The sequence below is a fragment of the Miniopterus schreibersii genome, assembly GCF_964146895.1.
Source record: "Miniopterus schreibersii genome assembly, chromosome: 10".
NCBI lineage: Eukaryota > Metazoa > Chordata > Mammalia > Chiroptera > Miniopteridae > Miniopterus > Miniopterus schreibersii.
Genome location: NC_138110.1, coordinates 52,823,860 through 52,929,469, shown reverse-complemented (window position 1 = coordinate 52,929,469; position 105,610 = coordinate 52,823,860). Strand labels below are relative to the sequence as shown.

At 40.9% G+C, this 105,610-nt stretch overlaps 2 protein-coding genes across 2 annotated transcripts; one reads left to right on the top strand and one right to left on the bottom strand.

Annotated features, from left to right (window-relative positions):
* Positions 1 to 4,271: 4,271 nt before the first annotated feature.
* STK4 (serine/threonine kinase 4) lies at positions 4,272 to 90,673 on the top strand. The gene is made up of 11 exons (XM_081148554.1): positions 4,272 to 4,379; positions 10,447 to 10,527; positions 16,243 to 16,371; positions 18,667 to 18,781; positions 21,303 to 21,467; positions 24,442 to 24,609; positions 26,435 to 26,572; positions 29,669 to 29,797; positions 30,414 to 30,600; positions 50,368 to 50,525; positions 86,618 to 90,673. Exons 1-11 carry the CDS (start codon positions 4,345 to 4,347, stop codon positions 86,774 to 86,776), a joined length of 1,464 nt encoding a protein of 487 aa, XP_081004680.1. The 5' UTR covers positions 4,272 to 4,344; the 3' UTR covers positions 86,777 to 90,673.
* Positions 90,674 to 97,725: 7,052 nt separating this feature from the next.
* KCNS1 (potassium voltage-gated channel modifier subfamily S member 1) lies at positions 97,726 to 101,434 on the bottom strand (the record flags this gene model as incomplete). The annotated part of the gene is made up of 2 exons (XM_081149426.1): positions 100,394 to 101,434; positions 97,726 to 98,196 (listed from the first exon to the last, which is right to left on the bottom strand). Exons 1-2 carry the CDS (start codon positions 101,417 to 101,419, stop codon positions 97,726 to 97,728), a joined length of 1,497 nt encoding a protein of 498 aa, XP_081005552.1. The 5' UTR covers positions 101,420 to 101,434.
* Positions 101,435 to 105,610: the final 4,176 nt, after the last annotated feature.

Genomic DNA, 105,610 nt, shown 5'->3' with positions numbered 1-105,610 from the left:
ATTATTTTTTTAAATATATCTTTATTGATTTCAGAGAGAGGAAAGGAGAGGGAGAGAGAGATAGAAACCAATGATGAGAGAGTCATTGATCAAGCCTGCAACTGGGCATGTGCCCTGACCAGGAATCAAACCCCGATCGCCTGGATCTCAGGTCGAGGCTCAACCGCTGAGCCATGCCCTGCCGGGCTCCAATTTTTTTTTTTTAACTGCTTGTTTGACCTGCATACATTGAGCTGTTCCTCTTGGTTCCTAACCTTTGCTTATGCTCTCCTCTCCGGGAATTTTTTTCCAAACACTTTTTCTCTTGCCTTATCCTAATTCAACCTATAATCAACTCAAATATCATCTCCTCTGAAAATCTTTCCTGAATACTCCTCCCTCTTCCACTATGACCCTCCTCTGCTCCTGTTCCTCCTGGGGTTTATCCCTAATTTAGCACTTATCACTCTGATTGTCAGTTTACAGGTGTTTTTCTCAAAGACTTTGAGGTCTTTAAAGGCAGGAAGTAGGTCTTCTTTATTTTTGTCTCCCAAGACCTAACAGAACCTGGCACCCAACACGCACTTATGGAGTTTGTTGACAAAGACCTGATCTCTGCCCTCAGGAATCCAGTTGTAATTATTTGTGTAAATTCTTAACTCACCAGACTATGAACTTTCTGAGGATTGGGTGGCTGTTCCATCTAAATCTTCTCAGCCCAGCTCAGGCCCCATAAAAGAGGAAAGAATGAACACTTAATGTTGTGGAGAAACCAGATGACACACACACCACTGGCTATCTACTCAACAGCATCCATCTTTGCTTCCAGAGTCTAAATTTTGCCTGAGATTCTCCTAGCCCAGGAAATGATTCAAGATTTCTCTAAACTGTCAACGAAAGGCCACCACTGCCAATTTAACACAAAGGGGAACCCCCAGTTTGATGGATGGTAAAGGCAGAACTTAGTTCAGTGAAAACTGCTCAATTGTGAAGCAGCTCGGTGGTGAGGTAGGCTGGGTATAAGGCAGCTCTGCTATTACAGCTCTAGCCAAAGAAACGCAACATTCAGTAGAAACCAAAAGTGGGCCCCCAGAGACAGGGGGAAAGCTGGACTTATATAGAGAAGAGTGCTCACCCCCAGCCATTGATTGGCCTATTTCTATGCAAACAAGGACTCCAAATCCTTACTGTATGATTGACCCAAATAGAGACATCCTAATTGGTCAGAATGGAGCCACTTTGATTGGTCAATGAAGATCCAAATGAGGATATAGCCATGCAGTTCCTACTGATAAAATTTCCATCCCAGGAAAGGGTCAGCTCAGCTGGCAGGAACACAGGCAGTAGGCAGGCAGTTGAGCAGGCAGGCAGTTCAGTGGCTTTTCCCTGCAGCATGGCATGAGTGAGAGACCTCTGTTTAGCACCAGCTGCTGGGCTCTGTTTATAAATTTGAGCCCAATTAGCCACAAGGAGCCCTTCCTAACAAGCATATTCATTCTGGGGGGTGACATTATCAACAACAATATCATTCTCTTTTGCCAGTGATTGGTCAAGGGGTGAGAATGTGATCTGATCTCACCAATGAGGTAGGAGGATGTCTGCTGGGTACTCATGGGAAAGGTTTTTTTTCCCTGGAAAGAGAGGTACAGGACTTCAAAATAGCCTTTTTGGCTCTCTTACTACTTTGGGTAGTGTTGGGTTGAGGACATGATACCCGGAGGTGTGGTAGCCATTTTGTAAGCAATAAATACAAATAGGAAAAGCCAACATGTTGAGTAGGACAAAATTAACATTGTTGAGCTACTGAATCAACCCAGAATTAATAAACAACAAATACCATGGTGCCTTAAGTCACCACTTAGATGTCTGGGTGTGTTTTTTTCCAGTTGCCTGCAACTGAATATATTCTAAGTGGTATACCACACAAATACACTTGTGGCAAATTATATTTCCTGAAAAAGGCCAAAACAATATTTCCACTCCTCCGTGCCCTTCCAGAACCTTGCCACTCCCCCACTGAGAGAATCTGTGTCTGCTCTCCTTGAAACTGGGTGGGCCTCTGGGGCCCCCTCAAGAGTGGAAAAGACATCATGTACCTTCCAAAGCTAATGTCTATCTTTCAAAAAAATCCTGGGAAGGAGACAAAGGAGGGATGTTTAACATTATGTATTGATAAACTGACATTTATTTTTGTTGTTGTTAATCTTCACCTGAGGATATTTTTTCCATTGATTTTTTTTTTTTTAGAGAGAGAGGAAGAGAGAGAAACATGGTTGTGAGAGAGACACATCAATTGGTTGCGTCCCACACGAGCCCTGACTGCGGCCAGGGAACAAACCTATAACCTAGGGACATGCCCTTGACCAGGAATCGAACCCTAACCCTCTGGTGCTCAGGCCGATGCTCTAACCACTGAGCAACACCAGCCAGGGCTTGGTGTTTTTAATGTTTATTGAGTACCTACTCATTTAGAGGGATGAGTATGTGGGCACAATGGGAGGTTAGATCCTTCAAGGAGGAAAAAATCCAGTGGGCAGCAGGGTCTAAACATAAGGTGAACAGTCAAGTAGTATAGGAAAACTGCTAGGGGACTTCAAAGGATTGAAAACTGACTTATTGCAGGAGGGACCTGTAATGGCTTTCTGAACTTTGTTGAAACTCCTTGATCTTTACTTCCTCAGGGATCCCACTGCAATTTGTACAGATTTGTGATAGAGCAAAGTGGCAAATGAAACATGAATTTTGTGGATCAGGACAGTCTTGGGTTAAAACCTTTGCTCTCACTAGCTGTGTATATGTGAGTCTCAGCTTCCTTACCTGTAAACTAAGGATAATTATTCTTACTTCATAGTGTTGTTTTAAGGATTAAGTGACAGCTAGGATTATAACTAGCACATAGCAGCTCCTCAGTAAATGTTTTCCTCCTGTGTCAGGGTAATGGCTCCATTATCCAACTTTTAGAATATGGGGTACCATATCTGGGTGGCCCTCAAGGGCATTTGTTCAGGTGTTAAGTTTCGTAGATGGCATAACTTTGGGAGAAGCAGGAAAATTAAAAACAGTGAAAAGCTGCCCTAGCTGTTTTGCTCAGTGGTTAGAGCATCAGCCCATGAACTGAAGGGTCCCAGGCTCGATTCTGGTCCATGGCACATACCTCAGTTGCAGGCTCCATCCCAGCCCTGGCTGGGGCTCATGCAGGAGGCAACCAATTGATGTGTCTGTCTCACATCCATGTCGCACGCGCTCTCTCTCTCTCTCTCTCTCTCTTCCACTTTCTCTGAAAAGCAATGGAAAAAATGTCCTCGGGTGAGGATTAAAAAAGACTAAAACAAAACAATGAAAGGTTGCCCTAAGTTTTCTCCGTAACTATCCCCATGGTAAATTGGGTGGCATCTGCCTTTTTCCTACCACTCACTGAAGACTTATCAATGGCAATAATTAAAACTGAGCTCAGACAGGAAAGGAAGGTCTCTGACTCATGTTCAGAGGGTACACATCAGCGGCTGTCCAGTTTGGTGGTGCAGGCTCTAGAATCAGACTCACCTGACTTTAAAACCCTAAACCTACACTATTAGCTTTGCGACCTTCACCTCTGTGGCCTTATGAGAGTAATAAGGGTACTTACCTTATAGAGCTGATCAGAGCATTAAATGAATTAACATTACTAAAGCACTGAGAACGTAGTAAGCACTGTGTCAAATAATACATAAAGTTGAGGATAACGTTACCGGCTTGATACAATGATTAAAATGAGATAATATATGAAAGCAAGTACATAGCAAGAGCTAAGTAAACATTAGCTATTTTTATGCCTGCAAAGTGACACAATGGTGAAGCAGTTAAGAAAGAGGGTAGGACAATTTGCAGGTTCATGTTCTGGGACATGCAAGGACTGAGTATGCAGGGTCCAGCCTCCTTCCGGAACAAGAATTCAACCAGGTAAGAAAGCTAAAAACCCACCAGTACCTCCAGGAGCCCCTGGAGCGGAGCTCCCCATGAATACGGTACAACTTGGCTTGTTAAGAACCCACAGTTCTTAAAAAGCCAGCGCTTCTCAAGAAGCCTCAGTATCTCCTTCTGAGAAATGAGGGGTCGGGACCGAGGCCTGGGGAGCAACCGCGGTGGGCAAACAGCATTGCAACGAGACAAGGTCCTAGGAGCCTCCTTGACTCCAGTTCCGGGTCCCCGCCCCGGCGCACCACGTGACCCGGGCCCCGTCCTCGCGGCCCCGCCCAGCTCCCCTAGCCCCTCCCGGCTTCCGGAATGGGCGGAAAGCGGAAGTGTGGGAGGGCCTGCGGGGCGGGCTCTGGGAGGTCGGGGGCAGGATGGAGCAGTGAGCGGGTCTGGGCGGCTGCCGGCAGCGCCATGGAGACGGTGCAGCTGCGGAATCCGCCTCGCCGGTGAGGGGCCACTGGCTAAGAGGAGGGGGTTGGGGAGGGAAAGGCGGGAACTGGCGGAGGGGAGACACCCGTGTCCGAGCCCCTGGGGGGGAAGGGATCTGCGGGGCGGGGCGACCCGGCTGATAGGGCACCTGCTGAATCGGGGACCTCTGGCGGATGGGGCGTCCGGAGGGGAGCACGCGAGGAGGGGGATAATCGTAGGACTGGTTAGGGAGAGCACTTGCTGTGGGGGACGTTCTGGTGGGGGTAGGAGGGCAATGCTAAAGGGAGCGAGTGCTGAGGAACGCGGAGACAAGTTAGGGAGAGCACCTGCTAAGGGCGTGGGGGGTGTTACTGGGGGAAGGCTATCCTAGAAGGGACTCTCTGATAGAGGGGGAATGCTGAAGCAAGATGAGAGCCTATGAGGGGTCCGCCTGAGGGTGGATCCGGACAAGCAGAGAGGAAGGCTGGGTGAACTTTGTAAGGGAGGGAGTCTCACTTGAAGGGTGCAGTGGGGGGAGGATCTGATGAAGGGAACTCTTTGCTCCTAAGGCTGAAGGTGAACCGTGAAGGGGTAAAGGCCTAGCCAGGGAGGGCTTCGAGGAGATAGCATTTAGGAAGATGGTCTTGGTAGTGTCCTTACTCTAGCATGGCGATGGCATCTTTCATTCCCGATATCCAGTGTCTTATTCCCCTCACATCCTCCACAGCCCTTCAAAACCCAATGTTGGGAGTTAGATAAGGAAATAGAATATTTTCAAGATGGGCAAATTGAGGCCCAGATTTGAGACACAGTCCTATGAGTTTATTTCTTTGCTCTAGGTCTGGGTCACTGTGCCCTTTTAAGGCCTCTATTGTTTTGTGAGTATTAGCTCCAGATCCTATAGCTACCTGGAATTGTTTTAAGTCAAGATCAGGGAGGTGGCTGAGCCTAGAAAGTCTTAAGCTCCTGAGTTGGTTGCAGTTGTATCATTGATTTGCTCTGTGGACACCAGGGTCTTATGTCACTCTGCTACATCTGGAGAAGAGCAAACAATATAAATTGAGGGAGTCATGCTTCTCTGAGGTACAGCATAGTTAGCTGCTGTTTCACAGAGACCTCTGACTTCCTGCAGCAGAATGAGCACTAAAGTAGGAAGTGTTCAGTGTGTAGGAGTGCAGGGCAATGGAGAGGTGAAGGGAAGGGATTGGCAGCCTGGGCTGCACACTTGGGGTTTGTTTTTGAAGTGCACAAACACTGCAGGAGGCAAATAGCTGGTGGGATGGACTCATAATTCACCCAGCTTTGGTGTGCTGAGACTGACATAATAATGATTATTACACTCATACAGCATTACTGAATGCCAGACACTGTTTTCAGTGCTTTCCTTGTCTCCTGTTGAACCATATGGAATTGCTGATATTTGACCATTTTTGACCTATAAAAATGGTAATTTCATATTATTCAATTTATTATTGACTCATTTGGTTCTCACAACAGCCCTACGAGGTGGCTATTTCTGTACCTCTATTTTACAGGTGATAAAACTGAGGCATAGAGAGGTTAGTGTTTTGCTGGAGATTCCACAGTTAGTAAGTGGCAGAGCTGGGATTTTAATCCAGGCAGTGTGGTCCAGAGTCCATGCTCTTAGCTGCCTCACTCTGATGCCTCTCTGGAAGTACCCCTATTTCCCAGGGTCTTGTGTATATCAGCAAGGTTTTCTATAGCACCATAGTGATCCGTACATTGGTTATATTTTTTTCTGAAACATGTTGATTCTTTCTCTGAGGCTTTGGTTTAATCGAAAAGACGATTAGGCATCTGAGTTTTGTTTCCACGTTTGCCTTGAGTTGTGTAATCTTGGCAGTAGAGTAAACCTTTTTGTTTTTTGACATTCATTCCTGTGCCTTTTGAATTTTAGAAAATGTGTTACATGTGCAAGAGAAGAGCATTGCAGGACTGAATTTTCAAATGACTGGTGCTTTCCTGCTCTCATAACTAGTGGACTGCCTAGTTTGCAGCAGGTTAACTTTATCATCATTTGTACTAGTTTGTTAGGACTGCCATGTCAGTTTCGCAGACTGGGTGACTTAGACAACAGGAATTTATTTTCTCACAGTTTTGAAGGCTGGAAGTCTGAGATCAAGGAGTCCTCAGGGTTGTTCCTTTTGATGCCTGTCTCCTTGGTTTGTAGGTGGCTGCCTCCTTCCTATGCCTTCACACCATCTTCCCTTTGAACCATCTGTGTCCTCCTCTCCTCTCATAAGGACACCAGTCATGTTGTATTAGGGCCCACTTATATGACCTACTTTTACCTTAATTACCTCTTTAAAGGCCCTGTCTCCAAATACAGTCCTATTCGGAGGGACTTCAACATGAATTTGAGGGGTCAGGGAACACATTAATTTTATTATCATTTTAAAAAGTCATCAATTTGTCTTATTTATTTGTCATAACCCACGTATCTCAAATACCATGTGGAGAGAGGCATGGGTATACAAAAATAAGATGAACTTTACTAGAGTTCTAAGATGAGAGAAAGAAATTTGAGATTTAGCCAAACCTGTGAGCAACTGCTTCATAAACATCCTTATTTGTGTTTGGAAAGGTATAAGTTATCTTTTCAAAGGTTCAGACAGTATGTGTTTCTAGCAAGGTATAGCAATCCCAATGCAGGAAATGCTCTGTGTTCATGAGTTTGACATTTGTGTGTCAAAAGTGAGTGATGATAGATTAAAGTTGATGGTTATGTGGGAGGTTGATAAGTGAGTTGCCATTAGATAAATAGTGTAGTGGAAGGTATAGAGTGCACTTCTGAGACGCTGGCCATGCAGGTGGCCACCTGACTTAGGAGAAGAGCATCTGTTGGCATTTGGTCCTTGGAGGCTGTGTTGGCCAGGCCTGTTCATTTATGAGCAAGCTGTGAAACTACCTAGGACCTGGGCAAGTCCCAGCTGAGAGAGCTGAATCATCAGAGTTGGGCTGTTATGTAGTGCTTCTTCCATGGAGACTCATGGTATAAAATATCATTAAGTCATTTATCAAAAGATATTCCATAACAATCCTAATTGTTGATAATCTAGTAATACTCCTTAGGGTGAAATTTTGTTTTGTTCTTGTTGTTAATCCTCATTGGAGGATATTTTTTCCATTGATTTTTAGAGAGAGTAGAAGGGAGAGGGGAAGAGGGAAGGAAGGAAGGAGGGAAACATTGATGTGAGAGAGACACATTGATTGGTTGTCTCCCGCATCTGCCCCAACGGGGGCTGAGGATTGAACCTGCAACCCTAGTGTATGCCCTTGACTGGGAATTGAACCCTCAACCCTTCAGTGGGTGGGCTGACACTCTACCACTGAGCCACTCTGGCCAGGGCGTAAAATTCTGTTTTATTTTGAAAACTCACAAAGACTGATGATAAAGGTTTATGATTCCCATAATTACATTTGTTAATTCATTTAGCAAATGTTTATTGACCACCTCTGGGTTATCAGGCACCAGCGATATAAAGAACCCTTAAGCCAGAACCAAAAACAAACAAAAGAGCACTTAGATTGTTTTTAAAAAGTATCTGAGCAGTCATATAAAGTTTGACTTGTCAAAGTATTATCAGAGGCTTACAGCTGTCTCTCTCATGGCAGCAGCAGTTTCCTTTGTTATGCCGTGGTCTCCATGTAGTTGAAATAGTGAGTTTAGCTTTTTGTTAACCACAAAGTCAACACTTCCAAGGAACACATTTGATCTTCCTTAATATAAACTGTTTATAGGATGTTCATTACACTTGAGGAATGAGGTATTGTCCATTGTTTATATAGTTATAAATTCAGTGCTTCCCAAAAAATCCCCTGATTTATTAGATGTCATTTTAACTTCTGAGTTCATAGAAATTTCGCTTCTGCCCTGGCTGGTGTGGCTCAGTTGATTGAGTGTTGTCCCATGCACTGAAGGGTGGCAGGTTCAATCCCTGGTCAGGGTGCATACAGGAGGCAATCGATTGATGTTTTTCTCTCCCATCAACGTCTCTCTCTCTCTAAAGTCAATAAACATATTAAAAAAATTTTACTTCTGAAGTTTAAGAGGAGTTTCACTTCAGCCCTTTATGTTTGGAAGCTGGGAGTTTTTAATGATGTCATTGGAATTTAATTTTTAGGACCTTTTGTTTTTCAAAGGTCACCGTGGTCATTTTGTTATGTTAAATTTCAAGTTATGACAATTATTGACCTGGAGCAAAACTCCATTTCTCTAGTACATAGTCTTTGATATTTAGAAAATTCTATTAGATTGTTCTTTTGAGCTCAGTTTTTGTTGATAGATACACTTGATATGTTTAGAGTTTTTTTGTTGTCTTCTGGTTTTGCTATTTTCTCTAGGAAGTTACACGTGTGTGTGTGTATTTTTAAAATTCAAGTCTTTTTTTTTTGCAGGGGGTAAAAATTGGTATTGTTCAGCTAGTTTAGACCTTTTTCTTTACAAAGAAATCTCCAGTGTGACTACTTCCATATTTCACCATTTCCTGAGCTCTCCTTTCTTTGTTGTCTTTTGTAGTTTCAGGAAGTCATTGTGTAGAAGATATATATGCGCATACAAATATACCTTAGCAACCTCCTTTTTTAAGCCTGTTAATAATTTTCAGATGTCTCAGAGTTTAAAAATAATACTATTAATTTATAACCTCCCATGTATGCTATGGTTGTCTAGCATAGACAGAAAAATCTGAATTATCTGGAGGTTATAAGTAACCATATATCTTTGATTTTGGGAACTAGTCAGAGGTACATGGCTACTTGTGGGAAAGCCTTTGTAATACCTTTTGAAACTCTCAGCTGCCTAGTTATTTTTCACTTTTGATCATGTCTAAGCATATACTTTCCACTTCCTGTTCCTGTGATACCTGTAGAATCTGTGTTTCCACAAAATTGTCAACATTATCAGCAACTTGCTAATGGTGAGCAAGAGCCTTGTATGTCTTCCTTGGCCTCCAGTCTAAGACCACATTTCATTTCATAGTTAACCTTACATTAACCTCTTTTCTTTCTTATTTTAAAAATGTGTTTTTATTGATTTTAGAGAGAGAGGAAGAGAGAGGGATAGAGGGATAGAATCATCGATCTGCTGCCTCCTGCATGCCCCTTACTGCGGATCAAGCCTGCAACTTGGGCATGTGCTCTGGCCGGGAATCTAGCCAGTGACCTCTTGGTTCATGGGTCGACGCTCAACCATTAAGCCACACCAGCCAGGCTAAACCTTTTTTCTGAAGAGATAGTTATACCATTTTAATTCATGGGCTCTTAAAATTTAAATGAATAAATGAATGAATTTTTTTATCGTCACCCACAGATATTTTTTCCATTGCTTTTCAGAGAGAGTGGAAGGGAGGGGGTGGGGGAGAGAGAGAAAGAGAGAAACATCGATATGAGAGACACACATCAATTGGTTGCCTCCCACATGTGCGGGAACTGGGGGTGGGGATGGAACCTGTAGCCCAGGTACATGCCCTTAACCAGGAGTTGAACCCCAGACCCTTCGGTGCACAGGCCAGTGCTCTAACCACTGAGATATGCTGGCCAGGGCTAGAACTACTTTTATTGTTAGAAAATTCTTACATGCCTGGCTGGATGTGGCTCAGTGGTTGAGCGTCAGCCTAGGACCCAGGAGATCCTGGTTTGATTCCCAGTCAGGGTACATGCCCAGGTTGTGGGCTCGAGCCCCAGTTGGGGGCGTGCAGGAGGCAGCCGATCAAGGACTCTCTCATCATTGATGTTTCTATATCTCTCTCTCTCCCTCTCTCTGAAATCAATAAAGATATTTAAAAAAGAAAGGAAGGAAGGAAGGGAAAAAAAGAAAATTCTTACACCTGTTGGACTGAAGTTAGTCTCTTGGTAGCTCTCCATCATCTGGTCCTGATTTTGCTCATTGGGGTGACCCAGGACACATCCTCCATAGGACAGCCCTTCAGATTCCTTCAAAGTCTCTTAGTCTGCCTTTGTTGTTGTTTACTAGTGAAGAGTTTGTAGAGAAGTTCCTAAGGTGCTAATTTTAAAATAATGTATTTCGTGTTCTAGTTGCTAGCAAGTAAAATGTATTTTGTGTTTATATTTCTTCATTCACAGGCAGCTGAAAAAGTTGGATGAAGATAGTTTAACTAAACAACCAGAAGAAGTGTTTGATGTCTTAGAGAAACTTGGAGAAGGGTGAGTGTACAGAAAATATAGGTAGGCCAGTAGGTCTCAATCATTTTCTTCCCCCAACACCAGAAGAATATTAACCTTTCTTATGGCAATATTTTGCAAACCTAAAGAGAAGAAAAAGGAATGATGCATATTGGCACTGCTCTGGGTGGGGTTGGAGGTAAATTTACAACTTGAAATGCCCTTTCCCTCTTCCCCCCAGTCACTATTATAGACAGATTTAGTGACTCCTGGTCTTTTTAACACCACGGACATCTATTTGTTTTTTGTTTTGTTTTTTACTCTTGTAGAAACCATGGTTTGCATGATTTTATCTATTTGACAGCACTAATTAGTTTATACTTCATTTAACATTTTTTTATTAGACATTTTTATTTGTAGTTATTTTTATTATAGCTTCTGATTGATATTTAATAAGTTGTTTCATTAAAAAATGGAATTCAGCATTTTAGTTAGCCCAACATTGTGAAATATAGTAAATAAATCAAGGATGATTGCTAGTTTTATAGCTTCCTAAGAGATCCAAAATCCCAGGTTGGGAACCAGTGGATTTCCTTAAACACAGCTTTGTGAGTGAATTTGTAATGTACTGGTGACACGATATTTAACAATAGCCAGTGGCTATTATTAACTTTCATGATGCACAAAGGTTACAACATAATTTTTTATATTTTTACATATCCTTTTAATTCTTGTGTGTGTTTATTTATTCTCCTGTAATTACTGGGACACTAAAATATCAGGGATACCCTTTCTTAAGTTTTTATTGTTGTTAATTTTTGAATATTTAAAATTCAAAAAGCATAAAAGTGTATACAGTGAAAAAATCTGCCCCCTACCTCTATCTCTCAGCATCTAAGAAGCAACCAGTGTAACAGTTTTTTATGTATCCTTCAGAAATAGCCTGTGTATATAAGCAAATAAGTGTATGTGAGTGTGGTTTTTTTTTAATTCTCTTGGGAGTACTGGTTCAAGACAAGACCAGAAGTATTAACTATAAAAAATGTCTGTTGTCTGTTTACTGTATGTTCTGACTTTAAATGTCTGTTGTCTAATTACCGTTTGCTCTTTAAAATCAAGTCTTATATGTCATTAGATTATTTTGGGGTTTAGTGTCATTTATGCCTTTATAGTTCAATAATCGTGTTAAACCCCATCCTGGATTACATGGAATAGGTTTTTTCATTGATTACCTCCTTGTAAAAGCATCAGTCATCCTTTTTTTGTATGTTGGAAAAAATAGTTTTTGGAATCAAGCATGAAATCCAGCAGAGAAGGGAAGTAAAAGATGACACCATCTGTGCTGCTTAAAGACAAGTGCAAGATGAATCTGAAGACTGCAAGTTGACTTGGCAGCATTGAAGATATGGGAAAACAACAGTCGCCTGCATCTCCTGCCTGCCTCTTTCAGCTTTAGCTTGGCATCCTTGCTGTTTTCCTCAAGGAAATGAATCTAAGGTCCTTAATCTAGCAACGATCACAGGTTATGATTTGAATAAGATAAAGAGTGCTAGGCATACCTATGTTACTGATTTGTTTCTTTCATTTTTTCATAGAAGTATATTACAGTAGTAAGGGTATAGACTCTGAAGTCAGACAGACCTGTGTTAAAACATCTGCTCTATTGTGTATTAGTCGTAATAAACGAGTGAGCTTCGGCAAATTGCTTAACATTTTGAAACTTCACAAGCCTCAGCTATAAAAAGGGAATATTAGTATCTCCCTCCTAGGGTTATGTAGAGTATATTACATGAGATAATGGGGATAAAGTCCTTAATATAGTGCTTGTCACATAGTGAGTGCTCAGTAAGTGGCAACTATTATTTTATTTTTAACTGTATTAACTGAAGCATTTTTTCAGACCTTCTCATGTCAAATCAGTTAAATGTTAAGTCTTCACGTATATTTAGGTGTTCTTGAAGGGAGCTCTGGGTTGACTGGGTTTGGGGAATGTCAAAAGAAAGCTATAGACAATATAATGTAAGGAAGAACTAAGCTAATTATGATTATTTTAAATTGTGTTTTAGATCTATGAATATCCTTATCTATGGAAACTTCCCTATAAAAATATTACCAGGGAGAAAACAAATAATGCTTCAAGTCTTTCTTCCCATGTTATTCTTCCACAAATGCTTGGATTTCTGTCATCATGGCCTGATCAAGCCTTATTCAAGTAGCAAAATCCTGAAAGAATATCTTAATTGCACTTACTTTCTCAGCACAAACTGCAATGCCATCCTTAAACTGTTCTGGAAAATGAATGGATTGCGAACTCTTACTGACTTGTGCCTTGTAAAATGAGCTCTGGCTAAGGACATTATTGGATTCTAGAGGCTGCAGTCAGTCTGCATTTTAAGGAAATTGTGTGGATCTGTGGACAGTAAAGCCAAAGCTCCAAACCAGGATGACTGGACAACACTTAGAAAGTATTTTGAATTAGAGCCTAGTGCCTTTTCCCTATTTTATTTAACGGTTTACACATTGACTCATTTAGGTTTTTATCATAGAATGATAAAAACATCTTGCCCATGGTTTCAGAGCTAGTGAGTGGTAATGTTAAGATTTGTACCTAGTTAATTTGCCCTTAGATATTTCTGTTTTTCTACATTGATCCTTGCCTTGTATGGCTTATGGGAAACACCTACTTCCCCACATCTTTGCCAGTTAAAGTTCATTGAGCCATCAGAGTTTTCTTTGCTATCAAGATAGCATAGGGAAGCACGGAGCGTGTTCTGATGAACATTGCTGAGTTGAGTGTATGGAGAGACCTCTCCTTTCCATTGTAAATATATAAGAATAATGAGTGAAAATTAATTTTTTAAATATTAGGATACATAGCCAGTTGTGGACCAATGATAGGAAAGATATCTATAATAGTAAGAGAGGAGTAAAGCATGCCTGTCCTTGTCAGGAGATTGCAGGTGGGCTTCCTATATGAAGTTGTGGGCAGGGATGAGGCTCTGCGTCTGTCAACTAAAGCTGAAATAAAGTTGTCTGATCACCACTAAAAAGTATCATTTGCCTATGGTCTGGTGAGAAAGGGGAGATGCTGGTCTGATGGTAGGAAATGGGCCTGGACTGCATTCAGGTGTGGTCTCTCGAGGGGCAAAGCCCCCAAACTTCTAATACAAAATCTGGATGACCGGGCTGAGGGAACTATGAAACCATCATGATGTCATGGAGTGCTCATGACAGTGAGCATTATATAGAAGAAAATCATTCAAGATAAAAGGAAACTCATACAAGCAAATCCACAGCCATGAGAGAATCACCAGACCTAACAAATGGGAGAATTCACACCTGAGGAAGTAGAAATAATGGAGCAGTCTGGAAAGAGATTTAACATATTTGTTTATGATTTTCAAAAAGAGAAAAGAAGGGAATAACATCCTTAAAAGAATACCAGATTATTTACACGATTAGTCAGCTCCATGAATAACAAAAAATTGGGAATCTTGATAAGAAAACAACAACTATTGTAGTTCTAAAGGCCTAATAAATTGGATAAACAGTAAACTAGAGAAGCTGAAAAGAGAATTTGTGAATTGGAAGAGAGAAGTGAAACCAATCACAAAATGCAGGACAGAAATACAGTGTTAGAAAACAGGAAGACAGCATGGATTCAGGAGGTCCAATACAGGTCCAAGAGGAATTTTAGAACGACATATTAGAAGAGATAAAGAGGAAATAAAGAGATAATGTTGAGACTTCTCCAGACTTGAAGAAAGACATATGCCTTCAGATTGAAGAAGTTTATGAAATGCCAAATAAATGGACTGCTAGTTAAATTATAGTAAAATGGTAGAATATTAAGGATGAAGAGGAAATCTTAAAAGCTATGTAGAGAGAGATTACCTGTGAAAAATGATAATCTGATGATAGCTGACTTCTGAACAGCAATAGAACCTGGAAAATTGCAGTAAAAATGCTGAGGGAAAGCTATTGTCAAAGAAGAATTCTGTGTCCAGCAAAACTCATTCCAAAATGAAGGTGAAATAAAGGCATTTTCACACATATAGGAATTAGCGTATCAAGAATAACTTTGGATAAAAGTGACAGAATACCCAACTAACAGTGGTGAATCAATAAGGGCATTTAATAACTAATAAATCTGGAGGTGAAAGATTCCAGAATGGTTAATTGGCTTGAATAATGATTTGGCATTTGTGTAATTCTCATAGTTTCAAGATGACCACATTAGTTTCAAGCATCATGCCTCATATGACAGTAACCAAAGCAGGAAAGGAAGTAGCAAGTAAAAATGGGCCTTGTGTGCTTCTCTCTTACCTGGGAAGAAAGTCTTATCAGAAACCCTTCAGCAGAATTCCCCTCAAATTTCATTGTCCAGAACTAGATCATTGACTGAAGGAAATAAGATTGTTGTGGCTGGCTCGGACCACTGAGCTTTATCCCCTGGAACAAGGTGTTCCCCACCCCAACAAATCAGAGGATTACCTTAGCAAGGAAGAAGGGTCTTCTCCATGTGGTCAATGGTTGCTTTACTCTTATAAAAAAAAGTTTCTGTAACATTTAAGAGTCACAATACTAGTTTTGTCGACATGAGGGATTCTGATGGAGTGGAAATTTTTTATGTGTTTTGCATAGATTTTTAAAAAGACGTTGAAATGATTCTTGAGTACAGTTTTGGCAGCTTAGAGCACTTAGCTACTTTGATATAGGTCACACTGTTATTTTGATCTTTTCTTATCAAGAGAATATGAAGAAGCAGGTGTATTTGGGAAACATGAAAGACAGTTTTCTCATTATTTCACTGACAACCATCAGAATTGCAGTGAAGATACAGTCTATTTAAAATGATGATGGCATGTCATTTGACCATCACAATTGTCTTGTAAAATAGTTTGTGTTTTCATTTTACAGATGAGAAAATTGAGGTACAACAGGGTTAAAACTATCTGTAAATTTGGTGGTAGGACTTAAATCCTAGGTCTTTAGATTCTAAATCTAATACTCTTGTAGCCTCCAAATATAATGAATACATATGCTTTTTCTTTATTTTGGTAATAATCCCTTAGAAGATGGAGTAAAAGGCAAAAAGAATATGTGCTCTGTTCACCTGATACTGGCTTTAAAGAGACTTAGATCTTTAATTCATTTCTGTAGTGCTTTAAGCTTTATTGCAAGTAAGAGGAGCAAGGAATGAAAGAGTTCTTGGTACTAGAGTGAACACAAGGAAACAAAGACTTCCACTTCTGTGACCCAGTATAGATGTGGAGTGAGCATAGGCTTTGTATTTAGTCACAACTGGATTCAAATTCTGGACACTTACTTATCACTTACGTAACCTTGGCCAAGTCATGTATTCCCTCTAAGCCTTTTTACATTTACCTGTGAAATAGAGATGATGACCCCTTCATTGTTGTTTGTAAGGATGAACTGAGATGATGCACAGCTTCTGGCAGACATCAGGCATTCAGTGGAGCTACTATAATAATTACTTCATGCTAACACATTTAGTAAAATTTAAGTGTCAAGTTTTTAAGAGGCGATTTTGTGGTAGTTCTCTTAATGGCAATTCTCTCCCCCCCCCCCCCCCCCGCCAAGTACCTTAGCTATCTCAATTTTGCAAATATAGCTAAGTATATATGTATTAGGCACTTAGACATATAAATTAGAATTGTAAGTTGCTTGTGTTTTACCACTTTTATGTCTTGGCTTGCTTTGACTTTATAAATGTTTTCCTTCCTCCAACTATAGGTCCTATGGCAGCGTATACAAAGCTATTCATAAAGAGACCGGTCAGGTTGTGGCTATTAAGCAAGTTCCTGTGGAATCAGACCTGCAGGAGATAATCAAAGAAATCTCTATAATGCAGCAATGTGACAGGTAAAGGCATGTGGTATTACTTTGGCGAGAACATGGTTTTGAATTTGCCGTGATTATTTAAATAGTTTGATGCCTAGAGTTGTATTTACTTAGATGTTTTGCAGACGAGAGAGCTTCATGGAATCACAATGAATGTTTTTTTTCCCCAGGGAAAAAATATGATGAAAAAGTTTGTGTTTTAGTAGCCAAACTTTATAGTTTCTATTTCTGCGTAGTTTTTTGTTTTGTTTTTTCAGTAAGCCCTTTTCAAAACTAGGAAGAAGAGACAGAGAGCGAGAAGGTGGTGTGGGCTTTTTTTTTTTTAATGATATCTTACTTCCTATTGAGAAAACATTTCTACAGAGACAGTTAAGAAGAGATAATTCAAATGCTTTTGGCTTTAGAACCCTTAGAATATACAGATCTGTTAAAAGAGAGTACTTATTTTTGTCTTGCTCTTCCTTTCTTTATATTTTTAAGAAATTTTTCAAGCTAAGAGTACTTAAGTATTTTATTTTTGAGGAACTAAGTTTGTCAAATGCTGTAGCAGGAAGTCAGGCAACATGCAACCGCAGAAAAGCACGTGGTGTGCCCTGAAGTTCCGTGACAGCATGGGTGGTCACAGGGATGGACCAGGCTTCCCCGGCACCGTTTAGATATGGGAGAAACACAGACTTAGGGGCAATGCCAGCCCTAGGGAGTTGAAAGGAGAGCAAGAAAGTTTGCACTTGAGGCCGCATTCGTTCTTCCGAAGCTCTTTTGATCGGCAGATCAACTTGGTACCTCCTGTTTCTTTTGTGAAGCTTCAGCATTAGGGCAGGGGGAGCTGCCTGCTAGGAAATTTGCCCAGGAGCCCTTAAGTCTCACAGACTCATAAATGCAGTCGTATCTCTTCTCCTTCCCTCCCTTTCTTTTATGCGCTATACGTTGCAGGTTACTCAACATGAGATAAAAACCTCTTATTTCTTGATTGGCTTGACCAGAATAAGGTAGCAGGGTTGATTTTCCTCCCCCGTAAGATACATTATGGGAGCTCTTTCCAGTTGGCATATTGGGACTTTGGCACTTTTGAGCAACTATGCAAGAGCTGTGTTTCAAACGGTATACAAATGTCTGTAATTAGAGAAGAGATATTTCGAAGAGCCTACTCTGTGCTAAGTACTGTAAGGAATACAAAGAAATACACGGCCGAGTTCTCACCCTGTGGGAGTAGGCTGATCGGACAGGCCAGTCATATAAATGTACAGGGAAATCTAGCTGAAAATACAAGATGCATAGAGTGTGTTCCGGCAGGAAGTACCTGGCAGTAAGTGCCTCGTAGCAGCTGTAAATACCCCAGGAATTTAGGGAAGGGGTGAGCAAGTGTGGTGATACGTACTTTAAGAGACTTACTCATCCATTTCTTCATTAATATTCACTGATGGGGGAGTTTTTCCTGCTGTCCTTGTCATTGGCATGTTTCCCAAGGATGAAGGGACTTGAAAGTGTGAGAGTTAATCCCAGTTGGTTTTAGCATCTTCAGTTATTATGCAACATTATTTAGCCCTGATAATAATCTAGCCAGTTAAAGCTCGTAGCTCTCAGATGGCAAATTATTTCATTTTAATGGGATGTTTGACTTTACTCTGAAATTCCTTGTTTGGTATCTCCCTTCATTGGGCTTGAAACCCCAAATTTTCCCTTTTTAATAGACGATAGTGGGTTTTTTGTGACTTCTTGGAAAAATTCAAATAAAAAGAAGGAAATAAAGTCACTTTTCCCTTTGGAGAAATAATTATTGTTAACTACTTGGTATACGTATCCTTCCATCTCTCTTTTTGGAGCTTCACTATGCTTACTATTATATAATCTCCCATCTGTGTGTGTGTGTGAGAGAGAGAGAGAGAGAACAGGAAATCTCATGCTTTATCAAGTATTCTGTAACATTTTCCATGGATTCGTGGTTATTTCATTATATGTATATATCATCATTTTTTAACTAAACTCTAATGTTGGACATTTAGATGGTATCTACATTTTCAGTTTTATAAATGGTACTATAATGGTAATCATTTCTTTTTGAATATCTAACTTATTTTTTTAGAATGAATTGTAGACTTAGAAATGCTGGGTTAAAGGACCCATACATTTTTTCCACTTTTGTTATTTACTGCCCTCCAGGAAAGTTATACTAATTTACATTCTTATCAGGAAGGTGTCCATTTTAACCATAAATATGAATACTTGTTCTTTTGAGCAGAGAAATTTTTCAGGTGTTTAACAGCATGAGATGTTTGTAGACTTTCCCACTAATTTGTATTGTCTCTCTCTCTCTAGTCCTCATGTAGTCAAATATTACGGCAGTTATTTTAAGAACACAGACTTGTGGATCGTTATGGAGTACTGTGGGGCTGGTTCCGTATCTGATATCATTCGATTACGAAATAAAACAGTAAGTATACTTTCTAGAATATTGCCACTGAGCTAGTCTCTAGAACCATCTTCTTTTTTCTGCCTCTTATTATGTGCACTCTGGCAGAGGTGACTGTCAGATTTTCCCCTTTCCATGGTGGTTCCTTTCCCCTCCTTGCTCTTTGATGTCTCTTAAATGCGACAGTTTTGACAACAATTCAATCTAATGATACTTATATACTTTGCTTATTTCGTATTAGGAAAAAAATGACTATCCAGTCCTTAAGCAATAAATTTTAAATGTTTCAATTTGGGTTTAGTTTTCTTCTCCTTCCCACAATGTTCACAGATTAACTTCCTCTATATCCTATTAATCCGAGAATACTTTCTGTGAAAGATGATTTGCTGTTACTATGATTGCATGATAATCACTAGCCACATATGGTTATTGAGGACTTGAAATATGGCTTGTCTGAATTGAGATATGTTGTAAGTATAAAATATACACCAGATTTGGAAGAATTATTACAGAAAAGGAATGTAAAAAATTTTTAAATTTTTATATTAAACTCATGTTGGAATGATAATAGTTTAGATACATATGGTTAAGTAAAATATATTATCAGAATTAATTTTGCTTGCTATTTTTTTGGTTTTTAAATTTGGCTACTAGAAAATTAAAAGTTGTACTTGTGGCTCACAAATATTTCTTTGGGCAGCAATACTATAGTGATTAGCTCAGCTGTTTAGAATAAGGAGCCAGGAAGCAAGTGATGAGCTTTGTTCCCTTTGGCCACAGAAGGTACCACAAATTTTAGCTTGCTACCCTGCAATAGTGCTTGCTTGGACTTCAGTGCAAGCTGTATTATTTATTAGCTCTGTGACTTTTGGCACAAATTACTTAATTTGTGCTTCAGCTTCATCTAGAAAATGGTGATGATAATAATAGTACATACCTCATTTGATTATTATAAGGATTAAATGATATTACAAAATTGTTGGCTAGTATAGATGAAATGCTTTGTAATTGTTAGTGATTTTTAATGTTATTAGCATAGTGCCTGGCTCATAATAGATGCTTCTTAAATATTTGTTGATGGGTTGATAGTGTAGTAGTTACTGGGTCCTGACATGCCTTATTTCATTTTTATGACACTCTTGAAGAAAAGTGATATTTTTATTTCATAGATTGAGAAACTGAGAAAAAAAAAAAAGACTAAGAGAAGTTTGATAACTAGGTTAAATCACAGCTGAAAAATAGAGACAAGAGTAAAAGGCCTTTCTATTCCTGTATTTTTTTGCACCACAATGTGCTCCCTTCTGATTGTGAGTTATTTGTCATAAGGGGAACTGAGTGAGAACTTGTGGATTGATTTTGTTTAGGACCAGGACTGATCAGATATGTCAGTCTCTAGCATTTTTTTATGTGTTCATATCATTCAACAAATGTTTTTTTCAGGACCCTACTGTGTGTCAGGTGGCTTTCTTGGTGCTAGGGATACAGTAGTAGACAGATCAAAGACATTTTTAAATGCAGTGTATGTTTCCAATAGGGAAGGCATTACATAAATAGGTGCACAAATAATGTATAATATGTTAGATGGTAATAATGCTGCACTGACCAATAAGGTAGGATAAAGGAATAGAGAATGAATGGCCTAGGAATGGAGGGAGCAAGGGAAGGCCTCTCTGGTTTTCTGATGAGGTAACGTGAGAGACAGACACAGTGAAGTGAGGGGGCAAGTCATACAGAAATCTGGATGAAGAGCATTGTAGGCAGAGAGAACAGCTGGTGAAAAGGCCCAGAAGTGGGAGTGTGCTGAGAGTGTTCGAGGAACATCAAGGAAGCCTAGATGGCGAGGTAGAAAGTGGTAGAAGCTGAAGGTAGCTGGGAACCAGGTCATGTAAGACCTTGATGAGGACTGGCTTTAATTTGTAGTGACTTAGGAAGCCATTGGGATTTTGAGTGGATCTGGCTTACATTTTAAAAGGTTCTTTATGGCTTCTGTGTGGAAAATACATTGTAGAGGGTCAAGGGCAGAAACAATGAGACCTGTTAGGAAATTATTAGAATAGTTCAGGCAGGACATGGTGGTAGCTTGGACCAGGATGATTACAAAGAATATGTTTGAATACATTTTGAAGACAGGAAAGCCAAGGATGACACCAAGGTTTTTGGCCAAAACAACTGGAAGAATGAAATTGCCTTTTACTGAGAGAAGAGACTGGGAAGACTAGAATAGGTTGGATGGGTGGTAAGGAGAGGAGTAGGCTGGTGGCAGAAATAAAGAATCTGAGTTTGACATGTTTATAATACTTGTTAGGTATTCATTAGAGATGTTGTGTAGGCAGATGTACGAATCTCATGTTTGGGAAGTGATCTGGGCTGGAAATATAACTTTGGGAGTGTAGCAATGGTAGTATAAGCTATCAAATGCTGTTTACATGTTGAGTTAGATCTTATATTTATATTGTAGGAAAGGAGTTTGAATCTTTTTTCCTCCCTTTTTTGAATGTGCTGATATAAACTGATGGAATTTTGACTTCTCATTCTTTTTTAGTTAACAGAAGATGAAATAGCTACAATATTACAATCAACGCTTAAGGGCCTGGAATACCTTCATTTTATGAGAAAAATACACCGAGATATCAAGGCAGGAAATATTTTGTTAAACACCGAAGGACATGCAAAACTTGCAGATTTTGGGGTAGCAGGTCAGCTTACAGTAAGTAAAAATGTTACTTGTTGCCCTGGCCAGTGTGGCTCAGTGGTTAGAGCGTCAGCTTGCGCACTGAAGGGTTAAGGGTTCGATTCCTGGTCAAGGGTACGTACCTGGGTTGCAGGTTTGTTCCTCTGCCCTGGTTGGGCACGTGTGGGAGGCAACCAATCCATGTGTCTCTCTCACATTGATGTTTCTCTCTCTCTCTCTCTTTTCCCCTCCCCCTCCCTCTCTCCCTTCTACTCTCTTTAAAAATCAGTGGAAAAAGTATCCTCGGGTGAGGATTAACAACAACAACAAAAAAATGCTACTTGTACTGGTAACTTTCAGCTGTCCTGAGAAGGAATTCCTTATTTATTTTTAAAATATAATACTTGATTTAATTGCATTAGTAAAAAAAAATCATAGAATGTACCAATAGGTTATCAAAGAGCTAGTAGATTATTTTAGATCCTTTCCTGGAGTTCAGGTTCCATAGTCTAACTTTAGTTAACTTTGATAAAAATAAAATATAAAACAAGAAATGACAGAGTAGAAGTTTAAATTCTATTGGGCTGCATCCTTATATTTATAAAAGGAAGAAAAATTAAATGCAAACTGCTTTACTTGAGTAAGACATCTAGGTAGCAGTTGGCAGTTACTGAAAACACTGTCCCCATTCGGTTCCAGGGCACAGTCTCTTGATTCTCCTTCTGCCTCACCAGTGCCTGGCAACGCAGAAACCCGTGTTTTCAAAACAGGAAGTCTAGAGTTGTCCGCTTTTGTAAAATATATAAGTATATGTGAAATATATGTAGAAAAATAAGAACAGTTCTGGACAGGTGTATACTAAAATTTGCAACAAAGTTATATATCAAACAGTTTTCTTGAATGGTAGACTATATAGATATATTTTGTTTGTTTGCTTTTTTAGAGCTGATATTATGTTTTAATTTATTTTTTATTTTAAATCTACCTGGAACATGTTAATCTGTTTCTGGACTTAATATTTTCCACTGATCTAGTTGGTTTAGTATCCTCTCGTTACTCTTAGTTTTCAAAAAATTTATGGTTATCCAAATATTCATTTCTAGTTGTAATCCTTGAAAACAATTTTGACTACCACCGTTTGAAAATACCCTTGCAGATTTCAAGTTTCAGAGCAAAGGAAATGACTAAGCAGTAAGATAGTTCCTGTGTTAATTTTTTATGTAGGACTGAAAAAGTGAGATCGATTTAAAAATATTACCTATCATTTGCTCCTGACTGGCATAACCTAACTTAAGCTACAGGCATTTCAGAAGGAACGTGGATGATGATTTTGGAAAGTCCTGTTACATACTTAGTTGTTTAAAATCCTTCTCTTTCTAAAATATAAGAATTCTAGAAAGATTCTCTTTCATTAGGTCCATGCCACTCTGGGGAAGTCTGTAAGTAGTTATTTGCCCATGTGTACTATATTTATATATACTGCTTTAATCCCCAAACTGAGACTTTACATATATGTATATATTATGTAAAAATATACAGTGGTACCTCGGTTTCCGAATGTAATCCGTTCCGGAAGCCCATTCGAGTTCTGAAATGTTCGAAAACCGACGGCTCAACAGCCGACAGCTGGGCCTCAGGATCTTGCCCTCAGCGGAAGCCGTGTGGCATGTTCGACTTCTGAGAAGCGTTGAAAACTGAAGCATTTACTGCCGGGTTTACGATGCTTGTAACCCGAAATGTTCGTCAATGGAGACATTCGAAAACCGAGGTACCACTGTATATATACATTATGTAAAATGTGTATTATTTAAAATTATATATATACATGCATATATGCATATATAATTTTCTTTTTTTAATTTTCTGATTGCACATGTAATACATGCTCATGTAAACCATAGTGTGTTACAGAAGTATATGGGGTGGAAAGCAGTCCTTAGTAATTCTAACTTCTAGATATAATTGATGTTAATAATTGGGTGCATGTTACTTGAGATTTTTCTTTTTTTTTTTTTGCTATCCATATAACAACAATATTTATTATTACTAGTTGTTTCATTATTTTTCTTTTACAAAAACAGGCTATATTATATCTAATTTTGTAACCTGTTTTTTTTGCTTCACAATATACCTTGTACATTTTTTACATGCCAGAAAAATGTATTTATCTCTCTCTTTTTAAAAAAAATGTATTTTTATTGACTTCAGAGCAAGGAAGGGAGAGGGAGAGGGAGAGAGAGAGAGAAACATCAGTGATGAAAGTTGTTGATCGGCTGCCTCCTGCACACCCCTGCTGGGGATCGAGCCCGCAACCCGGGCATGTGCCCTGACCAGGAATCGAACCGCGATCTCCTGGATCATAGGTCGATGCTCAACCACTGAGCCATGCCAGCCAAGATCTCTCTTTTTTTTAATGTGGTATTTCATTGTATGGATATTTATTGTTTTTAACTTCCCTCTTTTAGATGGTCATTTGGGTTATTTCCTTTTTCTTCCCATATTACAAATATTCCTACAATACTTGTGCACACAGAGTGGGACAAAAGTAGGCTTTTATAGTTGTTCATTTGGAAAATTATACAATAATAAATAACACAAGAGTAAACTCTGTCTTTCATGTACTCACAACAGTAAACCTACCTCCCCCCTGTATATTGTGGGGTACCTACACATAAGATACATCTCCAGAAATAAATTTGAATCAAAGGATATAGACATTTAAGTTTAATAAATAATGCCAAATTGCTTACTGAACGCTGTACCAGTGTATTTTGGTGCATAATTTTTAAGCTCTTGTCAACACTAGTTATTAGTAATCTTTTTAATTTTTGTCAATCTTATTTTAGTGGTTTATTAATTGATTGTTATTTTTTTGTGTTTTAGTAACTGACTGAGAATCTTTTGTCTCTAGGTCGTTTGAATTTTTTTGTGTGACTTGCTTGGTCATGCCGTGAGTATAGTCTTTGTCATAATAGTTTTAATGCTTAGTATTCTCTCTCTTCTATTTTAGGATACCATGGCCAAGCGAAATACAGTAATAGGAACACCATTTTGGATGGCTCCAGAAGTGATTCAGGAAATTGGGTACAACTGTGTGGCAGACATCTGGTCATTGGGAATAACTGCCATAGAAATGGCTGAAGGGAAGCCCCCATATGCCGATATCCATCCAATGAGGGTAAGGAAGTGGATGGGAAACCAGTGGGTGGTTAGTTATTGGTCATCATTAGAAAGTTAGTTAAATGACTTACTTGGTTAGGTACCAAATGATAAATGGATTAATTATATATTATTAAGTGTCAGTCTAGACTCCAGATGATACACTTCCACTAGTTGCAGTCTCTAATTAAAGTATAACTTACCCCTCATCATTCCAGAAGCTGTGTATCGATAGCCCTAGGCAGGACATGGGCCACAGAAATGCTTGGTTTGACTTGTGCAATGTATATTTTTTTAGTTTCAGTGCTCACATTTTAATATAGCAGCACTGACTGGCACCGAGTAGTGGTTTTCTCCTGTGGCTTTCCACTCTTATCAGTCTCCACGATTTCTTTTTTACCAAGTATCAGTTGTCACTTACTGCAGTGTTTTCTCTAATGTTTGTCTTATAGTAGTGGTAAGAGGAAAGCAAACTATTTTTTTGAACTCATGTCACTAGTACCCAGCCTGGTTTATGTTGTCTTTTTCCTGCCTTGCCCTTGCATGTATTTAAAATTGTAAGTTCTGGTTTGTAGATCACCAGCCTCTCTTCATCTGGAGGCTCTACTTGCCAACCTCCATCTACTTCTAGAGTGTTAAGAACCCATAGGTTTACTCTCCACTGAAACACCCTAAGGGGGTTTCCAGGCTTTACTACCACCCTCCTCCCAGGACCCCTCACCACAGCACTGTTACAAGACTTCGACCCTTCCTCAGGGACTTTATATTCTTCATACCTCCCAACCCAGCTCCTCCTCTTCTCTGATTAATTAGTTCTCCTATTGAAAGACTTAACAGTTTTTTTAAAAAGTATTCATGGGCCCGAAGATAAACTTCCCTCTTTTGGGAAGGGCAGAAGTGGAGAAGGGTAGGATGATTTACTGGTTATATTTTTAGATTTAAAGACTATAATTTAAGCTGATTATTGCAAAGAGTTTTGTGTGTTTTTTTTGTTTGTTTTTTAACTGTGGCTCTTTTATTTGAAACTCAATAAGTAATAGTTTTTTGATTTTTTTTAACTAACTGCAATGTAATGGGCCAATTTTCCCCCAAGTATGTTGAATTGTCTTGGCTTAGAAGTGATTGAATCCCTTGTGACTTTGGGGACTTCTGAGTTTATGGTCTCCTTGCAGTAACTGCTTACAGCCAGTAGTGGTGGTAACCTTCAGGGAGGAGGGAAATTTGATAGCTGTGGGGCTGAGATTTTATCTTCAGGATATTGATGCTCTTAGGTCTTGCCTTTTCACTTTGAACGGCAATGTACCGTGGTTAACAGAAATTTTAAAAAGCTTGGTGGGCTCTGGCTGGTGTGGCTAAGTTGGTTGGGAGTCAACCCGTGTACCAAAAGGTTGCCAGTTTGACTCCCAGTCAGGTCACATGCCTGGGTTTTGGGCTGCATCCCTGGTAGGGGGCCTGCAGGAGGTAGCCAATCAATGTTTTATTGTCACATTGATGTTTCTCTCTCTCTCTCTCTCTCTCTCTCTCTTCCTCCCTCCTTCCCTCCCTCTCCATTGCTCTCTCTCTAAAAATCAATTTTTAAAAATCTTTAGGAAAAAAAGCTTGGATATTGTGAGGTTTTGGGGAACAAGGGGGAGAAGAAGAGGGAGGGGAGGGAGAGGGCGAGTTATATCATGTCCTTTAATTGTCACACTTCTTACTTTAAGTACTTAGACTTGTGGAATTTGGGTGGGCTGTTCAGTGGATAAGAGAAAAATCATTTTATCAAACTTCAAATATATTTCTAGTTACTTTTTTATTAGAGCATCACTTTTATTTTACCAAATCTTTTTTTTTTTTTTAACCAGGCAATCTTTATGATTCCTACCAACCCTCCTCCCACATTCCGAAAACCAGAACTGTGGTCAGATAACTTCATGGATTTTGTGAAGCAGTGTCTTGTAAAGAGCCCTGAGCAGAGAGCCACAGCCACTCAACTCCTACAGGTATGAATCACCTGAGGTGCTCCCTCTGTATTTTGTTCACATGCCAACCAAAACATGCTGTTAACCCACCTACGTGGAGATGGTAAAGAAGTATAAGACATTTCTTGCTCCTCAGGAGGTTTGGATCTAACTGAGTAGAAAAGAATGTTAAATCATTGAACAAGACAATATGGCAAAAAAATACAAGGCTCTGTGGGATTAGAGAATGGAAATTGACATTTAGTGAGTACCTGCTGTGTGCTGGGTACTTTCACATGTTATATCATTTAATCATTGCATAGACCCTGTGAGGGATGGATATTATTTCATTTTTGTAGGTGAGAAAATGGAAGCTTAGAGAGGTTAGCTCATTTTGAGATACTCAGCTGGTAAAAGCAGAGCTGAGATTAGAACTTAGGTCTTTCTTATTCCAAAGCAGGAGTGCCACCCAATTCTGGCAAAGAACTGAGATTAATAGTAGGTGCTATTATAGCTCAGGGTGGAAGGAGGCCACTTTGGATTGGAGATACCAGGAATGCTTTCCTAGAGGAGGTACTCTCTGCCTGGACCTTGAAGGATGGGTGGGATTTGGCAGGAAGTGTGCTCAGTGATTAGGAGCTGGGATTCTGGAGTTCAGACTGCCCAGGTTTGAATCCCGACTCCCTGTTTACTAACTTTATGACCTTAGGCAAGTAACATAGACTCTCTGTTATGTTAATTTTCTTATTTATAAAATGGAGATAAAGTACCTGTCTCATAAGTTGTGATGGTTGAGTGGTATGTGTAACTTTGAACAATGCTTTACACGTATTAAAGATAGTATGGGATGGATTTGATAAATATTTGCTGTTACATTGGGCTAGGCCAGTGGTCTTCAACCATATCGACTCCATATATACAGGGTGTCCCAAAAAATATATATACACACTTTAACAGCTGATAGCTCAATTTTGAAAATGAAATGTATTTTAATAAACTCTGTCTTTATAATTATTCAAAGTGTGTGTGTACATTTTGGGGGGACACCCTATAGATATATATATGTATTTTTTAACACTCATTACTTCTGGAATGAAACTCATAGAAAATAAACCTATTTATGGCCGTAATTTAAAAAGAATCAGTATAATGTCTATGATATTATGGAGACATATAAAGATAATAATTTATAATAAAATAATATATTTGTCAATATAGAAGTGGTCCAGCCTTACACAACTTACAGACATAATGAAGTAGTTAGAGACCTGTACTTGTCTTCATGAAAGAATTTAGATTTAAGAGCAGTAACAAGAACAGAAACCATTCTATTCATGAAATACAGGAATATGAATGGGTGGGCACTTGCATAAAACTAATGGTAATAGCAGACCATACTTATATGTGATAAGAGGAGGGAAATGATTTTACAAGCTTTCCAAGTGGAGACAACAGGAAATATAATATTCTTGCAAACAAGTTGGGTCTTATTTCTAAGTGTAGTGGAAAATTCTTTTCCTGCCTGGCTGGGGCACTGATAAAGTTTTATGGAAAAGGATATCTCCTGTATTGTGAACTCACTACATGTTGAGGCATACTTTCAATCTATAAAGTATTTACAAAGAACTTGGAGACCATATCCTTTGATGGGTGGTAGAGAATAGAGAATGGATTACAAAGAGAGACTCTGGAAACAACATCAGAATAAGTTTGGAAAACAATAGGCACCACCCCCCAAAGAATTTTCACATGTAACTTTCACATAGATTTCTTACAGTTGTGCTACAAACAACAAAAATGTAAGATGGCATTAATATTTATTTATTCTTTTAAAAAATTAAGTTTATTGGGGTGGCATTAGTTAATAGGATTGTATAGGTTTCAAGTGTACATTTCTATGATACAATATCTGTATATTATACTGTGTCTCCACTACCCAAAATCAAAACATTTTCAGTCACCATATATTAGGCCCTCCCTTCCCTCCACCCTATCACACGGCCTTCTCTCGTGTAACCACCACACTGTTGTCTGTGCCCATGAGTTTCAGTTTCTTATTTCACTTAGCATAATATTCTCATGTAGTCACAAGTGGCAGTATTTTATCTTTTCTTATGGCTGAGTATTCCATCGTATGTATGTGCCATATTCTCTTTATCCAATCCCCTATTGAAGGATATTTTGGTTGTTGGTTTTAATATTAAAAAAACTTCATTTTGCCCAGCCGGCATGGCTTGGCAGTTGAGCATCAACCTATGACCCAGGAGATCTGGGTTCAATTCCCGGCAGGGGGCGTGCAGGAAGCAGCCAATCAGTGACTCTCTCTCATCACTGATGTTTCTATCTATCTCTCCCTTCCTCTCTGTGAAATTAATGAAAATATATTAAATAAATAAAATTTAAAAACTTCATTTTTAGAAATGAAATTCAGCAATATTCCTGTGTTTCAAGTGTCTTTGTGACTAGTTTTAGTATTTCTGCGGTAACTACACTTTTACACTAAATTTGTTTTTACCTAAATACATAGTCAGAAATGCTGTAGTACATTGAATAGAAAGAATAAGCAGGGTAAGTTAATCAGTAATTTCTAAACAGTGTCTTTATTTCATTTAAGCCCCCACTCCAAGCTTACCTCCCAAATTACTAGATCATTTGCTTATCCCTGGAAAAAGTTTTCAGTATTAGTTACCAGAGCATACATGTACTTTGAGACATTGAAAGGTGTGCGGAATGTGCTACAGTGTGGTGTTGTGCGGAGTGTTCCACTTTGCAGGATTGTAGTGCCCCTGCCTCCCCTCCCCTCCCATGCTGTTTGTATTCTTCAAGCATTGTAACTATACGCTCCCAACACTACAAAACTTCCTCCAGGAGGTGATACCACCCTGTTGCAAATCTCTAGATTTGGCAGAGAGAAAGAGAGGAGACAATTCCAACCAGGCCAAAAGAGATGGGCGAAGCCTGAATGTGCATCTGCTCAGTTATAAAGCAAGTGTGGTTTAGTCTTTGTCCAAAGCAGAATAAGAAAGATTAGATTCAATGACTGATTTAACAAATATCAGTTACCTGCTGTGTGCCAGGCACTGTTTTGGCACTGGTACATATAAACTGTCCTCAGCATCTGTCGCTTTCTTGTTTAAGCACCCATTTGTCAAGAGTGCCAAAGGAGTGTCTATACTGCGGGACTTAATTAACGAAGCAATGGATGTGAAATTGAAACGCCAGGAAGCCCAGCAGCGGGAAGTGGACCAGGAGGATGAAGAAAACTCAGTGAGTGGCAGGCCTGGTTTGGGGGCCTCAGGCATTAATGCTTGTTATTCTGATTGCCAAGCTGCCAGGTAAGACGTGTAGGTGTGGGATCAGCCTGGAGCTGGAGACTCCTCTTACATGTGTCTGTCCTGTCCTTGACCAAGGCTCACCAGAGGCTGGCTTCTTCTGTGCGTGCTCTTCTCACAGTGCTTCCTAAGACACTTTCAAATTTTATCTTTTATTCGGTGTAACTTTTTTATTCGGGAAAGAGAACGCTCAAGTCTGAGACTTGGTTTTTCCGTGTCCTTTTGGGGAATCAAGGATTCATACTAAATATGTAGATTTTACACTTAGAGACTCCCCCACAACCCTGAGATTCCAAGAGTGTGCACCTGAGCTCCTTAGATCTATGTTGCAAAACTATTAAGAAGGGGAAGAGGGAGTGGGCCCTTTAGGGTTAGACACACTACTCTCACGTGGCTAAATTTATGTTCTTGGCTTAAATAAGTGCTCTCAGTTCTACAAAGTGGATTGAGAGCCTGAGTAAGTGTCAAATCAGAAATATTTGGATGATAGTAATTCAGAAAACTCACTTTTGATCCAATTAGCTTCAATTTGCGATTTTGCCCCTTTACAGGAGGAGGATGAGTTGGATTCTGGCACGATGGTTCGCGCAGCGGGTGACGAGCTGGGCACCGTCCGCGTGGCCAGCACCATGAGCGATGGAGCCAGTACTATGATTGAGCACGGTGACACATTGCCGTCCCAGCTGGGCACCATGGTGATCAATGCAGAGGATGAGGAAGAGGAAGGGACGATGAAAAGTAAGGCTCTGATCAAGAGTAGTAACTCCTTGGGCAGACCGTGCATGGCCCAGAGGAGACGGGCCGTGGTCACACAGGCTGTCTCGAGGCCTCTTCTGTCACTGCAGCCAAGAGTAGAAGTGCTGGAGGGTTATGGGGACGGCATGGGTTTGGGGAAGGGGCAAGCTGGCGGTGGAGTCAGAGGCAGGGAAGCATCAGCAGTGAGAAGGGCCTGACTTTGAACCTGCATGGCCATTCTGTCATTGAATGATGTCATTTTTCCTCCTTTTCCCGGACCTGTGGAGACAAGCACGTACATTGATTCGATGCATAATTCTGAGCTATTGAAATTCTGACCTGTTGACTGTACATATCTTTAGTCTATTTTCATAATACTTTGTGCTTCTAACCTAGGTTTACCAATACTCAGTGAATCTATTCAGAATGACTGTACAAATTTAAAAGCCCTGGCAAATCCCTTCAAGCATAGCCCGTCTCTGCTTCTTACCCTGCTGATCCTTCTTTGCCGCTGACTGAGGCCTGACACCTGAGCTCAGCTACCATGATGGTGCCACCCTCTCTTACCTTCTTCAGTTGTTTCCCTTCCCCTTACTCTGCATTACAGACCAAGTCACAGAGGAAAGGAATTTGAGAGTATAAAGTGATAATAATTGATTGTGTAAGTACAATTTAACCTAAACTTTGCATGGGTTTAAAGCATTAAAAGTCTCTATGATCTTTTCATCATCATTTCCTCTAAACCAGGGATTGGCAAACTATGGTCCACATGCCAAATCTCGTCTGCCACCTGGTTTTGACCAAGTTTTATTGAAACGTAGTCATGTCCATTCATTTACATAGTGTCTGTGACTGCTTTTGTGCTACAGAAGCAGAGTTGAATATTTGTGACTGAGACCATGTGACTCCCAAAGCCTGAAATTTTTGCTGTCTGGTCCTTTACAGGCAGAAAAAGTTCTCTAACCCCTGCCCTAAACCCTCTGCTTTATGACTGATTAATTCATTTAATTAATTTTTCTTCAGTGCCTATTGTATCCCAGGTACTTTGGTAGATGCCGAGACTACAACAGGGAATGAAGGAACAGTCTTTGCCCTGAAGGAACTCACTATCTAGTGTAGGGGACAGACCATTAATTATACTTTGGTATATGAAATGAGTTCTAAAATAGAGGTAATGTAGGGTGGTGTTGAAGCAAAGTGGAAGAGTATTTAATTTAGACTGGGGATTACTGAAAATTTTCTGGAGAAGAAAGGCAGGCAGGTTGGCAAGTGAGTAGGGTGGGTTGGAGATGTTCCAGAGAGGGAGTAATGCTCACAAATTCCTAGAGGCAAGAGAAAGGCCCTGAGTTCAGGGAAACTGCAGCTGGTTTACTGTGACTGGAACAGACAGTTCCTGGGCTGTGGTTCTTAGGAGTCCCCTCTAAGTTTCACCTTTCAGGTATTCATATTTATAATCAACCCTTTGTTTTTAAAGGGCAAAGGTTTTCTTTTTGTTTTGTTTTGGGGCCAAGGCCCACTCATCATCTGCGTTTGGCCTCTAATCAGAACCATGCAGATGGGACAGAGTAATAATACTGCTGGTGGGTGTGTAAGTCGTATAGCTTGTCTGGAATGTAGTATGTGTCGAGTTCGAAAAGTTCAAACCATTCACCCAGTAAATTCCGCTTCTAGGAATCTGGCCCAAGACAGTAATTGCAGATATAGGCAAATTATGTTCCAGAATCTTTTCAAATGTGTTACTTAAAATTGTGTGTGGGGGGGGGAAAGCTGGATTAATTTAAATGTTTAGTAGCAGATGCGTGGTCAAATAAATTATACAACTATTGGGTGGAATACTACACCATACAAAAACATTAAAAGTCCTGTTTTGGGGGAAATATTTAGGATATATTATTGAGTGAAAAAGAAGGAATCAAAATTATAGCATGACTCCAGTTTTACCAAAGTAAAAAAATATATTGTCATATGTTAATATATACATAAAAAAAGACTGGAAAAAAAACCTAGAGAGAAATAAACCAAATATTAAAAGTAGCTATTATTGGTGATAGGATTATAGGTATTTAAATTTTTTTCAAAATTATTTTCTAGTGTTTCTCAGAAAAATAAAATCCCTCTGCAAATACTATTGATGTCATAATGTGTCCTGTAAATTAGGACTTTAAACTATGCATTGTCTTAAGAATCCTTTTTCTCCCTTCCTCCTTTTACTGCTTTTTATGTCCTTAAAAATGGATATTTACAAAATGACATTGTGACTTCCTACTAGTTTAAGTTCTTACTGTGACCTTAGGGTATGTTTCATCTCCTAAACTCAAGATTGAAGCACCCTAGGTATATTGTGCTTGGTGTTACATAAATTATCAAGTGAATGCTATGAACTAAATTTAGTTTTTCTTTTTTTTTAAGTAGCGCATGTGATTTGTTAGGAGGGTTTGTTTTGCAGTAATAAGCTGCTGACCTCTAATTGTTTTCTTTGACTCTGAGTGCCCTATCTTCTTTTTGTTTGAAGGGCTTTAATTATGCAGATGATTATAATCACTGTGTAATATATCTAGGCTAACCCATTAACATGTGTTATGCATGCACAGGTTATGGAAAAATCTGAATTTTTAAAAAATATATTTTTTTTATTGATTTTAGAGAGAGAGGAAGGGAGAGGGAGAGAGAGAGAAACATCAATGATGAGAGTCATTGATCAGCTGCCTCCTGCACGCCCCCTACTGGGGGTCAATCCTGCAACCCGGGCCTGTGCCCTGACCAGGAATCGAACCTTCGATCTCTTGGTGCATGGGTTGATGCTCAACCACTGAGCCACACTGGCCAGGCAGATCTGCCTTTTGTAATTTAAAGAATTAATTTTGTTCCTAATGTAATTTTCATTTTTCAAGTGCTAATTAATTCAATGGGTTGTTTGTTCAGTTTCTGAGCTTGGATAGTTTTAGCATGCCTAATGAGAAAATGCATCTTTTATTATAGTCATAAAAAAGACATTTAAAAAAAACTTCAACAGTCACAGCTGAATGATATTAAATATACTCAATTCACAAGCAATCTGCTGCACGTCTTATAATCCAGTTTTTGAGTCACAAGTTTGACAGATGTACCACTTATTTTGAGATCTTTACCTCTTATTATTTTAGGAGTTATTTAAACTTTTCATTATGGAAAATTAAAACATACACAGTTGCACAGAATAATATCATGACTCCAATGGACCTATCACCCAGTTTCAAAAATGATTAACTCACTGCCCATCATATTTCAGTCCCCCTCCCAAGGAAAGTAACAAGCTGGATTAACTTAAAGCAAATCTTAAGCATTATATCATTTCTTCAGAATTGATTTTTAAACATTTAAAGGAAACTCTTTGACTAAGCCTGACTCAGACACTATCTGTGTTGTTTTGGATAACTCACTTTCCTTGTATGGGCCTCAGTGCCCTAATCAGTAAAATTAAAGAATTATTTTTTATTTATTTTTTAATGTTTATTGAATTTATTGGGGTGAGATTGGTTAATAAAATTATATAGGTTTCTGGTGTACAGTTCTCCAACACATCATCTGTGTATTGTGTGTTCACCACCAAAAGTCAAGTCTCCTTCCATCACCACTTATCCCCCCTTTGCCCTCTTCTACCTCCCCCACCCCACTTTCCCTCTGGTAATAACCATACTGTGTCTGTGTCTTTGAGTTGGGTTTTTTTGCTTAATCCCTTCACCTTTTTCACCCAGCCCCCAGCACTCCTCCCCTCTAATAGCTGTCAGTTTTCTGTATGAGTCTGTTTCTATTTTGTTTGTTTATTTTGTTCATTAGATTCCACATATAAGTGAAATCATATAGTATTTGTCGTTCTCTGAATGGCTTATTTCACTTAGCATGATGCTCTCTTGGCCCATCCATGCTGTCACAAAAGGTAAGAGATTTCCTCCCTTACGATGGAGTAGTATTCCATTGTGTAAATGTCCCACAGCTTTTTTATCCACTCATTTACTAATGGGCACTTGGGCTGCTTCTAAATCTTGGCTATTGTAAATAACACTGCAATGAGCATAGGGGTACATATATTCTTTCGAATCAGTGTTTCTGTTTTTAAAAATATATATATTCCTAGAAGTGGAATCGCTGGGTCATAAGGCTAAAGACTTTTTAAACTTATGTATTTTTCTTATAGCTCTAATAGTCCACGCATTTATAAGAATCATATAACTCATGACTAATACTAGGCATCCTTGTTGGGGCCCTCAGGGGTTCTTTCCAGAGCAGTCTTTAGATCATTTCTCATTTCCGTAGTATGTGTGTGGTACAGCCCAGGAATTATATTTCTAGAAGTTGACTCTTTCCCTTACATGGGCAGAAGCCATTCCTAAGCTATGTCCTTGAGTCTTGGCTCCTATTTTTCTGCTGGGAGTTGAGTTCTATCTCCCCTTTATCAATGTGTCTTGGCTCCTGTCTTTATCCCAATTCCTGTTCCCACATCAGCCTTCAAAGTAGTCTCTATGGTTTGGTTTTCCCAATGGGCCTCCTTGCTTTTGCCATCTGCATATTTTTCTGTCTTGGTTTTAGACACTACAACGGTTTTTTTTTGTTTGTTTTGTTTTTTTTAACCTTGAATTTCTATGTGTTTGGAGCAAGGGGGGCAGGCCTCTAGTGCTTCAGCTCTTCCAGTCATCTTGACCTGTCTACAGCAATGATATTTGTATACTTTTCTCTATAAGGGAACAGACTCAGAGAGGCTGTTATTTGCTCACGGTCACACAGCAAGGAAGTGGAGCTGGGAATTGAAAGAACTTGAGAGTCTGTGCTCCTTTCACTCTATTAAACTCCTGATTTGTTTTGGATGGGCATTAGATCCATACTACACAACTTACCAAAATTCATGGTAAGACTAGTGCTGGCTTCTGGATTCCAGAGATATTTATTTTTAGAAAGAATTACTATGTATAAATTATTTCTTTATTATACTCAGGAGGATAGACATTATAACTGTTAATAATTATTATTAATGTTTAGGAACGTAATATATACCAGGCTCTATGCTTAATCCTTTATAAGCATTTCACATATATTAATCATTACAACCATGCCGTGTGATAAATACAGCCATATAGTCCCCCCACACCCCAATTTTATGGGAACAGAAACTAAATTGCAGAGAGGTTAAGTTACTTGGTCATGATTACATAGTAATAGAAGAGCCAAGACTGGATGCCAGATATTTTTATTTCAAAGTTCATGCTCTTAACCATTATATTATACTGCTTCTCAGCAGAGCCCTTTATTAAGTTTTTGAGGGACAGGACTAAGACTCATGTTACAGGTCCTATGTTGGGAGGCCTCAGCCTACATGAACATACCTGTCCTTGCTGGTTATTTGAATAACGGGTCTCTCTACATGTTTCCCCAGGATTTCCAGAAGCAGAGGGTGGATGATTTTCAAAGGGCGTCTGCCTCTGTTGATAGGTTAGTGATGTTGTTACATGAGGGAGTATGTTTTGATTGTATATATCTGAATCTGCAGTAAAGAATAAGATTGCATTTGGAGGAAGGAGATTAGAGTGGGGTGAGATTTGATTGCTTTATAGGACACCTCCAGAACACCTGTAAGAACCATATTGGTAAACCATGGCCCGCACTACTTTGGAAACACATATCTGGATAAAATGTCAGTGTGAGGACTTTGGAAGGTGTCTGCTATTTGTTTATGTAAGTGGTTTTTTTTATAAGGTCTATAGAAGAACTTTATTTGCCCCAAGAATAGAAGGACATATTCCTGAAGTGATATGTGAGGTCCTGTCAGTGTTAGGATCATTATACTTCCTTTGGCCAGTAGAGGGAGCTCTGTAATAGGTTATGAGTTAAAAATGCATTCCCATTTGTCTTCACAAATCTCCATTCTATGGTAGGCTTTCTTCAAGATTAGCACCATTATTTATTTTTAAATCTGTTTTAAGTAACCACAGCAACACTAGGGCAATGTCTTTATTTTATGTAGGTAGGAGTTTGGATACTTCATACTTGGCAAAGTTCAAGTAAGACTGAAGCCAGACAAAACCTGTCAGAATAGTTTAAACTTTTCTTCTCTCTTCCCAGATTTCTCAGAATTCTTAACCAGAATTGATGTTCTCTGTATGTATCATGGTACCATGCATATAGTTTTGAAACTCTCATCATCTAAAATGGCCCTAACCAAGTGATTGAATAAACTTAAAAAATAAAACTTCAAATTATTGTGCGGAACTGACTTGGGGAAAATTATTTTATGTCTCAAAATAAATATTAATAATGACAACTTATAGTTTTTGTTGCCTAGCCTCTTTGGTTTTCATCTAAGTCACTTCCATGTTGCCTACACAAAAAGTCTAATGCTTGCTTGCTTGCTTTTGTGCTGATTTGCTGTAGTTCTTATGTAGATACCAATGTTTTGTCAGTTTTATGCATTGTAAATATTTTTTCCCAGCTTGTGACTTGTACTTTTAATTTTGCAGGGTCTTTCCTTATATGACATGAAGTCATATATGTCTGAATTTTTTTATACACTATGCTTTTTGTGTCTTCTTTAAGAAATTCTTCGCTGCCTAGATGTCTGATAGTCTCATATTTTTTTCTATTAAGTTGTAAAGTTTTACTCTTCACATTTAGGACTTTATTTAATTTGTCAGGCACTTGTTTTTGTTTACAATATGAACTATAGTTATCTACTTTTATTCTTTCCATCTGAAAGACTTTTTTTCTCCCTTCATTCAGATGTTTGGTTCTGTTGTCTTCTCAGGCCTTCTTTGACCATCTATCTAAAAAAATTCTCCTTTCTCATAGATTACTACTTGAAATTTAGATCATTAGTCTTCCATATAATTTTTAGCCACAAATTTCATAAAATAGCACTGGGACTTTGACTGAATTGCATTGAATACACAGATTAATTAGGCAGATTTGCCATCCTTATGAAGTTAATTCTTCCTGTTCATGAACGTGGTTTATCTTTTCATCTGTTTGGCTTGTTTCTTCTATCTTTAGATAACTTTGTAATTTTATCCACAAAAATGTTTTAGATCTTTTGTTAAATTGATCTTTTTGGATTGTTTTATTTGTTTTAGGTTTCCTGGAGGTATTTTTTTTTTACTTGTTTATGAAGGCAGTCTTAATTGTCTGTGAATTACAATCTTAGTTTTTCTTTTTGCTCTTTATATTTATATATTTTTTGGTCTTACTAAGACTTCCAATATGGTTTTATTTATTTATTTATTTAGGTAGTTAATCCTCATTTGAGGATACTTTTTCCATTGATTTTTTAAAATATGTTTTTATTGATTCTAGAGAGAGAGGAAGGGAAAGGGATAGAGAGAAAGAAACATCAATGAGAGAGTAACATCGATGAGAGAGAAACATTGATTGGCTGCCTTCTACACGCCCCCTACTAGAGATTGAGCCTGCAGCTGGGCATGTGCCCTGACTGGGAATCTATCCAGTGACCTCCTGGGTCATGGGTTGATGCTCAACCACTGAGCCACACCAGCCGGGCAAGAGATTTCATTTTTTAATCAAAGTTGGTGTTAAATTTTATTGTTTTTTTAGTTGAACACTGTGCTGCTTAGTTTTGCTGCTTATTAATGTATTCAGTTAACACTGTCGTTTTCCCTCTTAAGTTCTGTTTTAGCTGCATGCCATAAGTTTTTGTATGTGGCACATTGTAAATCTTTTTTCCCAACTGTGGTGCTTTGGGCTTTTTACATATTTCTTTTTTAACCCATGAATTACACAGAAGTGCTTTTAAAAATTAAATGTGTGAATTTTAAAAACTGCTTATTTTTAATTTTCAGTTTCAAAGTATTGGGTTAAAGATTATTGTCTGTGTGATATCAGTTCTTTGGTATTTTCTTGAGACATTTGTGCCCTAGCATGTCAGTAGTATGGTTTCTGATATTGGTATTTGGTGTTATCAAGACTCACAGTGTGATGATAAAGAGACAGAGTTTTATAAGCTGGTTAGCCACACTGATGGAAGGATAAAGCAGGTGTAGTAAAATGTTAACATTTGAGGGATCTGGGCGAAGGGTTGTCTTTGTGACATTGCAAGTTTTTTGTACATGTAGCATTATGTCAACATAATGTATTAAATGATTTTCAATCCATGGTTTTCAGTTTTTAGAAATGTGTCTCAAGAGGCTACTTTGAGATAGTTTATAAATGGAAAGAATTTCATTTAAGAGTTTCCTAATAAAATATCTTGAGGTTGTTGGTTTTTACTAACTGATTGAGGTATTATTCCTTTCATTAATATTGATAGAAATATGTGCTTTAGAAAATCAGGCATATCACGGAGGTTTAGGAAAATGTTAATTAGTATTACTGTATGTAATTCTAAGTAATCTCTTGGGCAGTGAATACCATTAGTACTGTGAAAATTTGGAAATTTTGTAGGTACTGTCTCCTGTGTATTATATATTAAATGATATGATATGTGGGTTTTGTTGGTATGTCTTAATATGCAGAAAAATAGTTTCACCATTCCGTTCTCAAGCAAATAATATTTTTTTAAAAGAAGAGAATTTCTCCTGTGTTTTATTTGATCATTATCAAATAGGTCATTAATATGTAGGAGCTAAAATGAAAACTTCTAGTTCTGTACCAGAAGCATAGAAGGAATCCAAGCTTTCAAAACTTTAAAAATATTTTGGTAAATAAAGTATATTATATTATATCTATTTGGTAAATATAGGCTTTAATAATGCTTTATATGTAAAGTATATTTGAAAGCAAAAAAAATATTTTTTCAGAGGCAACAATAACAAAAAAATCTTGGAGCAACTGAGATAGCCTGATTTGCATAAATTTATAGTTTAGTAGTTAAATGCTGTTGCCTCACATGAGGAAATGACAGGCCAAAGAATGACCACTTAAAGTAATATGTACCCCGTGTACTAAAGACTCGACATGTAGTTCTCCCCTCCTAGGGCACACTGGCTCTGTGACTCACGGCTTTCTTGTCCTCACCACATTCCCAGGAGATGCAGAGCAGAGCTCCCCTCCTTATGTCCAGGCCTCTGAGGCCACAAGGGGTGGCAGAACTGGAATGACTGAATTGAAAGGTTGTTTCCACTGACTCAAAGCCTTTCAAATTAGACTCAGTGAACTAAAGGGGATGAAGGGAAGTTTTTCTTTAAAGCTTGCACTCTGTTCATAAATTTCTAATTTTTATTTTAGAGCAATTGCCACATTAATCTCTTTGAAATAGAATTTTAAAGCATAGTGGCATAATTAAGTTGGGGTAACTTAGAAGCATGTTTTAGGTAAATTACTGTGATGATGTTATATGGTAAAAACATTCTGTATTGCTAGTTCCCCAGAAAGTCCTAAGTTTTATGAAGACACCTAGTGTTGTTCTGAGTTTCCTCATGTTAAAACCAAAGTCCAGGCTCTTGTTGAAGTGATTTTATTTCACCACCATCCATTAGATACTAATTTCGGAGCTGCATAAGATGGAAATTCTTGACTCACAGCCTATTTTCTCTCCACCTGCAGTTGTTTGAAGGGGGTTGTTATAACATTGCCTCCCTTGTGTGATATCTGTCTCATTCTCTCGGACTCAGATGATAGCATTTGCAAGGATGGTAAACAGAACATAAAGGACTGCAGGTATTTTAGCACTTCTTTTACCACAATAGGCTTACTGTCCAATTTCTGATCCCCAGGATGTTTAAAACTATCATCAGAATATTAAGTGTTCATGTAGCCTAGCCACTCCCCAGTCAGCATCATATGAGAGCTTCAGATAGTGTTACTGTAGTTATACCTACCAAAGCTAAACTTAAAACATTTAGTTTTTTTAGAGTCATATCTCTGAGTAAAAGCAAGAGGAAAAAAAATGAGTGGTGCAAAGAACAGTAATTTGTGGAATCAGTAATTTTGTTTGAGACTTGGCTCAGAGTCTTATGGACTGGATCAGCTTGGGCAAGTTATTTCCTTTTTTTTGAGTCTCAGTTTCCTAGTCTGAAAAAGTAGGGCCTAAAAGTTCCTACTTTGTTGGGTTGTGAAGATCAGATAATATATGTAAAATACTTAGCATATAAATGCTCAAAAGTGGTAGGTAGTTTATTAATTATGTGAGTCTTTTAATGTATGACAGTGGCGTTTTCATTGGACCTAAAATTTCCTTGAACAAGGCTACTTTTCAGCATCCTGATTCCTTTCCTCTTGCTAGTTAGGGTTTTAGTTTTCACTATTGCTATTATTGATGTTTTGTAAATGCCACCTCTGTGTCTGAACACTGGCCTGAAAATGGTCAATCTAAAAGAAGGTCACTTTTCAGTTTCAGTAATGTTTTTAAAAATGTGCTGAGGAGAGAGGGAGGGAGAGAGGGAAATTTCTTGTAAATAAGATGATAGGTGTTCTGAGAATCTGTTAAATAGCTCAAAATACAAGATGGTAGATTTTAAGGAAGGCTAGACTTTGGATCCACATGAACCTTCCTTTGTAGAGTTTCAAACTCTTATCTTACTGTGGAATGTATTACTAACTGGAATTTTTTTCCATTCCTAAAAGAGTCACTGTGGTTCACTGGGCATTTATCAAAAGCTCCCTCCTGGGTGAGATTTACAATAGAAGAGCAAACATCTTGGTCCTTTGACTTTTCTCACAGTTGCACAAATAATTCAAGGTCATTGTGCCAGAGTGGAGACTAGATCCTAATTGTTTGTGCAGTTTTTCTAACTATGTCCAGATGTTGGGCCCACTTTTTATCTTTGGAAACCATTCACATTCTTGATTCTTTTGGAATGAGCCAAAAAGCACAGACTCTTGGTGCCTGAAAATTCATTCAAAACACCCTGCCAAACCACATGTTAGGATATGAAAGTACCAGATTTCAGTGTAACATGGGCAGAAGGCTCAAGACCTATCTTGGGGACGATAAGGTTCTCCATCATAGTTCAGTTGGTGAAAGGCAAGCCAAGAGGGGGCAGTAGCGTGATGGAAATGAAGAGCAAAAGAAAAGAGTTCCAGAAGATATACTTTGTCTCTTATGCCTGAGAGGCAGGTAAACCAGTTTCATTCAGTTAGGGGGATATATTTCTCTGGTGCTCTAAGCTGTTTTGGGCTACCTACTTCTCTTGTTCAGCTAGAAAATGGAGATGCATTTTGATAAACTTAAGTGGATCTATAAACAGAAAGTAAATGATTCTCTTAAGTGTTTATGTTCTAAAAAATATCATTTGGAATCAGTATTTGTTAAAAATAATTATTTAATGCCAAGCAGGAAGTATTTATTAGGTAGTCACTATGTGACATTACTGTGTACTGTACAAAAACCAACTGAGACATTTACTGCTGACTAGGAATTTATAGGTAAAAGGGGAAGATGACAGTTATTATGACCATTATCTAATATTTATGGAGTGCCTACTCTACTGTACCTGTTCTTTCTGATTTCTTATATGGATGAAGCATCACCTAAGTGCTTCAGATAATGTTATTTGATGATGACATACCTTAGTTAAGGCTACAGGACCTCTACATATGAAGGTAATATAATCCTGGGCCAAATGCTGGGTAAATAGTATAGAAAAGTGTTAAAGGATTTGTAAGAAGGAAAGCAAAGACATGGATATACAGAAAGGTTAGGGGAGGATATTCCAGGCAGCTGCTATGTCAGAAAGGTAGAAAAAAAAACATTGAATATTCTGTGTGGCTGAAATGGATGTTGACTGGATATTGGAGAACACTGAATGCCAAAGTAAGGAGTTTGAACTTGATTCTGTTGGTAATAGTGTAGTGTAAAGACATTTTTATCAGAAAAGTGATATTAGAAAAAGAAAAGAAGTGATAAAGCGTTTTTTTAGAAGAGTCGGTTGGATGATTTGGAGTTTGAAAAGACCGGAAAAGGTGAGACCAATTAGGAAATTGTTAAAATAACAGTACTATGGGTTATTCTCACCTGTAAGCCTTTTGTATGTTTTCAGATGTGTGGCCTCTATTTCTGTAATTAGTAACCCTTTGAAATTTGGATTTAGATCTCTGAATACATATATGATAGCTCACCAGGCATGAAGAACTAGAGCACCATTGCCCAGAAGTCAAGTCAGATTACAGAGAGGCAGTTATCCAAGCTGGCTAACTGGAAGAGTTATTTCAGTTGGGCTCCAGGTAATTTGATAACTTGTGATTCCAGTAATTCTTAGTGGTTTCAAAGAACATTCAGAGGGACATTTATGACCACACACACAAACTTGAAGAATAACTTGTTTAATTAAATGAGTTAATACATATATGTTCCCAGTAACAAGACCAAAACCAAAAACCACACACACATAATAAATGCCAGTTTGAAAAGCAAAACAAGTGACCTTATGATAAGGCATATTATTCCAAGAAGGAAAAGAAGTTGAGGGATTATGCAAGTCTTTTTCTTGCAAATATTCATGTGTGAAACAGAAGAAAATGCAGGCTTTGTCCAGTTTTCTAGTTTAAAACTAGAAAGAATTAACTACTATTAATTACTGGAATTAATTACTATTATGCTAGAAAAGAGTTATTGTTATAGAAATTAAGGAGAGAGTAGATTGACCATTGTGGTTTACTTAGCGACAATCTTAAAAATGAATGTTTAAAATGGGAGGGCATAAAGTTTATTGTCTAGGTGATGGTCATTCCAAAGGAAAAGATGAGCTTCAGACTTTGGTCAAGCTCCTTCCTGGTTATGATGACCTTGGCATTGTGTTACAGCTCAGATGAATCCAGAAATAAAAGTAGTAGTAGAGGAAAGAGGTCCTACTGTTTTTGTAAATTGAGTCATTGATATATAACTTGCATACCATATACTTCACTCATTTAAAGTATGCAGTTCAGTGATTTAACACTCCATAAGTTTTTACTAAGGACTGTTTTTGCCATTGCTTCTCATTTAGAATTTTGTTTAAAATGAAGAGAATATACTTTCACTAATATCCCTTACTGTGCCAACAGAAGGTCTTAAGTAAATACGTATCTTCAAAATCATGAGGTTGCCGAGGTAGTGTTCAGGACTTTCTATTAAGACAGTGAGAGTATAAGGAGATCTGCAGTGTTAAAAGTGTTATAAATGGTTACTCAGTGCAGTGTGTAGCCTGAGTCCATCCAGGTGACTGTACCCAATTTTGACATCATCCTGTGGATAAATACACACTGGGAAATAAACCAAAGAACCACAGTGTATCTTATACTTTTGTAAACAGTATTTTGTAGATAACTTCAGTTTTTCCAAAAGGTGACATATTTCAGTATTTTGATTACATCCGTGTTAATTTTGAGTAGGCAGAGGTAACCTAACCAACTACCACGATGTTTTGGTACTAAGAGAGATGCGTTCCTTTTTTAAAAATATATCTTTATTGATTTCAAGAGAGGAACGGAGAGGGAGAGAGATAGAAACATCGGTGATGAGAGAGTCATTGATCAGCTGCCTCCTGCATGTCCCCCACTGGGGATCGAGCCTGCAACCCAGGCATGTGATTTCCTGGATCATAGGTCGATGCTCAGCCACTGAGCCACACCAGCCTGGGGTTGAGGGATATACATTTCAATAAAGTTATTGAAATGCAAAAAATGTGCAATTCAGTGGTTTTTAGTGTATTTATAGAGTTGTGCAATCATCACCGTGATCTAGTTTTAACTTTTTTATTATTTTTAAGTTGAGGCATAATCACATATCATAAAACTCAACATTTTTAAAGTAACAATTTTGTGGATTTTAGTGTATTAACAAGGTTGTGCAACCATAACCACTGTCGAATTCCAGACATTTTCATCACCCCCAAAAGAAACCACAGTCCCATTAGCAGTCACTTCTCATTCCCCCTTCCCTTCTCCTCAAGCAACCATTAATCTGCTTTCTGTATCTATGGCTTTGCCCATTCTGGGCATTTTATATAAATGGAATCATACAAAATGTGGCCTTAGTGCCTGGCTTCTTTCACTAAGTTTAATGTTTTCAAGGTTTATCCATTTTCTAGTATATATCATTCCTTTTTATGGCTGAATAATATTCCATCGTGTGGATATATATACCCTGTTTGGTTTACAGTCTAATTTTAGAACATTTTGTTTGATCACTCCCCCAAAAAACTTCACATCCTTTAGCAGTCACTTAATATCCCACCTACCCACCCCAATTTCGTAGCCCTATGCAACCACTAACCTTTCTATCTCTACATATTTGCTTATTCTGAACATTTCATATAAATAGAATTATAGAATATGTGGTCTTTTGTGGCTGGCTTCTTTGATTTAGCATGATGTTTTTGAGGTTCATCCACATTGTACCATGTATCAGTATTTCATTCCATTTTATTGCTTAATAATACTCTACTATGTGAATGTGCCACATTTTATTCATTCATTCATCAGTTGATGGACATCTGGATCCTTCTACTTTTACATAGCATTTTTCAAAGGAAAATAAATATAGGCTAGAGTTGCTTATGAATTCGCCCCTTTGTCCGTGGGCTTAGACAGATTGTCCATTTAGCTTGCCAGGTGCTGCTTACAAAGAAATATGGGCCAGCCCTAGTATAGAAATTCATGCATCTCCTCCATCAGATAAAAGAATCTGAGCAAGACATGGCTATTTCAAAGCTGGACTTTTCTGCCCTCCCTATGGCTTCAGGTTTCTGGTATTATCATTCAACTGAACGTCTTCATTTCCTGGGATACACCTGAAAAAATGCCCTAGCTCACATTGGAACAAAAAGCCTACCAGCCAGCTTAAGCCCTGGGGACAGCATTGCCTTTAATCAGCTTGGAATGATTCTCTTAAGCTTTCAGTACTGACAGGCTGGTGTCCAGCACACTTGATCATCTAGCTCAAAAGAGCTGAAAGGAAAGTTCAAAGATAAGGTTACTGGGAAAATTCCATTTCCCTGCTCTTTCTACACTCAACTTAATGGCAGTTCTGACATGTCAGGAATTTTCATTTTGGTTTTAGAGAGTTTGCAACATGAGATACAGCGAACCAGGTTTAAAACCTGATGATGAGGGTTCGTATTCTCTCCTTGATGGTAACTAGCCATGAAATCTTAGGCAAATTTCTCACCTATAAGGTGGAAGTAGCAATACATACCTCAAAAGGCTTGAGGATTAAGTGAAAATAGTACATTGTCTAGCACCTGGTAGGTGACTAATAAGTGCACATTTTCTTCCCTCCTACTTTCACGTTGGTCATGAAATTGTGCTGAGACTGTCATGTGAAAGCAAATGTTCTCATTTTTTCATGTAAACAGTGATAGATGTTAGACAAATGATTATACTCTAACAGGCACATTCCTTTGATGTTTATGCCATGTTTTATCTATTTATTCTTAAAGATTTTTTAAAAATTGATTTTTTTAGAGAGAGAGGAAGCGAGAGGGAGAAAGAGAGAGAATACATCAATGTGAGAGTGAAACATCAATGAGCTGCCTCCTGCACGCCTCCTAGCGGGAATTGAGCAGGTAACCCGGGCATGTGCCCTGACCAGAAATCAGACTGGCAAACTTTCAGTGCACAGGACGATGCCCAGCCAACTGAGCCACCCCGGCCAGGGCATTCCTGATTTAAAGACCTGAGTTTCTAAAATCTATCAGTATTGCACCTGAAAGGAATTAAGCATCATAGAAGTACATAGTACTAATTATACAATTTTTATTGTTAGATATGGTGCTTTCTTAACAAAGTGTCCTTATGGTTTTTTGTAGCAGTTCCACAGAACATATTTTAAATTACCTGTTATTTCTATCCAGAAGTTGTTATCAGTCATTTTTCTGTGCATATATAAAGATGGATGGATAAACAAACATGAAATGACAGAAGTAATGAGGAGAGGTTGGTGTATGATATATGCAACTTACTCTTAAACAGTAAGCGTGTATTTTCTAAGACAGGAGATATTCTTGTGTGTGAATTTCCTAAGAAAGAGAATATTCTCTCTTTTTTTCTCCCATTAATCCTCACCTGAGGATACTTTTTCCATTGAGTTTTAGAGAGAATGAAGAGAGGGAGGGAGGGAAGGGGGAGGGGAGGGGAGAGGAGAGAGAGAGAGAAAAACATCGATGTGAGAGAGACACGTCGATTGGTTGCCTCCTGCATGTGTCCCAACCGGGGCCTGGATGTAACTTACAACCCAGGAGTGTGCCCTCTATCGGGAATTGAACCCAAGGCTCTTCAGTGCATGGGCCAACATTCTAACCACTGAGCCACACTGGCCAGGACAGGACATCTCTGTTGTTACCATTCTACCGTTGTCAAGTGACAATTTTTCTAAAGAAGAACTCTCCCTTCTCTCCCCAACCTTCTTCACTTTCAGATTATTACCCTGAGCTCATGGGTTCTTTTATTCAGTTTAATCTTTGATGCTCACTGAGAAAGTGTCCCAGAATTTACCAGTTGAGCCTCTCAAGGTGGCTTCTGTATCCTGTCCCCATCAGTTTTTGAATACTTGCTTGCCGTTTTTTGACACAAAAAGGTGTCCAGGCCCATTTTATATTTTTTCTTCCCTATACCTGGAATTAGCTATTTCTCTTAAGAAGCCTTAGTTCCTTTGAGTGGAGAATGGTCTTTAGAAACCCAGATCTGAGCTCTAGGTGTGCTCATTGGTAATAGGGTGGTGTTGCTTCGAAGCCTTTAATGAAAAAAGCTCAGAATATGCTTTTAAAGTAAATTATGAGTTCATGTTAATACTTTCAGTTCAAATATAACACCACAGGATTCTTCTGGACATTCTCCTGTTTCATATTTTGATATTTAGATATTGCCCGATGTCCTTTGTAGGGCTTAAACTATTTTGCACTGCAGTTCAGCAGTGCAGGAAAGCACGTGTCCCCATATGCTTACCAACAAATAAAAAGTTGTCAAGCTTTTGATTTTTTGTCAATCTGAAATGTAAGCAATTGCATCTCTAAGTGGTTTTGATTTGTTTTTCTTTTTATGGATGAACCTAAGCATTTTTTTCATGTTTAAGGACTAATTGGATATCTTTGTGTACATACTGTCTTTTCAGGTCTTCAGCCCCCCACCCCACCCCCCTTTTTTTTTTTTTTTTTGGTCTTCTCTTTCTTGATTTTCAGAATTCTTTATGTATTTAGGAACTTATCTGTCTAATATATAAAGAACTCTTGAAAAGAAAATTCTTTAAAAAAATTACAATGTTGGTTGCAAACATTGTCTTTCAGTTCATCCTTTGTCTTGGTTCATCGTGTATGTGTGCCTATTCATTTTTAAAAATTTGTGATGTTTTCTTCACACAAAGGGTTATCATCTATCCATTTTTTATTGCATCTGGGTTTTTGCCATAGTTGGAAAGCCTTTTCCACACCCAGGTTTTAAATGTACTCACACATGGTTTCTTCTGGTACTTATGATTTCCATTTTTACAATTAGAACTCTTCTCCATTGGAGTTTTCCTGGTTTAAGGTATGAGGTGTGGATCCAATTTAATCTTTTTCCAAATAACTACCCAGTTGCTTGGATAGCCATGTGGGCTTTCTATTTTGTTTCCAGACTTTCTACTCTGCTCAACTGGTCAGAGTATCTAGGGAGGATATTTTGTATAAAAGTACACTGAACACCTCATATGTCAGCAGTTACTTGGCTCAAGGAGGCTCTCTGGACACTCCTTTCTGATGTCTGGGTTATGTGTGGGCTTGCTGCAGAGTTAGTGCTCCCAGAGAAGGGGGCTAATCAGAAGGACTTAGCTTCCTGACCTGTCAGCAAATCCCAAACACTCCCATTTTTACAAGTTTTATTTTGTTGTAATTCCTTCAGAACTATCTTATGAAATAATACTTTAAATTTAACTTAAAAAATGAATGGTAAACATGAAAAGCACTTAACATCATACCTAGAACAAACAAAAGAAAACACGCACTCAGCATATAATCATTCATTAGTCTTAGCAAATATTTTGTTTAATTCCTAATAAGTGAGGAGGCAACAAACAGTGAAGTGAGCTACTGGCAACATCTGAAGGTGGGCAAATCTGGGATTGGCTGCTGTTGCACTTCGAAGTGGAGATAGTGAGTAAGTGGCAGATGTCTGAGAGGCGGTAATGGTGCTGGCTTGAAACTGGACTAGGCAAGGTCAGGAGATAAGATTGCAGGGAACAAGGGTGCCAGGAGAGAAACACTTGCTGTTCTTTATCGCCTAGACCCCTCCCCACCCATTCCTCCTCCTCCTCCTCTTTTCTTCTGCGAATTTACTGGGATGCTATTTGGATAGCACAGAACCGTGCTCAGAAATAGGATGAAACCAAGATATCTTTTATTTAAATTTTACTTTTCAATTACAGCTTACATTTAATACTATTTTATTTTCGTTTCAGGTGTACAGCATAGTGGTTAGACATTTATATAACTTAAGAAGTGCTCCCCCAGATACCTCTAGTACCCACCTGGCACCATACATAGCCTATCCACTTCTTAAGGCTCTGAACCTTCTGGTCTTTTTTCCTGGTTGCTGAGGAGAAGGGCTGTAGACCCACATGTTCATGGAAAGCACTAAATAAAAACTGTACTTTCTAGTATTAGACTACTAAGCACAAGCACAAAGCCCCTTCAGCATATGAGATAGGTACCTTGAGCTAGCTAGGTTTTTAAGTCATGCCAGGTAAAATTGTTCTTTTTGCTATTGTTACTTGTTGTAACTAGTAGTTGCTATCTTCTGCTCTCATACATAACTGCCCTGCTCGGTAACTGCTGATGCTTTTCTTAAGGATGGTTTGAGGCCCAACCGAAGAATGTCTTCCCTGACCGCCCCAGCTTGCAAGATTTCTCTGTCTTCTGTGCAGCTGTAATTCTTATGATCTGTTCTATCTATTTAATATATATCCTGTACTGTTTTCTTTTAAAAAATGTTTAAAAGAACTGTGGTGTCAGATGGGTACTAGATTTATCGGGGTGTTATCGCTTCATAAGTTATATAAATGTCTAATCACTGGGTTATACATTTGAAACTAATATAATATTGTATGTAACCTGTAATTAAAAAATTAAAAATTATTTAAAGTAAAAAAGAAAAATGTTTAAAAGAAGTAAATAAAATCATCTACAATCTTACTGTCAGAGACAAATCCTGTTGACATTTTGGTATATTTTCTTTCAGCCTTTTTATTTTCTCTCCTGTGAATATGATTTTACAGAATTTATATCATACGGTATATATACTATTGTATCCCATTTTCCCCCTTTACTTTAGCATAAACCATTTATAAGTGGTATTTTATAGGTTACATAATATTTCATAGAGTGGATTGCAATTTACTTGTATTTTCTTCTTCATGCATATTTTTCATTAGTCCAATTGAGATTATGAAAATAAGTGATTCATCCTACTGAGTCACTCCCCCTTCCTACTGCAGTGCCTGTGGAGAACACTGTGGATATAGATGATTAATAAATATGTTTGCTTGCCCTCTGTTTTCAGTCTAATATTATAGAAACTATTTGCTATAAGGGACCCAAAAGTATTATTTGCAGTTTACTCAGTCATTGTGTCACTCAAGTCTTTCCACCTAGAGAAAGGGACCCTGAGGAGATCTTTGTATGTATTTTAGGAGGCCTGTGAATCCTCTGCAATTGTAAGAAACATTTTCAGTGAACACTTCTGCATTTTCCTGCAGTTTTCATTAGATTTTTGAAGAAGTCCTTATCTAACCAAAAGCCGTGGATCCAGAGGCTGGAACCCATCTGGATGGAGATAGATCTATTTATTAAACTTATCTGAAATCTAAGACATTAAATTTTACCTTTTCTTTTTCTTGGTTTTCAGGAAGGGATGAGACCATGCAGCCTGCAAAACCATCGTTTCTTGAATACTTTGAACAAAAAGAAAAGGAGAATCAGATCAATAGTTTTGGCAAGAGTGTACCCGGCCCACTGAAGAACTCCTCAGACTGGAAAGTACCACAGGACGGAGACTATGAGTTTGTAAGTAGTGTTGGAAGTAAATGGTTATGTGTACTGAGGAAAGCGATTTGAAATATCACACATTTAGTTATGTGATTTCACTGAAAGTCCCTGTGCGTTTTCCTGTGCAGCTCAAGTCTCCTCTGGCCACCCCTGGAAGCAGCTCCTGGGCTGAGGGCCTCATAAGTTTGAGACAACATTTGACTGACATTTGAGCAGTTCTGGCTCTCTCAATTAGTGGCATCTTTTTCACTTTAAAAATCCTTTATTCACTTGCCATTTTTCTTTCATTAGTTTGAAATTGGTAATGGTAAAAGAAACATTCAGTCATCAAATGAAAATGCACAATCTTTAATAGTTTGTTTGAGATCGTGAGGCTTTATTTAAGAATTAGACTGGAGGGCAGTTAATGCTGTTTTGTAGTGTCTTTGTTGTTTTGCTAACCATTATCCTAATTTTAGACTTTCTGAGAGGGTTATTCTGAATTTTGCCCAAGGATGAATATTAAGTTGGTCCAAAGTTTCTTATGAAAAACTGGGTGTGTATTTTCCTTTCTCTGCTGTGGAACATTCTCCCTCAGCCACAGACACTTGTTAATGTTCACAGAGATTTAATGAGTAGAGGCAATAAAAAATTTAGAGGAAAAAAAAAGCAAGCTGGGGAGTGTGCATTCCTTTTTTGAATATTTTTAGAAAACAAATTTTCTCTTTAGGAATATTTAATTTTACGTTCTTTTTTTTTAATTTTTACATTCTTAAATTTTGTCATAATTCTGTTGTTGATTATAAGAGCTTAGGCGTTATATTTGGATTCTGGGGGCCTTTCTATTCCTGGCTTTCCACTATCCTACTGACTGGCTTAGAGGAAATGGTGTCACTCTCCCATAACATAATTTCTACTTTTGTGGAGTGGCAGGAATGTCAGAGTTATAGAGCTAATGATAGAGATCTTTTTGAGGACCAGAATAACTCACCTGAAGTTATTTAACTGATTAGGCACCGAACTCATGTTAGAACCCATGTTCATTTGTTTTATCCCCTGTGTTCATTTATTCATTTATTTGTTATCTACTAGGCCTCATCATCTGTCATTACTATCTGTTCACTCATTTCTTTATTAGTTTTTTGAGTATCAATGTGTGCTTGACACTTTTCTAGGAATATAGTAGTGAGTAGACTAGCCAAAACTCCATCCCTCCTGGAGGTTTCATTCTATAAGATGGAAAATAAGGAAGTGTGTGTCAGATAGTGTGTCAGGTAGTGTTAAGTGTTGTAAAAAATACAGAGTGTCCCAAAGAAAAGTATACACGCTTTTCCCGGCCGGGCGTAGCTCAGCAGTTGAGCATCGACCTAGGTAGGATCCAGGAGATCGTGGTTTGATTCCCGGTCAGGGCACATACCCGGATTGCGGCTCCATCCCCAGTCGGGGGCGTGCAGGAGGCAACCGATCAATGACTCTCTCATCATTGATGTTTCTCTCTCTCTCTCTCCCTCCTTTCCTCTCTCTGAAATCAATAAAGATATATTTTTTTAAAAAAGAAAAGTAGCCCGGCCGGGCGTGGCTCGGCTGTTGAGCGTCGACATAGGATCCAGGCGATAGGGGTTCGATTCCTGGTCAGGGCAAATGCCCGGGTTGTGGGTCGATCAGTGACTCTCTCATCATTGATGTTTCTATCTCTCTCTCCCTCTCCTTTCCTCTCTCTGAAATCAGTAAAGATATATTTTTTAAAAAATAAGTAAATAAAAATAAAAAAAGGAACGTATACACACTTTAACAGCTGATAGCTCAATTGATGTTTCTTTTCAGGTTGGAATTAATAATTGTTCAAAGTGTGTATTCATTTTTAGGGGACACCTTGTGTAAAGCAGAAAAGGGAGATTGGTGGTGTAGGAGGGTGGAGAGAGAGGTGGGGGAGGGAAGAAGGGAAGGAGGGGGAGAGAGAGAGAGATAATAGCAATTTAAAATAATGAGTTAAGGCAGCTCTCGGGCCTTGGCGCTAGCGCAGTGAGTCAGAGCCTCTGGAGACAGGCTCATGCATGATTCTGACCCACTAAGCTCATATGGGTTTCTTCTTTCTTTCCAGTCAGATGCTATAGAGATTCAGAGAGAAGGATGTGTTGGTATGTTATTAATATTGCATGATTTTTAAGTTTTCTTTTTACTCCCCCTTTGAGTCTCCTGTACTCTTATTAGAGGTATCAGATAAGGGAAATGCACATTTGTGAGTGACATCTGGCAAAGAAAGAGTCAGCCCATTGAGTGAAGAAAGTACTTTGGATAATCTCACTAAGTTTAGAGAAGGGCGTGTGTCAGACTGGCTGACATATTTCCCTCAACGGTCTCTACAGAGACTTTCTGATTTCCTGGCAGCAGTACTTAATTATGGAAAAAATATTCTCTTTCTTCCTGTGAAGGCAGTTGCTATTTTGAAATGAACTTTTTGCCCAAAATGGCAAATAGGGAGTAATTTAATCATGAATCGCAGGATGTAATGCTGACAGAAATCTTTATATTTTCATGTGAAACTCAATACTTGTTGCATTTCTAAAACGGAATTGCCTCATTTGCCAAGTTGAAAATGCAACATAGATTTCCTTTAATGTTTAATATATATAGCGATTAAGTGCAAATAAGAACGCTTGAGGATATTTTCTAAAATTGGTATTTCATATTCTCTAAACAGATTGCATTTTTGGAAATGAATGCCACTTTTGTGAGAATTCAGACCCTTCCATTTTGCCATTTGTAAAGCCACTAAAGCTGTAAACTTGAATCCAGTTTGACTCATGTATCCTCCAAAAATACACTGAGATTTTAGTCTAAGATGCCTGGGTGCCAGGAGTGGTGAATAAGACAGACAAGGCTCATGCTCTCCTGGAGCTTAAGTGTGGTGAGGGAAACAGACATTGAGTCAGGTCATATATCAATTTGGGTAATAATAATTTAAAGAAAAAAGCTCAGTAAAGAGATAATGTGAGAGGAGGCTTTGCAGGGGATAAGACATTTAGCTAAGACCTGAACAAAGATGGAAGCATGCCATGGGAGGCAGGTGGAAGGACAAACAAGTACATAGGTGCTGAAGCAGGATGTGGTGGATGTATGTAAGGGAGGAATGAAGGCCTATGTGGCTGGAGCAGAGTGACACAAGATAGCAGTTCAGATGTAAACACATCAGTAATCATAGTACATGTGAGCGAGTTAAAATCTCTTGTAAAAAGACAGAGACTCTGGATAAAAACAGCAGTCAAAATACAGCTAAATACTGTTTATAAGAGAAAAAAAAGCACTGAAAAGTTTACAACAAAGGAATAGAAAGAGATACACTAGGCACATACTAAAAAAAGTAGGCCAAACAATATTAATATCAAATAAAATAGAATCCAAGAAAAGCAAATACTGTGTGGGAAAGAGATACATATTGCTAAAAGATATATTTGGTCCAGAAGACGTAAGTCATGATTCCTGTAAAGCATATATATTTCTCCAAAAACCGACAGAAATACAAAGAAGTAGCAGCGACAAAATGATCATAGTTGACTTAAACACTCTTTTTAAAAAGTGAGCTTTCAGTTAGACAAAAACAAGACTAATACAATCAATAATTTAAAAAAGAAAAGAATATCCACAGTAGTTTGAGAAAGAAAAAGAGGGAGGGAGGGAGGGAGGGAGGGGAGGGGAGGGGAGGGGAGGGGAGGGGAGGGGAGGGAGGGAGGGAGGGAGGGAGGGAGGAAGGAAGGAAGGAAGGAAGGAAGGAAGGAAGGAAGGAAGGAAGGAAGGAAGGAAGGAAGGAAGGAAGGAAGGAGAAAGAAATCATACAGGCCACATTCACTTACTGTTATATAATAAAATAAGAAATTAACAGTAATAAAGTAGCCAAAGTCACTTTATCCCTCTAAATATCTCTAAGTATATCTCTAAATAATGCTTGCTTTAAAGATAAAATCAAAATAGAAATTTTCAAACTATTTACAAATGAATTATTAAACTACAAAATTCAGATCCCTATAATTCAAACCTGTGGGATGCAGCAAAATTGGTACTCAGAGGAAGATTTATAGCCTTAAATGTATTTTCTTTTTAGAATACAATCAAGTTTGTAGTTAAGATAAAAGCAAACCCTGGCCAGGTAGCTCAGTTGGTTACAGCATCGTCCTGATACGCCAAGGGTTGTGGGTTTGATCTCTGGACACGTGCATTCATTGGTTGCTTCTTGAATGTGTCCAGACCAGAGGTATACAAATTGATGTCTCTTTCTCCCCCCTTCTTCTCTCTCTAAAAATCAATTTTAAACAAGATAAGAGCAGAACTTAGTGAAATAGAAAATGAAAAAGTTAATTGGTAAAACCAAAAGCTTGTTCTTTGGAGGGGCCTAACATTTGGCAAATTTGATCACCTTAGTAAAGGAAGAAGATAACCAATAAACTCACCTAGAGGAAAGAGAGAATATTACTAGAGATAGAAGAATGTTAGAATGATAAGAGAATGTTACTATTTATGATTTTATATCCATACTCGAAAACCTAGATAGATATGCCTAAACATTGTGCCATGATTGCTTCCTATATGGAAGTGTAAATCTTTAAAAATATCCAAGATATTTTTGAGCAAGAAGAGCAATGGAATTGGACTTACTTCCAGATGTCAAAACTTATAAAACCACAGTAGTGGAAGTATTGTGATATTGGCACAAAAATAGAACATAGATCAATGGTACAGAGACAAGAGTTGAGAAACATACCTGTGTGTATATACGAATTTATTATATAATAATGATAAAATGCAAAATAATGCCAACACGATACTCTTTGTGTAAATTTTTAAAAAGCCACAAACCATGCTACATATTCCTACATATCACCACACATGTAGCGGCATAGATTAGTAAAAGAGGACATACAATTATTAAGGGTCATTACCTTTGAGGAGAGGAACTTTAGTTTTAGCTGTTTTTACAGCAAGAATGTATGACTAATTAACATATTGCTTAAATTAAAAAAAGAGGGAAATACGTTTTTTTAATTTCTTAGATTTTCCTGGTTTTAGTCTAGAGTTAGCCAGAGCATCTGCAGATCTAGATGAACCACAGTACTTTTCAATGTTATTAACTTTGCAAGTATTATTGATTATTAGTTCTTGGCATCCTCAGGTTTTGGAGTAAGTTTCCTGTTTATTCAATGATGTTGTTTCCAGATTTATGACTTATTCCATAAAAAGAGTTGATAGTAGCTGGCCCCCACATATTAACTTCATCTGTTCGCTGAAGTCCTCTATGTGTGCTTTGTGTGAATAGGCAAGACTGAGAGATCCTTGACATCTGCGACTTTATTCTACTCATCTTTGTATTCCTAACACCTAGCAATTGCCTGGCTTAAGGTCGGTACACTGTTTCCAATTAAATTCAGATATAGTCTTTGAATTAATTCAACACATGCAGTCACTACCCTGAGAGAGTTCATAGTGTAGCAGAGAAGATAATCAAATAATTTTGATACATTGTGCTAATAATAATAATAGCTTACATTTATTGAGAATTTACTATGTGCCAAGCATTGGTACTAGTCCTTTCAATACATTATTAGCTCAATCCTCACAATCATCCCATGAGGTAAGCAATGTTATTATTGCCATTTTATGGTTGAGAAAACTGAAGGTTAAAGAGAGTAAGTAATTGATTAAGTTTATGCAGATAGTAAGTGGCACAGCAGGGATTTGAACCAAAGCAGTTGGCTCCAGAAGCCCATCCTCTTAACCACATATACTGTATGGCGTCTCTCTAGACTATTCCGGTAAATTCTGTTTATAAAGTGCATATAAAAAGTGCTGTAGGAGGCCAGAAGAGGGAATAAGAACCCCAGGGAAGGCATCAAGAAGTCTCATTTGAAGGGTATTTTGAAAGATGAATAGAAATTCTTCAGCTAGAGGAGGAGGGAAAGGGCATTCTGGGCAGAGAGGGAAGTGTGAGTGTGGAGGCGTTGAGGAATGTGGAATGCCAGGAATTACTGAGAAACTGTACTTGGAACATACAGTGGGAATGGGGGGGTGAGAAAGAGGGCAGAGGGACTGAAGGAGAGCCTTTCAGGTGAAATAAGTGAGTGCCCAGTGTGCCCTCACTTTTGCTGGAAACATGTGGTCTCTTTAGATTTTCCTTTGGTGAGTCACAGAAATTAAAAATAGAATTCTAAGGAAGCAAAAAGAGCTAATAATCTAATATCTCTCTGAAGTTGTGTGATAATGGGTCCATGAGGATATAAAACCATTAAACTATTAATTTGAAATTAATTTGATAAAAGTAATAGAACCCGAACAAGATTGCTTGCTCCCTTATAAAGTTATAAGCCATTCATAGCTTTTCGTGGTAAGGAAGGGTAAATTTTAGGCCTCAGTTTTCCCTTGGAGGCCGATAGTCACTGATTTTATGTAACTTTATCTTCACCATCTTTTCCTAGATTGGGGCTCCAAATATTATGGTTATGTAGAGATTTCTTTGGGTTTTTATAAAGAAGCTTTACTAAATTATTAGGACATAATTACTTTTTTTTTTGTTAGGTTACACTTTTTGCTTTTGGCTATACACTTTAGAAATTAGACATTTGGTGGGAGATGAGATTATTACCTTATTTAAAATTTAAAGTCATGATTGCTATGGTAGAACAGCTGCTTTATATACCATGTTCAAATTAATATTCTCAAGGATGCAACTTGATGTTTTGTGGGAACCCAGGTATCTATAAATTGAAACTTTATCTGCCATCTTATAGAAACAAAAAAAAACATTCCCAAAACATTCAGTCTTTGAATTTATGGTCCATTTGTTTAAAAATGAATTTTAAAAAATTAGTGATATCCTTAAATACCCCAGCCTCCATTGGTAAGATAGAATCTAATGAAGTTTCCATTACTAAACTATAACAGTCATCAGCTCATGACTAATACTCCACTTCTAATATTCCCACCACTTTCACCACTTGATTATTCTGAAAAAAATCCCTGGCATATTTCACTTTTAAATATTTCCATATGTATCTATAAAGATCCCTTTAAAAAACATAACCACAATACCTTTATCATACCTCTAAAAATTAAGAATAATGATTCTTTAATGCCATAAAATACCTACCATGTCACTGTTCAGTTTTTCCTAGTCATCTCATACTTTTTAAAAATATATGTTTTTATTGATTTTAGAGAGAGAGGAAGAGAGAGGGATAGAGAGATAGAACATTGATGAGAGAGAGACATTTATCAGCTGCCTCCTGCACACCCCCTACTGGAGATTAAGCCTGAAACCCAGGCATGTGTCCTGACCAAGAATCGAACTGGGGACCTCTTGGTCTATGGGTCAGTGGTCAACCACTGAGTCACACAGGCTGGATGCCTTTTTTTTTTTTTTTTTTTACAGTTTCTTTGAATTAGCACCATGCTATAACCAAATGAGCTAACCAGCCAACTTAGTTTGTTTGAATCAGGATCCAAGTAAAATTCATACATTATAGTCAGTTGACAGATCTCTTAAATACTTTTAATGTATAGGTCCCCTCCTTCATGCCCTGCACACACATACACTTTTTGATATTATTGAAGAAATCAGTTGTTGTCCCATACGTTTCCCACATTGTGGATATCGCTAAGTGCATCTAAGTGGTCTGTTGAATATGTTTTTTAAATTTCTTGTATATTGGCAGTTTGATCTAGAATAGAGTTCTTAGGACCCCTTTACACTTTTAAATGTTCTTGAGGACCCCAGCCACTTTTGTTTATGTGGGTTATATCTATTGATATATACTGAATTAGAAATTAAAACTGAGAAATTTTTAAAACTTTATTAATTCATTTAAAAATAATAAACCCATTACACATTAATATAAAGAACATATTTTTAAGAGAAATAACCATATCTCCCCAAACAAAAAGAAATAAATGAGAAGAATGGCATTATTACATTTTTTTCCATTTGTATTATTTAACACATGACAGCTAGATTATCATATCTGCTTTTTATATTTAATCTATTGTAACACATTTTTGTTGAAATATATGAAGAAAGTCTGACCTAAGAAATGTAATTGGATAAGGGAGAAGTATTTTAATAGACTTTTCGGATAATTGTGGATATTCTTCTTTCAGGCTACACAGAAATTGAACCGGGTGGTTTCCTAAAGATTAGTTGCAATGTGGAATCTGAAACTATATCAATGAACTTTTCTTATTCTGAATATTAAAATCCATTAATCTGTCTTGAAAAAATATTTGAGTATAGTTACAGTATAATTATAGTATTAGTTATATTATTTTCATGTGTACAATATAGTGATTTGACATTATTATACCTTACAGTGTGATAACCCCACTAATTCTAGTAATCACCTGTCACCATGCAACATTATCATAGTAATATTAACTATATTCCCCTTCACCTTTTTCACTCATCCTCTCAAATCCCTCCATTCTGGTTAACCATCTCTTTGGTCTCTGTTTCTGAGTCTGTTTTTGTTTTGTTTTCTTTGTTCATTTGTTGTTGTTTTTAGATTCCACAGATAGGTGAAACCATACAGTATTTTTCCTTCTCTGCCTGACTTATTTCACTTAGCGTAATACCCACTAGCTCCATCTGTGTTGTTGCAGATGGCAAGATTTCATTCTTTTTTCGTTGCTGTGTAGTATTTCATTGTGTAATATACACACACACACACACATATTTCTCACATCTTCTTTATCCATTCATCTGTTGATGGACACTTAGGTTGTTTCCATATGTTGGCTATTGTAAATAATACTGCAATGAACCTAGGAGTGCATATATCTTTTTGAATTTGGGTTTTCATTTTCTTTGAAAAAATACTGAGAAGTGGAATGCTGGGTCTTATGATGTATTTATTTTTAGTTTTTTGAGGGATCTCCATACTGTTTTCCATAGTGACCACACCAATTTGCAGTCCACCAACAGTGCACAAGAATTACCTTTTCTTCACATCCTTACCAGCACATGTTACTTGTTGACTTTTTGATAATAGCCATCCTGACTAGTGTGAAGTGGTACCTCATTGTGGTTTTGATTTGCTTGTCTTGTACTTTGAATGGACTTTTACTCACACATGATTTTGTAATCTCATGCATTGCTCATTTGGAAAATATTGGTTCCCTGAGTTACCTAAATCTTCTAAATGTTAGCCTATTTTATTATACAATATTAAAAACAATCACATTCCTTGAAATTACCACTAATCTTATCAGAAAATTTTCTAAGTGTCTGAGTGAAGCTGTCAAGCTCATAGTGGTAGAATTCCAAAATTCTAATTTTTGTTTGAAAGTTTGAATTTTATCACTGGCAACACTCTCTGTTGTTTTTCTTGAAGTGACAGCTCACCTCACTTAGTTCATTTTTGTGAAAATGCCTGCCAAATACTCAAGTCTGAATAACCACAGTTTGTCAGTCATTCTTTCAAGTAAAAATGGTGTTCCATGAAAAAAGAAGCTAATTTAGCTTACAGCTTATTTCCACAAGTGCTTTGCCTCAAGACAGCCATTGTATTTCAGTTTGCAGCAGAAGCACTTTATGCAGACTTCCCATTTCATCACAGATACTATTAAAAAGACATACACTCAGAGGTCAAGCTTGAGTAAAATTAATACTTTTCTACTACTTCATCAAGGACATTCCTAAGGGAGTTTGTTATTCTTATTATTTTTTAATGGAACCTGTGGTCTTGAGGAATGCAGTAGCTACTAGTACCACTTGGTGCCACTTCTTGATTCATACTAAGGGGCTAGCAGTTTTACCCACCATTGCTTTTGTGCCATCAGTGCAAATGTCAGCACAGTAGAAAAGACAAATAATGTCTTAGTATTAATGTGAAAATAGCTGGATCTCACAGGTTGTTTAAGAGGGCGTCAGGGATTTCCCAGGGGTTCGTAGGTCACACTTTGAGGATTGCTGATTTAGAAGCTTGATAGGACTCAGGTTCAACTCTTTTTGGCAAGGATATTTCGTGGGTGTCATGTGTATTTTCATCAAGAGTTTCAAAATATCTGGATACATGCTTCTCTCTCTTTTTCTGTGATCAGCCACTAAGGGTCATTGCCTAGATGCATTATTTTGTTAGAGGTTACAGAATGATGATGTTTCATCATTCCTTCTCCATTTACCAACTGAAATTCTTCTATAGTGAAGCACTTCATTAATTATGTAGGTATCATATATAATTTATATAGGAAAAACAGAGTGTATACTTAATTTTTTCCCTTTATTTACCAGTTTTCAAAAATAATGAGTTGTTTCCCTAGCAGCCTCCAAAGATAACCCCACTGATTTTGTTTATATCATTATGAATTCATGGATTTAAAAATGTTTGGTGTATTTTGAGCCTTGCAGTTACTATATTTTTATGTTCAAGTTCTCCCATCTTGATATAATGCCAGTAGTTCCCTCCTCCCCCCAATCTGGTTTATTGAGGTATATACTATCCAGTAGTTTTTGATAGCTTCCTTGCTTTTTTTTTTTTAATAATGAGATGCTCCAGGCTCATCTCGCATATTTCCAACTCTAAACATTTAACATATGTAAGTTTAAGGTGTGCAACATGATCGTTTGATACATGTATATATTGAGAAATGATTACCACAGTAAGGTTAGTTAATACTTCCATCTCCTCACATAATTACCTTTTTTGTAATTGTGGTGATAACTTTTAAGATCTTCTTTCTTAACAACTTTGAAGTATGTAATATGGTGTTGTTAATAATAGTCATCATGCTATACATTAGATCCCCGGAACTTATTTACCTTATAGCTGGAAGTTTGTACCCTTTGTCCAACAGCTCTCCATTTACCCCATCCCCAGTGTCTGGCAAACCACCATTCTATTCTCTATTCTTTCTTTTTTAAATCCTCACTTGAGGTTTCCTTTGCTTTCCAGAGAGAGTGAAGGGGCGGGGGGGGGTGGGGGAGAGAAAGAGAGAGAGAGAAACGTCAATATGAGAGGAGACACATCAATTGGTTGCCTCCTGGGCTGGAGATCAAATCTGCAACCCAGGTACATGCCCTTGACCAAGCATCGAACCCAAGACCCTTCTGTGCCTGGGCTGACTCTCTACCCACTGAGCAACACTGGCCAGGGCCTCCTCTTCCTCCTTTGTTGTTACATTTTGGTTTATTCACACACACCCCAACACACAAATACATGTGTATGTGTACACCCATTTTTAACTAAGCAGCAGAATGCCATACTCACTTCAGTCCACGTCTGTTTTCACTTACCTAACGTGCCCTAGAACTCACCCCGTCGCAGTGCAGAGAGGGCCTCCTCAGTGTACGGCAGCTCATCCAGCCAGTCCTCTGACCACAGGCAGGTTGTTCATAGTGGTTTTAAAGCTGATCCTTCACAAACTTATTTGTAAATAGAGAATGAAACTTTTTATAATCATTACCTTTGTTTTGTTTTGGGGGTTCATGCTTTAGCCTGTTAGTTTTGAGAAGCAAGTTACATACTTTAAGCCTGTAGAGCTTTCTTTTTTTTTAGTTAACGCTGATGTTGGTGATGATGGTGAGCAATGAGTAGATTTAGTCAGAGGTGCCTCTGCCACAGCCTGGTGCTGTTTATGTAACCTAAAGAGACTAATTTAGTCATAACCCCTGTGTCACAGGAGTGTGAGTAATCACTCTCCCTGTTTGTCTGATGCCCAGGTATCAAAATGCTGCCAGGATGGTATTGAGTGAAAGAGTTCCCTGCAGGCCTGGAATTCCTAATTGCTGTAATCAGAACCTGAAATTTCTTAAGTTTGAATCTCATTTCAACTAAGGCAAGAGTTGGTTCAGTTATTTTAATTTTTCTAAATTTGAAATGAGAAAAGAAAAACAACTCTAAGTTTTGTATTATTTACTCTTCATCAGTCAGAAGGTTCCAAAGACTAAAAGATATTTTTAATGTAAATTAATTATTAATCTAGAAAGCAGTTTTAAATTTTCAGCTGAGATGAATGCAAATTATTTTTTTTATTGCTGAATCCACAGCCATGACTTCGAATTGTGATCATTCACCCAGATATGCCTTTTCCCTCTTCTCTTTTTGAGCTGTCAAACATACTTTCTGCAGCCTTTCTTCTCAGCTTCACCTCCCATGTTTTTCTCACATGGACTCTTGACAGTTCAGTCTGTTCCTGGGACATGAAATGTTAAGAGCACAGGGAAAAGGTTTATGCCAATTTTCTGCCTCCCCTCCAAAGGAAGAATCTCTCTTAGAATTCTGAAAGTAGCATTTGCTTTTGTAGCCTCTTGCCTTTGAAAGAAAAAACATGATGTGGAACTTTTCTCATTACCTGAGATATATTCCTTATATCATCCCCCCCTCCCCCAATCCTGATGCTCCACCACTCAAATGAAGTACAACAGAATTGAGCATCTTTTGTCCTTTGCTCCAAGCACCCATACTTCTGAATGGGAGCCATGTCTCTTGTCCTTTCTTACTCTCACTATTGGAGTTCGATGCTGATATTACTGAGACTTCCAGCTGACAGTGGAAGAGAAGTATTGAGAAGAAGATTCAGACAGGAGAAAGCTGATTGATGGTGATTTCTTGTATTGCCACTGAGAAAAAGACACAGCTCAGGGTATTGGTTGTTTTTAGACAGGAACATGTTAGATTTTACATTTGTTTAGAAGTTCTTGTAAAATTGCAGCTGGGTCAGCTTGTAAGGAAATATATTGTACCTATGTGTAGCTAAGTGACTGCTATTTTGGTTGCGGCAGTAGTATGCCTGGTAGTTAAGATCACTACAGTAAGGCTTTTAGGGTCCAATCCTGAGTAGATTTGGGCCAGTTTGTTCTCCTCTCTGTGCCTCAGTTTCCTCATCTGTAAAATGGAGGTAAGACTGGTACCTATAGGATAGATTCTGTGTATATGAGAATTAATATGATGATGCATATAAAGTGCCTTCAGCATATCACAGGCACTTCACAGTGCTCACTCCCTCCTCTTTCCCTCCACTCTCCCCTTCTTCCTTGAAACATTGTCCTTGGGGTAAATTTCAGTAACTTAAACCACTTCCCCAGTGATTGCCATTTACTTAACCGAGATTCATTCCCAAAGAAAACTTTCCCCCTGCGACTGCTTTAAAAACTATCCTTAAAAAAGGAATTAGAACTATATTACTGGTTAGAAATTGATTACCTAGAGTGGTCATGGGTATCATTTTTATAACTTCCCAGTGTTTGCTTGCTTTCCCTTACATCTCTAATGTCATAAACTTAATGTTACTGATAGTTTTCAAATCTTGCAGCTATTACTCTACTCCCATTGCAGTGCACACTTTTTGCCAATAGATGCCACCCTCTCACTTCTTGCGAGCGCAGTCTCCAGTGTGGCATTTCCTTAGGTAAAGGAGAGGTTGCCAGCTATGTCAAATGAGTGATAAAATTACTTCATCAGCCTGAAAGTCGGACATCACATGAAGTGAGTTTTTTGAAAATAGGGGTACCTTATAACATGGACCAATAGAGTGAACATTAAATTGTGTCAGAAGAGGGTGAGTGGCCTTGCACAAGTTACTCTCTTCTGTGAGTTTCAGGTTTGTAGTCCGTGAAAAGCAAGCATAACACCACTGTCCTACTTTTCCCAAAGGGTTAGAGGAAGTATGAAATGAAATGGAGGTGGGGGGAACCAAGTTTGTTCTAGATTCTACCATTTAGAACTATGGTAGAATTCTACTAGCAGGGAATTTGTAAGACTGCTTCTGTTTGGTTTTGTCTTTTTTTGGTTTGTTGTGTATTAAGTATTATTACTTATTTTATTATTATTTCACTCTTAATTACACCTTTGTAAAAAAAAAAAAATTATTAGATCTTTAAACAATAACAAATAATCCAGAGACAGGAGAAGGCCAAAAGAGCAGTTAACCTTCACTTCTGCTGTGCTTCTGTTAGCTGCTGATGGTAATATTATCATCATATCAGGGTAATATAACATTTAATATTGTTAAAGGCACATTCATATTTTGCTCCCTTATTTGGTAATGCTACAGAGGGAGGCAAGGTGAGGTTTCTTACCCTTTTTATAATTTGAGGATCTGAAGTCCAGAGACATTAAAAGGCAACTTTCCTACTTAGTGCCAGAATCAGGTCTGGAACCCCAAATCCCCAGGTTGCTTCCTGCCTCTGGTAACTGTTGGGTGTTTTCTCACAGGAAACAAAGCAAAACAAACTGATTGTGAGTTTCAGGCACATATTAGGTACTTAATTAACGTTACAAAGCAGGTAAAAGAATCATCTTTTATCTAATATATCATGGAGACTTTAGTGACCAGGAAGAATGGTTTCAGGTGTATTACGTCTTACTGGGAATTTTGTAATATTAGAGGAGTATTTATTGTTGACTTAAATGATTTTTTTCATACTTAGAGCATAAGGCAGATTGACATGCTTTGCATTTCATTAATTATTTAGATGAATTATTCCCCTTGTTGGAACAATTGAATTTATACCTTTTTTTTGATGTTCTTTATTATTTACTTTGTAACCATGGGTTTTAAAGTTATTATGCTGTTTTCAGGAAATGTCATGCTAACTAAAAAGCCATTATTATTTTAAGAACACTTTTGGTTTTGACCAGATATAACTTCTGTGGAAACAAAGGTGTCTGTTGTAGAGGAGTCTTAATGGCTGAAGCAAACATTTGCTATACGCTCAGGTGAAATCTCTGTCACAGGGCGCCTGGCAGTCTCATCCAGGCTCTTGGTCCCGATTTTTCCCCTTTCATACCCTGTTATCTGTTCAACATTAGCTTTTCTTTAAATTTACTTTTCTTACCGTTGTAATAAATATTGAATACTTTTATTAATCTTCATATTGATTACTTATCTTGCCCCCCCTTTTGTGTGTGTTTTTGTTTTTGTTTTCTGATTAAAACGCCTAACATCAGGCCTACACTCTTGGCAAATTTTTAAGTACACAATACAGGATTGTTACCTATAGGTACCGTGCTGTGCTATACATCTCTAGGACTTGTTCCTTTTGTGTACCTGAAGTTTCGTACCCTTTCACTGATAGTGCCCTGCTTCCTCTTTATCTTGTCTTAGTTTAAATTTTATTGGCAGGGACACTTGCTCTCTTAAGGAAGCAGAATTTGAGAAGAAAATGGTGAAAATAGCCATTACTGAAATGTATTATTCCATTACGCAGTGGGAACCCATTGTGCATTCTTTGAAAGACTTTCCAAATCTTTTTGAATTTTCTTTTTGTAATATCCATTCATCTGAGTGTATAGGAACATGTTAATTAGTTTATAAATCTGGTAGATGTGAAGTTTAAGTCTTTTTCCCCTTCTTTGGTAAAATGTTAGCAGAAAACATTGATTGGACCTGCAGTGTTGGGAATCCCCTAGATCAGAGTTGAGTACAGCATGTAAAGCATTTAGCAAAGTGCCTGGCAGTCCTACTCTATTATTAATATGTTAGTTCCTTTCAGAGTCACTGCTTACGTAAAGTTAAAGAGGGCAGCAGATTGGGAAACAGATCTCAGCTCTTACAGTAACTAGCTTTGTGCCTTAAGCAAGCCACCTGATCTTTCTGGGGCTCTTGTTTCTTCATCTGCTGAGTAACAGGCAGATTAAAAGGTCGTTAAGAGCCCTCAAACTCTCAGTCTGTGTTTGCTAATCTTAACATGGAGATAATACATCCCTGTCATAGGGTTACTTGAACCTGAAAGAGAGAGCTTGTGTAAAGCATATGAAAGATGCTCAGTGTATGTCAGGTTTTTCCCTCATTCTTTTAAAATGTAGGGAGGAACTTTGGACACCCTGGAGACCAAAATGAGCAGAGGAGGCTGTATAGCATACTCTCCCAGAGCCAGATAGAGCTGCATTCAGTCCTGGCCTCACTATTTATGAGATCTGTGACCCCAGGCAGGTCACTTAACCCAGAATGAAGATACTAATCATATTTACTTCAGGGTTATTAAGAAGATGGAATTAGAAATACTGCTAAAGTGCTTAGCAGAGTGCCTGACACACAGTAGGCACGGGTAAAGTTTATTTGCCTGTGTAATACTTAGGCGGGAAAGCTGACGCCCCCCCCCCCCCAGGGGAAGAGTTAAAGATACTAAGGTGGGCTGCCCAAAGCTTCTCTCACACTTTTGTTGAGGGCTCTACTTCCTAGTTAAATGTTGTTTGCTTTGAAGTATTTAATACCTAAGATGAACTTAATTCTCTTGTGACTTATTTGTAGGGTTTACATATAAACCTATGATACAAACAGACCTTTTGTGTTTTTTCTGATCAGATTGGCTTCCCTCTGCATCTGCCTGGAAGCTGTAAGACCTAGACATTTCCCATATTGATGTTCTTAATATGATAGTGTTGTTGTTAATATAAAACTGTGGGGGGGAGGGAATGAAAGGAAGACAGAGACGCAGACTGACAGACACAGAAGACCGCGCTGGGAGCCGTCCTGCGTGCCCCTGTTGGCTTAGCTGAGCCTGGTCGCGCACAGCGCTGGGTGGGAAGGTGACCAGCTGCTGGAGGAAGGACAGGCTCAGGTTCACTTTACAGACCTGCCCGTCACTGCCGCTTGCTCTTTATTTAGGAAAATCATAGTAGAGACTAGTCAGGCGTGGATGTATCTTTTTAAAAAGTCTTATTTATATCCCTTTTTTTAAAAAAAACTAAACTTTTTCTTTCGAGATACTCATAGATTCACATGCAGTTGTAAGAAATAATGAAAGAGACCCTGTGTACTCTTTACCCAGTTGCCCTAATGGTTACATGTCGCAAAACTGTGACACAATGTCATAACCTGGGGGTAGAGGACAGTTCCATAACCACCAGGATCCCTCTGCTGACTTTTGCAGATATACGCTCCCCACCTCATTTCCTGACTCTTAGCAACCACTAATCGGTTCTCCTTTTAATGTATCTTTTGAAGTTTAAAAAAATCTTAAGGGCACGGGGTTTAAGATGAAGTCAAGTAGGGAAACTCGCTGTGTCCTCCCAAGTGCCCTTGTTCCCAGCCATGGCGGGAGTTACTTTCGCGACGGGGAAGAAGCATGACCATTCCAGAGTCGGCGGAGGCCTCCTCTGAAGTCCGCGGGGACTGTAGCCGTAAACTAGGATGAGTGACGATGTGACAAGTACCGTACACCACCTGCCACACGAGGCAGCTTCTCTGGGCCCGCGTGGTGAATGAGGGCGACGGCGTCCAGCTTATTGCTGAAGGAATGTGCTCAACAACTGGTACTATGAATTTAGCACTTTGTGTGAGAATTTTAAGAAATTATGCTTGAGCTCCTGGTACTTGGCCAATATGTGCAGTTTATGCACAGTTATGTAAAAGGTACGTGCTGTGCTGTGGAGGAGTTCTTCTTTCTTTATTCTCGCGTCTGCCCTCCTGTCTCAGTTTTGCTGCTACAGAGAATGAAAAGGCCCCAGGAACGCCTGGCCCCCATTCCCCACCCACCGGCTTTCCGGCGTTCCCCCTTCCTCTCGGCCTCCCCCCTCCCTTCCCTACCTGGCCGCTGGGCCTGAGTGACCAGCTGGGAGGGAAGCTCAGTGGTGGACTGGACGACCTGTGAGGTTAGTCCAGTCCTGAGAGCCAGTGATGCTGCGTCCGTGAACTCGTGCGGCATTCACAGGCAGGAGATGCCCCTGGGCTGGCCGGAGAGAGACCGGTGGTCAGTACTCATTTCACGGCTATGGGTGACACATCTAACGGGGCGGGGGGGGGGGTGCATCTTGGGCCTGGCACATACGGTTTTTACAATTTGAAATACTGAAATGGATGTGAGCTCTCCAGTTTACCACAGATCACACCACTTCCTGTTCATTGTTTTATAACTGGCCTGTTAGCTTATTTTTACTTTCTGTACCAGCCCCTGAAATCATTTGTACTGTGGCCTCTGATTTAATGAATCCCCAAATCTTGGACATTTAGGTGGCCTCCAGCTCTTTAATATTAAACATTGTTTCAGTGACCATCTTTACATGATCTGAATTAATTCCTACAAGTAGAATGCTTGGGTCAAGCTTTACAAATTTGAAATTGTGATATGTATTGTCAAATTTCTCTATTATTTTTGGTGTTTTAATTGCCAGTTTGTATGATTTATCTAAATTAAGGGAATTCTTATTTTCCTTACTGATTTCAAAGTAATTTAATGTTGTGAACGTTTTAACATATATGGTAAAGATATTTTACCATATAAAGTTTCTTAAAACTTTACATATAGTATCTTAGCTATTCACATATTTTAAATCTTTATGTACTCTGATTTTGCAGCTTTTTCTTTGTGGCTTATGGAAATTTATGCCATGTTTAGAAGATTTTCCCACCCCAAAATTATAAAAATATTAACCCTTTGTTTTACAATGTTTTTTTTTTTTCTTTTTCATTATTTATTCTGCCTGGAACTTGTCTTGGTGTAAAAATTAGGGTAGTGATCCAGCTTCATGTTTTTCTAAACAACTCACCAAGTTTCCTAAAAACCAACAATTTTAATATACATGGTGAATTTGGAATTACCAGATCTTGATGGCTTCTAGTATCTAAAAGCGGCTTGTTTTTATAGAAAGGATCCACTTCAGATTCTGAGTTTCAGTATTTTTCTGCTTTTAAAACCTCTAGAAAGGAGCTGTGAACAGAACACTATATTGGTTTTGGCATTAACTTTAATGCATCTCAAATAGGCTGATTCTACAGAATCTGATCCAAAGTACTTCTATGTCTTAATGCTTTTTTGCCAAGCAAAATTGATTATTTCTAACCTAAAGCCTTCAGTGCTAGACTGAAAAAAGAGTGAGGGGTCCTCCTAGGCTGGTGGCAGATTATGTAATTTGGCATCAGGTACAATGCTTTTTTTCTCTCTCTCTCTTATGTTTCTTTCTATTCTTTAGCCTTCAGTGGTCAGTGCCTCCTATTGTCGGGGACTTTGGGGATGTTTGGGGGGACAAATTCAGATCCTTTCTGTCTGAGTCCTAGTATTGTAGCTTTAAAATGCTTTGTTTTTTTCTTGGTAGTTGAATGAGTAGCTATTGGAAGTCTGTCTTTGACAGTTATTCCTAGCCTTCTCTGTATTGTAGAATTAGCTGGTGTATTTTCACCAGAGACTGTCTCTATAACTTTAACTAGAGATGCTTTTAGTTCTTCTAGTTGGAAAATCTACTTGAGTACCTTAGTACCTTGGCAGATTCCTCTTGTGATATTCTCTTAAATTATTATAGTGTCTTTTCAAATAGATTTTATTATTGGTACTTGTTTTTAGGTCAAGTTTGTAGACAAGAAGGCAGATTCTGTCATTGTGGTTGGGAAGCCATATACATGATGGTTAAAACCACCAGTCACTCTGTTAGGGCTCATAACCCATCTTCCCACCTGTTATGTCACCCGTCTAGCCCTCAGTTTCCTCACCTATCAAATATGGATCAAAGTCACACCTGTCTCATAGGGCTGTTGTAAATACCAAGTGCGATAATGCGTGTAAAACACAGGGCAGTGTCTGGCCTGCGGTAAGCGTTTAGTAAGTATTATTTTTCATCTTCTTTTTAGTGTTGATTTGCTCTTCTAGGATGTCGCAGTGCTGTTTTTCACCCTCTTAATTGTAAAAAGAATACATGCCCAATGTAGAAAGTTTAGAAATCGAAGAAAGCTTAGAGAAGAACATTTCTCCTACAGTTCCACCCCTCCCCCCTCCCCCAGCAATAATCGCAGTGGACATTTTAGCATATTTGCTTCCAGTGTTTTATACTTATATATTATTGTACATGTATATATTGTAATATACTTAGATATTACCATGTGAGATCATTCTATATTTGTAATATGGTATCTTTATTTTTTTACTTAACATATCCTAAACATTTCCTCATGTCATTAAAAACATTTATACAAGCATCAGTTTTGATGGTTACATAATGGTCCATCACATCACATTATTTTGATTGACTTAGTCATTCGCCTTCTATTTGGCATTTAGTATTTGGAACTTTTTTGGTTGGTGTTAGGTTGCTTTTAGATCATTCTAACTTATTAGGCCAGACTTTCTTGTCAACAACAGGTTTAGGAGTTGAGGCTTGTGTCTGCTTTTGAGGTTGATTTTTTTTTTGTGTTGACTGTGTGACTTAAGCTAGGATTTTAAATATCAGATATTCTCAGACTTTTGCCTTCTGTTCTGGACTATCTCCATGCTTGTTTGCTCTTCAGTCTTTCTTTGATGAGTTTCTTTTCATAATCCTGTGCTGGAAGAAAGATGAATGGAGACCATGATTAGTAGTTTGGTCTCTGACCCTGCGGTGCCACGTGAGTGCCCAGGAGCTAGCCAGAGTAAACACCAGTTGCATGTTAATGGATCTTTACTGAGGCAGCCATGTCGAGAAGTTTCTGGTGAAAAGGCTACCCTAAATTGTTTTTGACAAGGTATTACTATTTTTGTTTCAAAAATTTCTTGTTTTTCCTGTAAAGCTGGGTTTAAAGTATGTTAAAGCTGAATTCATTTGTACTTGAGAATATAATGAGATCTTGTACTTTTTACTTTCAGAAAACCAGCCAAGAATAGCAGTCTGAAAAAGAAATACATATCCAAAATTGCCAGGGAGACCTGCTGTTTAGATATGCTTTCTGAGAAACCACATGGCAAATGAATGTAGTCTTTGTCTGAAGTCACAGTAGCCTGGCTCTGCTGGTGAATCGTGCTAGCTGATGTGGGATTGGTTTTTAACTTCATTATTGAAATGGCACCTAGAGCAAGACTTAAATGCTGGTGGTTTGTGACCCAGGATGTTGCTTACAATGACATCAGTCTGTGTGAGCTTGACACTGTCTTTCATTTGTTTGGTTTTGGAACTGCTTGGCAGCTTTCTTCTTTAAAGTTCACTCTTTGTGGCCATTTATTCTCTGCTGTTAAAATACAGGATGATTTTTTATCTTAACCAAATGATGAGCCAAAGAGCTGAATCCGGACCTTGGATTTTGTGAATTTGGGTCGAGAGGTACGACTAGTGATAAGAAATCATTTAGATCTAGATGGCTTAGAACAGAAGATCAGAAAAGGATCCTAAGACCTGCAAATAGTATCTTGGCACCTTGGGCCCTGGAAAGTACTGTCCTGAGGTCATTTTCATGTGGCTTCACTGGAAGCACAGGTGCCAAATAGCATATGTCTTAAATTCCTAGAAACCATCATCTTGCTCAGTAAGCTGTTCCAACACTGTATATGGGCTTTCAACTCCTAGTACATCTCCAACAAGAGTTATCATCCAATGTTTTCTTTACCACTTCTGGTCATTTCTGAGAAGAAGGGGGGATTCCACAATTTGGGAAGTAATTCACATCATTGCTTAAAAGCTCTGCCTGAAGATACCGTTCCTCAAGGAACTTCTACCCATGTGTTCGGTTATATCTCACAGAAGCTCTGCAGAATGTGGGCATTATCTGACTTTTTCATTTTACAGATAGAGAAAGCCAGTCTCTGGTCTTTAGCCAGTACTTAGTATTATGGCAACTTGACTTGAGTAAACCTTGCCAGCCTTATGCTAACTCTTTGTTACCAAGGCCAGCAGCTAAGTCTTGGTATTCTCTATATTCAGTGTAATCTATAACTGAGATTATAAGTGTGAAAGCCCCTGACCAGTAGTAGATGGTACGTGATGTTTCATTAAAAGTACCAACTAGTCAGACAGAGCCAGGTACACTTTTTAGCCTTTTATTTTATTTTTAAATTATCATCATCATTATTATTGTTGTTACTAAAATTCTCACTGGAGGATATGTTTTTTATTGATTTGAGAGAGAGAAAGAGAAATATCGATATGAGAGAAACAGCGATCGTTTGCCTCTTGTATGTGCCCCTACCAAAGATCAAACCCGCAACCTGGGTATGTGCCCTGACTGGGAATCAAACCCGAGACTGGTGCACGGGACGACGCTCCAACCAACTGAGCCACCGGCCAGGGCCAGATTCAGGTTTGATCTCTGCCATTTGGTGACTGTGTAACCTTAGACAGATTAATTCTGCAAATCTCAAATGTTCCATCAATAGAGTTAATAATTATAGCTGTAAGATTTAGTGAAGAGCATATGAGGTAATACAAGAAAGTGCTTCACATAGTAACCAGCTAATAATGGTTAATAAATGTTTTTAAATGCAGGCTTATTATTATTGTTATTATTACTGTAATCATTATACAATGAGTCCTTAAATCCTGCCCTCTCACCGAGGCAGCACTGCTCACATCTCTGCCCTTCCTTTCTTTTTGTCTTCTTGATTTACTGGAATAACAATGGTAGCGTTATAAGAAAGTGAGATGGGCATGCACTGTTTCTGGCCCCTGGAGATTTCCCCTTATTTCACAAGAGGAAGTTTTGGGAGTTATCTAAGTATCTGTCATGTTGCCAGAACTGGGAATTGGGAGTTAACTAGTCCTTTTGTCCTGCTTCCAGGAGAAGCCCTTCTGCTCGGTAATATCACGACTGTCTATTTTCCAAGATTATTTCCTCTGCTGTAGCTCAATCATTTAGTACACATTTTAACAGCATAGCTCATCCTACTTTGTGGTCCAGAATTCTTAGTCTATGGTCTTTATGGTTTTATTCCAAGTAAATCTAGGGTCCCACTCCCCCCAAAATCTTGATTCTTATCTAAGTTTTTAAAACTTTTGGCATAAAATTTTGGATTTTAAAATTTGCAGTATCTGTAATTCTAGCTTGCTTTCCATTCCTATTATATTTATTTTCTTGATTAAATTTATGAGTTTTCTCCTTTTTTCCCCCCCCAGTCATTTGAAAGAACTAGCTTTCAGTTTTGTTGATCCTTGCTTTTGGATCATGAGTTTATGTTCTTACCTTTATCTACTGTCTGGGTTTATTCTATTGTTGGTTTTCCTCCAGTTGGACAGTTAAGTGTATTAATTTTCAATCATCTCTCTTTTCTAATATATGCATGTAAAGCTGTTTCCTTTAAGTCTTGAACTACCTTCTACAATTTTTGATACATCCTTTTTTGTTTTGTAAAGTCAGGTTTATTGAGGTTTAATTTATATATCATAAAATGTGTTCCTTTTAAGTGTACAGTTTGATGAATTTTGACATGTGTACAGTTGTGTAAATGCCACTATAATCAAAATCTAGAACGTTTCCGTCAACCCCAGGAGCTCCCTCCTACCTTGTTTCTGCCCCTGTAGCTGTGGCTTTTGCGCCGCCACAGGAGTGAGTCAGAGTTTACAGCCCGGAGCGTCGGGCCGCCGTTTGGCGCGCGGTTTGGAGATTCCTGCATCTTGTTCCTGGATCTGCAGTTGCTCCTTTTGTTTGCTGAGTGGTTTCAATTTTATGGCTATACTACAATTTATTTATCTATTCACTGTTAATATAGTTTTCAATGGGATCAAATGAGAGCATTTTAATCTGTACTTGGGCTGCAAATAAACATACCAGAGTATTCTGGATTTGAAATTATTTGGGCATTTTTTATATTTGAGGTTTTATTTGGGTGTGGCGTTCTGGAAGCTTTTCCGTTAGTGGGCAAACTTGTGCTCCTGTGAACTCACATGTGTCCTTCCTCCCTATAGTAGTCTGGGTCCAGTCAGGAAATAGAAACCACACAGTGGTTGAATAGAAGTTTAACACAAAGAGTTATTAACTGTGATAAAAAAATAACTAAGGTAGAGGGAAACTATGGATCCCTAGGGCTGTGGGGCATTCCCAGTGAAGGACGAACTACCGGGAGTTCAGACCTCAGTGGAGAAGGTATGGGTTAGCCCAAGGCAGAGCAGAGGAGTGCGCTGATTTGGCCAGATCAGACGTGGCCCAAAGGCTCTGGGCAAGGCCTAGGCTCGCCTCGGAGTGCCGGCCAGAGGCAGGTGATCAGCAGCCAGGGACCTGGGTGCACCAGAGGGGGCAGGAGGCCTCCAGAGCCTACAAGCTGTGTGGGGGCTCTGGTGTCCATGTTGACAGGGCTCCAGGCTTGAAAGAAGTGCTTAAAGGGGTTCTGTTGTTTATCATTGAGCACACATAGAAAGGTGCATTTGGAGCAGAGACAATAAATTGATAACTGATATACTCTCCCTGTTCTTTTTCTTTTTATTTATTTTTTTAACATCATTTTCTTTTTATTCAACATAAAGAAATCAAGTGTATACTTGCCTTGTCCAGACTGTCTATCCCCGACTAAGATATCTAATTTAACCTTTACTAAATCAGTCTTCAAGCCCACCCTTTTCCCATTCTTTTTACTGGCATTTTTTAAAATTGAATTTATTGGGGTGACATTGGTTAATAAAATTATGTAGGTTTCAGGTGTGCAGTTCTATAATACATCATCTAATTGTATTGTGTGTTCACCACTGCAAGTCAGTTCTCCTTCCATCACCACTTACCCCTCTTTGCCTTCTTCTACCTTCCCTCACCCCCCTTCTCTTTTTAAAAGAAATACTATAAACTCAAAGGCACTAATAAGAGCATGCTTGTGCTATTCTTCAGACACCTCATGAGGGGAAAAGTGTTGAAGAAAATGAGACCTTACAGGGAATATGTTTATTGACAAATACAAACATCATATTAATCATGAAATATACCTTCCCCGTGATACATTGCCACACACATCACGATGTTTCCCCCACTCTCCCCCTCCCTGTCAGTGTAGATTCCAAGCCTGTCAGACCCCAGATTGGAGGCAGTTTCTTTCTTCATGACGCTAGCTCATTGTAGAAAACAATTAGGATGCAAATTTTAAAGAACAGTTTTATACCAGAGGAGCTAAGTGTTTTTAACTCTGAGCTTAGATGAGCTTACTACTAGGAAAATGGTGATCATCCTTTCTGAACCAAAATACTACAATTTTTTTCTGGTGTGAATTTATACACATTTGAAAAGTATTACCATGGCATAAATTAAACCACATTTATTATTCATAGCAATGAAACACTTGTTGAAAAGAATAAAGGACTGTCCCAAAGTATCTGGGACATATACATATTAATACTTTTCCAGAATAGGAATACACTCATCTTCTTGAGACAGCGTTAAATCAGAGGAATAAAAAAAGATAAAAATCCCTATTAGGCAGTTACGTGTTTTTGGCAGAATCGAAAATCAGTTCCCCTCCCCTTCCCCCTCCTCCTTCCCCTCCCCTCCCCCCGCATCGCCTCTCTATCTAGACCTGATTTATGTTTTTGACAAGACTTGATAGCCATTGCAGAAAAACTCTGACATGCCTTGCAGACAGAACTTATCTGCTTTTGTTGCAGAATTCTTTTTTCTCAAAGGTTATTGAGGGAATATTTCTTTTGGGGGTATTTAGGTTGTAAATCTCTGACCGTTCATTACATGGGTGTTCCCAGCAGTAGGGCTTAATTACAGAAGTTTTTATATACTTCCCAGAGATTGGGTGCTGTTCACTTACAAGTTTTCCCAGTTTAAGAAAGCCCAAATTATAAAAATTTAGGCCTGCAAAATAACTTACTCAGAGAATTTTATTTGCATTCTTAACTAGTTTTCTGTAAGCAGTTTGTTCTTTTAGTGTATTTATATTGGATCCTATTTAGTCAGAAGATACCTTTTAAGACTCCCTCTATTAAGTAAAGTGGGATCAGTTTGTATTTTAGCTTTCAGATTTGCTTGGGATTCTTTGAGCTTCTTCTGTTTGGCAAAATGAAACAGAAAAGCCTGCCCTTTTGTTATCTTGGAAATTTCCAGCCGGAGAAAGTGTATAGAGGCACGGCTTGCAGGGATTCTTACGTGACCAGCTAGCTCTTTTCCTAAATTATTAAGCTACATTAAAACAGCAGCTCAGTGCAGTTGGTGTTTAGGTATTCTTACCTTCTGAAAGATTAATATCACTGCAAGAACGCTGATACTTTTGACATCACCCTTCAGTGCTTTCAGATATCAGGAACATCGTATTTGGCTCTATTTCTGTGCTCTACCTTCTTTAGTTTGCAGTTATCCTAGGAGGTTTACTAGTAGCTTTGTGTTTGCTAACTTTCTGAAGGTTTTCCTCTCACAGTTTGGCTTCCTTAAGTGTGAAATTTATAAAATAATTTATAGCTACCCTTAAAATAGAATTTTTCTTTAAAAGCAACCAAGACTAGAGAGATTTTTATGTCCACTTTTCCTTGTAGCTTTATTGCATTCATGACACTGGAGGAGCTCTTCATTTTGAGTTTGGCCTGCATGGGTCACTTTGGAGTAAGTGATATAACCTTATTTAACAAACTTATACTCTTAGGCTTATTTGTTGATTACAGATTTTCAAAGCTTCTTGAAAGCCTACTATCTTACTAATAATTGAGGGAACACAGTAAAAGGTCATTTTCAAGTAAGGGCTTAACACTTAAGGATATATTTCTTTATTAAATATTTATTGAGGACTCTTTTCTGCTGACCTGACTCTGAAAATATTAGATGTAGTTCCTACTGTTTTTGTTGTTGTTGTTAACCCTCACCCAAAGATATTTTTCCCACTGATTTTCAGAGAGAGTGGAAGGGATGGGGGGAGGGGAAGAGAGAGAAAGAGAGAAACCAATGTGAGAGAGACATGTTGAGTGGTTGTCTCCCACATGTGCCCAGACCTTAAATAGCTCCCACTTTATGGCAGGAAAAGGTAGTCAGGGAAAAGAGGAGCTGGAGTTTGAGCTCCTAAAGGAATTTTGAGTAGCTCTATTAACATTGACAAATGAACTCACAGATCCTTTCATTTACAGGGTGGGGCAAAAGTAGGTTTACAGTTGTTGGTATGGAAAATAATATAGTGATTAATAATAATACAAGAATAAACTCTGTTTTGCATACTCACAACTGCAAACCTATTTTTGCTCTACCCTGTATTTAACCTAATTTTATTAGTTCCTTGTATCTTAAGCATGATAATTACTTGAAATAAGATTTGCATTTCATTTTTTAAAATTCTACAATTCAGACTTTCCCCCAAGTTAGAGTGAATGTCCATTCTTTGCACTATAAATGTCTAAAAAGGGTAAGCTCTTCCTCTCAGACACTCTGACCACAAGGATGCTTCCTTCTCTCAACTCCCGTAGCACATGTTGACTTGACATGGAGTTGGCTCGGTCTTTACTGTCAGACATGCTAGAGCTCACATCTAACTCAGCCACCTATACTTACTGGCTTTAGGGCCATGAGCAAATTCCTGTATCTCTAAGGCTCAGTTTCCCCCTGTGAGGTGGGATAGCAATACTTGTTTCATAAACTATTCTGAGGATTACATGAGACAGTGCATGTACAGTGCTGAGAACAGTGCCTAGCACACAGCACTCAGTTAAATGCAGCTCTCATTACTATTAGCTATCATTAGGCACTTAGTAATGGCAGATTGTAGCTTGTTTTTATGATTTATCTACCTAATTTATCTCCACTTCTAGTGTAAAGGGATACATCCATATGCTTTTTGTCCTGTACACACCCTTAACTACACCCTACTCCTGCCCAGCCCAGGCCTAGCACAAGTGTCTGACACACAGAAGGTACTTGCTGTGTCTTTATAATGAAAGATTTAATGCTGGATAGCAGTGCAACGCCTTGTGACAACCATTACTCTTTTGTATTTGTGGTATGAAATTTCTTTATGGATTCTTGCTGTGGAAAGCCAGAGTCATGAGGGTAGGAAAAAAATCTGGATTTGGTCAAAACTTTATTACTTCTGGCCAAAGGCTCTTCTAAAACTCACAGAACAAAAACAAAACAACAGTAACAAAAAGCAGGTGCATTGTGATATCCTGAGTAAGTTGTGAAAGTTCATGGCCGAGCAGAGATGGAGTAAATTCTAAGCCTGCAAAAGTACTAGTTCAAAAATTAATTCTGCCAGTGTATACTTGAGGATTATTCTCAATAAACCACAGATAAGTAATAGTATGCAAGCAATATACTTTATATTATAGTAAAACCTCTTTGTTTAAAGAAAAAGCCTTTTGCTTCTTGTCTTTGTGTTTATACCATTTATCAAATCATGTCCTTTATATGTACCCACACTCACTGTACATGTTCAGCCCTCGCTCGGAGGGCGCCTCTCTGGATTCAGTCTTCAGATTGGTTGAGGCCAATGAGCTGACCCACGTCAGAGCACTTGTCACTATATTACCAGGCTTGCTTGCAGACAGGTTTCTTTGTTTTACCCAGGCTCAAGGTCTGCATTTCATTCCAGTCTTCTTGGTACATATTTTACATACACACAATTGTGTTTTCTTTGGTTGAAATTCTCATAACAATTCCATGTATTGATTTGAAATCATCATAAACTCAAACTAGAATTGAAGTTATCTTTAATTGATATAGTTTTACAGCTTTTCTTCCTTATTGGATATAAGGGCCTGATGGAAGCAAAATTTGCCATGACCATAATTTGAATCAGAGGAAATCGCTCATTAAAATTCTCACAAGGTTCATTTAAGGAGCAATATCTTTTGAAATTGAAGGGTCTGGTCCGGTGCTTACTTCATCTGTACAAGTTGTGATTTCATCGTCAGCTTCCTTTTCTGCCTATCTTCTTACTCATCTGCTGAAAGATTACAGCATCACCTGGGAATCTTATCCTACTAAAGCCACCTCTCCCCAGTGTAGAACCCACTCCTAGACAGAGACAAGAAAGGGCGAATATCTTGGGTGGAACTAAATCAATGCCCTAGGTGCCTTTAGACCAACCTTCGTACATTTTCTCTGTTGCACTTTTGCTAACCCTTCAAGGGCTGGTGTTGAAGGTATGGAATAGTGTGTTGGTGGCCTCATTTGACTTTTTAGCTTCTATCAAGCTTCTTTATCATCTTGCTGAATTCCAAAGGTGTGTTCTTTCCTTATCTTGGCCGCACTAAAACATCACCTGTGACAGGGCATCACCCTGACTCACCTGTCCAGAAAGGGTGACACGTTTGAGAAATCCTGTTTGTGACATTGGGCACAGATTAGAGAGTTCAGTCTGTACAGAACTGAAGCTTGTCCTTAAAACATTGGCAAGTCTCTCTTTGATGGTTTTTTAGGGACATTTCGTGACACTGTTTGCACAATAGACTTCTGAGGTGAGAGTTTGTAGCAGCGGAGGAGCAGAAGTTTGAAATAGGGCTAAACCCTATACCTGGGGTGAGGACCAGACCTGTTTGTTCTCATGGGCCTGAAGCCTGCTGTACATTCTGATGCGTTTAGTTTAGCTTGACTCTGCTGATTTATAGGCTAATAGTCAGTGGAATTTCTATGAGTTCTCACTTGTGATGAAACATCAGCCAGATATTCTCGGTTGTTCTCAGGGCCAGTTGTGCAACCAACACTGACACGGTGTAATTCAGAATCCCAGAGTTGCAAAGCAACGTGAGAAGAAATCGGTTCCCATCAGCCTCCTATATTCACACTGATGCTGGGTTTTGAGGATTTTGCCATGTTCTGGCCCAGAGGACACAAGCCAGGTTCATCTGATTTGGGATTTCCGCACACAGTTCTCTAGCAACGCCTCTGTGTGTATGTTATGTGTCCTGCACTGTCAAGCTCAGTTCTTACAGCAACTGCAGCTACTATTTCTGTTACTCACGTGTTTCCTCCATTGTCCAGAAGAGGATTTAAGGAGGCAGCTCCCACTTACCCACTTTCCATTCTGGTGTACACCAGACACTATGTTATATACTTTACCAATATTTCTGAGCCTCACAGTTTCCCTTGTAGGGTAAATATTGTTGTCCTGTACTGAAAATGGGAAGGTGAGGCACTTGTTATATGACTTGCCCAAGGGCATCTGCCACCAAGGACAGAGCTCCCATGGAACCCAGGCCCATGTGACTCAAAGCCAGTGTTCTTGCCCCTAAACCTGTCTTCTTCTCCAACAGATGTTGCCTAACGGTGTTCCTGGCCTAATAGAGCTGCCAGTAAAGTTGGTTGATTAGATTTGAATAATGTTCAGCAACCTTGAATTGAGTCACTGCCCCTCAGTTTCAGTGCCATGCACATACTAGGTACTGGTATTTTTACATGAGGAAAGGCAGCAAAGTAGTAGCCTCGTTCACCTGTTTCACAGGTGGGGATATCAAGCCCTGCGGAGGTCACATAACTTGCCTGAAGTCTACGTCATTGCTGAGCAGTGGCATTTTTTCATGTGAGGCCATCAGATGCATTTAGTGTCAGCCTCCCCACACATGCCACTAGCCCACGCCCATCTCCAGAAACACTTCAGGTGGTGGTTAGTCTCTTCCAGTTCTCTGCTGTTTCAATTTGGGGGAATTCCTTGCCCACTCTTATCCTCGTTGACCTCATTTGTAAGAGGAAGACAGTAATGATACCTACCTTCCACCTGGGTTAAGTGAAACAGTGCAGGCAAGAAATGCTTAGCTCCGTGCGGAACACACGACATATGCTCACGTAATTAACGTATTTCTTCCATGTTTACATGTGGAATCAGTAGTAAGACAGCACTGTATCCTGCTGAAACTGAGGGATGCTGAATTTTGGATTGAAAAAAGAATCTTAATTTAGATATGACACATTTTCAGAGACCTCATTGTTTAAGAGAAATTTCATGTGCACATCTGTGTTGCCGTTACTTGCTCAGACATGTGACAGATCATCAGTCAGGGTCACAGGCAAATGGTAAGTGCAGTCTAGGTGGTCATTAGCCAGTAGTCAGTGACCGTAACCTCAGACATCAGTGCTTTCTATCATACTCAGAGCCCACCCTTCCCATTTTCCCAAGCGGTCAGGCATTCTAAATAATCATCAGTAAGAGGCCTGTTTTACCTTCTCCATCCTCTGTGACCTCTCCCAGGAAGAGAGCCAAAATCCCTGTGCGTGGTCTGTTTTCTCCAGCACAGCCCACCTTCAGGAATGAGCCTGTGGCTCTGGGTTCGGCGTTCATTTTGTCTTGTCCAGAAGGATCACATCTTATTCTTTTAATTATCTCATTGTTTCTTGTAGTAGAAGTTCTTTTTTGTCTAAAAAAAAAAAAAAAAAATTTAATTGGACATGCCCTTTATTGCTGACTAAGGATTAGAAACCTGCTTTCTTAAAAGTCAATATAAAACATAGCAATTTTAATCAAGTGAGCAGAGACTTCCTTCAATTTCAAAAGAATGTTGAGAGGAATGGAAGGTCCTTGAGGGCAGGACTCACTCACTCCTTGTTCCACACGGAGTCCTCTCCGCACCGCACCCAGAGCCTTGTCGCAGGCGGTGGTGCTCAGGGGAAGCCCGCTGCCTTGGTTTCTGTGGCTTTCTTTATTGTTTAACTGGAAACGAAGGGCACTTTATCCATTCCTCAGCCAGTGTTATGCTTAGCACAGTGAACAAGACAAAGCCACTGCCCTTGTGGAACTTCAATCCTAGTAAGAGAGACAAGTAAAAGAAAATAAATGAGCATGATTACAAGGTGCCATGACTGTTCTGAAGGAAATAAACTTGGGGCTGAGATAGAGAGTAATGGAGAGGAGGCGACCTTTCTAGATCAGATGGCCAGAGAAGTAGACGTCTGAGCTAAGGCCTAAAGGACCAGGAAGAATGGGAGATGAGCCATCAAGGCAGAAAGAGCATTTCCTTTGAGGCCAAAGTGTGGCCTGTTTGAGGATCTAAAATAAAGTGTGTGTGGCTAGAGGGTCTTGAGCAAGGGGGGGAGTAGTAGGTAATGAAGTTGGAGGGGCCAGTGGGGCCAGAGATGTGGGCCTTTGTAGCCCTGGTGAGTTGTTAGGTTTTGTTCTAAGTGTAGTAGGAAACAAGGGTGAAGTGATCTAATCCATTTCTGTATTTTTAATTATGTTTGTTGCTATGAGATAATGGAGGCCTGATTTGAGGGGTTGGAGGTAGAAATGGAAAAATGTGGTTGGATTTGAGTTAAACCAGTCGGATTTGAAGGATTGGACATGGACAGGGGGTAGTGAGGGAAGGGAAGAATCACGGATGACTTGAGCACCCTGAGGTGGGGAAGACTGGGAAGTAGGGAAAAGGCTGGGGGAGGAGGAAGGTGGGACTCCAGAGCTTCGTGGTACATGTGTTAAGTGGCAGGCTTCCATGAGGTCATCAGGGACTGAGATTTCCACTAGGATCTGCTCTGGATGTATAAGCCTGGAGCTCAAAGGAGAATTCTGGTCTAGCGATATAAATGTGTGAGTGACAGTACAGAGAGGACTTTAAACCCTGGGGGATAGATGACATACTAAATGGTGGCATTTCCTTTAACTCATGACAAGAGCTCAAGCTACCTACATGGCCAATTTGAGAATTTGCTGTAGCAACACTGTAGAACCACAGTTATTTTATTGCAAAATATCCACTTGAAATTTATTTATGCCACCAATGACCAGGAAAGTGAAATGCTATACTTGGCTCCATAGAACCATTCTCTCAGCTTGTTTTCAGAAAAATCCATATCTGGATGGTGTCACCGAGTCATTAGCAGTGACTGACTGGCTGTGTTCTAATAGGTCAGGTGTAACTTAAGCCCCAGAGGCCTTTGGGCAAGTCAATTAGTCTGAAGGTGGCTGAGATAAAGCAGCGGAGCTTGTTGCCCCAGATTAGCATCAAGGGCAAAGACGCTGCATCGAAATCGGAAACCTGGAAGAAGCTTCCCACCAGAGACAGGAATTACTTTGTGAGAATTTTGCTATGGGGAAAACAAGAAGGAATGCAGAATCATGCTTACCAAATGTGAGGCTTTATAAGACACACCTGAAGGGCTTCTTTAGCAGTCAGTCCTGTGCCTTACCTCCCAGGGAGTCTGATCGAGTAGCTCTGGGTGGGGGCTCAGGAGTCTGTATTTGTACCAAGTGATTCTGGTGCAGGTGACCCATGGATGACGCTTTGAAACGTTGAGTCTAAAAAGAGCTTTGAGGTCATCGAGGTAGCCCTGTCTCACCATGGGCACAGGCGTACGAAGGGGCTTGCCTTGAGGCGCAGAACAAGTTGGAAAGCCAGTGCAGCTCTGCTCACTCACACTCTTCACTTTGCAGTTGATGCGTCACCCTAACGGTGGAGAAAAGCAAGTCTCCCCTCCCGGTTCCCAGCTCCCCTTCACTGTAGTTTTTCTTCTCTTTCCTTCTCCCAAAGCACGCATCACCTTCTAACGTAAGAGGGCTTCACTGTGTTCATTGTTATTTGTCTGTCTTGCCTCACTAAAATGTTAGCTTCACAAGGGCACTGATTTTGGATTTTTTTGGTTTTTTTTTCTTCACTGGAAAAAAACAACCCACTCTAGCCTTCGTTGAGAGGGTGGAGTGTGAGTGAGTGTGAAGGGCTACAGTGGCCTCCCCAGAAATGGTTCAGTGACCTGTTGCCACAGGAATTTCTCTGTGTATCCTATGTTCCCTGGGTAGTGCCTGGCCCATAGTAGGTGTTGAATGAATATTTGATAAGTGGATGGATGGATGAAAAATATTTTGTTGAACTATAAATCAGTTAATGGGCATTGCGGTAAAGTGCCAACCCTTAGGCTTTGTTAGCCCAAAATAGTGTAGAATATTTCCTTTTTCACTTGTTTGCCACCAATGCTGGCTTGGATGAGAGGTTACAAAAACAGCTTGTTTATGGAGATTAATAGAGGCTTTTTTAATAATAATAATAGCTACAGTAACAGTCATAAATAACAACTGAAAACTGCTGCCATTTGTAGGATGCTTACCATCTGCCACATAGGTGCCATATGAAGTTCTGAACTAAGAACATCAGACCCTTAACTCATCCAGTCCTCATTACAGTCCAAGGATGGAGGAACTGGTGTTGTCTGTTTTCCAGAGAAGGAAACTGAGGCTCAGAGAGGTGAAGTTATTTGTCCAGGTTACACAGTCAATAGAGACTTAAGATCTGTGATCGAAAGGGGAAGTCCTTAACTACCAGTCACATTCATTATTAGGTTTGGGGTGTTCTCTGGGGAAGGGATTGGAAAAGCCAAAGACTAAGCAGGCATCACTTTTTGGGGTGTCCCTGGGCCAAGAACACCAACCTCCTAGATGGTATAAAACTACAGGCTGGAAAGGAAGATACATTTTTTCAGCCCAACTTTCCAGCATTTCCCCACACTCTCAGGTCTTTCCATTCTCACATTACAAAGGACCTTTGGTCTTGAACTGTTAGGCTTTTCTCACTTCTCAGACAACCTCCCTGTAGTGGGGCCAAGGGAAATGCCTGTGGTGACAGGTCACTGAACCATTTCTGGGGAGGCCACTGTAGCACTCCACACTCACTCACACCCCGCCCCGTAAAGGAAGGGGGACAGAAAGGCTCCTTCAGCCACCTTCCTGTACCACTTCCCTGTTGGGGCCTCAGGAAGGGGCTGAGGGCGATGATTCTATAAATCTCTCCAAAGACTTGAGTGAGGTTTTTGAGTTCTTGAAACTGGTACCTATTAAAAGAGTTGTGAGCTCACAGAATTCATCACCACTTGCTGTGGATAATGTCGCATTCATTCCCACCCTGCCAGCCAGGACTGGCCTTGCTCGGGTTCAGTGAAGACTCCATACATACAGCATCCAAACCCACTCGGCCAATAACTGCAGACACAGGTTGGCCACGGTGCGCCCCTGGGCTTTAGTGAAGAGAGAGGGCTGTCACTTGCAGTGCCATCTTTAAGCACACAATGTACGGGGCACTGTGTTAACAACTCTACAGCCCTGATCTCACTTAATTCTAATAAACATGATGAGGTATTGCCGTCCCACTTCTGTAGATGAGGAAGGCCTGGAGAGATCGGCGACTTGCCTGAGTCTCCCAGCACTTTTTTTTTTTTTTTTTTTAATATATCTTTATTGATTTCAGAGAGAGGAAAGGAGAGGGAGGGAGAGAGACAGAAACATCAATGATGAGAGAGTCATTGATCGAGCCCGCAACCCAGGCATGTGCCCTGCCCGGGAATCGAACCCCGATCGCCCAGATCCCAGGTCGACGCTCAACCGCTGAGCCACGCCCGGCCGGGCTCCCAGCACTTTTGAGAGGCAGAGCCCCGATTTAAACACGGGTTGAGGTGGTCATAAAGCCTGTGCTTCGAGAGTCTGCTCCTTCTGTGACGCCGGTTAAGAGCATGGACTCTGGGTGTGAATCTAGACTCTGTTGCTTACTGGCTGTGAGACACTGCAAGTCACTCAGCCACTCTCTTCATTGGCTTATTCATCGGTAACCCAGGGATAAGGAACTACTCAGATCATGGGGTTGCGAGGATTAATGAATCAATGGATGTAAAGCACTATATGCATGGTAGCCATTGTTATTAATTTATGTATCGAGTCCTATTTTCTTATGTGGGTGAAACTCAGAAGTTTCAAGGTTTCTCCAACTCCCCCCACCCCTGGGTGTGTCTATAAGACATTTATGTGGATAATCCATAGAAAGTGCATAGAGTGGGGCCTGGCATATGATGACAATAAATGTTAGTGGTGATTAGTATGACAGCCCAGACCCTGGGGGTGCGGGGAGCATCTGACCCTTAGTCAGCATCTGTCCTCCTTGGTGTAGTGTCCAAGAGGCATGGTCACTGTCCAGATGCCCATCTCCTGGGTAGGACAGAACAACGAGACAACCATTATTTTGCATACATCAAGTTACTGTTATTTTAACGCCTAACAATGAATTTTAAAAGTAGAGGATCCTTCTTCTTTATAGCTGCATAGTATTCCATGGTATAAATGTCTTACATCTTTTCTATCCACTCATTTACTGATGGGCACTTGGACTGTTTCCAGATCTTAGCTATTGTAAACTGTGCTGCTATGAACATAGGGGGTGGGTGGGTAGGTGGGGAGAGATTAACCAAAGAACTTATATGCATATATACATAACCTATGGACACAGACAATAGTGTAGTGAAGGCCTGGGGCAGGGAGTGGGTGGGGGTGGAAGGGATTAATGGGGGAAAAAGGGGATATCTGTAATATTTTCAATAATAAAGATTTTTTTAAAAAAGGTAGGGGAGATGAAAGTATGATTCATTAAATTCCTGGTCAAGGCAGGAACTTAATCAAAGAGATTAGCACTTGGAACTCTTACAGGGATAAATTGTCTTGTAGAAGTGTGGTGGCGTGCCGTCATTTGAGTGAACTGTCACTTTCCAACCACTGCCACCCCGGCTGGGTGTGGGCACGTGTTCTCTCTCCCTTCCCTCTGGGAGCCGATAAAGGCTGCTTCTCTGCTGTTCGGCCCCTGATCTGGGCTCTGTCATGACTGCACTTTCCATTTCTCTTCTAGCTTAAGAGTTGGACAGTGGAGGACCTTCGGAAGAGGCTCTCGGCCCTCGACCCCATGATGGAGCAGGAGATTGAAGAGATCCGGCAGAAGTACCAGTCAAAGCGGCAGCCCATCCTGGATGCCATTGAGGCTAAGAAGCGGCGGCAGCAGAACTTCTGAGCAAGGCCAGCCCGGGGGCCCCGCTCCCACTCGGCCTTCGGGAGCCGGGCCCACCTGCTGCTCCAGCTTGTTCGCCACCACTGTGCGGTCACTGTGCCGCCTCTCCCTCCACAGCACCTCTGAACTCAGGAACGTGTGCCAGTGGGAAGGGCCGCCTCGCCGGTCAGCGAGCGAGCCGTCTTGGTGTGTGTGTGTGTCTCAATTGGGCAGGTTTATTATTTCAAAGGGTTTATATGGGCGCTTTTAAACTCAGAGTTTTAAACCCCAGGAACAGAGACTCCTAGTCGAGTGATAGCTGGGAAAGTTTTACATTGTCTTTTGTTTTTCTTCTCCCAATAGCTTTCAATTGTTCTTTCTGGAAGACTTTTTTAAAAAGTATAAATATGCATATATATGTAAATTATAACTAGATTCCCCACTCAGTGTGGTGGCATCTCTGTACAGGTACAATTCTAAGCAGTTTGCCTCTTTTCTGTAAGATTATGGTACTGTGGAACACGAGGGCAGGGCACCCCGGGTGCTGTTGGGGTCACTCCACTCCCAGGAGCCAACCTCACCCTTTTGCAGGGCTGCATTTAAAAATTAGGTTCGGGCCAGTTTTCAACACACTTTCGGCCTTATGTGGGTCATCCCTGGCTCCTGGAGCTATTGGTGACGTCCAAGGGAAAGCCTTGAGAGTCATGTTTACTTTTTGAGTCCCAGGAGGAGCCTAACGCCTTCTTTGCAAATTGGCCTTTGTGGTCTCAGCGCCTTTTGTCCACCTCTGCTCTCCCAACTGCCTGAAGTCACAGCACAGATACTGCCCAGTGCCTTAAGAGGAGATGTGACCCGGTGAGGGGCAGGCCTACCAGGAACTCCCAGCAAACGTGGGGCTGTGTTCAGTCCGCAAAAGGGGAAGGGTTTTTGAGGTTCTCTTTCGTGTGAAGATCACACATGTGGCATTTTGCTCTGCATTCTTTACAGACGGGTAGAGGACATTGATTTTGTGATACAGATTCAAATATGTGACTTTTTTATTTTACCACTAAGGGGTCTGGAATGGATAGTGAATATCAGACTAAGATTTCTTCCCCAGGAGGCTCAACTCAGACATGTGGAATGCCAGAGCTGGAAGGGACCCTGGCCATCACCTGGTCTGGCTGAGGCTTGGAGAGGGCAAGTGACATGGTCAAAATCACAAAGCAGGTGAAAGTGGGAGCTGGGACTAGACCTCAGGCTCCTCACTCCCGGTTCATTGGAACAAGCAGCCCTTCTCCAAGGGAGGAGACCTGTGTCAGTTTTGGTTAAGTTGTTCCAGGGAAGCCTGCTAATGGGAACTTGCTCTTGCCTTGTCCCTTCAGTGGGTGAGGCTGTGAAGAGATTCCAGGGGAGCCAGGTCACCCTGTGTCAGCCAGTCCATGGCCTCTGCACCATCTGCCAGATAGCAGACAAGACTCGTGCAGGCAGATTTAGGGCCAAAAGCAGAGCAGAGGGCTCGCAGAAGACAGCCCTGAGCCCTTCTGCAGCATTGGCTCAAGGCCACCTGTCATTTAGTCACACAGCAAAGAGGAGAGAGTTGGAAAAGGCAAATGTGTTTTTATTTTCAAATATCTCTTCCTCTCAGACAGGGAGCTGTGACTAGGTTGCACCTAAGGACATTGCAATTTGACCCCATAATTGTTTTTGCTTCCCAAACCAGGGAATCAGTGGAAAGGCAGGGAATGTTTCTCTTCTGGGGCCAGATTCTATTCTTTGTAATTAAAGCAAGTTTTAACAAATACAAGAGGCAGTTGTAGGTCTATAGGGCTTAGTCAGTTAAGCAGCTATATGGCAAATACAGAGAATAGAGGACAGTTTGAGGGTCCCACTGGAATAATCAATGGCAGTGAGCATTCATTGACCACTTATGATGTGCCAGGCACAGAGCTCAGTAGGCTCTTTCTCTCAGCTCTAAACTTCACAGTAACTGTGGGCTAAGTACTTTATCTCCATTTCATGGATGAAGAAACAGGTTCAGAGAAGGCAGTACAGCTAGTAAGTGGTAGAACCAGGATTCATAGCATCACCATATGGGACCAGCATTTTATAGGGGAAAGTCTTTTTTAAATGAAGTGACCACCTTTTCTCACAGACTAAAATGCTCTTAATGGGCATTTTTAAGTTGGGAAACAGCTGAATTAGTAGTCAAGTCTGACAGCCAAGTGAGTTGTAAAAATCAAAGCATGGAGCAGGCACTACCTGCACCATCTGCTGTGCTGATTAACAGTCCTGCCTCAGTCTCTTTTTAAAAAAGGACTTCGCACTTGGCCAGACAGGAGGGCTATGCCCATTTTCTGCCTTCCTAAGCTAGACCTAGGTAAACTTAAAGAAGGTTCAGTTTTTCCCCATAAATATTCTTGAATCTTGATCTAGAGTTTATTTTGTTTCAAACATGTGTACACCCAACATGCTGGTCCAACAAAGTACATTGCTCTTCAGTCTAGCTGGACAGAGTCCTTTGCCAGAAATCAATTTCTTTTGGATCACATTACTTCCTGACCAGGTGTATATGTTTTCTAGTGACAGGAAGGCAGAGAAGCAAATCTTAGCCATGTTTTCCCTTGAAAACTAAATTCAGGATAGATCAGTCTGCTTTCATTGGGCCCTGAGTGGCAGCCATTGCTTGAGCATTTGTGACTCAAGCTTCCAGGGAACTCTTAGCCCCTCACTTGTTTTCTCCTTCTAAGAAACGATGACCCACACCTAATTGTTTCTTTTTAAAAATCTCCAATTCTCTAAGAATATCTTAATTGCTTCCTCATCAGTAATTTTGAAGCAAACTTCTATTTTTCTTTTTCCATTATCCCTTCTCCCAACCATTGGATTGATGGATAAATGTTTGGATGGATGAATGATTGATTGATTAATTGATTGATTGATAGACAGACCAACTCACCCAATACTCTGAAGCAACTTAAGAACCATAGCCTTAACTCCTTGAGACTATAGATTCTGATCCAGGTAACATTTACTTAGCATCTAGCAGATGCCAGAAATTAATTTTACTGTTTAAAACTCAATAGCTTTTACCAGTATCAGGAATGAGAGTTGTCCTTAAAGGCCCTAAGATATTAAAAGGCTAATATTATGAACAACTTTATGCTAATAAATTCAGTAATTTTAATGAAATGGTCAAATTAATTGAAAGATACAAAGCACTAAACTCACTCAAGAAGAAATAGATCATCTGAATAGCCCTATCTCTATTAAAACATAATAGCTCTAGGAGATCAAGTATTATTGTTCTCTTTTACAGATAAGGAAACTGAGGCTCAGAGAGAGAAAGTCTGTTGCTCAAGGTCATGTAGTTAGAATGTGGCGGAACCAGGATTCAAATTCAGTTCTCTGATTCTTACTCCAGTGCCCTTTCTAGCATACCATGTTGCCTCTAAAGATTGCAGCTCCTTATTTACTGGAAAATTGTTCCTGCCCAGTCCACACCCTCCCACCCCATCCTTTCTTAAGCACCATGTTTGTGTTTTTATCAGGATTATATTCATTGTCTTTGGAATCCATGTTCTTATTTGTGTTTGGAAAAAAAGAATTTCTTCCACCAGCCTGCACTCAGACCAACTTGGGGAAAAAAAGCATAAATGATGTTGCAGATGTACAACTTTAAAAATGTGAAGTTTGTAGCTTTAACTTTTGTAACAAAAACTAATAACACTGGCTTAAGTGCTGACTTGAAATGCTGTTTTATAAGGTTTGGATGTAAATAATCCGTCAAAGTCAGCAGTTTGTATATGTATGAGACAGCTTCCTTCATTGCCTCTTGTTTTGTAATTTGAGATGCTTCCTGTGTGCTTTTATGTTGGAATTGTCTTCCCTCCTTCCTTCTTCCTACACCTTTGTTTTAAATAAACTGTCCTTCAGACCACAGACCATCGTCTTTTTCAAAATGAGATCCTCCGTCTACAGCCTGGATAATGGTGTTGTGAACCTTCATGACACTGACTGTGTTGTGTTTGTCTAGAATCCAAAGCCAGGGGAGAGGTAGTAAGTAGGGAGTAAACTCTTGTTGGACACCTACTGTGTGCCAGGTCCTGAGCTAGTTGTCGGATATAAAGATGAACCAGACACAGTCCTTGCAGACCAGCTGGAGAGTCGGTCAGACACACGAGAACACTGGGAATACCGTGGCGGAAGGCAGCGCACAGCCTATGGACACACGAGGAGGGACGGTCAGTTCTGCCCGAGTGTCCGAGGAAGCCTTGGAGGCGGCAGCGCATCCTGAACCTACAAAATGAGGGCGAGATGGCCGGCGGAGAGAGGGTGGGAGTGACCGGCCGACACAAGTAGTGTGGCGTGAGAAATCGTTTATAAACACCTGTTAAACACAAAGTCAGTCCTCATTTAACATTGTCAGTAGGTTCTATGACTTCAAGCGAAGTGATGCATAACTGAACCAATTTTACCGTAGGCTAATTGATGTAGAGTTAGGTTCCTAGGGCATCTCACCAACATTTCAGCAAAGCCATGCTGAATGAAACATTCTTTTTCTTCAGGGAACTACCCTCTGCTGTCTGTCCTGGTGAGGCTGTCTGTGACAGTCCCTCCATCCTTCCCCAGCCATGTGATGGGCGTGTGACCCACACCAGTCCGGTTAGACTCCGTCTTCGGGGAATTGCTAGTTTGAGCAGAGTGATACATAAAATGGAGGCAGTTGTCACTAAGGTGTTTTAATTACAGTGCCCTAAAGTGGTGATTCATGGGTCCTAACTCCCTTGGTCCCTGTGTTGCCCTGGTTCCTACCTTTCTCAGAGCCCAGTTGTTTAATTTTACTTTGATCCTAGCCAGTAGCTATCCCAGGCAGTCATTTTTTGCTTAAGTTTTCCAGAGCTGGATTCTGTTGTTTGCAACTAAAGACTCCTGACTGATACAGCAATCAGAGCAGGTAACATGTCCTCCAAGAAATGTGGGTCTTAAAAACGAATGAGCTGTCATGAGGCAAGGCACAATGAGATTGCTGCTCTGCTCTGGCCTGGGCACCAGCAGACCATGGCGCGCAGTGGTCAAGGGCTACTTCCTGTGTTGCTCGGTATCGTCTGACCACCGAGGAGGTGGCTCTCCGAGAAGGGGGAGCTTTTGTCACAGTCCAATTTTAAGGAGGTGAGGAATATCCGAGCTGTGGGATAGAAAGCTTTATTTCTAACTGCACAGAATAATGTAAAGAGAAAGTCAACAAGGCAAGCCCAGAATAATTTGGGCACAGAATGAAATGGCGAGCACGTCCATGACCATGGTGAAACCATCTCATGACTCGGCAGTAGGGCTAAGATCTCCAAAACCAAAGTTGGCAATTGATTGTGCAGGTTGCCAAGGTCACAACCCTGCTGCACTTCAGTGAAGCTGGGCATTGACAGGAAGAGTGGGATAGTGACAAGTGGAATGGCTGTGAGAGGACATGGGAAAAATCCAAGGCAATCCAAAACACTGGCTGGAAGCAGCCCCCGCCCTTCCTTACTGGAGAAAACTCCCAAGTGCCTGCTTGCCCCACCCCTCAAGGCTGCCTAGCTGGAAGGTGGGGATCAGTTTTGGCCTAGAGGGTGAAAAATAGACTCTGAGTGAGTAGGAAAGAATCTTGGAACCATACAGAAATCCAGAAACTTGCTAATTGATACCATCAGAAATGTGGGGAATATTCGTGGGAATGGATTTTTGTGGTGCTTGAAGAAGGAAGGGGGAAAGGTAATGTTGGACCAGGCTGATCTTCTTGATATGCGGCATGTACCAGGGGTTCTGCATTTTCCGTGCTCCTGCCAGGAGCTGGCTGGGTTCTAACAAGTGGTGGGTTGGCCAGTGCAAACTTGGATAAACGCTCGCCCACATGAAATGGAATTTAAAGGCCCCAAATTCCTTGGCATCATAGAGGAAAGGATTCAAATATTTCTGAAGACGGAGATGCTGGACTGGATCTGTTCATTTGTGCCTCCTTCCCACAAATACCTCTAAGTATGGCCCTCGGTGAACCTTGAACACTTGACCCTTGCTTTGAGGGAAGACTAGGTCAAGAGTGCCGGGTGGAGGGGCTCCCTGATATCAGAGGGGAGGAATGCAGAGGTGTGGGAGGCCAGGTGTTGGCATCTAACCCTCAAAAATTAAGTGGGAATGGTCATTGTAGTATTCAGCAGGCTCTGAATGAGGCATGATCTCTGGCTAGAGGATCCTAAAAAGTTTAATCAGAGTTGACCGCTGAAGCCTTACTTGATTTGTATAACCAACAAAACATTAGAAGCAAAACAAAAACCAAAAACATTCTCTAAAGCCAAAACAAAACAAAAGTCACCATGAAAGGTGCAGAGCATCACCTAATACCTAGAATTGAGTTTGGTTATTGATCTAAAGCCCTTTGAATGGAACATACGCTACTTGCCCTTGAGAAAGGACTGCTATATAGCTGCTGGCCCTGGAGCTGATGTGGGTATAATGTGAACATTTTCCGTCTTCTCCCAAAGGACCTGTGGTCATTGACCAGGGTAACCAAGTGCTGAAAAAGGTAAACACTCAAATCTTTCGGGGAACCTTGGATGAAGACTTTGAGCTAATACACTAATACCAGTTTCTTGAGTCCAAGAGTACTACTCTAGGTCCACAAATCATGTGAAAAATAGTGTTTAGGCCTTTTTCCATGTCACTGGAGGTCTAGTGGGATCCTGATGCTGTTCTCTATCTCCAGTTTCTGAGTGATAGTTTGAAAAGATCCCCCACTTGGCTCCCTGACCCATGAAGGCCAATAGAATCCAACTGAGCAAGTGTCCCAGAATCGAAAACTCAGCAGCTGTACCACATCTTAGGGGAGGCTGCAGAGATCAGTGCCCCCACTGGAGCCCCTGCAGAGTGGTGACTCCTATGAAAAGTTTCCTGTTTTGCTGGTGCAAGATTGAATGGGTCTTGGAAAATGACAGGGGGCTTATTTTAATCTAGTGGCAATTCCAATTTTAGCTGCAGTTTTAGATATGTGTTCCTTGTAACAGGCTCTGGAGCTAATAGGCATCTCCTGGTTTAATTCTTTATTCCAAGAAACCAAAACCACTGGAAACCTTTTGCTGGAAAAGATAAGTTTTCTTTTACCTTTCACTCCATTCTCTTCCAGCTCTGTATCAGAGAAACTGATTCCCTGATTCCACTGCAAGACATCAAACTGATCCACTCCGTTGATTAAATCACATTAATAGGGCCTACAGAGCAAAGATCATTTCCTTATGTTAGAAACATTTATAACACTGTGTGTATAGGAAGGTGTGCTGGGCAGGCAAGAGTTGGAATGTAGTGGAACTCTACTATTTTTGCCTGTTCACATCTCTCCCCGTTATTTTGGTGACATTACATGGCCTTTTCTTTGGGTAACTACCTTTCTTCCATCCCACATGATCTGTTGTAGATGCTAATCCAGGTACCCTGCCCTCCATCCCCACCAAGGGAACGGATATGAGGTAAGTAAGGCAAATGAACCTTTCTCCTGGGATGGGGGCTGAGCAGAATGACCCGGGGGGGAAGGGGATTGGAGGATCATTTTGATGGCTGTGTTCTAAACAGAAGGTTCATGGGTCCTGTGCTGCAATCCCTAGAGCTCCCTTCATTCCTGTATTTCCTGAGGCCTGGTCAGTCAGCTTTTCCTTTGATTGGGTGAACTTTATCATTACTCTTCTATAGTGGCTGAATGGTGGTCCCAAAGACATGTCTACATCTTAATCTATGTATAGGAAGGTGTGCTGGGCAGGCAAGAGTTGGAATGTAGTGGAACTCTACTATTTATATGTTACCTTATTTAGGGAAAGGATCTTTTGGCAGGTATGATTAAGTTAAGAATCTCGAGGTCATCTGAGTGGGCCCTAAATACCATCACAGGTGTCCTCATGACAGAGAGGCATTGGGAGATTTGACACACAGAGGATAAGGTGCTGCAACGACAGAGGCAGCATTTGGAGTGATGCAGCCACAGGCCAAGCAATGCTGGCAGCCACCAGAGCTGGAAGAGGCAGGGAGAGAAATCTCCCCGAGAGCCCCTCTCCCCTAGAGAGAGTGTGGTGCTGCTGACGCCTTGATTTTAGATTTCTGGCCTCCAGAACTGTGAGAGAATGATCCTGTTATTTTAAGCCATCAAATGTGTGGTAATCTGTTATGGCAGCCACAGGAAGCCAGTACACTTTCCAATAAATTCATTTTTTTTCTTAAAGTTCTGTTGCGTGTAGCCAGAGAACCCTCACTGTAACCGTTGCTCATCACTTCAATGATTGAGGCTAGTGAATTACCCTTACTGACCAAGTTCCAGCTGGATTCCTGTCACTTGCAACTTGTACCAAAGGAGAGACTGGAATCAGAGAATAGGGATTCTGAGTCACTCCAGGTTATCACTCCACCCTCCCCAATCACCCGGAAAACATGCCAGGCAGCTAGCCCCATACAGGCAGAAACAGGTCCCTGAGCCCAGCCTCTTTATTTGCATAATGGTTTTCACTGATACATGGGAGTGGGAGGGAGTTGCTTTTCTGCCAGGACCACACACAACCTCCTGATAAGAGTCAAGCCAGACAATTCTCTCCGAGCTTTCTCCACACCAGCTTTAGGGACTTGTCTGTGGGGGTCAGAAAGTCTGGAAGTTAGCTAGCTCCTTAGTATGTTCAGCAAGACCATGAGGGTGGGTGCATGCAGCCCTCCTGGTCTCTGTGTCTTGACCTGGTCAGAGCTGGGCCTAGATGTCACAAGGTGAGCGTGCAGGAGGGCCAGTGTGTGTGGTCAATGCATGAGCAGCCCTTGGCTTAGCTCCAGTCTCTGCTCCAATCTGGAGACTAGAACCATCTACATCTGGAGGCCTATGTATGATAGGCCCTTTGTATGACATGAGGTCTTCACACATGCTGTTCCCTCTGCTTGGAACACACTGCTTCCCTGGAGGCCCCACTGGCTAATTACTATTGATCCATATGATGGCAGGCTACACAGTCACTTGCTGAGGAAAGTCTTCTCTGCCTTCTCCGTCCCTGTTATATTATATACCCTTACAGTTCTTGGATTTAGCAGAGCTTATTATTATGTATTTATGTAATTACTGGATTAATATCTGTCTCCCCACTAGTCTGTAAGCTTCAAGACATAGGGATATATATTTTGCTTGGCATTCTATCTGTTGAATCTAGCAAAACGTCAATAAATCCCAGGCCAGGTGGGTGAAGTAAATCTAAGTGATGGGGCTAACACAGGAACCACTGTGTGGGGGGGCCGGGGGCACGAAGGGGAACCGGGGAGTGCATGCCTCACCCAAAGGCATTCACATTTTAAAAACATACTAAAAATACTGTTCAGCTAAATAAAACCTGTCTGTGGCCCACATGTGAAGCCCCAGCTTATGACTTTTCCAGTGGATATTTGTTGAATGAGCGAGTAAAGAATCTACAAGGAAATCATTGTAAAAGCTCAAAAAAGCAAGGAGGAAGGGGGGCAGAGCTGAAAGGACCTCCTTTCAGCCCTGTCTTCACCCTCTCGAGGGCAAGGTCTCCCTCAGGCTCTCTTTCCTCTTCCTCCCCAGCACTCGGCAAACAGTAGCTGTACAGAAGACCCACTCGGCGTTTACTAAACACCTACTCTGCACCAAGTCCAGATTCAACCAGACAGTGTCCTCCGTCTTGAAGCTCAGTGTGGTGGGACAGCCAGGAGTCAGGCAATGACAGCACAGTGATGGATGTTCCAGCAATAGCGTGTGAAAGGGCTATGGGAGCCTTTGCCTCCCAACTTTTTTAGCAAGTAGGGAGAGGATTCAGTAGGTGAGTATACAAGATATGCTCCCAGCAAGGATGAAGGGGCTGGAGCTGGTGAAAAGGGACAGGAACCTCCAGCATGTGCCTGCATGGTAACTCAAGGTGTGGCTGGAGGTCTGCAGGGCGGGCAGACGGGGACTGCTACGGTCAGATTGGGAGGATCCAGGGTAGGGGGGACAGGTGTTCATGCATGGCAGCTCCTTGCCACCAACATTTCTGAGCCAAGCTGGCTTGAAATCAGTCTTCCCCCTGTTGCATTGGGCTTTCATCTCCCTCTGGGCCAGAATATGACCATTTCACTGATGGGCTAAAACCTGGAGATGGGGCAGGGACTTGCCCTCTTCACATATCAGGTTCTAGTGCAGTATAGCTGGGTCTAGACTTCAAGCCTCAGGCCAGGGCCCCTTTTCTGTATCTCAAGCCAGTCCTGGGAGGAAGCTACAGGTATCGCTTCACAAACTTATGCATCGCCTAAGGAGGCGGCTCCCTTTTCCTCCCAGACCTCATCTTAGGGAGCTGACTCCTTAAGCTCCTGGGAAAAAAACCACAGCTGAGGTCCAGGGCTCCTACATCTGAATCCCCTGTCTGGTCCTTTCCCTAGCTCTTACAGAGGGTTCTAACTGGATCAACTTCTAGGGGTCCACAAACCCGCTAAAGCCCTATGCAAGCTTCATGAGGGCAGCAGACAGAGTGGAAGAAACATTGTTTTGGCAGCCCAACAAGCATGGATCCCAAATTTGATCCTACCATTTCTAGTTGCATGCCATCTGAGCAAGTTGTTGCACCTCTCAGCCTCAGTTTCCTCACCTGTGAAATGGGGGTAATTCTTATCCTCCAACATAGGGCCAAATGTGACCTGGCTAATAGATAGCAGGTATTCAGGAATTGTTAGCATCCTTCTGACTTTCTCCCTCTGGCTCATGCTGCTTCATGGATGGCTTGGAGGTTTGTTTATAAAGGTCTCTGGGTTGCTCTCCAGACTCACAGAATCTAGGGTAACACTATCCTGCCCTGAGCCTTTGGAGGAAGGGACACAGCCTCTGGGTGTCATTTCTCAGGCTAGGGTGAGTGGTCCTGAGTGGTCATGCTACCATGAAGAACTTCAGCAGGGGACGAATCTCCACTCTGTTGTAGTTGACTGTAGGGGCATGCGAAGGGGGACATGGAGCCCTGGTTTTAATAAATCTGAGAGTTTGGAGGCCCACTGGGGGCCTGGGCCTCCAGGTCTGCAGACCTTCCCTCCTGGGAGGTCTCCCGAGATGTCTCCAGAGACCCCTCCGACACCCCATCAACGCTGCTCAGCAAGTCTTCAAATTCCCGGTGGCCGCTGTTGCGCACGGCTGCTTCCAGAGCCTTCTGGCGCCGGTAGAAATGAGAGAACTTATTGAAGATGATGGTGATGGGGAGGGCCACCACCAGGATGCCCCCTAGGATGCAGCCCGAAGCTGCCAGCTTGCCAGCCACTGTCACTGGCACCACGTCCCCGTAGCCCACAGTGGTCATGCTCACGGTGCCCCACCACCAGCAGGCCGGGATGGTGTCAAAGCCGACGTCTTCCTCCTTCTCAGCCGTGTAGGCCACACCGGAGAACACTGACACGCCCACAGCCAGGTACAGCAGCAAGATGCCCACCTCACGGTAGCTGTGCTGCAAGAGAAGCAGGAAGCAGAGTCAGAGCTGGGGGCTTACTGACCTGGCATTCGACATATGGGGAAACTGAGGCCCAGAGAGTAGAAGGGATAGGTCCACAGTCACAGAACAAGGTAGAGCTGGTGCCAGGACCTAGGTCCCCTGACTCCAAATCTAGGTCTTTCAACTAAAAAAGCAGCAAAACTCCCTGGCACTGAACACAGTCCTGATTTCCATTGTCCAAGGTGCCTGCTAAGCCACATTTGTTTCTTCTAACGCAGGTAGCACCAGCCAGTTAATGAAAAGCTTGTGATTTTTACACTGTTACAGAATCAAGAGAGTAACATAATTTATATCCCACAATGCAAAGGGTTGGTTTTGTGTACTTTTCACTGGTTGATCTCATTTCTGATCAGTATAAAAATATTTTCTGCCTCTCAAGCTGAGAGGATTTCCATGTTCCCTAGGCCCCTCACTGAATGCACTTGCCTATGGGTATGTATATTTGCTCTGCCCCTGTGGCCAAGCTCTAGGGCAGTGGTTCTCAAACAAGGCAAGTTCTGCCACCCCGCAAGGAGTATCTGGCAATATCTGGAGACATTTTTGATTGTCACAACTGGGACAGGTGTGCTACCAGCATCTAGTGGGTAGAGGCCAAGGATGCTGCTAAACATCCTACAACGCACAAGACAGCCTGCACAACAAAGAATTACTTGGCCCCAAATGTTAGTAGAGGCTGAGAACTCCTAGTCCAGAGCAGGACTCCCAAAATGTTTAAAGGGCAGAACCCGACTGAGGAGGTCTAGCATAAGGCAAGGGATTCCGCAATCCTAGCAAGCTTCCAGCTAATGAGAAAGCTGCTGGTGGTCAGGGGCCTCACTTTGAGTAGCAAGGCTCTCATCTGGTATCTTACAGCTGTGTCTTGGACTTTGGAAGCCTCCATCAATACTCTTCTCCCTCCTCACAGAATGAGCTGGTAGCACTGGGCCCTGGATCCCTGCATGGTGGAGGCAAGGCAGAGTTCTGGGATGGAGGGATCATCTCTGGAGAGGTGTGGAATTAAGGGTGTCTGGCTAATGGAATTCTCTGTACCCATCCATTGCCCCAGCATTCTGCCCAGGTCCCCTGCCTACACCCAGCATTCTGGCTGCCCTGCTATGAAGGCATGCAGAAGGCTTTACTAAGCCATGGGTGGAAGGGATCTATCAGCACCTCAGCAGGGTTACAGGGGGCTTTAGGAGAAAGAACATGAGGTGCTGGAGTCAGGCACAGCTGGGTTTTTCTCTAGGCTCTGCTACTCATGGAGAAACCTCTGACAAGTCCGGTCACCTCTTGGAGCCTCAGTTTTCACATCCGCAAAGCAGTGACAATAATACTTGCCCCTGCTTAAACCCCATTTCCCTTGGGATAAAGTCCAAAATCCTGAGCCAAGAGTTCATGGCCCTTCAGTACCCTCTTTGACCTCGTCAACTGGCACCCCCTCCCACCATGTCCCCCTCCTATCATTCATCTTGTTCTCTCTTCAGGCCTCTGTCCAAGCTGTTCACATGTGCTCCCTCTCCAAACCAAGCTAATTTCATCCCCAGTGCAGGGCCTGGATCATGGAGGGTGCTCAATAAACTGCAACCAGGCTTTAAAAAGCCAACCTCAGGTTCTTCATCTAGGGGAAGGGATTAAATAACAGCATCTTCCTGAGGAAGTTGTCCTGAGGATGAAATCGATAATGGATGTGAAAATGGCACAAAATTAGCATTAGTAAGTATTAGTTCTGGGGCTATACTAGACTCGGTCTATTAAGCAGGACCTATGATATCTGTGCCCCCCCAATAACCTCAGAAGAAAGGCTCAGTGAAGATGCCAGTTAGCATCCTACTTTGCATATTTTTCTGCTATGTATTACTTGATATTTGAAGGAGAGATCAAAAGGTACCTTTGTCTTTTTTAAACTTAAATTTTTGTTTTGAAAAGACCAGCACAGCCCTGCCTCCGTTTTCTCCCCTGGGACATAGAGAAACCAGAAGCTCTTCCTTACAGGGCTCTTGGGTAGGTCACGCTGGACGCGAAATGTACCTGCACCTGTGATCCGGCCCTGTGCCTGGTACAAAGGCTGTCGTTTCAGTTCACCGTGCGCGGGCACGCAGCAGGCTTAAGTTCACCCGCCCCGTGGTTACACCAGCCTCCCTCTTAACCCCCAGCCCGCCCCCAGCGGCCCTACCTTGAGCGTGGCGCCCAGGGAGCGCAGCCCCGTGGAGTGGCGCGCCAGCTTGAGCACGCGGAAGATGCGCATGAGGCGGAACACCTGCACCACCTTGCCCAGGTCGCCGAGCTCCTCGCCGCCCGAACCGCCCTGGTCGCCGAGCGCCGCGCCAGCCACCAGCGTGAGATAGAAAGGCAGCACCGACACGATGTCGATGACGTTGAGTGGGTGGCAGAAGAAGTTCCGCGGGCTGGGCGCCAACAGGAGGCGCGACGACACCTCGAAGCTGAACCAGGCGATGCAGAAGTACTCGAGGCGCCGCAGCACCGGGTCGTCGCGCGCCTCCTCCGCGCTGCGGCCCGCGGCCACCGCGGCCACGGCGGCCGCCGCCTCGCTGGCCTGGTACTCGGGCAGGCTGTGGATGCACATGGCGGCGATGGAGGCGAGCACCACGCCGATGGAGACGCAGCTGAAGAGCTTGCTGGGCAGCGAGTAGCCGGGATTCTCCATGGTGAGCCAGAGGCGGCGGCGCAGGCGGCCGCAGCGGGCCGCGCCATAGCGCGCCAGCTCGCGCTGCACGTCGGAGATTTCGCCGGGACTCGGGTCCACGCTGCTCGGCGTGTCGCTGTCCTCGTCCCAGGCGCGCGGCCCCGCCACGCGCCGCTCCAGGTAGCGCGCGCGGCAGCACGTGGCCAGCGAGCTCTCGCCCAGGCCCCAGTAGTCGGCCTCCTGGCCGAAGGCGAAGACGCACAGCTCGTCGAGCACGTGCAGGTGGCCCGTGCGGTAGAAGTGCAGCAGCCCCAGGAAGAAGCCCGGGTGCCTGTCGAAGTAGAACTCCCGCGCCGCCGCGTCGTAGTCGTCGCACAGGCGCCGCGCCTGCTCCTCCGACGCCGCCGCCTGCAGGCGGCCCAGCCGCGTGCCCGGGAAGCGCGCCAGGGCGCGCGCGCTCAGCCGCCGCCGCACGCCGCCCACGTTCACGCTCAGAGCCTCGTCGCTCCGCCTCCAGGGAACCCCGGCGCCGGGCCCTGGGGACTCGCTCACCATGGCTGCGGTCCTCTGCCCTGCGGACGCGGGAGAAGCGCGCTGAGGGGGGCGGGGCGGGTCCCCGGACCTTGCTTCCAGGAAGGTCGACAAATCCCCTGCCCCGTTCACCAGCCAGGGGTGTTGGGTGCTCTCTGCGAAGCGCTTGGGATGCAGTAGGTGCTCAGTAGGTGGCAAGTGCCCTTTGGACTGAAGGGTCAGGCCTGGGTTTGACTAGCCCTCCCTCCCTGGCTGGGGGACTTTGGTGAACTCCCTGAGCCTCGCCGCGCTCGTTTCATTGGCATAAACAAACGGGGAACTCGACCTCGGAGGATTATGAAAGCCGCTGAGTGGCCGTATGCCTGGCACCTGGGGATGCGCAGGTAGGATGTCTCCCTCCCCAGACAACTGTGAATCCCAGAGGTCTACTGTGGGACCTTGGACAGGCCACACGCTGAACCTGTTTCCTCCTTAGCAAAGTGGGAATAGTGAGTGCTTACCACCTAGGGTTGAGGGGAGAATCGTATAGACTAGTAGTTCTCAAAGTGTGTTCCCTGCTAGCAGAGTCAGCCTCACCTGGAAATTTGTCAAAATGCAATTTCTCAGCCTGCTCTAGACTTGCTGATTCATGAAGCTCTGGGGATGGATTTCAGCGGTTTGTATATTAACAAGCTCGGAGGGTGATTCTGACACTTGGTCAAGTTTGACTGCCATTGGCTGAGACTTTTTAAAGCATCTGTAGAGTCTGTCAGATTGAACTGTGGCTCTCTTGTGTGACTGTAGGCAAGTCATGCCACTTCTCTGAGCTTCTTCAAGTGGAGATGAAAATACCCACCTCCAACTGTGGTTAAAAAGGTTAGATGAACTAATGTCTTTTTCGGGCTTGGCTCCCAGAAGTTTAATAAATTATCCACCTGTTTCACTGTCTCCTGGAGTCAGGCAAGCCTTTGTTTATCTCCACCCTGGATGCACCTGGCGCCTTGAGGAAGATGCTTTTCTCCAGGTCCGTTTCTTGCGCAATGCAGACAATAGCACCTGCCCCCAAGGACGACTGGAGGATTACGGTAGGTTATAGAAATGGTCAGCTTTTGCGGATACTCAAGAAATGTTAAATGCTGTCTCTAAGTTCTGCTGAAATTGGACGCCAGCGACTCACCTCCTGACCTTAGTAATGTCATCTGCACTGTGGGTTCAGTAATGCATGCTTCCCAGGGTGGACAGGGATTGCTTGTGCATCAAGCACCTGGCCCAGTGCCTGGCAAGGAGTGGGCGGGGTGCCCTTCACTCACCCTGGCTTGGCGTTAAGGGAGTTGGGGTTTTGTCCTTACATCCGTTACTTGTGTGACAGAAGGCCAGTCTTCTGCTCTGGGCCTTAGCTCTCTTATCTATAGAATGATAATAGCACTTCAATTGAAAGGTTACTGTGAGTCTGTGTGCAAAACCCCTGGAGCACAGGAAGTGCTCAATACATGTTAATCCCTTGTGTGCCTCTCTGGTTAGACCTGGGTTCTGAGTCTGCTTCTTACCGTTACCTTTGAGTGGACCTTCTCTGAGCTTCAGTTGCCCCATCTGTAAAGTGGGGAACACCGTCCTTTCCGTGAGAGCTATGAGGATTGCAGGAGACCAGGTGCTCATCAGCAGCACAGTCCTGGCACATAAACTGCACACAATAAATATGTGTGCGCTGCAGCTGCATCCCACCCCTCCGCCTGGACTTGGTGTCAGGTCTCTAATCCAGGTCCATCACCCATGAGCTGCCCCTCTGCGGGCAGCCCCCTTTCTCTTTCTGGAACTCACCTTCCAGCTCTGTGAAGTGGGACAGTTAACTCAAGAAACCTTCCCCAACAAGAATCTGAGTACCAGTAGGAAAGATTAAGTGATGTGCTTAACAGCTAGTGTACAGCGCAGGTAAGGCTGGAAAGTAGGTTTTGTGATTCTCCAGGCTCTTTCCACACTTACTTGATCGCCTACTATGTGCTGGTCACTTCTCTGGGCTCCATGTACTCCTCACTGGTTTGAATGCCTACTCCAACCCCGCCGGGAGGTTTTCTAATCCCATTTGACAGATGAGCAAAGAGGACCTGCCCCAAAGCTCAGCCATCCAGTATTGCTCCCTCCTTGGGGGGTCTCAGGGAGAAGACAGGAGCCCCGGGGTGCCGGCAGCTCCCGCCTCCGTGTCGCGCAGCCCCCGCCCCTTTCCCCGACCACGCCCCTACCCGAGGGACGCCCCTTACCTGCCGCCCGGTGCGTCTGTCCCCAAAGGCGCCGAAGCTGGGGAGCCGCCTGGCCACCCCTGGGGCTGGTCTCCGCCTCGGCGACCCTCCGAGCGTCGCTGCAGCGGAGGCCGCTGCCCCCTCCTTCCCTGTGCTCCTCTGTCCCCCGCGGCTGAGGCCGCATCGATCGCTGCCGGGGGAGGGAGGAGGGAGGCCGCGCGCCGGAGGCGGTGGTTTCTATTCCTGACTCGGTTGGGGTGTGTGAGGGTGTCTGGGGACTGGGCACTACAGCCGGGACATCCTCCCAAGTCAGGGACCAAGGGAGGAGGGGTCATTTAAGGGACAGGGTCCGTTCTAAAGAGGCATTTCTCCCGCAAGAGTAATAACAGCTTCCTAAATTGATATGTGCCAGTCACTCTGCCTAAGGTGACTTATCTAAATGGTTGCTGACACAAACTTGACAGGGACAGGGTCTTATGTTCCCCCTTTTACAGATGAGGCCCAGTCACCTGCTCTGGGCACCTAGCTAGGACATGTGGACGTGATAAGATAAGAACTCGCATCCCCTAATGCTCCCCAGGGCATGTGCATGGGGGAGTTGGAGAAAGTGGCCTCCCTCCCCCTGTGAGCCCCAGGCCTGACCTGGGCCTACTCAAGACCCACTCTCCCTGTGCTGCCTGTGAAGCCTGGATCCGATCCTTTTGCCCCTTGAAGTTCAGTGTCCTCACCTGCCCAGAGGTTCCTGATTTCCACCTTCTGAGTGGGTTGTGAGGGTAAGGGAGAACTCTGCCAGAGTTTGTCAAGGTTGTGTAATCTGCAAGCATTTATTGAGCACCTACTATGTGCCTGGTTGGGGAAAGGGTACTGGACATTAGGACCTGGATACAAGAAAGGACTCCTACTTTACAAATATTAATTGTTATGCCCTAGCCGGTTAGCTCAGTGGTTAGAGTGTCGGCCTGCAGACTAAAGGGTCCTGGGTTCGATTCCAGCCAAGGGCACATACCTTGAATGCAAGTGCAATCCCCGGCTCTGGTCAGGGCAAGTGTGGGAGGCAACCAATCGATGTGTCTCTGTCACATCAATGCTTCTCTCTTTCTCTCTCTCCCTCTCTTTCGCTCCTACCATCTCTAAAAAGCAATGAAAAAATATCCCCATGTGAGGATTAAAAAAAACAAAAAACAAATATTAATTGTTATTAATAATAATGACCAACATTTATCGAAGACTTATCTTGGGCCAACTATTCTGTAGGTCTCATCTCATTTAAGCTGCAAATATATCTGTGGGGTAGGTGCTATTATTATTCCAACCTCACAGATAAGAGATGTAAAGCTTGGAGAGGTGGAGTGACTTGCCCAAGGTCATATAAATGACGTCTGAGTCCCCTAGAGCAGCACTATCCAATAGATACAATGTGAGCCACACATATAATTTAAAGTTTTCTGACAGCAACATTAAAAAAAGAAAATAGGTGAAATTAGTCTTAATAATATATTTTATTTAACCCAGTATATCCAAAATATTATAATTTCAACATGGAATCAATAAAGAAAATATTAATGAGATTTTACATTTTTATTTTTGTACTAAGTCTTCAAAATCCAGTGTGTTAATTGTTCACTGCTGTACAATTACCACGAATTTAGCAACTTAAAACAATATACATTTATTATCTCATAGTTTCTTTCTGTCAGAAAGTCTGTGCTCAATATGACTGGATTCTCTATGGAGAACCTCACTTGATTGAAGTCAAGGTGTCAACCAGGGCTATGGTTATCATCTGGGGCTTGGGATTCTCTTCCAAGTTCACAGATTATAGGCAAAATTCACTCCTTGTGGTTGTAGGACTGAGGTCCTCCTTTTCCTGCTGACTGCTGGGGATCACTCTCAGCTGATAGAGGCTACATGTGGTTTCTTCACATGTGGGCCCCATAGGCAGGAGTTTGCTTTCTTCCAAGCAAACCAGAGTACTGACTTCCTCTTCTGTGACCAGCCAGAG

What these genes read in the sequence shown, in the direction of transcription:
- STK4 (XM_081148554.1), top strand. Translation starts at nt 4,345, where the DNA reads ATGGAGACGGTGCAGCTGCGGAATCCGCCTCGCCG. An exon ending in CTGCGGAATCCGCCTCGCCG is followed by an intron (nt 4,380 to 10,446) that starts GTGAGGGGCCAC and finishes CTTCATTCACAG; the next exon opens with GCAGCTGAAAAAGTTGGATG. An exon ending in AGGAGGATGAAGAAAACTCA is followed by an intron (nt 29,798 to 30,413) that starts GTGAGTGGCAGG and finishes GCCCCTTTACAG; the next exon opens with GAGGAGGATGAGTTGGATTC.